General features: G+C 33.5%; 7 protein-coding genes, 3 long non-coding RNA genes, 1 other non-coding gene and 7 pseudogenes across 24 annotated transcripts; 8 read left to right on the top strand and 10 right to left on the bottom strand.

The window, feature by feature from the left end:
• The first annotated feature begins 10,173 nt into the window (after window positions 1–10,173).
• Window positions 10,174–11,047, top strand: LOC146907837 (3'-5' exonuclease-like; annotated as a pseudogene).
• A 1,559-nt stretch (window positions 11,048–12,606) lies between these two features.
• On the top strand, window positions 12,607–14,965 carry LOC146907838 (uncharacterized). Its single transcript, XM_085725074.1, has 3 exons — window positions 12,607–13,334; window positions 13,734–14,288; window positions 14,372–14,965. Exons 1-3 carry the CDS (start codon window positions 12,699–12,701, stop codon window positions 14,468–14,470), a joined length of 1,290 nt encoding a protein of 429 aa, XP_085581200.1. The 5' UTR covers window positions 12,607–12,698; the 3' UTR covers window positions 14,471–14,965.
• A 2,412-nt stretch (window positions 14,966–17,377) lies between these two features.
• On the top strand, window positions 17,378–22,626 carry LOC146907839 (uncharacterized). Its single transcript, XM_085725129.1, has 4 exons — window positions 17,378–18,075; window positions 18,304–18,457; window positions 21,289–21,716; window positions 21,992–22,626. The coding sequence occupies exons 1-4, from the start codon at window positions 17,440–17,442 to the stop codon at window positions 22,088–22,090; spliced, it is 1,317 nt and encodes a 438-aa protein (XP_085581255.1). The 5' UTR covers window positions 17,378–17,439; the 3' UTR covers window positions 22,091–22,626.
• Window positions 22,627–23,400: 774 nt separating this feature from the next.
• On the bottom strand, window positions 23,401–23,975 carry LOC146907840 (uncharacterized). The gene is made up of 2 exons (XR_015018389.1): window positions 23,872–23,975; window positions 23,401–23,715 (listed from the first exon to the last, which is right to left on the bottom strand). It is a non-coding gene; the product is annotated as an uncharacterized LOC146907840 (long non-coding RNA).
• Window positions 23,976–28,091: 4,116 nt separating this feature from the next.
• Window positions 28,092–29,164, bottom strand: LOC146907841 (3'-5' exonuclease-like; annotated as a pseudogene).
• Window positions 29,165–32,359: 3,195 nt separating this feature from the next.
• On the bottom strand, window positions 32,360–34,724 carry LOC146907842 (uncharacterized; annotated as a pseudogene).
• On the bottom strand, window positions 33,724–41,456 carry LOC146907843 (3'-5' exonuclease-like). 9 transcript variants are annotated; one of them, XR_015018382.1, is made up of 4 exons: window positions 40,710–41,455; window positions 35,794–35,962; window positions 35,462–35,525; window positions 33,724–34,154 (listed from the first exon to the last, which is right to left on the bottom strand). XR_015018382.1 is itself a non-coding variant. In XM_085725135.1 (2 exons), exons 1-2 carry the CDS (start codon window positions 41,364–41,366, stop codon window positions 35,939–35,941), a joined length of 681 nt encoding a protein of 226 aa, XP_085581261.1. In that variant the 5' UTR covers window positions 41,367–41,455; the 3' UTR covers window positions 35,600–35,938. The 9 variants fall into 9 exon arrangements, 4 of the variants coding, with proteins under 4 accessions (XP_085581261.1, XP_085581259.1, XP_085581258.1 ...); XR_015018383.1 differs by having other exon boundaries at window positions 34,090–34,294; XR_015018385.1 differs by lacking the exon at window positions 35,794–35,962.
• A 3,245-nt stretch (window positions 41,457–44,701) lies between these two features.
• On the top strand, window positions 44,702–46,485 carry LOC146907845 (uncharacterized protein At4g28440 pseudogene; annotated as a pseudogene). Its single transcript, XR_015018386.1, has 2 exons — window positions 44,702–45,491; window positions 45,755–46,485. The product of XR_015018386.1 is annotated as an uncharacterized protein At4g28440 pseudogene (transcript).
• On the top strand, window positions 44,702–50,228 carry LOC146907844 (3'-5' exonuclease-like). Of its 2 annotated transcripts, none has more exons than XR_015018380.1 (2): window positions 44,702–45,551; window positions 50,153–50,228. XR_015018380.1 is itself a non-coding variant. In XM_085725130.1 (2 exons), the coding sequence occupies exon 1, from the start codon at window positions 44,779–44,781 to the stop codon at window positions 45,451–45,453; it is 675 nt and encodes a 224-aa protein (XP_085581256.1). In that variant the 5' UTR covers window positions 44,702–44,778; the 3' UTR covers window positions 45,454–45,491; window positions 45,755–46,485. The 2 variants fall into 2 exon arrangements, 1 of the variants encoding a protein (XP_085581256.1); XM_085725130.1 differs by lacking the exon at window positions 50,153–50,228 and adding an exon at window positions 45,755–46,485 and having other exon boundaries at window positions 44,702–45,491.
• LOC146907846 (3'-5' exonuclease-like) lies at window positions 49,006–50,157 on the top strand. The gene has a single exon (XM_085725136.1). It carries the CDS (start codon window positions 49,274–49,276, stop codon window positions 49,982–49,984), a length of 711 nt encoding a protein of 236 aa, XP_085581262.1. The 5' UTR covers window positions 49,006–49,273; the 3' UTR covers window positions 49,985–50,157.
• A 1,214-nt stretch (window positions 50,229–51,442) lies between the features above and the next one.
• On the bottom strand, window positions 51,443–52,712 carry LOC146907847 (uncharacterized). The gene is made up of 2 exons (XR_015018387.1): window positions 52,531–52,712; window positions 51,443–51,821 (listed from the first exon to the last, which is right to left on the bottom strand). It is a non-coding gene; the product is annotated as an uncharacterized LOC146907847 (long non-coding RNA).
• A 114-nt stretch (window positions 52,713–52,826) lies between these two features.
• LOC146907848 (uncharacterized) lies at window positions 52,827–54,589 on the bottom strand. The gene is made up of 3 exons (XM_085729173.1): window positions 53,951–54,589; window positions 52,991–53,740; window positions 52,827–52,919 (listed from the first exon to the last, which is right to left on the bottom strand). Exons 1-3 carry the CDS (start codon window positions 54,587–54,589, stop codon window positions 52,827–52,829), a joined length of 1,482 nt encoding a protein of 493 aa, XP_085585299.1.
• Window positions 54,590–58,628: 4,039 nt separating this feature from the next.
• Window positions 58,629–59,791, bottom strand: LOC146907849 (uncharacterized). The gene is made up of 2 exons (XR_015018388.1): window positions 59,356–59,791; window positions 58,629–58,822 (listed from the first exon to the last, which is right to left on the bottom strand). It is a non-coding gene; the product is annotated as an uncharacterized LOC146907849 (long non-coding RNA).
• Window positions 59,792–63,146: 3,355 nt separating this feature from the next.
• On the bottom strand, window positions 63,147–68,376 carry LOC146907850 (cuscuta receptor 1-like; annotated as a pseudogene). The gene is made up of 10 exons (XR_015018378.1): window positions 67,918–68,376; window positions 67,693–67,830; window positions 67,394–67,567; window positions 67,163–67,312; window positions 66,991–67,059; window positions 66,738–66,893; window positions 66,318–66,392; window positions 65,947–66,096; window positions 65,554–65,703; window positions 63,147–65,403 (listed from the first exon to the last, which is right to left on the bottom strand). The product of XR_015018378.1 is annotated as a cuscuta receptor 1-like (transcript).
• Window positions 68,377–73,942: 5,566 nt separating this feature from the next.
• Window positions 73,943–74,143, top strand: LOC146907851 (U2 spliceosomal RNA). The gene has a single exon (XR_015020733.1). It is a non-coding gene; the product is annotated as a U2 spliceosomal RNA (small nuclear RNA).
• A 4,840-nt stretch (window positions 74,144–78,983) lies between these two features.
• On the bottom strand, window positions 78,984–100,766 carry LOC146907852 (cuscuta receptor 1-like; annotated as a pseudogene). Its single transcript, XR_015018379.1, has 10 exons — window positions 100,426–100,766; window positions 100,219–100,344; window positions 99,962–100,135; window positions 99,731–99,880; window positions 99,560–99,628; window positions 87,180–87,335; window positions 86,745–86,819; window positions 86,332–86,481; window positions 81,339–81,488; window positions 78,984–81,189 (listed from the first exon to the last, which is right to left on the bottom strand). The product of XR_015018379.1 is annotated as a cuscuta receptor 1-like (transcript).
• Window positions 100,767–118,097: 17,331 nt separating this feature from the next.
• On the top strand, window positions 118,098–121,237 carry LOC146907853 (uncharacterized; annotated as a pseudogene). The gene is made up of 4 exons (XR_015019991.1): window positions 118,098–118,250; window positions 119,403–120,087; window positions 120,177–120,916; window positions 121,010–121,237. The product of XR_015019991.1 is annotated as an uncharacterized LOC146907853 (transcript).
• Window positions 121,238–127,204: 5,967 nt separating this feature from the next.
• Window positions 127,205–136,125, bottom strand: LOC146907854 (cuscuta receptor 1-like). Its single transcript, XM_085725137.1, has 9 exons — window positions 135,733–136,125; window positions 135,517–135,654; window positions 135,221–135,391; window positions 134,980–135,129; window positions 134,732–134,878; window positions 134,367–134,441; window positions 133,657–133,806; window positions 129,682–129,831; window positions 127,205–129,532 (listed from the first exon to the last, which is right to left on the bottom strand). The coding sequence occupies exons 1-9, from the start codon at window positions 136,100–136,102 to the stop codon at window positions 127,347–127,349; spliced, it is 3,537 nt and encodes a 1,178-aa protein (XP_085581263.1). The 5' UTR covers window positions 136,103–136,125; the 3' UTR covers window positions 127,205–127,346.
• Between the last annotated feature and the right edge of the window lie 8,054 nt (window positions 136,126–144,179).

Genomic DNA, 144,179 nt, shown 5'->3' on the forward strand with positions numbered 1-144,179 from the left:
ATTGACTATCATTCAGATGCACTCTGTGGTGCATGTCAGAGAGGGAAAATTGTGAAATCATCTTTTAAAACCAAAGACATTATTTCAACCTCAAGACCTTTAGAATTACTCCATATTGATTTATTTGGACCAGTGAGTACTGCATCCTTATATGGAAGTAAATATGGATTAGTCATTGTTGATGATTACAGCAGATGGACTTGGGTGAAATTCCTGAAAAGTAAGGATTATGCATATGAGGTATTCAGTAACTTCTGCACACAAATTCAAACTGAGAAAGAGTCAAAAATTTTGAAAATCAGAAGTGATCATGGTGGAGAATTTGAAAATGAGCCAGAAATGGCCAGAACCATGATCCATGAAAACAATTTGGCTAAACATTTTTGGGCAGAAGCAGTGAATACAGCATGTTATGTTCAAAACAGGATTTATATTAGACCTATTTTGGAGAAAACAGCATATGAACTCTTTAAAGGAAGAAAACCCAATATCTCTTACTTTCATCAATTTGAATGTACATGTTACATTCTGAACAACAAGCTCTACCTAAAGAAATTTGATGTCAAGGCCTAAAGAGGAATCTTTTTAGGTTACTCTGAAAGGTCAAAGGCATACAGAGTGTATAATTCAGAAACACTCTGTGTTGAAGAATCTATGCACGTTAAATTTGATGACAAGGAGCATGAAGATAAAACTTCAAAGCAAGATGAAAGTTTTGCAGAGATACAGGTTCCTGAAGTTACTCCAGAACCTGATCAGATAGCTGAATCTGAAGATAGTCCAGAAGCTGAACCCACATCAGAAGCGCAAGATGAAGCTGCTTCTGATGAAGCACAAGATGGCTCACATCAAGCAGATCCTCCCAGAAACACATTCAAACACAAGTCTTCACATCCTGAGGAGCTAATCATTGGAAACAAAGATAGTCCAAGAAGAACAAGATCACATTTCAGACAAGTAGAGTCAATGATTGGACTAATCTCAATGATTGAACCTACAACAGTTGATGAAGCACTTTCAGATGATGGATGGATCCTAGCTATGCAAGAAGAGTTGAATCAATTCCAAAGAAATGATGTGTGGGATCTGGTACCCAAACCTCAGCACAAGAACATTATTGGAACAAAATGGGTATTCAGAAACAAGCTGAATGAGCAAGGTGAAGTAACAAGAAACAAAGCCAGGCTTGTTGCACAAGGGTATAGTCAATAAGAAGGCATTGATTACACTGAAACGTTTGCTCCAGTTGCAAGATTGGAAGCAATCAGGTTACTTCTTTCCTATGCAGTTAATCATGGCATAATATTATATCAAATGGTTGTCAAGAGTGCATTTCTAAATGGTGTCATAGAAGAAGAAGTGTATGTCAAGCAACCTCCTGGATTTGAGGATATTAAATATCCTGACCATGTTTTTAAACTGAAGAAATCACTATATGGCTTGAAACAAGCTCCCAGAGCTTGGTATGATAGACTAAGTAATTTCTTAATCAAGAATGATTTTAAAAGAGGACAGGTTGATACAACACTCTTCAGAAGGACCCTTGGGAAAGATATTCTTGTTGTGCAAATATATGTTGATGATATAATATTTAGTTCTACTAATGCATCTCTTTGCAAGGAATTTTCTGAGTTAATGTAGGATGAATTTGAAATGAGCATGATGGGAGAGCTGAAGTTCTTCCTGGGCATTCAAATTAATCAATGCAAAGATGGAGTCTATGTTCATCAGTCTAAGTATACAAAGGAGCTTCTGAAGAAGTTCAAGCTTGAAGATTGTAAAGTGATGAACACTCCAATGCACCCTACGTGCACCTTAAGCAAAGAAGTTGAAGGAGCTAAAGTTGACCAGAAGCTGTATAGAGGTATGATTGGTTCTTTGTTATACCTCACTGCATCTAGGCCAGATATTTTATTCAGTGTATGCTTGTGTGCAAGATTCCAATCAGATCCTAGAGAATCTCATATGACTGCTGTCAAGAGAATCTTCAGGTATTTGAAAGGAACAACTAATCTTGGACTCCTTTATAAGAAATCCTTAGATTATAAGCTAATTGGATTCTGTGATGCTGATTATGCTGGTGATAGGATTGAAAGAAAGTCAACCAGTGGCAATTGTCAATTTCTGGGTGATAATCTTATATCCTGGGCTAGCAAAAGACAAACAACTATTGCTATGTCTACAGCAGAAGCAGAATACATTTCAGCTGCAAGTTGTTGTACACAACTACTTTGGATGAAACATCAGTTGGAAGACTATCAGATAATTGCTAACAGTATTCCCATTTATTGTGATAATACTGCTGCTATTTGTTTGTCTAAAAATCCAATTTTGCATTCAAGAGCTAAGCACATTGAAATCAAACACCATTTTATCAGAGATTATGTTCAAAAAGGAATTTTAGATATACAATTCATTGATACTGAAAATCAATGGGCTGACATATTTACTAAGCCTTTAACTGTTGAAAGATTTGATTTTATAAAGAAAAATTTGAACATGCACTTTGTATCTGATTAAATGCTTGCTTGCTCCTGAATAGGATTTTAGGTTCTGAAGTTAGTTCAGAAGCAGTAGTCCATCAGAAGCTCTTTATTGAGGTTCTAAGGAAAACTCGCTTCTGATAATGATGACTTCAGCATCTGAAGTCCAGAAGCTGGATTTATTGCTTCTGAATAGTTGAATTAGTGGAAACGTTGGGAGTTACTTTTTAAAAGTAACTTCTGGCCCACTAACTTGGTAGTTACTCTGTGAACTTCTTACGTGGCCTGTATGTGTTGGTGTATAACTAAAAGGGCAATGATGATTTAATAGCTTTGAAAGTACTTTTCACGCGCCCCCAATTTGTCATTAATGTTATGTTTGTTTGTCTCTTTTGAATTGCAAACGTTTTTACTCTTAAACACTTTTTCAATTCACACACTACTCACTCACAACAAACACATTTGCTCTCAAACCTCTTGCGAAGTAAGCGCAAAAACCTTAGAACCCTAAATTCTCTAAATCTTCTTCAATCATCATCAAATGGCATCATCAAGCTCGCAATAGGAAGAATGGGAACTACAGGTTCAAATAGAAAATCCGGTGGATTTTGAATCACTCGCCTTCCATGAGTGTTGGATCAGAAGCTACTATGAAAAGCAGGAACTTATGCTTTACTTCAAGATGTTGAATGGACCAACATACGAAGCAATAGTTAGACACTTCTGGGTGAGAGCTAAGGTTTATGACAAAGCTGCGTCTATAGCTGAAGAAAGTCAAATGGTGTTGATTTATCCCGAACTGGAAGGGAAGACCAGAGAAGTAATGGGACTTGAGCCATTTACAGGTGTTGAAATCAGGTCAAGTATTTGTGGTATTCCAGTGAGAATTGCAGAATGGCAGATAGAAGCTGTACTCCATAGAGAAGCCTCTGGAAAATACTCTGGAATTGATCTCTCAAGTACAGCTGAAGAACGCTTCTGGAAAGAGAAAGTAAACTTGGCTCTGTACAACTCCATGCAAGCAGGAAAGTATGCTGATCTGAGCATGGATAAGAAGCTGCTTCTGAAGATTCAGAATGAGGACTTACTTCCATGTGGTGGAAGTGAGAAACCCAATTTGGCACAGAAGGTCTTTCTCCAGCACTTCATTAAGAAGGAGAAAGTGAACGTGCCAAAATATATGTTCAAGTACTTGATAGAGTGTCTGAAACAGAGTCAGCTGCAGAATAGAACCTGGGTACCTTATGGAAGACTCTTGTCAGAAATATTCTATCAAGGAGGAGTCTTGGACAAGCTAAGCAGTGCTGAAGCCTTCACAGATGAGCTGCTTGATACTAAAACTGGAAAGTTCATAAATGCACAAACCCTTAAGAATATGAAGTTGATCACTGTTGTCACCAAGCTTCAAACTGATTTGAGTGAATCACTTGCTAAGTCTGACCTTATGAAGGACTTTCCACCCATCTGCAAGAAGGATCCTCTTGAAGTGCAGATGTACTATATCAAGGAACACTTTGAGGCAACCAATGAGAGAATCAGATTGGAAGATGTACCAGAGGAAATGTATGGTGGTGCTCTGCCACGAGCCAGAGGCAGAAAGTCAAAAAGGAAGATAACTGCAGAGCAATACCTAGAGGTTGAAAAATCTGCGAAGAAGTCTAAAGTCACTTCTGATAAGCTTAACATTGGTGGTTCTGCAATGCCATCAATTGAAGAAGTGGCTGAAAACATCAACTCTAGCGTGGTCCTGAGTATTGGTATTGCTCTTGATCAACCTGCAATACCAAAGAAGAAAAGGAAGTAAGCAGTAAGGAGGACCAAGGATTTTCCTCTTATTACCAAGAAGGCTGAAGTTGCTACTAATGTGTCAGAAGCTATTGGAAAAGCTATGGAGATTGCTTCTGAACTTCAAGAGAGGGTAATAACAGAAGCATCACAACTTCTTAAAATTCCTGACACTGCTGAAGATGATCAATTAAAGTCAGCTGATTGTTCAGAACCCTCTACAACAGGTAATATCTTCACGCACTCAGAACCAATAGTACATGAGATATCCAGTGACTCTTCTTCACCCTCTTCAAAATCCTCATCATCATCTTCTGATTCTGATGATGATAAACCTATAAGTCTTCTGTTTCGTAAGCCAGTAAAAAGCCATTCAACATCAACCGAGACCACCAAAAAGTCCTCTCAGTCCAGCACTTTTAAGCCAGTTGGTCATATAATCAATCAGAAGATAGAAAAAATGGTTGAGCAGAGAGACAGAGTCATTGATACTATCCTCCGCCATCACCCTCAACCTCTTAACATTCAACCCCTCAACATGATTGTACCAGAAAATGTTGAGTCAACCTCAGAGAAAGCCTCTGAGACAACTCCAGAAGCAGCTGCTTCTGATAAAGTTGTTTCAGAAGACCCACCACAACAAAAACCTTCACCAGAAAAAGCATTTTCACCCCCTACAACTTCATCACCCCCAACTGTTCCTGAACCATCTGTTCTTGAACAAGTCACTCCTCAAAAGACCGTTCCTGAACATATTGTTCCTGAACAACCAGTTACTAAACCCATTCCTGAACCTGCATCTGAAACTGCTGCTCCTGAACACATTGTTCCTGAGCCAACCCCTGCTTTCATAACTCCTTCACCAATACAAGTTATCAAGATCACCCATCATACTGGTGTATGTGATATGGACACAGACTCTGAGGATGATCAAGATGATCATGCCTCTGATATGGTAGTTGACCCCACTCCTGACCAACCATCAACTAGCCAATCCTTAATTACAAATGACCAATCATCATCAAACCTACCCATTGTACACTTAGCCCCTCCAAAACCCTCTAAACAACCTTCACCTCCCACCATTTTCCTGGATTCTCAAGTACTACAAGATGTGTGGGAAGATATTGCTTCTGAAGTTCTCAGACTGATAGCAGGAAGAAATGACTTGGGTCATACAATAAGCTATCAAAAGCAATGGAAGAGGATAAAAGAAAGGGTCGTCAACCTGATTTCAGCTTTGCATGATTCCTGCATTGAGGCTCAAGAGCAAGCCAAGCAGAAGCTGGAAGATTGGTTGAATGGAATAGAAGAGAATACTGGAGATGTTGAAGTTCTTGGTACTTGGGTGAAGAATCCACTCAGTATCAGAGGCAGAGAACCTGATGAATTCCTGCCTAAGGAGCTGCATCTGATTATTCCTTCTGAGATCCTGGAGAAGAATGATGCACCTAACCTGGCTCTAGCTCAGGAGAACAAGAAGCTCAAAGAAGAAAATGAAAGGCTTGAAACAGAGCTACTAGAGCAGAAGCTGAAGATATCAAAATTGGAAACTGATATGCAAGAAGCCAAGATCAGAGAAGACAACTACAGAAAAGATATGGACAAGAAGTATGCTGATGTTCAAGAGCTTCTGAAGAAGATTTTAGAGAAATAAGCCAAACCCATAGTTGCACACTTTTAGCTTATTTTTTTGTCTCTTTAGGATTTTAATATTCTTTGATCATCTCTGCTTCTGATTTAGTTCTTTTCGCTTCTGATATTATAAGCTTCTGAATTCTTCTTGCTTCTGAATATCATTAACTGTTTATATCATGTGTGTTGTTATTTGCTTTGATAATAATGCTTGCTATGACCTGTTTATTTAATTTTTGAAGATGGTTAAAATGCTTTAAATTTATTTGAATTATGCTCTGAACCTTTAAACTTATGTTTTTCTCATCTCTTCTTTTTGTTTATGTCTTTTTGCTAATGAAAAAAGGGGGAGTATATGTGATAGTATTTAAAGGCTCTGAGCCCCCATTAATTAATATTTGAAAATTTTGAAAATTTCTATCCTTTTTTGTTTTTAACCTTAAAACGGTGTATCAAAAAGGGGGAGTATCAAATTTCAAATAAAAATTAATTGAACCATTCTTCATATCTATAAGTCAATTCTTTTAATTTTTTTTAAGCTCTGATATTATTGTGCGAAAAATGAATTTAATTAACCTGGATAGAACATAGGGGGAGCTTACAAACCTCACCTTAAAGACTATCAGACTCAGGGGGAGTTAGAGCTTACAAACCTCAGACTCTGAGCTTACAAACCTCAGAAACCCCAAAGTCAACTCGTTAATTAGATTAACAACAATTGACAATTTTTAAATACTATTGTTTGTCATCATCAAAAAGGGGGAGATTGTTGGAACAAAATGTGTTTAACAATGAACCTCAAAGAGTTTCGATGATAACAAGGTATTAAAAATTGTAAATTGGACTAGCTAATATTTGTTCAAGTGTACAGGACCACAGTTAAAAAGTTACATCATTAATTGGTTCTGAATGAGCAAATAAAGAGCAAAAGAAAATGAAGCTTAGACGATTCTGAAGGCAATACGCTCCTGAAAGTGGAAAGCGCTCCTGAAGTCAAGCTGCTCCTGAAGATAGTAAAAGCGCTCCTGAAGAAATAGTGCTCCTGAAGAATAGTGCTCCTGAAGACAAGAGGTCCAGAAGCCACATTATCAGAAGCTGCATCATCAGAAGCTGCATCATCAGAAGCTGAAGAAGCTGCACCATTAGAAGCTGCAGAAGCTGCATCATCAGAAGCTGCCTCATCAGAAGCTGCCTCATCAGAAGTCATTTCACCAAAAGCTGAAGATCAACTGGATTTGCAAAAGATTCAAAGATTGAAGAATCTACATTGCAAAAGCTGTCTATTGGATTCGAAAACATAGCAGAAAATTAGTGGAACATTGCAACGGTCATTTCAAAGGTGTTTGAAGGCATGTGCTTGCAATTTGGACGAAAGCGTTGACATTGTACTATTGTACGAACTGTACAACCACCTTCTCCACTAATCTGTTTTGTGTCCACGCTACAAGACAAGAAAACAGCTCCAGAATACGGCTTCGCCTGCATAGATGTTCCTTTGGATAAGGAATGGATTTCAAATTGGTTCTTCATAGGACAACAACCAAATCAGGCAAAAGATTATTGGTGAAAGATCAAGCTTCAAACAACGACTCTTTGGTGTGCTGGCAATTTCACAACGTCTCTTTCACACCTCTATATAAAGGAGTGAAGACTTAGAGTTTTGGTAATGCAAGAACGCTAATGCTGAACGACAGACTCTCAACATTTTTACAAGTGCCAAACCTCTGCTGAAATTGTTCTGCATTCACTTAGAATTTCTGTGTCTCAAAGTCATATCTTAGAAATTCTTAAGTCCATTGAGTCTGTATCTGATTTGTATTGTGAGCACCTCTGATTGTATATCAAGTGTTCAACCTTAAACAATTTTCTGTGTAATTTTGTTTAGTTAGGAAGTCTCTTGTAGTTGTGCTTGAGCAGGAAGTCTCTTGATTGTGTTCTTGAGCAAAGGAAGTCTCTAGCTTGTGTGCTTGAGCAAAGGAAGTCTCTTGCTTGTGTGCTTGAGCAATTGTAATCAGATATTACTCTTAGTGAAATCTCCTTGGAAGTGCAAGGGGGACTGGACTACTTCCGGATTGTGGAAGGAACCAGTATAATTGCTTTGTGTCGTTCTTCTTCTCTCTCTCTGTTTTATTCCGCTGCATTTAGATTCTGATTATCACTTCATAAGCTGTCTCACTTAGCTTCTGATCAGTGTGTTCAGTTTTTAGGAGAAACGAAGAATTTTTCAAAACAAAATTCAACCCCCCCCCCCCCTTCTTGTGTTTTTCTCACCTTCAAACTATGCTAAATTATGGCTTATCAAGCAATAGAGAAACGTTTTATCAAATAGGCCACACCGAGAGCAAATTAGGGAGTTAGCAATGTTTATGTGGTTGAGCAAGGATAGTGTAGGCACCAGCCACCAAGTTGTGGCATCCCAACCAAAAGAGAAATTTAATCTTCTCCGACAGTTGTAACTTCCAAATCCAAGACCAAGAAGAAAGTGGATTAAAGGTAATTACCGGATCCATGAGATAGACCAGCCATGAGTATCCACTTTTGGTTGTGTAGATACCACTTTTGTAGTTTGATGAATGCATCTTAAAGGGAAGCATTGAACTTGAGATTCATACTATTGGTTGTGTCTATTGCAAAGGGAGGAAGTTGAGTGTAAAGAACTTTTGAGTATGGACCGGGTTGCTTGAGGATATTACATCTTTAACCGTCAAATGAAGATTATGGATGTCATTGTATGGTGTAAGGGTCCCTATAAATCCAAGAGAACTCAAAGGACAAGACCAAAAAGAAAAAGTACACGACCCGACGCGCCAAGAATAGCCATCTTTGAGGATGTCGCTTGCGTGAATGATAGATGACCAAATAACAGAGTCACTGGAGCGAAATGGAGAATGGAGAATATTAGGCCCAGTGACATACCTATTTGAGATAACCTCAATCCATAACTTTTTTGAAGACTGAATCAGATCCTAAACAAGTTTGTCCGATAAACAAATGTTGGTATCTCTCGCCGTTTTGATGTCAAGGCAAACCATAATGCTTAAGCTGAGTAATATTTTTTTTCCAACCTACCATATGAATACCTTTGTTACCATTATATCTTTCCAGGTGAAATTGCGGGTTGTTTTGTCGATGCTATCACAAATACTCTGAGGAAAAACAACTAAGGTATATACGTCGTAGGATATATTTTAGATTGTAAAATATTTCCGCTTCGATTTATTTTAAAAGAATATAACTCCACAGTCTGCATGCATCGTGTGAATCCCGTGCTTTAGTTTTTCGCACTATATAGTGTTCCTCTTTTTTTTTTTTCCAAACATATTCAAAATTTATATAACTTGATAAGATTATCTTTTAAACTGACCATGAACTGAAATAAATTATTTAACACAGGAACAATATATGTCATTGATACATAAAAGAAACATCGAACAAATACTTGTCACTAATACCTATAAAAAAACATGAGCCAAATTTGTTTTTGTCATTCATTCGTAAAAAAAAAACGAGCAAAAATAAATATAAGTTGATATAATACTATTTTTTTCTCAAATATATTCACAATTGGTATTACTATCTTTAAAGTGACAGAAAAAAAAAAATCATGAGTTGAAATAAATATAATTGCACATTGAACTTCAATCAGATGCTCGCACGTAGACATGGGTATTTTACATTACAGTTCCCAAATCTATCATTTTTCAGAAAATAGTCGTCGTAGATATATGTGCACTGGTGGATATTAGTAGAGAAGAATAGCAATAGTCTCACAGTATGGGCTGGGTTTGGGAAATTGTAATTTTTGCTTACATTGTAAAATCCAAATAATCAACCTTTAACGGTCGAGTTATAATCAGCAAACACCTTATAAAATCCTAATACTACACCTTTTATTTGATCTTAGTTTGTACAAAAAATAAAGATAGGGTAAAAATTAATTATAAATAAATGTACTAAGCCTTGGAATAAGAGTTAAACAAACTGAAGCGTCAATACAATAACAGATAGCTAACACCTAATTGGATACTCCTACCTACCACTATTGCTTTCGGATTTGGATTCTCTCCATTGAAATTTTTCTCAAGTTTTCTCCATTGAAATCTCAACCATCAAATATGAGAGAGAAAATGAGTGTTAAATTATAAAGAAAAGTGGTTAGTGGGTTTTAATGGTGAAGATTAAAAATGGAGAAAACTTGAGAAAAATTTCAATGGAGAGGATCCAAATCCCTTTCATTCTCACTCTTATATAAAGGAATTGTTTTTGTATTTCAATGAATCATTACACTCTTTATTTCATTTTTCTGAAATAACATTCTCTATAAATCCAAAATGTCCACTCATGAAAACTACGATGTTGTTTTCCACTCCGAAACCATTCACACAATGGTCACTCATGATCCTTCCATGGTCGAGTACTGGCTTTCACCCCTCTCTCACAATAGCCGCAACCGCCGCTTCCTCGTTGGCCTTGACGTGGAGTGGCTCCCAAACAGACAACGCAATGTCGAAAACCCCATCGCTGTTCTCCAACTCTGCATAAACAAAAAATGCCTTGTTTTTCAAATTCTGCATGCTTCATTTGTTCCACAGTCTCTTGTTGCATTTCTTGAGAACCGAGATAACACATTTGTTGGTGTTGGTATCGAAGAGGACGTGTAAGCTTCTTAGAGACTACTCTTTGGTTGTTGCTAACTTTGTTGAACTTCGCAACCTTGCTGTTGATAGATTCGGTGAACATATGAGACGTGTTGGACTCAAAGCATTGGCTTTAAGTGTTCTTGGGAAGGATCTTGAGAAACCAAGGAAGATTACTATGAGCAGGTGGAATAGTTTCAGGCTTACTCCTCAGCAAGTTCAGTATGCATGTATTGATGCTTTTGTATCATTTGAGATTGGAAGGATTCTTAATGCTCGTAGCTAGGGTTTGATTGGTTGATTTCTCTTACTTCATTGTTCTAGTCAGTTTTCTCTTTGGGATGTTGGTTTTCTATGATGTTTTGAAGGTTTGTGTTGTCTAGTGTGGAAATCTAGTGCATTGGTTTAGTATTGGTTTTCTTTGTTGTTTTGTAAGTTTGTGCTGTCTAGAGTGGATGGTGCATTGGTCTAGTATGTAATGCAACTTTGGGGTTTTTGATTTATGAATTATTAGTTTTCTCTCTTTACATAATAATTTGTGAATCTTTGTTATTTTTATTGAATTATGTTTGTATATGGGTTTGCCATGCGAGCTTGGATTTGATGAGGGAATGAACATAAGCAAAAAAATATTGAGTGTGACGAGAAATGCAGCAAAAGATAAATAACCTCACTTGATAAGAATTGTATATAATTTGCTCAAAAAAAAAAACAGAATTGTATATAATTTAGTTTAATGACAAAATAAAAAAAAAATCATAATGCTAAAGTCCTGGTTGGGCCCAACAACAAAAATCATAATGCTAAAGTCCTGGTTGGGCCCAACCAGGACTGGAGTATATGACTGGAGTGTTCAATTTTAAAAAACAAAAGCGCAATATATAGAGACAAAAGGGTTCATTTATTTCTTTTTAATAAAAAGGGTTCATTTAGTTAAATTTGTTTTAAGTATCATTTATTATAAAAAAAATTAAAAAATTATTGTTCTTGTTCTATGTGATGGTGGTGGTGGTTAAAGCAGCACTATTCAAATTCCAAAATTATCAGTTTTCACTATAGCAAATTTTATTTTTGTTTATGAAATAAATAAAAATAAAAGGGAGTTGCACATTACATTATATATGTATATAAGGAAATGAATCATGGTCAATGGTTGATCATTTTGTGTATCATACAAAATTATACAAAATGATATATAATTAATTGCAACATATTGGTCAATGGTTTCTTAGTAAGAAAATGGTTTTCAAAAAAATTAGTATTAACATGTGTTAATTGCTTTTTATAATGATTGACTATATGAAATAAAAGACCATTAAGATGAGTCAACACCTGGTATTTGATTGTAGTGTGTGACTTATAAATAAACCTCAAGTAATTTGATCACAACAAAACAAAATGCAAATATGCTCTAGTTTTCTCGTTCTACTCCTCAAAGATTGAGGGTAAGAATTGGTCTCGGACTGGATACACGTAGAGTCTTCACAGTTTTGGAAGAATTTTTCATGCTTCAAGTATTTATGCTAAGGTACACTTTTAGTATCTAAATATAAATTTTATAATTTAAGCGTAAAGTAGATTCAAACTTTATTCGGTTGGATGTGTTATGAACACTATTTTTACTTCAAGTCCTTTGAATTGTTTTGGAATTATTACTAGTCCTTGTTTTCGTATCCAATTTGTTTGGTGGTGTGATTGAAAAAGACAAGTAAAGTTTCTTAAAATCGTTTGTAATTGATAGACATTAGCGTAAGAACAAGAAGTGCTCGTCTTAAACATCAGTAAATAAAGCTTTTACACTTTATTTTGGTGGAATAATTCTTTTAATTATCTTAAAAACCAGTAATTATTTTTTAATCAAAAATCCCCGATAATTATTTTTCTGATACCATGTGACGTGTGTCAATTTAAAACTGCATTACCTTTTTCTGATTAGTCTTTTACCTTTTCATTTTGAATAATTCTTCCCTCTTACCCGCTAACTATCCCAACAATTATGGGATTTTTTTGCAACAGCTGCTTGGGAAATCACTTCTAAATCCATTGAATACTTCGAGTGTTCTATTCTCTCTCTCTCTCTCTCTCTCTCTCTCTCTCTCTCTCTCTCTCTCTCTCTCTCTCTCTCTCTCTCTCTTCAGAATTATTTTTTCATTTCTCCATGGCTACTTTCCTACGTAACTTCAATTGCTTTGCCCCATCCACTGAAGTTTCTGTGAAAATTTTGGTAGATGAAGTCAGAAACAAAGTTTTATTTGTCCAAGCAGGGAAGGACTTTGTTGATGTGCTGCTAAGTTTCTTAACTTTGCCATTAGGCACTATTGCAAGACTTTTGAGTCAAGAATCTAACATGAAGAATGTTAGTGTTGGAAGCTTAAGCTTGTTATATCAAAGTGTTTCCAACCTTGACAAAGAGAATTTTAGGTCAGATTTTGAAAAAGAATTATTGGTTCGACCAATTAATTTGATGGAACAATATTGCAAGTATCTAAAACTCAACATTGATGACACAGAAAAGTTGAGGTCTTTTAATTGTGGCAAACAAAAGTGCATTGATATACCTAAGAAGCGAAGCTGCTACTGCTGTGAAAAGAAAAGAACCTATTTATGCGAGGTTAAAAAACCTGCTAAGAATGGTTTTGTTCCGGTGACCGCAACTTTTCTTATCTCAGATGATTTGAATGTGAAGCCTGATAATTCTCAAATTTCTCAAAATAGTGTTTCTCTTCTGAAGTATCTTGGATGTGAAAATATGGATTCTATCAAGATAGTGACTGTTGATATCACTCGTAAGGAGGTATCTATCTCTTTTGAAAATTCTCAATATCTTGCATAATTTAATGTGATTTTCTTTGCTTTAAAATTTACTAAAAAAACTTTATGAATATAGACGAAAAAACGTAAAAAAGAAGTTACTTCCCAAAGGAAATCATAGGAATTGTCCACCGACTAATCCTAGGAGATTACAATATAAATGTGTTATAGACATATAACAATTTGGTAGAAATATGCTGTAATTTGTATCTACTTTCATGTTGCATATATTGAAAGTTATAGAATTTTACATGATTTCCCAAGAAGTTCAGGCATACTAGTACTATCATCCATAAATACAATCACAAAATTTTGTTCAAATTTATCTAAATTTCCTTTGTAAATTCTAAAATGTATAACATTGTACATTGCTTTATTGTAGATACTAGATTTAGTGAAGTGCTCCTTATGGTCGGCGACACCTCTAACAGACGTATTCTTGTCGAAGAAACTGTTTATTGAGAAACCAAGACCTGCCAATGTATTGGATTTAGATTTTGGTAGCATGGGAGCACACCTTGTAAGGGGAACAATAGAAGTAAAGGCAATGGTGAGAAAATCCAATAAGAAAATTCTGTATGCTTTGGGTGAAGAGGACTTTGCAGACTTGTTACTAAATTTTTTGACATTCCCTTTGGGAGGAGTTGAGAACATGCTAAATGGAAACTCTGGCCTAGACAACATAGATAATCTATTCAAGAGCATGGTTGATTTGGATCCTGAAAGATATTTTAAATCCAAATCAGATTTATTGTCTAAGCAAGTAAAATCCAATTTTGATGGAAAACAAATCATCAAGAGTCCTTCAACATATATGGTAACAGATGACTTAGTCATCACACCAGGTTCCTCTACCGATGCGATTTCCTTTCTGACTAAAATGAGAATTCCTCTCTCTGATTTGGAAGAAAGAATGATTAGCATTGGCAATAAAGAGGTAAATTGCTGTTGTCGATTTCATTTCTTTTATTCCGACAAGTTCACGTTTCTTATGTTTTAATTTTTTTTGTGGAACTGCAGGCTCATAGTCTTCTTAAAGCTTCTTTGATCTCATCATCAGCTCTAACTAATGGTCTTGGTCCATTTCTTGCAACCAATGACAAGAAAATCTTAAACTAATGCCTCATGGTTTGAAACAATCAAATAAAGCTAAATCATTGAGATTATGCTTTATTCTTTGTTTGCAGATTATGAATTTCAAATATTTATTGTCAAGGACTTTGCATTAATAACTGGCTTGTTTACCTTCTGCTAATCTTACATTGTAGTCCTATTATGTTTCGAAGCTAGTCTCCTTAGTTCTCTCATATATGCAGAGACATCAGAGTTTGAAATGGTGCCTCCCTTCTCTCAAACATGTCAAACGGTTCTCTCATATTTTCTGTGAAGAGCGTCAAAGATGGTTGGACGCACAAGTAACTTGATGGATTTCGTTTTTAGACTTTTTCATGCAGATTTGTGGTTTTTGTAGACTTAGTTCTTAAGTTCTTAATTTTTATTTTTGCTTTCTAATGATTTGTCTCTGCATTTTTTCATCTTTTCAGTTTTTGTAGATCTTCATTTCGTTATCAACTTCTATTAGTTTAAGTTTTTATTCTACTATTCCCTTTTGAATTTTAAGCTTCATTTTATTGATTTTTAGTTAACCTACGATTTTCATTTTTGTTCAACTCTTCTAATCCTAATAACAATTGATTGGTTAGAATTAGAATCTTGTACTCAAAATGTTGACCGATAGTTTAGCAAAATAGTTTTCCAACTCTCTTTCAAAAGTCTTGATTCTCTAGTTAAAAAATAAAAGACTTGTTTCTAAAATAAGCATAAATGTATATCATAAGATACTATTTTTATTTTGATAAGGCCAAAATATGCAGCAACAATAGATCCACAAATTTTAACATTTTGACATGAAGAAAGGTTATACATCAGGTTTTGTGCCCAATGATTTTTCTTTAAATTTAGTTTATTAACCACTTTGATTACTTTTTTTTTAGGAACACTTTGATTACTTATTACTTATATAGTAACATTTGATTCACAAATTTTTCAATTTTTTATATTTGTAGTATTTGTCCATATTTTCACAAGACCATAAAACTAATCAATCATTTATGCATACATATGTTTGGAGTCATGCAAATAGAGAGCTTGGAGAGAGAGGGAGAGAGGGAGAAAGAGAGAGAGAGAGAGAGAGAGAGAGAGAGAGAGAGAGTATTCGTACAGATTGAGGGTAACACAAAGATGTTGGGAACAATATAGTAAAGTTGAGAGAGTATGGAAGATACATCTACACTATCAAAGCTAACGTTTGTTGAAAGGGTGAGACAGGGCATCCTCCCTTCACACTTTGCTTCTTTTGATCTTGAATTCTGTTATCTAGAATAATATAAAGGGTAACAAATGCCCCATCACAATAGTTTTTTTTTTCTTCTTAAAATGTGGAGAGAGACTCCTCCCTTAAAGCTATTAGTGCTTGCCTTCCTCTTGAACCACTTCGTTCTGATTGAAAAATTATGAAGGAAAGGAATGATATTGATAAGTACAGTTTCCACCTGAGGTTGGGCTTAAAAACAGATTTTCCACTCAAAAAGTGGTTTCTAGCCCGCTCCCAGCATGCCCCACACACAAAAAGTGGTTTTATGGGTGCATGGGGTGATGCATCTAGTGCAAAATTGTATGTTTGTTCGTCTTTTTGGGTGCTTGCTTTCATATAAGATGTTCTGGGACTTGAGAACAGAGTTCCTCCCTTTGTAATGTCTTCTGAGAGCTCTTGAATCTTCATTGATGGTCTTTCCAAAGTATTCATAAGTCTTCAAATGTTTTGTTTCCCGGTTTGCATGAGTTTTTCTTGAATTACGTCAAAACACCCTAGAATTGCTATGTTTTGGGAAAAACTAGAATTACACTTAGTAAAGAAAACATTACAAATGTCCTGAAAACCATAAGCAATTGTTCTAATACTCCTCTATTCTGGATGAGTACTAACTGAAAATACCTAAAAACATGTTAATAATAACGTAACATGACCTGTCATCAGAACCCCAAACTTAAACTGTTGCTTGTTCTCAAGAAACGAAAGAAAACATGCTACCATAAATGATATTAGGGCATCGATATTATTATTGTAAACCATAGATCTTCATCCATACTTGAGCACAAGTGTTTTGTTGGACACTAGGGTTAAAGTCACGGGTCCAAGTAAGAATCTTGATAAAACCATGGTTAAGATTCCATGATCAGCAGATCTAACCCTTCTAACATCTTTAATATTAGAAAACATAAATTCGTAAAAACCATTACCTTAGGAGATCACACCCCAACTTCCCAGATCCTTCCAGCGAGACGCTAGCTTGGCTCACAAGTTAAAGACAGTTAAAGGGGTAGCTCCTTAAGGGTATATTACCCTTCCAAATCTTTAAATACATGCAATATAATCTTCCTCTTGCATCGTTATTGAGAGTCGATCTCCTTTAAGCAATGGTTGTGGAAGTCGTGATGATGGAATCTCGCAAACATTATTCAAAGCTTACGCAAATAGATTTAATGTGTTTTGGTGTAGTTTTCTGGGGAGCTTCTCTTGGAATCATGTTTTGTGAAGGTGGAGCAAGACATGAGGTGGTGGTATGTGGAGGTTGATGGTGGTTTCCTATGTATGAAGAAAGGATTAGGGTGGGGATGCTACGGTGCTAAATTTGCCAAAATTTCGCCATAGCATTTTTTTGTGATGGGACAATAATCGATAAATATAATTTGACGCGAAAGTGATAAATATCTATTTATTTATTATTTTAAAAATAATACTAAAATTTTTAATCAAAATCCCCATTTATTTTCGGAAGAATAATAATTTTCCATTGCCTTCTGATGCCATGTGTTAATTCATATGTGCCACACCTTTTTTTTATTGACAAAATCTTTTTGAATAATTCTTCCCATATACCCGCTAACTATCCCAACAATTATGGGATTTTGTTACAGCAGCTGCTTTTAAGTGATGCATAAACTTGGGAAATCACTTCTAAATCCATTGAATACTTTGAGTGTTCTATTCTCACTCTCTCTCTTTAGAATTATTATTTCACTTCTCCATGGCTACTTTCCTACGTAACTTGAATTGCTTAGTCCCATCCAACAAAGTTTCTGTGAGAATTTTGGTAGATGAAATGAGGAACAAAGTTTTATTTGTTCAAGCAGGGAAGGACTTTGTTGATGTGTTGCTAAGTTTCTTAACTTTGCCATTAGGCACCATTGCAAGACTTGTGAGCCAAGAATCTAACATGGAGAATGTTCGTGTTGGAAGCTTAAGCTTGTTATACGAAAGTGTGGCCAACCTTGACAAAAAGAATTTCAGATCAGCTTTTGAAAAAGAATTATTGGTTCGACCAATTAATTCGATGGACCGATATTGCAAATATCTAAAACTCAACATTGATGACACAGAAAAATTGAGGTCTTTTAATTGTGGCAACCAAGTGTGCATCGATAACCCTACGAAGCGAAATTGCAAGTGCTGCGAAAAGAAAAGAACCTCGTTATGTGTGGTTAAACACCATCCTAAGAATGGTTTTGTTCCGGCAACAGCAACTTTTCTTATCTCTGATGATTTGAATGTGAAGCCTGATAATTCTCAACTTTCTCAAAATAGCATTTCTCTACTTAAGTATCTTGGATGTGAAAACATAGATACTATCAAGATAGTGACCGTGGATGTCACTCGTAAGGAGGTATGTATCTATCTATCTATCTATCTGTTTATCTGTCTGTTTATATAATTCTCAACACTCACTTATAATTTATGTCTAATGTGATTATCTTTGCTTTACAATTTGCTAAAATTAAAATTACGAATCTTGAAAGTATACAACCACAAATTTTTGTTCAAATTTGTATAAATTTCATTTGTAAAGAGAAACTCTGAAAAGTATAACATTGGAAATTGCTTATTATTGTAGATACTAGATCTAGTGAAGTGCTCCTTATTCTCGGCGACACCTCTGACAGACGTATTCTTGTGGAAGAAACTATATCTTGAGAATCCAAGACCTGTTAATGTATTGGATATTGGTGGTAACATTGGAGCTGAAACATCTCATTTTGAAATAAGAGGTAAATGTTTTCCTTTTCTCAATTGTGGAATCCATTTCTAATAAATTTAATGTAGTTTACTCAAAACTTTTCATAAAACTTTCAACATAAAATATAGTTTAAAATTTACACATTAAACCTGAACGTTAAAACAATAAAAGGTTACAAAACTCAAAACTATATAAATAGAAAATCTTAATCTAGACCTGACTGTAATCCAACATATCATGACATTTTAAAAGGTTTTATACTTGAAAAATGAAATCAACAAGAAGTAAGATATTAATTATAAAAACAGCTATGCTATATATCGCGAAGTCTTTTTCCACGAGAAGTATGATATTAATTATAAAAATGTAAAATAAGCAGTTCCACAATCCTCAATTAATTATTCCTATTTTTTTTTTTTTTGAACAGCCGAAGAGTATTTTATTTAAAACGGTTGAAAATAAGTACAAATAGTACTACACCACAAAAAATCCTGAAAAATCTAAGTCTAGAAATCCCAATACAACAATCAACGCCTGTTTTGAATACAATATAGCGGCATAGCATGCCATTCATAACACAAACATGGAGGCATGGGCGGATCCAGTGTGAAACATGGTGTGGCAGCTGCCACGCCAGATTATTTCCTACTAAGTATATATATAGTATAAGTCATCTATATATCAAAGATTCTTCCGTAGCCTAGCGGTTATGTTTGATGGTGGCTTGCAGGTCCTCTGTTCAACTCTTGGCGAGTTGCTGTTTTAGATTTTTTTCTTGGCGAGTTGCTGTTTTAGATTTTTTTTTTTTAAGTTATTAATATTAAAAATGGTGTTGCAGGGAGTCGAACCTGTAACACTATGGTATAATGCCCTCCTCCAAACCACTTGGCTGCAGTTTTTAAGCTGTCAAAACTTTTCTCTGTTAATATATATAGTTTCTTTGCAAATTTTGCCACACCAATGTCAACGGTCTAGATCCGCCCCTGCATGGAGGTCGTGACATTCTACCTAAAACCCAAACCCATTACATTCCTAGCCTTCCAAATTCGCTAAAGCATTGTATGCCAAACCAACACAACACCCTTCAACCCTTTACCTCTCCCCTTCAATAACGAGAATATCTCCAATAGTGTCGATAAGTTCCCCGGAAGCACGATCTCCATCCCTAACAATTTAAAAGTTCCATACCAAATACCACTTGCAAAGCCAAACGTTGTAAATAAATGATCTTCCGATTCCATTCCCTCATCACACAAAACACAACCCGCCTCTCTTATTTCACCTATGACCCTTCTTTTTTGAAGATTTATTCTAGTGGGTAGACAATTTAGAATCAATTGCCAAGACAAAACAACCACTTTTGAAAGAGCATAACTTTCCCACACGTTTTATAGTAATTCGGCTTTTATGGCCTCACAAGATGAGGGGAAAATACTATTACAAAGATTTAGGTAAATCGTACACAACGAGAATTTGCCTTGTGGATCTAACTTGAAACACCTCTCATCGGCTCCATGAGAAAGTCTAACCGAGTAAACCAACTCCAAAAACACCTTGTAGAATTTCTCCTCCCAAGCAAATAATGACCTTCTCCATTTTAACCTCCAAAACCAAATACCATCCTCCCAAATCCCCATTTCTAACACTTTACAATTTCTTTGTTCCGAGATTCCTATTAGTCTAGGAAAATAGGAACTAAGAGGATTCTAGCCGCACCAATTATCATGCCAAAAAAGTGTTTCAATTCCATTCCCTATTTTCTTACAGACCACAAACCAATTTCCCATGCGACCCGGCATCCCACCTAGACCGCAGATGTCTCTCCACCACAATGATTCATCTTGAAGCCCACTAGAACTAAGAACATCCGGATTAAAAGCCATTGACATACCATACTTTGCTTTGACCACCCTTTTCCAGTTGGACTTTCCATTGATCAATAATTGCCACCTCCACTTTGCCAAAAGAGACATATGTTTCAGTTAATTATTCTCCGTTAATATGTTCTTATACATTTACTTTATATTCTTAATTAGGGTAAAATTCACCTCATATACTTAATACCTTATAGTTTAATCGTTTTGACAAGGTGGAGGATTATTATTAACTCCCATAAGTGGTTGTCCCAACATACCCCTCTTGCACATCCCGCTAATGAACAGAGCGGAGAGTCTAACTAGCTTGGAAGGACCCTAATATTCCAACATTTATTTCATTTAGGTTATCTACACAAATAGAACAATGATAATGAGTCAAATCCCATTTATCTTTTAACATTAACACAATACTTGGAACATGATAGAAAATTCATCATTGTTTATAAAATATTCAAGTCTAAACCAATCGTCATCAATTCATGTAATATTTATTATATAATACTTCCTAAGAAAGCATAAAACATAAAAGTATACATAGGATACAAAATAATATTTTTCCATAATTTTTCTGCAAAGTCATCGGTCAATTTCCCCCAAATGTATCAAATTGTTCACATGTCGCGGTACCGTGTACCGCAAACTCGTACCTGTACTGCGTACCAATGCAAATTGTGAATTATGTGACTATGGTTTAGGGTTTGTGTGTAGAAGAGAGTGAGAGAACGTTAGGGAGAATTGAAATGGGGGAAGAGAGTTTTTCCAAAATTCTGATTTTTTTTATTTGATGTTTAGGATTATATAGTTGTGTGTCCAAGTTACCATTTTTGCCCTTACTAATTTATCAAATCCCTATGATGTTGCTTTCTAAGATTAGGCCTAAGGAAATATGGTTGGGCTTCATTTATTTCTTTGTCTATTGTCTAATTCTCCTCTAGCTCACTTTAATTAAAGTAAATAACTGTGGCAATTTTTTGGGCTGTTACAGGAGCACAACTTGTGAAGGGCACTCTAGAGGTAAAGGCAATGATGAGAAAATCCAACAACAAAATATTGTATGTTATGGGTGAAGAGGACTTTGCAGACTTGTTACTGAATTTTTTGAGATTCCCTCTGGGAGGAGTTGAGAACATGTTAAATGGAAACTCTGGTATAGACAACATAGATAATCTGTTCAAGAGCATGGTTGATTTGGATCGTACAAGATATTTTAAATCCAAATCAGATTTTTTGTCTAAGCAAGTCAAATCTAATTTTGATGGAAACCAAATTATCAAGAGTCCTTCAACATATTTGGTAACAGATGACTTAGTCATCACACCAGGTTCCTCAACCGATGCGATTTCCTTTCTGACTAAAATGAGAATTCCTCTCTCTGATTTGGAAGAAAGAATGATTAGCATTGGTAATAAAGAGGTAAACTTGCAGTTGTCGATTTAATTTGTTTTATTTCAACAAAGCTCCTTAGATTATTTATTATTATGATTTAGTTCAGATTCCCCTTCAATATAAGTATTTTTTTTATTGTCAATCATAAAAATTAAATTATTTATAAAGTAACGCGTATGAATGATTGTGATAATTGACAATGTAAAACATTTTGCATTGATGATGTATCAAAATTAAACCCTAGTTATTGACAAGTACATGTTTTTTATGTGTAATTTTTTTTTTTTTTTTTGGAATTGCAGGCTCGTAGTCTTCTGAAAGCTTCTCTGATTTCATCATCAGCTCTCACTAATGGTCTTGGTCCATTTCTTGCAACCGAGGACAAGAAAATCTCAAACTAATGCGTTCATGATTTGAAACAATCAAATAAAGCTAAATCATTGAGATTATGCTTTATTCTTTGTTTGCTGATTATGAATTTTGCATATTTAGTGTCAAGGACTTTGCATTAATAATTATCTTGTTTGCCTTATGTCAATGATACATTTTAGTCCTATTATGTTTCGAAGCTAGTCATTCCAGTATTACTCTTCACTTCATCACCTCTCGTCCTCCAGTTAGTCTCCATAGTTCTCTCATATATCCAGAGACATCAGAGATTGAAATGGTGCCTCCCTTCTCTCAAACATGTCAAATGGTTCTCTCATATTTTGTGTGACGGGCGTTGAAGATGGTTGGACGCACAAGTAACTCTGATGGATTTGGTTTTCAGTTTTTTTATTTGTTGATTTATGGATTTTGTAGATTTCGTACTGAATTTCTTAAGATTTGTCTCTTGATTTTTTTTATCTTTTCCGTTTTTGTAGATCTTCATTCTGTTATCAACTTTTATAGGTTAAAGTTTTTTTGTTAACCTATAATTTTCATTTTTGTTGAATTTACTTTTGTCAAATAGCTAGCGGTTTAAATTCACTTTTTAAGATGAATAACTAAGTTGTCCAGAGTTTGAACTTCAACATTTGCATGTTAGTATGCATTATCTCTACCAACTGAGGTATGTTGATGAAGACTTCTTGAATTCTACCTATCCTAATAACAATTTACTAGTTTTATTATGTAATTATGTTTTCCATATTAACCTATGAATCTAATTATATTAATTTAGAACTAGAATTTTGTAGTCAAAGTCTTTGTAAATTTAGCTCAATTGGTAAGTTCATTGTTTAGGTTTGAACTCCAAACAACCAAATTCACTCTCTTTAACATAGGTAGACGATCCCTAAAAAACAAAAACAAAAAACATATTTAGACACAATAACCACACCATCTTAGTTAAATTATGGATTCGTATAGCCTACCTCAAAGGTAGGCACCATCTCTGTCTCTACCTCCTATCCTACTGAAATTGTATGTCATAAAATACACTATTGTTTTTTTTTTTTTGAATGGCAAACTATATATATAAATAAAAATAAGAAGATAAGAAAAGTACAAGGTACACCAACAAGGGCATCCAAAGACGCCACTAACAAATATCCCAAGGTGGAAACTCTAGCCCCACAACCCGGGTAAGAGAACAAAACCAAAGGCACCAAAAAACAAACACCCCAAAGAGAAAGAGAAAAATACTAGTAACAACAACGAGAAGCACCCATCCAACGAAGAACACCACAAACGAAGGAAACACCTGCAAGAAAAAATGGGAAGAAGCTTAAAGAAAATACACCGATGAATATTTTATTTCATGTTATGCATTATTCTTATCATTCATCCAAAATGAAATGTAAAAACACATTGATAATTATTTCATAATTAGAGCTTCCATAAAGCAAAGGAGGAGGAAGCTTCTTATTTAGTTAACTCCTCAATGCAGATTTGTTTTAATTCTTCATACAGCAACAAAGAGGAAATCCTAAACACGCACCTCCTTTTTTGTATTCTTCGTTAATGCACCTTTGTTTGCAATCTACACATGGTCCATGACCAGTGCAGTCGATGTCTGGATCGGTTCCTGTTGGTAGTCCTGCTATAAAGATTAAGAAGATAATAAATAATTTTTGTTAAATGCAAGAAAAAGGTGCAAAATTAACTGAAATGCAAGAAAAAGATTAAAGAAGATAAATAACTTTTGTTAAATGTGTTAGAATTAGAACTTAAGGGGAAGATTTCATATGTTTCTTACCCGAAGCCAGGACAACCATAATGCAAAAAATTCCCAAGAGAAAAGATTGGCAAATGTGTTTTGCCATTTTTTGTGAAAATTTTATCTTTGAACTCGATTATCTTATGTTCGTGTAATATGGATAGAAAGCTTTAAGTTCATTATATAGTACTCATTTGACAAGTATTTTTTAAATAAAAGCAAGGAGAACTAGATAGTAAAAGAGGAAATATGGTATGTTTGGATATGTGATGGAAATATTCAAAATTAAACCTTTTTCCTAAAATGCTTTTTAGGAAGTTAGAAATGAAGAATTTTTTCACAGTTTTAGTAAATACCCAAAAAGTAGAGAAAGAGAATGGAGAAAAACATAGGCAAATTGTGGACTTGCATCCCTAAAAGTATCATCTACCAATGCATGACAACGACTCATGCAGTTTTTATGTATATCGAAATGTGACAATAACTTTACTACAAGTTTCCTCTCTCTTTCGTTTATTAGTGTTAACCCTTCAATTCTCAGAAGGAGGGGTCCCTAGTTATTTGAAATTCGTCTCTGAGATAAGTATAATTTAACTAAAAATTGTTTGATCTAAGAATCAAACTCAAGTTATTTCAAATTATTCATTTTTTGTGAAGTTTATTAACCATGTGTATCCAATTACTTGGTTAGTTCCTCTTTTCTTGTTAAACATCTCACTCTCATTTTTGAGAGAGAACGTCTCACTCTCATGTCAAAGTAAATAAGTGACATACATGCGATATGTGACTTGCATTTATTTCCTTTAAAATAAGAATGTTAGGTTTTTGTTATAACTTACCAATCTCTTAACATGTATCACATTTCACAGTACAGTTTACAAATTTTAAAAAAACTTCTTTGTTGACTATATTGGAAATAGTTTTTGTAAAGACATTGTTTTTGTCGGTTAACAAATTTTTTAAACTATTGCTGGAAGTGACTCGTAATGTAGTATATATAGTTGGCTGTTTCAGAACGCTAATTGTGAAAGATGCACTTCAACTAGCCTAAAGTCATTTTCTTTGGCTTTTCTTAATAGTAATTACAAACAATACAACATATAGAAATTGTTCGCGTTGAAATACATATGAAATGAATTCTTGAAAGTTGCAATGAAGGTTATCAGGATTTTTAGATTATTTAACCCACTTGGGTTGGCCTAGTAGTATTGGTTTGGGATCTGAGAGTGTACTCATCCTCGAGGTCTCAGGTTCGATTCTCTTCGGTACCAATTTAGGTGGGCTAATTTAGCTTCTTCAAAAAAAAAAAAAGGATTGATTTTCATTTGAATTTAGTTTGAAACTTTTGTTGCACTGTCTATTAGATGGAATTTAATTTCTATTTTGGACAAATTTGGTTATGTGTACTCATTACGAGATGATAAAGTTAGTCTCCCATATGACTCAAATGTTGTTCGTTATAAGTCTTTAGTTGTTAATCTATATTTGCTCGACATTGAGCGTTCCCATAATGAAATATTGCAAATAGAGTCACAAGGTACGACACACAAATCAAAATATAATTCCACCACTTTATGGCATGAGCGTTTATGTCAAGTCACTAAACAAAAATTCAAAGGCTTGTGTAGGAGAAAATTCTTGGACCCTAAATATTTCGGACTTTAAAGTCTCCATTTAGTGTATTAAGGGTAAGCAAACAAACAAAATAAATTTTAATGCAGAAAAACCAAGGATGTCCTAGAACTAATCCGTACGGATATATGTGGTCCTTTCCCTGTAGGTTCTTGGAATAGATAAAGGTGTTTTATTACGTTCATGGACGATTACTCGAGGTATGGCCTCATGTATTTGATTTATGAGAAATATCAATATTTGGACATGTTCAAATCATTTAAAGTTGAAGTTGAGATTCAACATGGAAAGAAAATAAAGGCTGTCAAGTATCATGCGTTGTGGGGAATACTATCATTCGTATGATGGATCAGGAGAACAACGTCCATGTCCATATATGATCTTTCATGATGATTTTGGAATTGTTTTGCAATATACAATGACAGAAAAATGAGCAAGTATGGAATTGAAAAATTACAAAACCAGACTCTTAAGGATATGGTATGGAGTATGATTAGTCATTTTTCTATTTTTGGAAGAGGCATTGGAGACCACAATTTATATCCATAATAGAGTACCTAGTAAAGTAGTAGCTATAACCCCTTATGAGTAGTAGATTGGGAAAATGCTCAACATTTGGGGATGTCTAGCCAAATCAAGGTCTTATAAGTCTCATGAAGGTAAGTTGTGTATTCAAAGACAATTAGTTGCTATTTTGTTGGATACGTTGAACGCTCCCGCGGGTAAAAAATTTATAAACCTTGGAAATAAAAGATTCCTTAGGAATTTTGAGTTTTGAGGGGAAGGAAACTTATGGAGTGTTGTCTTTGATGAAGAAACGAGTAATAACCTTGATCAGGTCTTTATACTAATCATTGTTCCAAAAATCTATCCATGAAATTATTGATTATGTTATTCCTAACATCCCTCAAGAACAAGACAAACTAAGTTTCTATGCACAACCTATAGTTCAAACTCAAAAACCCCAAATGCCACCATTATGAAGATCGACAAAAGAAAGAATAAACATACTCACAACCATTGATCATCGACTTTCCTACAGAGCACTTAGAGCAACAAAGAAAGAATAATCGCACCCCGTTTGAAAAGGGTCAAACTTGCAGCGAAAAAGAGAGAGAGAGAGAGAGAGAGAGAGAGAGAGAGAGAGAGAGAGAGAGAGAGAGAGAGAGAGAGAGAGAGAGAGAGAGAAAAGAGAGAGGATTACATCTCCGAACGAGGATGTCTCACAAGATTCGCGGTGAGTTCGATTCAATATCAAGTTTGGACAAATCCCTTGAGGAATGAGCAAGGTGGTGGTCAAGGCCTATAGAGAGAAAGAGTAGAGAGGATTCTCGTGTTTAATAAATCTAGATGTGTGATCTTACTATTCATAGTAAGTTGACTGTTTTGAAATAAACCGGACCCGATTATTCAAGGCATTACTAACAATACTCTATTCTAATCCGTCGGAATTCTAACCATTTCAGAGCATTTAAAACTACTTTGTCACTCAAAAATCATTGATCATACGCTGATTTTCTTTCTCGAAAAAATTCTCATTCTGTAATTTATAAAAATGTAACAAATCAAAAGTTCGCTACAAACTAGATAGTATAAATTATTTGATCGAATTTTGATGATTGTCTAAGCCAGTTCAAATGTTTAATCACAAACCAATTCATATTCAATTTTACTTAAATATGTAACTCTTCCTCAGTGTTGAAAATCAGTTAGTTCGAAGTCCTTATCCCTTAAACCATTTGTTCTTATGGGTTCACCGTTGGAGATAAATGATCTGACAACAACAATTAACTGCCCCTTCCATGGGCAATGCGTTTGTGTGAATAAATAAGGATTTTTGTTCGGGTAATGTTGCCATTAAGTTTGGTTCTTTTTCGCTTGTAAACAAGGTCAGAGGAACTACATAAAAATGTAGAACCCTTTCAAATTTTTATGGCTTAAACCATTGGAACAAGAGAGTAAGTTCCCTTAAAACTAGTACAACAATTGCGACAATGCGAATCTACTCGAGTATTGCTTTTTTGAGTGCAGAAACTCTTACCAGCTACAATTTTTGTTAAGAGAGAATAATAACTCGGTTGTTTCATGAACAGTTAAAGCTCATTTTAGATGAAGTTATGCTACTTGTCTCCTATTTGTTGATGTTGCTCATAGATCTTTGTTTGACAGATTTTTATATAGTTCCACCCAGTTCTGCATCATATGTTGTATTTTACATTTCAGTACATCTTTCAAAATGTAAACATTATTCCAAATATTGTCATCTTGGTAGTTTGAGGTTATATTCTGTCAAAATGTTCATAAAATTACATATAGTTGATATATTTTTTTTGAAGGATTTTTTTTTTTTTTTGAAGGAACATATAGTTGATAATAGATAAATGGTTAAGCTCAAAGCAATAGCTTATTAAAATATGGCATATGCATCTTATGGAAATTGTGATAATTGTGATAAGCTATTTTTATTGATTTCCCGAAACATCATTACAACGACCTAGTAGATACGCTCACATAAATTCAAAATAAATCAATCCAAATGTAACCATAATATAAGATTTTTTTTTTCTTAGTTCTCCCAAACACTCCTGGTTAGATAAGTTCTTCATAAGTCCATCCAAACATAGTTATTAGGATAAGAAACTCCCATTATATCTAGCAATCACACATGCTAACACTAGTAGTAAAATCAGTTTTGAGCCAGTTGCAAACTTAAAAAATCTAAAAATAAATCCATTGGAGATATTCTTAGTACTAAGCTTTTGAAGACACGGATGAGAATAGAGACGACGACCAATCTCAAAGGAAACAAAAGCATCAACAGTTGCATATTTAACCTGATCAGCAGTAAGCAAGGATTATCCCACCTACTCATTGAAACCCAATGCGGCTTCTTAACAGTTTTCCTAAGAACACGTTCTGCTAATGTATTAATCCCACTCCTCAACATCTCTTGATCATCCAACACATAAGCAGTATTATCAATCAGAAAACAAATGAATAAAAGTCACAAATCTTATTGATTGGTAAATGATTACAAGCTTATTTATAGATGAAATAGAGTGCACCATAGTAATCATAGGGTTACAACATCTAATCAACTCTAAACACTAAGCTTGAGTTCGTTTCTTGTGCTCCAAGTTATGTTCATCATCCTTGTTGTGTGGTAGCTTGTGCTGCAAGTTTTCTTCTTCACTTTGATCATGTAATAAGCAGCAAGGTCATGCAAATTAACATAATTTGCCAAGTGGAGATCATGATCTTTTAGAAGCTTCTTAACATCTGCTTTCATTCCAACGCCAACGAATCTGTTGTTAGGGTTAGAAAGGTAGTTGGAGAGGGAGGCGTTAAGATAGGGGGAGTGGATGATTTGGTAAACAAGGCAGAAGTTGTTAATGCAGAGGGTGAGAGTGGCTGCCGAGTTTGATGGACTCCGTTCGATGTGGAGGCCAATGATGGGGGAAGAGAAGGAGAGGATTCTGTTTACGATAAACCAGTCGTCCACGAGGTCAGGGGTGGAGGTGAGGAGGGTTTGGATTGTGTAGTTTGAATCGATGGTGATGTCGTAGAGGTTGTGGGTGTCCACGGGAAGGTGGTGGTCAACTAAGGTGATGAAGTAGGGTGTTGGAACTGTTGGTGTGGGATTGGGGTTGTTGGCTCTCATGTTGATGGGTGCGGTGGTGATGGATTGGAAAGAAGGCAAAGGGACAGTGAAACTGATAGCAAGATGGAAGAATGGGGAATTAGATTGTAGAGAAATGTGAGGAACGAACGTGTATTTAATGTGAAAAAAAGAAGGGAATTGAGAAGTGGAAAAGCTGCCTCATTTACTTTGTACTTGGTAATCTGTCCTCGTACTAGTCTAGTGAATTGAGTGACAAAAATTAATTAAAGACATAGTATGAAAGTTGGAAGTTGGAACAAGTTTTTAAAAAAGGAAAATGGGTTTGTTAGTATCTCCCGTTAAAATAATAGTTGATAAATTTTATATAGACAAAGTTTTTTTTTTTTTTTATGTGTTGAATGTACAAATTCTGATATAAAAGTTTTTACTTTAAACTTTTTTAGAAATGTCCCAAACTGTGGTTTAAAACCTGGACCGTTAGTCGGTCCGATCAAAACACTAGGTCATTGGGTTAGTGGTCGGACCAACGAATCACTGATCGAACCGCATAACTATTGGCCCAGTCTATATAAAAAAAAATCATGACATAAACTTCGTATTCTTTATCATTATTTCATTATGATTCATGTATATTATGTACTAACAATATTAAAATAAGAAATGCTAACATGTGTCTTTAATGTATAAGTTAATGAATCAAATATAAAAATAATTTATTGGAATACGTGTATTAAATTTAATATTTAATTTTTTAATAAATTGAATACAAAAAATTTAAGAGAATATTTTTCTTTAGGTTTCTTAAAATGTGCCTCAAGCCTCAAGGGCACAAGTTAGCATTACACTATTAAAATTCATTTAAAATACTATTACATCATATTTTCTGATAGATAAACTACCGAATATCTCTCAGAAAAACTAATTACTAAATATAAATACCTCTCATATTCCTAATAAGATAATACACTACCAAAAAAGATATTATCTTATTAGGAATAAGAGAGGTATTTATATCATATCATATACTAATAAATGTATTGAACATGTATGTTGGCATGAGCAATAAACATATTAATTAAATAATTTAGATGTAACTTTATCAAACAAATTGATATGGTCAAGTGGTAATTTTGAACAACATAGTGCTAGTTGTCCATTGATCTGGTCCGGTTCGCGGATGAGTCCACCCCTCTGGTTCCCAGTTCGATCTGTCAAACCAGTCGATCTGATTCGAATTTTAAAACATTGGTTTCAAGCACACTTGTTAGCATTTTTCTTTAAAAATTAATATGACTATTAAGAAAACTAGAATTAGTAGTTTTTTATTTGGAATTTGGAAACTATAATTTGTAAACTTTAAGAAGTTAAATTCACTTTCTTCAAAACAAAGAAGTTAAATTCAATATTTTTCACCCCGAGAGAAAATTATATTTTTACTAAGTTATCATTTATCATGTATTGATGTAATCATCATTTCGATAAATGCATAGTATATTGACTCTAAAGTGATTATGGTAGTATTAATTAATTTGAGGGTAAAATTGAAAAATAAGTAATTAATAATCTCTTGAAAATCAAAAGGGTCATTCATTTTGAGACTATTGTTTTAACAAATAGGACTCTCATTGTGGAACAGATGAAGAACTAGTCTAATAGGACGCGATGGGTAAGATGAGAATCGTCTTGTACTCGTCCTGAGCCGATATTATCGGGTTTTAAAAAAGATGGTCATTTTGTCAATTTTTGTTGTGGGAAATAGTTGACACCAACTCAAAACCATTTGATTGGGACGGGCCTTCGGGTTTGGATGGGTCTTTCTCATCTTTAAAAAGTCATAATAAGTAGGAGTTCGGTCAAGAGGTATATAAAGTTAAACTAAAAGTTGTTCCACTCACAAATCGAACCCGAGTTCTTTAAACGATCATTAACCACTTGAGTCAAATCATTTTGTTGTGTGTGACCTCTAATAGTATGATGTACCAGATTTTTTTGTAAATTACAACTTTTACCCTTTGATTTCAATTATTTTAGTATGTTCACACATTTTTTTCTATTTATACCCATTGTTCTCAATCTTTTCCAATCTTCTAGCTAGTCCAGAAAAAAGCAAGCGTAAACTACTTCAACACACGCTTAAGGTTTCTCTTCACAACATTAGTTTCCAACTACTGTTTATGTTGATTCTCGATTTTATGGATCGGTCACGTCAAGAAGGATTGTTCCGAGCTTTCAGCAAAAAATAGTATGTGTAAGATCGAATTGTTTATAAGTCAAGCTGAACTAGCTAAATGAAGATAAAGACAATTAAGATGGTGGAGAATGAAAGTGGTGGCAGCCGTGGTGGTTTGAAGTTGATGAAGTGTAGTGCGATAGGTGCTTGCTCTTATAACACCTCAATTGAAGGTGGTGTTGGCGGCGGTGGTGGTTTGAAGTTAATAAAAGTTTAAGAATTTTTCACTCACATTTTCAACTCTATCTCTTCTTCCTCTATTAAGCATGCACTTTTAATTTCAACCAGTTTTTTAGTACCCATTTGGATAACATATGCACTTGTGTACATGACAAGTTATTTTTATAGTCAAGGAGAAGATAAACTATTTATCAGTATCTTTTAACAAAAAATCTGGTTGCAGTTCAATTTTTTATTCTCTTAAACTATTCTAAAGAATTTTTTAAATGAGTTAAAAACAACTTATAAATGTGTCGGAAAATAGATTTTCTAAGCTCTCCCAAACACTCTTATTAAGTGCTGCCATTAAAGAAGCTCATATATGTTTTTCATAAGTGTCAAACAAAGTTGTATAAGAAACCTCCATTACATTCGTGGCAGTCACACATACAAACATTAATAAGAACTGCATGGTTTGCAATGCTGTGTCTTCTAGGTTTACAGATGTAAATTTAGATAATTGGTTTTTCCCTTCAAAAAGTTAGCGGAGCATTTTGTTGCGTGTTTGTAATTTTCTTGAATAGTCAAGTAAATTGAAGGAAAATGTTAACAGGTGCTTGCACCTGTTAAGAAGTATAAAGAAAAAATTTTGTCATGAATTTGATGCGTTCAACGCATTGAAATTTGAAAAAATAATTTTTTTACTTAAAATTTGCCAATTATTTCTATTTTAAAATCTTTAACAAGTGTCTTAGGAATACTAGTTAGTAAGACCCTAAATTGAATGAGCGAAACAGTTCTTGGCTTTAAAAATCTCATCAAAATATTCCATTCAAGATATTATTTGTCCTAACTTTTTGAACACCAGCCAATTAGTGGAGCAATTGTCAAATGAAAACTCTTAATTCACATTAAAAGTTTTTGATCTGCACAAATTATAAATCCTTCAAATCTGAAGTTTTAATAGCTTCAATCCAAAATCCATACATAATAACGACACAAATACAGATTTATCGAAGGACCACTCAACATAAACAAAATTCTGAATTGAAATACACAAACACAAACACAGACAAAACAGAAGACCCAATTTTAAGACATTCACTCATATATATAGCAGCACTAAAAAATACAAAGATTTTGTCAAAAAAAAAAAAAAAATCACAAAGATAAAACGAAACACAACACAATACACACGAATAATTGAAATCAAGTCTGACAAGAATAGAGACGACGACCGATCTCAGATGAAACAAAAGCATCAAGAGTTGCATACTTAACCTGATGAGCAGTAAGCAACTGACTATCCCACCTACTCATAGAAACATTATGCGGCTTCTCAACAATCTTCCCAAGCAGGCATTCCGCCAATGTTTTAAGCTCACTACTCCTCAGTATCTCTCGATCACCCAACACCCGAGCAGCAAGGTTACGCAACTCAACATAATTCGCCAAGTGAAGACCATGATCTTCCAGAAGCCTTACAACGTTTGCTTTGATTCCGATACCAATGAATCTGTTGTGAGGGTTTGCGAGGTAGTTAGAGAGGAAGGCACAGACGTATGGGGGAGTGGATGATCTGGAAAACGAGGCAGAAGTTGTTGATGCAGAGTTGGAGAGTGGCGGCTGAGTTTGATTGACTCCGTTCAATGTGGAGGCCGATGATGGGGGAAGGGACAGAGAGGATTAGGTTTTCGATAAACCAGGTGTCCACGTGGTCAGGGGAAGAAGTGAGGAGGGTTTGGATTTTGCGGTTTGAATCAATGGTGATGTCGTAGAGTTTATGGGTGTTGTAAGGAAGGTGGTAGTCAACAAGGGTGATGAGGTAGGGTGTTGGGTGTGGGAGTGGGGTTGGAGTTTCTCATGTTGATGGCTGTGCAGTTACGGATGAAGAAGACTGAGGAAAGAAGGTGTATTTCGAGTGTTGATTGTTTGGGAGAGGAGTGTGGATAAGGAGACAGAGAGGATATAAAGGGACTGATAGAGGACTAAGTGGAGCCGGGAGAGTGATCGTGGATGTACAAAACACGATTAAAGTAGTAGGGAGAGTGATCGTTGATGTACAAGGCACAATTAAAAGCGCTTTTTAATATATTTCTATGCAAAGAGACCCATGTATGCTTAAAAGACGACTTAAGTAGATATTTTATACATTCTTAGATAAAGGATATATAAGCCTTTCAAAGAAAAAGATAAAGGATTTATAATGGGAAGTTAAAGTGGATATTTAGAGAAAGTTAAAGGTGGAATTATTATACTGTACTCTATTGTTACTTTCTTTTTATTTATTTCTTTTACTGCATCTCCAAAGATCCGTTCACCAATAGCATGGTAAAATACCATGGGATGTTTATTTAGAAAAAAGTGAGTGTCACGTTACTTTTTTCAGCTATTCATCATCTATTTATTGTGTTGTGCAATATTTTTTTGGTTGGGTCAGACATGGTTGGGTAAGACATATTTTTTTTTTTTTAAAAGCCAAAAAATATTTTATTAGATTAAAATGGTACCAGTAGTGCCACCAAATGGAAATACAAAACTAAATGAAAGTGTCTCAAGCTCTAATCAACCAAATTCCACTTACAACTACTCCAAAAATATTACTCATCATGCATTGCCTAACTCCTGCCGTAAAAATACCAAATTGCGCCGATCAAAGTGCTCACTACAGCTGCTAAACTGAAACCAATTAAAGATAAAATGCTGATAAAACTTGAATAAAGTGAACACAAACATTTGCGGCAGATAATGTAGAATGTTGCTCAAGGAACAACCACCCCTTTTGTGGAAGTAACACATGTCCAAGCCGATACAAATACCTGAAGCACATTAAAAATACTCCGAAGCAATCTTTAATTCAAAATTCAAACCCAACCAAAAGGACATATTGATAACACCAATTCGACTATGAACATTAAAAGATGCCTAGTTAACACCATACATCAACAACCCCGCTAAGACAGTTATGATGGAACCTTTTCTAATTTTTCCGATATCTAGATTTCCTCCTATGTAATCTTTATTCCCAAACAATCCGGAGAATTTAGAGAACATTGATTGAAGGTGTAGTTGAACAGCTGCAAGCTCACTTGAATCTTCTGCCACATATCCTTTTACAATCGATGAGTATGCTTCTTTTACCAAAGATCCATTTCTAGACCAAACACACTTATCTTCCTCATCTTCTTTACATTGAACCCTTTGTACCTTTTCTATTATTTCCAACTCCAATATTTTTTCTTCTTCCATTTAACCGAGCCTTATCTCCTCCCCATTTCTCCTTGCATCACTTCTTTCAATGAAATTTCTTTATTTTTAGCCAACGCAAAGAGCCCTCTATCCAAGGATCTATACAAAAAAAAAAAAAAAAAGGTTTCTTCGCCACTTCCTATATTCCCCCTCAATTTATCAGAGAACCAATTCGGTTTAAATCCCCATACTCCGCTCTCAATATTTTGTATATCTCTACCATGTCGAACAATGTCTCCCATCCCTATTTATTTTCCCATTTGTTTCACCATATTTACCGGAAAGAAATTTAACCCACAAACTATTATTCTGTACGGATTCTCCCATTTTCCTAATAAAGTTAAATTAAATGCCTTTAATTTCTTAATCCCCAACCCTCCCTCTTCTTTTTCTCAACACACTTCATTCCAATGGACCCAATTGATTTTCCTAGATTCTACTCCCCCACCCCGCAGAAATTTTTTAAATATAGATTCAAGTTAAGTGTAATACATGCATATGCTAAGATAAATAATACTATAGAAATTTGTTTCAAACATGCAACACAAATTTATCAGCTCCCTACAATATAAAACCTACACATCAATATGTCACACTCCAATCTCTCATTTTGTATCATTTCATCCGACAAAATAAAATTACACCATTACACACTAAAATACAGTTATATATCATTAAATATCTTACATTACTTCGAAAAATTCAATTCAAATAAAGAAAAGAGTGACTATATATACCTGGTAGCAGGGCATTCAAAGTTGTTCGGTTTAGAACTTCATATTCTGCATTCTGCTAGTGATCCTAATATCAAAACTATAGAGATCACACCAATAATATGTACGAATCGACAGTAAGTTTCTATACAATAATAATAGTAACAAGTACAACCACAAGAAGCCTTCATTTTCTTCGACAAAAATAAGTAACATAAAAACATTGAAAAAGTGGCAGAACATATAAATGAAACAAACAAAACATTAGTTTATAAAAGTTGGTTAACAAGAAGTTGAAAGAAAGTTATTAGCTAAATAAAAGTAAACATTGTACGGGCTCCGTCCCGTGCACTCACCTATAAAAGAAAGTTCCGGCACAACAGATAGGGAAATCTAACATAAATTAGATAGTCTCATGGTTCCAATCAGAGAAAAACAAACGAAAACCATGTGATCTTTATTATCATTTATCAACATGTATGCTACTCATGCATCTGTGTGTCATGTCATCCTTAGCAATAAACCCTGCATGAAAAAACAAACACCAAAGAATGACAGAATAACATCACAAAAATGAATTATGCATACCTCATATGCACAAAAACAAGCCAAGTTAGCAAGATGATTTGAATAGATTGGAATTACAACAATAAATAGTTATTGCCGCTCTGATTTGAATGGATTGGAATTGGCTAATACATAGTAAACAATTTACGTGCTTTTTCCCCGTGTACTCATAAGAAAACATACATTTGACTAACCCATGGTTGAACAAAGAAATTCACATCTTTCTCAAATATGAACAAAGAAACTCACATCCTTGATGAAGTAAGAAAGGAATGAAAAAGGAGTGATGATACTCATGTTCCAATCTAATGTGCTAAGAACAAAAAGCTCTATTTCTTGAACTACTTTTCCTAACCATAACATAAACAAACGTGCCTTGCTCGAGAATGTACATATAAACTCTAACCCAACTAAGTACAAAAAATAGTTTACCATCACAATTAAAGTTGTTGCATTAGAACTTTTGAGAAATTTGACTTCAACAATTGATAGCTTATGGCATACATGTACCTTTTACTATTTGAGAAGAAATCAATTTGATTATTAGCTTATGTGCCACTATCAGTATAAATTAAAAAATGTGGAAAGGTTCATGGGATGCTATATACAAGTTGAGAACATAGACATAAAAGAGAAGAAAAAATTAAGTAAAGACAATGCTTTAGAGAAACATGAATACTTTCCAAGTTTGTATTACTTGAGATATAATAAGACATTACCATTTCCTCGTGCAAGCATATGTTCAAGCCCGCATAACTCGTGACCGATCCTTTAAAAGAGGATAAGTATAAACAAAGGATATGTATCAACAAAACTTGTATTTACGCAATAAGAATCTTAGGGGTGTGCATGGTTTAGAAACCAAACCTATGTATCAACAAAACTTGTAAACACAATAAGAATTCAAGATACGTGTAATACATGCCTTAAAAACCCTAGGTTCATTTAGATCAACAAAGAAATTGCTCTTGTAACACAAATGAAACACTATTGTTTATGTTAATTCTCAATTACATGGATTCATCTTCTGCATTGACGTTTTCAATATGAACAAGTTGATCATCATTGCCTTTTTTGGAGCTCCAGCAAGAAGGTTAAAGTTGGAGTGAATTGTTGATTTTGAAAACGCAAAAGTTCGAGATTCAGTGAATTTGAAGGGTTGTTGTAACCTTTGAAAATCAAGATCAATTACTCAAGACACTGTTTCGATGACATCAAATTTGTACTTATACAATCCCTTATTAGTAAAGCTATTTTACAAATTACTACAACCTTACTGAAAAAGGTTAAATTAGAATTACTAGATTCTTCATTATTATTTTGTAAGTAGCTATCTAGCAACTTGGGTCTTGTACCATCCTTTTAAATTCCGGCATTGATTAGAAACAGAGGACTGTAATATAATCTGTACAAACTTTTACCCAAAAACAGTGGGAAAAAAAGAAAAGAAAAAAAAACAGCAGAGAATGCTTAACAATTTCGGATGGCATCTGTACTAAACAATGAAATCATTGATGAAATTCAAGCCTTATTGGCATGTTCATGATAGCAAGGTGAGTCCCAGCCCGGCTAGTCTTATTTTCCACTAAAGATTGCCTAATAGCATGCATGATGGATTGATGGTAGTAGAATTTCTGAAGAACAAATCTATCTTGTATAATAAATGTTATCAATCGATAATGTAGTCAAGGAAAATACAGAGTAATGATAGTTTCATTCCAGGAACAGCATGTTGACCATAGGATATTAGCATAACAAAATGCTACTATAAGTAAATCTCTAGTAAGACATGATATGGTTTGGATTCAACTTTTTAATAAGAGTACAAAGGGAAACAAAAAAAAAAAAAGATGTCTGTGCTTAACTGAGTAAAGACAATATGGATTGGATGTGAGATCAGAATCTCTCTTAACAAGCACTTGGTCAATTGAGAACTTCCAAGGTTCTGCATATGCTGCTTTAATCAAATTTGATTATTGTAAAACAAACGCCTCTGTAGAGCATCTTCAACTGTGAACACGATTGAAGTTGCTTAACCTGAGTTTTTCCTAGGTACATCAATTTTAACAACTTTTTGCAATATTTCACTCCATCATCTTACCGCACTATCAACTCTATCTCCTTCTTCCTCTATTAAGCATGCACTTTTAATTTCAAGCAACTAGAGCCCGTTTTGGATAAGATAAGAACTTATGGATAAGTGAGTTTTATAGTCAAAAAGAAGATATGATTAAACTATTTTCATAAACTATTTTACAAGATCTTATCAAATTAGATGAATACAACTTATTCGCATATCATAGGATATTTTCTAAGCTCTCCCGAACGCCCCTGTTAAGTGCTACCTCAATAAGCTCAGATAAGTTGTTCAGAAGTCAATCAAAATGCAGTTATTATACAAAAAATATTCCATTAAGTGTGGCAGTCACAAATGCTAACACAAATATACTAAACTCAGGTTAGCACCGGTTCATAACTTTAAAAATCTCAACAAAAAATTTCACTGAAGATGCTCTCAGTCCCAAGTTTTTAAACATCACCCAAAGGGGTGGAGCAATTGTCAAATGATAACTCTAAATTCACAATAAAGTTTTTGATTCCTTCCTACTAAAAAACCATTCTTCTTTCATTATTTACCTAATAATCAGCATGTAAGTCTAATTCTGGAACAATCCTAACTTAATACATCCCACCCACAGAATCAAACACAATAACAGATTCGAGAGCAGTTCCAGATCCAAAAATTAACCATAGAAAAGTAGAGAAAGAAAAGAAAAACAGGCAAAATCACATATGATAAATCCTACAAATCTTAAGTTTTAGTTGCTTTAATGCAAGATCCAGAATAATAACTGACATTAACACATTTTGTCAAAAAAAAAAAAAAAAAAACTGCCATCAACACTTATACGCAAGAGGAAAATTCCCCAAATTTGCTATCTTTCTGTAGACTGAATCTACATTGCAAATTACAACCTTGGTGAAAAAGGTTAAATAAGACTTGGTTAATAAGCCATTATGATATGATAAGAAGAGATGTCTAGCAACGTAGGTCTTGTACCATCTTTTTCAATTCTAGTATTGATTAGAAACAGAGGAAAGTAATACAATTTTTTACCCAAAACACAAGAACAGCAGACTGCAAAACTTCTAGGGATGGAATTTGTTGCATTTTTCCTGTTCTAAACAATGAAATCATTTTGTGAAATTCGATGTTCATGATAGCAAGGTGAGCGCCTAATTTTATTTTCCACTGAAGGATTGGCAAATAACACGCATGATTTATTCATGATAATATTTCTCAAGAACAAAGCCATCTTGTATGCATATTTTCAATGAATAATACAATAAAAAAAAAATACAAAGCAATGAAAGTTTCATTATAGGAACAGCGCTTTGATCATAAGATGTATTACCATAACAAAGTGCTCTTGTAAGTAACCCATTGCTTTCAATCTCTTCAAGACTTCGTATGGTTTGCACACAATTTTTCATAAGAATATAAAGGGAAACAAAAAAAGTTGCCTGTGGTTACCGAGGAGAGTAAAATATAAACATATTGGTAGGATGTCAAAACAAAAAATATTACCCAACCATAAGGTTCTCGTCATTATATTTTTGGAAAAGGCATTTTCATAATCGAATTTGATTATTTTGAAACAAACACCTCCTTAGAGCCTCTTCAATTGTGAGCTCAATTGAAGTTGGTTAACCCATTTCTAACGAGTTTTTCCTAGTGACATCAATTTTAAGAAATTTTTACTTTCACAATTTTTCACTCTATCAGCTTACCACACTTTCAACTCTATCTCCTTCCTCTTTTAAGCATGAACTTTTCATTTCAAGCAACTACCTAGATTAGAGCCCATTTGGATAAGATAAGCACTTATGTATCAGTTATCCTATCGCTATAGTCAAAGAGAAGATATGGTCAAATTACTTTCATAAACAATTCTATAGAGCTTATGAAAATTAGCCGAAAACATACTATGAACATGCTATAAAATGTGTTCTAAGCTCTCACAAACACCCGTATTAAGTGCTACCTATAAGTAAAGATCAGATAAGTTGTTCATTAGTCAATCCAAAGTCCAAACACAGCTGTTGTGTAAGAAACTCCGATTATATAGTCAAACATTCGAACACTAGTACTAAAATCAATTCAGAACCAGTTCTTAACTTTAAAAACCTCAACAAAAAATCCATTGGAGATACCTACCATCCTAGGGGTGGAGCACTTGTCAAATGACAATTTTCAAATTTACAAAGCTTTTGGATTCATTCCTATTCTTCTTTCATTATTTACCTAATAATTAGCATGTAATTCAGATTCTGGCACAATCTTAACTCAATCCATCACACCAACAGAGAATCAAAAACACAAAATAACATATTTGACAGTTCCAAATCCAAAAACTAACCATACAGAAAAGAAAAACAGGCAGAAATGATAAATCCATCAAATCTTAAGTTTTAATGACTTCAATCCAACATCCAGAAACAATAACTGTAATTAACACATAACAAACACACAAGAAAAATTCCCCAAATCTAACACATTCATTCATGTATAAATAACAGCACTGAAAAATCACAGATAAAACAAAACCAAACACAGAACACATCATTGAAATCAATTTTGTTTCGAATAAAGACGGCGACCAATCTCAAACGAAACAAAAGCATCAACAGTAGCATATTTAACCTGATCAACATTAAGCCAAGGATAATCCCATCTACTCATGGAAATCTTCTTCGGTTTCACAAGAGTTTTCCCAATCACCTTTTGCACCAAACTCTTAATCCCAGTCTTCAACATTTCCTCATCATCCATCACCTCAGCAGCAAGGTTCCTCAAATCAACGCAATTCGAAACTGTAATATTATAATCTTTCATAAGCTTCTGAACATCTTCTTTGATTCCAACACCTACGAATTTGTTATTAGCGTCAGCAAGGAAGTTTATAAGGGAAACGGGGATGAAGGGGGAGTGCATGATTTGGAAAACGAGGCAGCGGTTGTTGATACAGAGCTGGAGGACGGCGGTTGGGTTGGATTGGCCGCGTTTGAAATTGGGCCGCCATTCGACGTCGAGGCCGACGAGGACGGGGAAGGGGGGGTGGAGGCGGAGGGTTTCGAGGAGCCAGGTGTCGACGAGGGAGGGGGTGGAGGTTAAGAGGGTTTGGATTGTGAATGTGGAGTCGAAGGTGATGGAGTAGGTGTCGTGGGTGTCGTCAGGGAGGTCGTGGTCGATGATGGTGATGTTGAAGGGTGTTGGTGTTGGTGGTGGTGGTGGGGGTTTAGGGTTTGGAGCGGGGGTGGTGATAGGATTTCCGTTACGGTCTCTCTTGATAGCTGACATTGTGAATTTTGAAATTTGATTCGGGAAAGAGGATATGGTGGCTGTGGAGGAAGAATGTGAAGACGGTAAGGAATATACTACTTGAAGTTGTACGATTAAGTTTAGTATTTTTGGATAAATTTAAAAAAAAAAATTGGCTTTTTTTTTATGGAAAAATTGGCTTTATTTATATAATTGATTGATTATATTTGAAACTAATTTTTTTTTTAAAGATTGAAACTAAATATTGTAAATTTTGGTTTCTAATTTTTTTTATAGCTTTGAATCTATTATTTTTTTTTAAATATTTAGCTTCGAATCTATTGTTAAATTCATTTTTACTTAAATATATTTAATCACAAATAACTTTGTCCTCGTGAGCTTAGCTCAATTGGTATGGACAATGTATAAAAAAAACATAAAAAATAAAAAAACATAAAAAAAATATACAAGGTCCGGGGTTCGAACGCCGGCCACCACCAAAAAAAAGGGTTCGAACGCCGGCCAACACCAAAAAAAAAAATCACAAATAACTTTAAATTCAACTCAATTATTATCATTGTTCCTTCAATAATTTTTTTTATAACTTTGAATCTATTTTTTTTTTAAATATTTAGCTTCGAATCTATTGTTAAATTCATTTTTACTTAAATATATTTAATCACAAATATCTTTGTCCTCGTGAGCTTAGCTCAATTGGTATGGACAATGTATAAAAAAACATAAAAAAAAAACATAAAAAAAATATATTGAGTTGAATTTAAAGTTGGTGGTGGCCGGGGTTCGAACCCCGGACCTTGTATATTATTATCATTGTTCCTTCAATAATTTTTTTTATAGCTTTGAATCTATTTTTTTTTAAATATTTAGCTTCGAATCTATTGTTAAATTCATTTTTACTTAAATATATTTAATCACAAATAACTTTGTCCTCGTGAGCTTAGCTCAATTGGTATGGACAATGTATAAAAAAAACATAAAAATAAAAAAAACATAAAAAAAATATACAAGGTCCGGGATTCGAACGCCGGCCACCACCAAAAAAAAAAATCACAAATAACTTTAAATTCAACTCAATTATTATCATTGTTCCTTCAATAATTTTTTTTATAGCTTTGAATCTATTTTTTTTTAAAATATTTAGCTTCGAATCTATTGTTAAATTCATTTTTACTTAAATATATTTAATCACAAATATCTTTGTCCTCGTGAGCTTAGCTCAATTGGTATGGACAATGTATAAAAAAACATAAAAAAAATATACAAGGTCCGGGGTTCGAACCCCGGCCACCACCAACTTTAAATTCAACTCAATTATTATCATTGTTAATTCAATAATTTTTTTTATAGCTTTGAATCTATTTTTTTTTTAAATATTTAGCTTTGAATCTATTGTTAAATTCATTTTTACTTAAATATATTTAATCACAAATAACTTTGTCCTCGTGAGCTTAGCTCAATTGGTATGGACAATGTATAAAAAAACATAAAAAAAATATACAAGGTCCGGGGTTCGAACCCCGGCCACCACCAAAAAAAAAAATCACAAATAACTTTAAATTCAACTCAATTATTATCATTGTTCCTTCAATAATTTTTTTTATAACTTTGAATCTATTTTTTTTTAAAATATTTAGCTTCGAATCTATTGTTAAATTCATTTTTACTTAAATATATTTAATCACAAATATCTTTGTCCTCGTGAGCTTAGCTCAATTGGTATGGACAATGTATAAAAAAACATATAAAAAAACATAAAAAAAATATACAAGGTCCGGGGTTCGAACCCCGGCCACCACCAACTTTAAATTCAACTCAATTATTATCATTGTTCCTTCAATAATTTTTTTTATAGCTTTGAATCTATTTTTTTTTTAAATATTTAGCTTCGAATCTATTGTTAAATTCATTTTTACTTAAATATATTTAATCACAAATAACTTTGTCCTCGTGAGCTTAGCTCAATTGGTATGGACAATGTATCAAAAAACATAAAAAAAAATATACAAGGTCCGGGGTTCGAACCCCGGCCACCACCAAAAAAAAAATCACAAATAACTTTAAATTCAACTCAATTATTATCATTGTTATTATCATTGTTCCTTCAATAATTTTTTTTATAGCTTTGAATCTATTTTTTTTTAAAATATTTAGCTTCGAATCTATTGTTAAATTCATTTTTACTTAAATATATTTAATCACAAATATCTTTGTCCTCGTGAGCTTAGCTCAATTGGTATGGACAATGTATAAAAAATTTTTTGCCCTCAATTGGTATGGACAATGTATAAAAAAAACATAAAAAAAATATACAAGGTCCGGGGTTCGAACCCCGGCCACCACCAACTTTAAATTCAACTCAATTATTATCATTGTTCCTTCAATAATTTTTTTTATAGCTTTGAATCTAATTTTTTTTTTTTAAATATTTAGCTTCGAATCTATTGTTAAATTCATTTTTACTTAAATATATTTAATCACAAATAACTTTGTCCTCGTGAGCTTAGCTCAATTGGTATGGACAATGTATAAAAAAACATAAAAAAAAAAAATATACAAGGTCCGGGGTTCGAACCCCGGCCACCACCAAAAAAAAAATCACAAATAACTTTAAATTCAACTCAATTATTATCATTGTTCCTTCAAAAAAAAACTCAATTAACTTTAAATTCAACTCAATTATTATCATTGTTCCTTATTGTTCCTTCAAAAAAAAACTCAATTAACTTTAAATTCAACTCAATTATTATCATTGTTCCTTCAAAAAAAAACTCAATTATTATCATTTTATAACCAAATAATAATTGAGTTTTTTTTTTGAAGGAACAATGATAATAATTGAGTTGAATTTATTATCATTTTATAACCAAACATAGAATAATTTTCAACTGGGTTTTTTTATCTTTTAAACTATAAAAGATATTTTTCTTAAATCAAGTGAATTTCATACTTATAGAGGTGTATATACTCAATTTGCAACAGCAATGCATGAATATAGGCAGAGATCAAGATTTGAATTTTAGATCTTTTTGTTTATTTATCTTAAAAGTGAAATTCTAATTATTAAATTATAACAAAGAAAAAAGTACACAAATTCTGTAAAAAAAAGAGAGAGAAAAAAAGTTGATGCATGAGTATACACTCATGTAAAAAAGTACACACATGTTAAGGAAGAAAAAGTACACAATTCTGTAAAAAAGTTGATGCATGACACAAAAAAAAGTTGATGCATGAGGATACACACATGTAAAAAAGTTGATGCATGACACAAAAGAATATTTTTTTCCCACTCGTCTCACTCACTCCTCCACTCACGCCCGTCCACTCCACAATACTCTTTCTTTCTCCCATTCTTCAACCCTCTTCTTCCAAAATCCAATCTCTCTCTCTCTCTCTCTCTTTCTTTTCTTCACCAATCAACCAATTTTCAAAAATGCCGATTACCCTCGTTGACCAAAACGACACACCAACACCCTTCAACATCACCCTCATCGACAACTACCTCCCCTACGACACCCACAACACCTACTCCATCACCATCGACACCACCTTCACCATCCAAACCCTCCTCACCTGTTCCCCCACCCACGTCGACACCTGGCTCCTCGAAACTCAATCCCTCTCCCCCGCAATCATCGGCCTCGACATCGAATGGCGTCCAAACTCCCAACGCGGCCAGGATAACCCAGCCGCCACTCTCCAACTCTGCACCAACAACCGCTGCCTTATCTTCCATCTCATCCACTCCCCCTCCATCCCCACTTCCCTCTTCACCTTCCTCTCTAACCCTAACAACAGATTCGTCGGCGTTGGAATCGAATCCGACATCGAGAAGCTTATAGAAGACTACAACCTCACCGTTGCGAATTATGTTGATTTGCGTAACCTTGCTGCTGAGGTGCTTGAGGACCGTGATTTGTTGAAAAGTGGGATTAAGAAATTAACGGAACGTGTTCTTGGGAAGATTGTTGAGAAGCCGCCGTGGATTACGAGGAGTAGATGGGATAATCCTTGGCTTGATTGGGATCAGGTTCAGTATGCTACAGTTGATGCTTTTCTTTCCTTTGAGATTGCTCGTCGTCTTCACTCTCATCAGGTTATTGAATGAATGAACATGATTGATGATTCCTCTAGTTTTATGTTAAGGTGATTGTGATGATGTATTCGATGATGATTATTCTGGATTCAAGTAGTTATGATTTTAAGGTTTATGATTTGTGTCTGAAATTTGTTCTTAGAATCTTAGGTGAGTATTTTATGGTTTGATTCTGCGTTGACGATAGTTTATTTTGTTAAATTGATTTTATCTAAAAGAAATAAACAATAAATTTCAGTACAAAATCAGTTTAGAAACAAAAGCTAGAATCTATATTGATAGCAAAATCAACTATAAGCAGTTTCACTTCCAGTTTCAGGTTAAGATTATGGCGGAGGCAAAACCTGGATTGAGAAAGCCGACCTTCACTAAGGTCGAACAGCTTCAACCGGGGACTAGTGGCCACACTCTGACTGTTAAGGTGGTGAATACTAAGATGGTGATGCAGAAGGGTCGTCCCAATGGTCCTCAGCCTCGTCAGATGCGAATTGCTGAGAGTTTGGTTGGGGATGAGACTGGGATGATCATCTTTACTGCAAGAAATGATCAAGTCGATCTGCTGAAAGATGGCTCTACTATCATTTTGCGAAATGCAAAAATTGACATGTTTAAAGGATCAATGAGGCTTGCTGTGGACAAATGGGGCCGTGTTGAAGTAACAGATCCTACTAATATCACTGTTAAGGAAGACAACAACCTGTCCCTTATTGAATATGAACTTGTTAATGTTGTGGCGTAACTTGTTGGAATAGTTTGCAACTTCTACTGTGTTATAATGGGAATAAAGCAAATCCATCAACTAGGAAAAGAGATTTGGAAGCAGTGGTACCAATAATTATTTCTTCCAGTTGAATCAGTGGTTCTAATACAACTGAAACAAATGTGATGTGCATTGCTTTAAATGAAAGATAAGGGAATTGGCTTCCAAATCTTGCTTTTTGTTTTGTTATCTTGAATTATGGATTTTGTGCATCTTTCGACCTATAGATCTCTATGTACTGGAATATATTATATGTGGATGACAAGCCTTTATACTTCATGTAATCCTTTTTTTGCTTTAAAAAAAAAAAAAAAAACTATAAGCGTCAATGATCAAACATTTCAAAATCAATTTTAGAACATTTCAAAATCAATCCTTTTTTACAAACTAACATGGTTTTACATTATTTAAAGTTATTTTTATATGATCATTAATCTTTACGGTTTTTATTTGTTATGTTTTATTATTGTTTTTAGAACATTTGTATGTATAGTTATTCACAATTTTTGTTGATTGTTGTTGTTTCTAATATTTTAGAGGAGCAAATCACATTGATAAACACATGTGATTTATAATTTAATTTATTTGCAGATAGGGATGGAAATGGGCTAGGCCGGGCCGGGCTTTGTAAGGCCTAAGCCTGACCTGCTTCAAAAATTATAGGCCTGAGTCTGGCCTATTACCCGTCATAGGCTTATTTTTAAGGCATGGCCTGGCCTTTTTAAAGGCCTGATGAAGCCTGAAAGCCTATTTAAAAGCCTATTTTACACTAAAGTCTAGCAACATTATAAGCCTACTACTAAATAGGCCAAAACATATGAAGGCCAAAAACACACGAATATGTCTGCTACTAAATAACGAAACCTTACGAATGTCTAATCACACAACTATACGTGGTACTAAATAACCAAATCATAAGAAGGGTTGAGTTGATAAAAAAATCTTCAACAATATCAATAATGAAAGACATATTATATATAAAAAGCTTAATAGGCCGGCCTGACGGGCTTAATAGGCTTTTTTCTAAGCCTTAGCCTGGCCTATTTAAGTAAATAGGCTTTATATAAAGCTTGAGCCTGACCTTTTTATTAAACGAGCTGGGCCGAGCTAGGCTTTAAATAGGCTAGGTCGTAGGCCCCTGTCGGGCGGCCTGACCTGTTCCCACCCCTATTTGCAGAGGAGAGGAGAAACTCAGGTGCACACTCTGGGAAGAATATGTAAATCAACTTATTGGCTTTATGTCTGAATATCCAGATGTACTGGTTATTTTGATATTGCAATTGGGTAAGTTTAAATTATATAGAGGTATTTTACTTAAGAAATTCTTACGTGTTTCAAATTAAAGTTTATTGTGTATATTTGAAGTTGTTTGCAAATGTTTAATTATTTTATATTTTCGACTTTTAGGAAAAATGGGAGTATCAAACACACCCTATAATAATTCAAAACTAATAATTAACGATGTTATTCATGAAGTTCAACAACTCCAAAGCAACTATTCACAAATTACTAATCAAATAAATATGATTAATTAGGAGATCCAGTTATATTTTATTTAATGAAGAGAAGATTATTTTTCATGTAACACAACAATTGTATAATTTTATTAATTTAATAACGGGAAGAGATTTATGTGAGTCCGGAAACTTAAAAAAAGTTAATTTTATTCTATAAGTATGCGTTAATATTTTATTTGCGGATACCGTATTTAGTCTTCTTGAATATATATAACCCGGGCAACGCTGGGTAAATACCTTAGTTTAAAAGAAAAATTGGCTTTGTTTTGATTGATTATATTTGAAACTAATTTTTTTTTTTAAAGATTGAATCTAAATGTTGTAAATTTTGGTTTCTACAATTTTTTTTGGCTTTGAATCTATTGGAAAATTCACTTCTACTTATCACTATTTTTTATCATTTTTTTTTACCTTTTTTTTTTCTTTGTTGTAGTTTAATCAGTAAAATTTAACTTTTAAGATAAATAAATAAACGAAAAAAAATCTACAGTTTAAATCTCGATCTCTCTGCTTATACTCACGCATTGTCGTTGTGAATTGAGCATACACACCTCTATTATTATTATTATTATTATTATTATTATTATTATTATTATTATTATTATTATTATTATTATTATTATTATTATTATTATTATTATTATTATTATTATTATTATTATTATTATTATTATTATTATTATTATTATTATTATTATTATTATTATTATTATTATTATTATTATTATTATTATTATTATTATTATTATTATTATTATTATTATTATTATTATTATTATTATTATTATTATTATTATTATTATTATTATTATTATTATTATTATTATTATTATTATTATTATTATTATTATTATTATTATTATTATTATTATTATTATTATTATTATTTTGTTCAAAAGAGATGTTCACTTCTATTTATTAATTATGATTTGAACAAATTTTGTTTATTTTTTACTAGTGTGTCTAACTTTCCGTTTTTTCAATTACACTCATGTAAATTATAAATGATATTTTATACAAAAAAAATTATTTTGATTAAAATTATAAGCATAAATATTTGTAACTTTCAAATTTTAACAAATTCCAAGAATCATGTCTATCTTTTTCAATAGTAGCAATAATTTAGCAATAATACCACCAACAATATTACATTAATACTGAAAAATTTGCTTAAAGATATAATTAAAATTATAAATAATTTAGCTCAAAATCTCAATTCCATTCGTATATAATATTGATAATATTGTAGTGAAATATTTCCTATTTTAGTGAGATTTAATATTCTAATTAAAATTTAAAATAATATTATAACAAAATAAATTAGTATAGATTTAAATATACAGTATAGATTAAAAAGAAAAAATCAACCAAACAAACATCCAGTACACTATTATCTCACTTCCGTGACTACCCCCCTACCCCACTCGTCTCACTCTCCCACTCACGCCCCCTCCACCCCACTATACTCTTTCTTTCTCCCTTTCTTCAACCCTCTTCTTCCAAAATCCACACTCTCACTCTCTCTATTTTCTTCACCAATCACCCAAATTTCAAAATGCCGATTACCCTCGTTGACCAAAACGACACACCCATCTCCATGCCAATCCCCAACCCAAACTCCACACCAACACCCTTCAACATCACCCTCATCGACAACTCCCTCCCCCACGACACCCACAACACCTACTCCATCACCATCGACACCACCCTCACTATCCAAACCCTCCTCACCTGTTCCCCCACCCACGTCGACACCTGGCTCCTCGAAACTCAATCCCTCTCCCCCGCAATCATCGGCCTCGACATCGAATGGCGTCCAAACTCCCAACGCGGCCAATCCAACCCAGCCGCCACTCTCCAGCTCTACACCAACAACCGCTGCCTTATCTTCCATCTCATCCACTCTCCCTCCATCCCCACTTCCCTCTTCACCTTCCTCTCTAACCCTAACAACAGATTCGTCGGCGTCGGAATCGAATCCGACATCGAGAAGCTTATTGAAGACTACAACCTCACCGTTGCGAATTATGTTGATTTACGAAACCTTGCTGCTGAGGTGCTTGAGGATCGTGATTTGTTGAGAAGTGGGATTAAGACATTGGCGGAACGTGTTCTTGGGAAGATTGTTGAGAAACCGTCGAGGATTACGAGGAGTAGATGGGATAATCCTTGGCTTGATTGGGATCAGGTTAAGTATGCTACTGTTGATGCTTTTCTTTCGTTTGAGATTGCTCGTCGTCTTTATTCTCATCAGGTTATTGAATGAATGAACATGATTGATTTCTCTGTTTTTATGTCGTTTTGATGTGTTTGGTGTCGTTTTAACTTTAGGATCTGCTAGTGTTCTTTTGGTAGAATTCTAGTTTTATGTTTAGGTGAATGTGGTGATGTATTGCTGATGATTATTCTGGATTAAAGTTGTTACGATTTTAAGGTTTATCATTTGTGCCAGAAATTTGTTCTTAGAATCTTAGGTGAATATTTTATGGTTTGATTCTGCGTTGACGAAAGTTTATTTTGTTAAATTGATTTTACTTAAATGCGTTAAAATTGTCACGTTTGCTTATAAAAATAAGTTGATCAATTAATTTCAGTGCAAAATCAGTTTAGAAACAAAAGCTAGAATCTATATTGATAGCAAAATCAACTATAAGCATCAATGATCAAACATTTCAAAATCAATTTTAGATTTCTACAGTCAATTTTAATAGCTCCAAAAGTTGAACCAAATATATACTTAGCCTATGTCACGGTAGGATCTTTGTTTGGTTGGACGGTACAATTTTCACGTCTTGACAGGGATTTTTTTAAGAAAAAACATTTCACGATCCGATCAAAACACCAGCATGCTCATCAGAGTTGGATTCAGATTTAATGCAAAAAATAGTTGACAGACACAACCCGAATCAACAAAATATAATTATCCCCTAACTAAATATAATTAGATTACGTAACATATTGTGCTAAAACCAACTTAACTTATCCTTGAACACCCATAAATGCTAACATGCATACTTTTATTCATTACCAAATAGTTTGAGCTAAGGTTTAAACAAGCCCGATGATCAAAGTTCAAATTTTGATGAAGAAGAAAATATTAACCATTAATTATTAGTTTTGGTGGTTTTAATGAAAAAAAAATTGAAGCCTAATTGACTTAGTTGAAATTAAAATTTTGATATCTATAATTTTTCTTTTTTAAAGTAGCAGAAATCACCTTTGCAGTTACTTCTAACTTTAGGGAAACAATTTTCCTTTTTTATACAGTATCATAGAATATGCTCTGTACCTGGGTTAAGTATATATAAATTTGGTCTAACATCAGCCAACTTATAACAAATGTCATTGACATTTCAATTTTCATCATACAAAAACTATTCCAATTAGTTTGACAAACTATTATTCCATAACAACTCTCATTATCTAAATAAAGAAAAACAAAAAACAGAAGTATGCAACAAGCTTTAGTTATCAAATAAAGAAGCAGCAAGTTTTATTGTTTTAGATATATGACTAATTTGTCGAACAAAAAAGATATATGATTAATTAATATTCACTTTCTATCGTAGCTAAAAGTTTTACTGTTTTTTTTAGGGAAAAAGTTTTACTGTTTTAGTTTATCAAATAAGAATATGTTCTATAGAAATATAATTACCCTACCACCAGTTGGGAGTGATAAATTCAATAAGCTAAACAGCCCAAAATCCAAGCTGCACAATATTTATGCAGAAATCAAAACTTAGTTTGCTCATATTTCAAATATACTAACCCACATCCTCTGCTATTTTGCACCAACCAAGACCTGCATGATTGCTACCATATAACACAATAAATTTTGAACATCAAAATTAAGCTGGATGATTGAGGCCAGTGGCTACCAAGTCTAATCTTCACATATCATAGATGTCTAATCTTTAACATACCAGAAATACATATGCAAACATTAATGCAAACACACTCTTAGAGAGGTATTTAATCAAAGGAATAACAAGGCACCAATTGTTACATGTTTTGTATAATGTGCCTCATCAAGCATGACCGCTAGCTTTGCGTTTCCTAGTTGATCTTCGCAAACCCAATGCAGGAGTCTTGTTCTCTTTCTCCTGAATTGAAAAGACCAGTGTTAGCTTCCCCTCCCAAAAAGAGATAGGTATACCAACTTTTGAAGCATAGAGTCGGAGACAGATAAAGATACTGACATATCAACACTGCTAATACCAACAGTAACAACACTGACACTAAATAAATTACAAACATTATTCCAAAACTACCTATATTTACAATCAAATTATACACATGTATTTAATGTGTTTTTAACCATTGTTAGTGTTCATCGTCTATACCTCTTAAAATCTCATAGGACCGTTGCTTGTATACATCTTTAAATCTCATAGTATCGTTGCCTCTACATATCATTAAATCTCATAATATCATTGCTTCTACATATCATTAAATCTCATAATATCATTGCTTCTACATATCATGAAATCTCATAGAGACGTGTCTAAAGAATATATAAAGTGTGAAGTAAAGAAGAACAAATTGAGACAATGTTTGAACTGTCGGACTTGGGTCATACAAGTGTCGAACACCAATGCATGTAACACAATGAAAGTAAAAATCCTGGAAAGAAATGAAAAATAGTTTGGGAAGCAAAAAGTCAGCAGGAGTTTGACATATATCTAGATATTGGAGTATTATGTCACAAACTAAACTTTTTTGCAATATTGATGTGTGGCTCCATCAAAAAGATAATTTGGTTCAGCAATAAACATATCAACAAAGATGCAAGTAAATAAGAAATAGTGATACCTGTATTTTAGGGGGCAGGGGCACTCCTTCTACCAAAGTAACTCTTGGAAGCTGCAAAACTTGAGTACCACTTGAACAATCCGGAAGCTGAACACTCAGACTTGAAGCATTATTTATGCCTAATGCCTCAAAGTTAGATTCTGGTCTAGCCCTACCTTCAGGAGCAGAAAAGGCTGAAGTTGAGACCTGTATGTCCGTATGATCAACAAAAGTTTGTTGGGTTAGTACATCTTTAGCATGGAATAACCCTAGTATGGAGAAAAGAGTAATCTAAACTTGATAAGGAAAATATTTAGTCATTTCTCCACCTTAACAGTTCTTATAAGTTGGTTGAGACCATTTGTCAAAGCAGAATTTGAGGTCAGTGAAGCTTTAAGTATGCTGAGACCCTGTAATATGTACCAAAAGTAAGTGTAGTGTTCGCAAATAAAAAACAATTACAAGATGAACATGTGCATACCTCCTTGACACCAATTTTGATAACTCTTTCCTCCAAATCAGATAGAGAGACTTTTGATCTTTTTAGAAATGACATAGTAGAAATGGACGACATTGGACTCACACACAAATCGTCGGTCACCATATACATTGATGGTCCTTTGGCATATGATGATTTTGCAATAGAAGACTTGGGATCAACCACTTTAAATGGTACATATTTTTCTTCATAAATTCTATTATAGTTAGAATACATCATTTCTTTTGTAATGTCGGTATACCTCATTCCCATGTAATCGTAGTAAGTATGACAATAATTCACAGGTAAAAAAGCAGCACCAATTGGTAATATTTGGTTTTCGAGTTCAAATTGTGGGGCAATAAGAGGCTTACATAGTTTGTCTTTGAGTCCCTCTGACATTAAATATATGTCCGGACTCAAATCAGAAAAGCTCTTGTACAAGTTATCAATGCTGCTTAAAGACGAAAATCCTTGAAGCATATGCAACACTCCTCCTAAGGGAAATGTTAGAAAACTAAAAACAAGGTCAATAAAATCATCGCCTGCTTCAACAAACAGAATTTGTTCATTTGATTTTCTTAGTGTCACTTTCACAGACATTTGTCTATCCTCATCGGATGGTAGCAGCTCTCCAATCGGAAACTCAATATTGCTTCTTAGATTCAAATTATGAACAGATTGGCTCTTCTGTAAAATAAAATTCGTCAAAGGGGTCTTTGAGATTAATGATAACTTGAGAAGATCAACTACCTATACAAATCAAATAAGAAATAATAAATTAGAGAAAATAAACAATATTCAAAGATGATACATACAAATACATACATATATATATATATATATATATATATATATATATATATATATATATATATATATATATATATATATAGAGAGAGAGAGAGAGAGAGAGAGAGAGAGAGAGAGAGAGAGAGAGAGAGAGAAGCTGAAAAAACATGCCTCTTTCTTGTTGATGTCAACAGCTTGTTCCTCAATAGCATCAATAGTCTCGACTCCAAGCTTTAGAAGTATATCTAAACTTGCTGCAAAAACATTAGGCATCACACAAAGACCGTCACAAATGATAAAAGTAGCATTTTGCTTTACAAAACCATTTTCTGGATTTAAACCTGTAGGGAATACTTCGCTGTTCATTACTTTCCCACAATAGCATTTTTTATTTGTAAAAATGCTCAAAAGGCATCCTGTTACCTTTTTTCTACAATCCCAATTCTCGCAAACAAAGTACTGCAAGGGTTCTATGTCGTCTATATTCAGTTTCAGCTGTCGGCAGTAATCTTCCATGGAGTTTCTTGGTTGTAGTAGCATTTCCTTGCATGTAGGTGAGCACAAATATTGTTGATCAAGATCTGACACACTTTGATACAATGAACTAATGCTGCCAAATCTCACTGCTTCAATATTTGAGTCCTTAGCAACGATTCTTGCAATAGTCCCTAAAGGCAATGTTAAGAAGCTGAAGAGAGCATCAACGAAATCCTTCCCCGCTTCAGCATACACAATTTTGTTCTTTTCTTTGTCCACCAATACTCTCAGACGAACATTATCAACAACTGTTTCAGTTTGAATGGAAGCCATAGTATATCAATGGAAGACAACAGAAAATACTGAAAGATCCTAAAACAACTATCCAAAATGTCCTTATAACGAAGAGATTTTGTTTTTAATTGACGTTTCTTTCTTCTATATGAAAAGTGAAATTAAAAGTTACTTCTACCACGTCAATGTTTTATGGTTTCTAGACGACTTTGAAAAGTGAAATTAAAAGTGTAACCATAATCACATGAGATAGTGGAACCATTAAAAGCCTTGGTTAGCCAAACGAAACACTTGATCATTTTGTATGCTTGATTAAAAACGTACAACAGATAACAATGGGTTTGGGGCTATCCAATAGACAAGGGAGAAACTTGGTGGAATTAAAAGCGATACTGGAAGTGACTTGTGTAACGTTGCTCCAAGCTAACCACAAAAAAAAATGGGGTGTGGTTATGGTGCATAAGAGCATCTCCAATGGGGGGTCCTTACTTAACAAGGACCACTCCCCGTTAAGGACCCTCCATTGGAGGAAGAAAAATCGAGTCCCTATTAAGGAACGGACAACTATATAAGGACCCTATCTCTCATGAGTAACTAACGGGTCCCACGTTTAAAAAATAAATAAAATGTGTACTATTTGGTCCCACTTGCATAAAGAAGTAATAAAATGTGTATTACTTGGTCCCACTTGCATAAAGAAGTAATAAAATGTGTACTACTTGATCTCACTTGTAAAAATGAGTAATAGATAAATTATTTTTGTTTAATATGTAAAGATAGTGGGACATATTTAAGTACTTTTCATTGGAGTCCTTATTAGTGTATTGCCATTGGAGTCATTGAGTCCTTAATAGGTACTTTTATTAAAAAATTATAAATAAGTGATGTGTCACGTGGGGTCCATTTAAGGAGTCCTTGTTAGGGAACTACCATTGTGGATGCTCTAAGGAGATCCTTATGCACCGTGTATAATTGCTTTCTACACCCAACATAATTGTTTTCCACACCTCAAGTAAGTTCACTATAAAATCTATTTATTTGTGGGCCTAATAAAGACCCATATTATAATTTTTTTCTTAACAATTTATTTATGCAAATTATTCGAAATAGTTTATTTATGCAAAACAACTTATTAGAATGATTTTTTAAAAACCATTTATTCAAAACAACTTATTTATGCAAAACAGCTTATTCCGATCTCATTTTAAAAAACAACTTATTCAAAATAGCTTATTTATGCAAAACAGCTTATTCGAAACAACTTATTAGGATCACTTTTTTTAAAACCGCTTATTCAAAACAACTTATTTATGCAAAACAGCTTATTTGTGCAAAACAGCTTATTCAAAACAGCTTATTTATACAAAACAACTTATTCCGATTTCATTTTAAAAAACAATTTATTCAAAACAACTTATTTATGCAAAACAACATATTTATGCAAAACAACTTATTCAAAACAGCTTATTTATGCAAAACAGCTTATTCGAAACAACTTATTTATACAAAATAGCTTATTTGTGCAAAACAGCTTATTCAAAACAACTTATTTATACAAAACAGCTTATTTGTGCAAAACAACTTATTCAAAACAGTTTATTTATGCAAAACAACTTATTCAAAACAACTTATTTATACAAAACAGCTTATTTGTGCAAAACAGCTTATTCAAAACAACTTATTTATACAAAACAGCTTATTTGTGCAAAACAACTTATTCAAAACAGCTTATTTATGCAAAACAGCTTATTCGAAACAACTTATTTATACAAAATAGCTTATTTGTGCAAAACAGCTTATTCAAAACAACTTATTTATACAAAACAGCTTATTTGTGCAAAACAACTTATTCAAAACAGCTTATTTATGCAAAACAACTTATTCAAAACAACTTATTTATACAAAACAGCTTATTTGTGCAAAACAGCTTATTCAAAACAACTTATTTATACAAAACAACTTATTTGTGCAAAACAACTTATTCAAAACAGCTTATTTATGCAAAACAGCTTATTCGAAACAACTTATTTATACAAAATAGCTTATTTGTGCAAAACAGCTTATTCAAAACAACTTATTTATACAAAACAGCTTATTTGTGCAAAACAGCTTATTCAAAACAACTTATTTATACAAAACAGCTTATTTGTGCAAAACAACTTATTCAAAACAACTTATTTATGCAAAACAGCTTATTCGAAACAACTTATTTATACAAAATAGCTTATTTGTGCAAAACAGCTTATTCAAAACAACTTATTTATACAAAACAGCTTATTTGTGCAAAACAGCTTATTCAAAACAACTTATTTATGCAAAACAGCTTATTCGAAACAAATTATTTGTGCAAAACAGCTTATCCAAAACAACTTATTTATACAAAACAGCTTATTTGTGCAAAACAACTTATTCAAACGAGCTTATTTATGCAAAACAGCTTATTCGAAACAACTTATTTATACAAAATAGCTTATTTGTGCAAAACAGCTTATTCAAAACAACTTATTTAGACAAAACAGCTTATTTGTGCAAAACAACTATTTTGCACAAAATAAGCTGTTTTGAATAAACTTTTTATGAGTTAGAGAGAGAAATGAGTATGGATTATGAGTTTCTTTACTGGAACGTTGTTTAACATGTTATACACTGAAATTATTATTGAAACCATGATTATGGTTTAATGGTTTTGATAATCATGTATGTGAAACCAAGATAAATGTGTAATGGTTTTTAATGAAATTATTATTGTTAGATGGTTTTGAATAATGATTAAGATGTTATACACTGAAATTATTACTGAAACCATAATTATGGTTTAATGGTTTTGATAGTCTTCTATGAGAAACCAAAATAATTGTCTAATGGTTTTGCTATGGCTATGGTTTCTGTGAGTTGGTTTCAAAACCATTTTGCTGTGGAAATGGTTTCTGTGAGTTGTACTCCAAAACCATTTTGCAGTGAAAATGGTTTCCGTGAGTTGTACTCGAAAACCATTTTGCAGTGAAAATGGTTTCCGTGAGTTAAACTCCAAAACCATTTTGCAGTGAAAATGGTTTCCTTGAGTAATGCTAACACCAGATCCGAACCGGATTGATCATAAACAACACAATTCATCACAACATTCTCAATAATACTAGTTGTTTATAGTATCTATCATATTATATTATTCATCTTATTTAATTTTTGGCCCAATAATGTTCAATTTAATTTAATTTTACTAAAATTAGGGGTATGGAATACTGAAACCATAAGTACGGTTAAATGGTTTTGATAGTGTTCTATGTGAAACCAAAATAACTGCCTAATGATTTTAAATGAAATTATTAATTTGTTTTAAACAATTTATCTTCTAGAAAAAGAAAACATACTTTTGCTTTATTTTATGTTTGTTTTTCGTGTTAAACCTCTCGAGTTTCTACGAAAAGTGACATAATCAATTGGTTGTGTCTTTTTATAGTATCTATCATAGTATACCATTCATTTTATTTTATTTTTGGCCCAAGAATGTTCAATTTTATTAAAATTAGTTTTCAATGTAACCACTTAATAGTACACATTTTGATAGTTTTCAATGTGAAACCAAAATAATTGTCTAATGGTTTTGTAATAAAAAAATGTGATAAACATTAAAATCATTATTAAGTAACCACTTAATAGTACACACTTATAACCTATTAAATAATTGTCAAATGGTAAATAAAATAAAAGAATAGTGAAAATTATTATTGATAAATGGTTTTAAATAAAAACTATTACTGAAACCATAAGTATGGTTCAATGGTTTTGCTAGTGTTTTATGCGAAACCAAACTAACTGTCTAATGGTTTTGTAACAACCTATAATCATGAATACGTAACAACAAAGAATGTGAATGTTATAATTTCCAATAACAAGTGCTCCTAAAAGATGCTAGCTATGTCAAAAATGCTAGCTATGTCTTCCGCAACATCAACTTGTGGTTCCAACGCGGCCAATCTTTGTTGGATCGCTTAATAGAATCTCTGGACTAAAGGACCATTTGCTAGATTTCATAATTCCAGTGAAAACAAAAATGAAATAAAGGAATGGAACAAATGAATGAGATAAGTATGTTTGTATTGATGTATCAATCTCTTGTGGAGCAGCTTCGGTAGTTGATTCTTCTGCATTGGTTTCTTCTTCACTAATATCAGAAGCTTCAACAGTCCTCGTAACCCATTCCTTCAGAGGTTCTTCATTCAAATCAAGCCTTAAAATACCAGCAAATATCCCACCTAAGAATGCCACTGGTTCCTGCAGATTGGAAATAACAAAAGTTTGAGAAAAACAAAATCAAATTTTTAAAGCCAAGCAATGAACGTTCCTGTGGGCTGAACAGAATGCTTTTCAGCCTATCGAATTTTGATAAAATTGAATGTAGCTACTAGCTACATCATAAGAACCAGGGATAGTAAGTCAACTTACCATCCAGATAGCAACTTGTTAACATATTAAAAGACAGAAGAACTACATTTAAATATTACATGTATTGATAAAGATAAAAAATACATTATAATCTACCTATCTACAAGAATTTTCATATAGTGTTTTGGAGAGATTGTAGTTAGCCTGGTCTAATGGGTTTCGAGCTACTGAGTTCAAAATAAAGAAGTGAGTGACATTTTAATAATTTTGTGGAAAAGAAAACATCAAAACCCATCTAAATCTGGATTAAAACAAAATCAACTTGCTTCTCAGAAGCAAGAAACATAGAAACTAAGAAAAAGAGCAAAATCACCAAACAAATAACAGATCGAATTAACATCACACAAATCCGAAGTAACAACCAAATCATGTTCAGCACCACCTTTGTTCTTGCTCTTTCATACCAAAAAATTTTGAAAATAAAATGTAGATCTAGGCTTTGTGTATGTGTTTTGGTGAAAACTAATTACAGATCCGAGTAGAGAAGAAGAAGAAGAGGAGTCTTTCGATGTAAAAAATTTTCGGAAAAAAGTAAAAAAAAAAACTCCGGCACGGCGGCGCTACGGCCAGCCACCGCGCCGGAGAAACTCCGGTCGTCTTCTTCCATCTTCCGTCGGATTGTTTGTTTGAAGAGAGAAGGGAGAACTTCTCTCTCTAAGAGAGAAGGGAGAAGGGAGTCTCTTGATGGTTACATAAGGAAATGTAGAGAGAAGCCTAGGATTATAACACCTGTCCTTGATCTAATGGTTCTGATTTGCTTATGCACCATGCATAAGGAAATCCTTATGCATAATAACTTTTGCCAAAAAAATGAACTTAACAGTTTTTCTCATAGTTTTAAAAACCGGACCGGTCATCGAACCGGTAAGGGTAGTGGGTCACTGGGTCATTGGTTGAACTATTGGGTCACTGGTCGAACCGCATGAAAGATTCGGATGATTCGGTCATATCACTCGATCTCCATAAATTTTTTATCTTTGTATTAAATAGGATGACTCGGGCTATACAAAAAATATAACACTAATAAATGATAAAAAAAATATCTTCAAATAAATTAAGATGATTTCTCAAATATGTTTTTGAAATTTAAGTCCATCTACTATGATAATATTATTCGATTAAACACATAAATTAATTTGTATATCTATATATATTTATTTATTTTGAAAAAATACAACCACTTACTTTGACATTACATTATGAAGATTAAATTAAAGTGAGAAAGCAAGAATACAATTTTTTTTTTCTGGGAAAAAAATAAAAGATAAAATGTGTATTGAAGTAATATTGTTTTTCATTTGATATTTTTAACGATATTTATAATCAATAACAACCAACGACACAAACAATTGCCATGTTGTGGTGGCTTTCAGCGTTAATATATGTTAACCTTCCAAACCTGTGTTCGATTCTTGCCAGGGATGGAGTTCGTTTTTTTAATGTGTTCGATTCTTGCCAGGGATGGAGTTCGTTTTTTTAATATATAAACCTCCGGTTTTAAACGAGTTTTTCCGATTCACGCTGGTTCTCACCGGTTTGATAACTTGACTTGCCAGGGATGGAGTTCGTTTTTTTAATATATAAACCTCCGGTTTTAAACGAGTTTTTCCGATTCACGCCGGTTCTCACCGGTTTGATAACTTGACCAATGACCGATCCAATATGCCAACCGAACCGGTTATACCTCTGGTTCACGGTTGAACAGGCAGGTCCGGTCCGGTTTTTAAAACTGTAGTTTTTCTTTTTCTTTTCAAAGAGTAACCTAATCTTAGTACCACTTTATTTTTAAGGGTAATCTTAGTACCACTTATACTCTCTTTGATGTTGGGTTATAATTTAACCATTCCGGTCATTATTATAAGCAAATATCATTAATTGAATGAATATAAAATATAAATTTTTACTTATAATAGTGACCGGAAGATGTATAATCATATCCATCTTCTACAAAAATGTTTATCTTTGTTGTTAAAAAAAAAAGTGATCAACAACTTTTTATTGTTCATTAATGGCCAAGATAATATTTTGAAAGGGTAATTTCTTTCAATGGATAAAAAGAAAAAAAACAACTACTCATTGGAGTAATTTTTTCTTTTTCTAAAAAAAATTAATTGGTTTCTTCATTTCATTCTTCATAATGATAATGATTACAATTACCACTTCCTTATTTACTACTAATATATTAAAGTTAATTACCACCGAAATTCCTTAATTAACCTCGTTTAAACTCATAATTTTCCAAATTTTATGGGTTAATGACCTGTTACAACTCAATAAAATTCTCTAATTAACCTCAGTTATAAACTCATAATCATGGTAATTTACTAATTTTATATTGCTACTATATTAAAGTTAATTTCCACCATGTTGGTCGATATGATGAAAAGAGAACATACCAGAATATCATGGTTATATAGCTTCTAGTTCAAAAGTGAAGCTCTTGAAGTGTTCAAGAGATTCAAAATTTTAATTTAGAATGAGAGTAAAGAAGCAATAAAGATTTTGAAAACATTTGGGGACCTTTATTCTATGGCCGGTTTCGGCTCAATGCCATCATCCGCCATATTTTCAACCATCCCTATGTCTATTGAATAACAAAATAATAAGAAAAAATAATATAAATAACATGTTCAACAAGTTAACAAAGAAAAAAAATTGAAGCAAAATTTGAAAATAGGGCATTACACCTGTGTGATTTAAGTCACGTTGCCCTAACACCTGCGTGAATTAACTCACATTTTCCCAATGTTAGTTAACTCACGTTGATCATGCTTCCCGAACTGACAAACAAACCGCAAAAACCAGCAAAATCAAATGAGTTAAGGTGATACATTTCCTAATTTTTTTATGCTGGATGAGCGTATAAACTTGCTTCATGACGATTTGTAATTATTTGAAATGAAGATTTTGACAAAAAAATCGCAATTTTTGTGTTTTGGAGGTGGAGGGGAAAAAATGGTTGTTGGAGTCGAGACTGATGAGTTTTGTATCAAAATAGTACAAACCCGCAGCGTGAGTTAAATCACGCTGAGTTTACTAACAACGTGAGTTAACTCACGCTAGAGTATCTTAGCGTGACTTAAATCACGTGGGGTAGTTTCGTCCACTCAGTTGGAAATGAGCGAAGTTTGATGGGAGAAAAGCAATTTTCTATAATAAAAAACAAAAAGAAAAAAAGCCCAATGTAGCGATATAGAAAGGACAAATAAATCAAATCAGTCTTTAAAAAAAAAAACAAAGCAAGTCTACTGATTGTTGCTCTGCTTTTTAACGATCGCTACAAACCCTCTCCATCAATTCATTCGCAGGTTTCACTCGTTTTCTTCCTTTTGATTCCATCCGTTCTACTCTACTCATGGCTACACCCGATTACACCTTTTTTAAAGACCTGGACGAACTTGAACGTGATGATGATGCTGATTTTGATGGTGACCTAAACTCTTACGATGATAATTTGTTGTATAGAAGCCGCCAACGATATACTGATATCCTGCTAAAACTACAGAAAGCCGATTCAGATGTCGTCAGAGGATACAAATTAATTATGGAGTGTAATCTTTTACCAGCTGAAATTGAAAATGAAATTGTCATCTTACACAATTTTATTCGCAGCAAATATTGCTTGAAATTTCCAGAACATAGTCACCAAGTTCGTAGTTCGCTTCAGTACGTGGTACGGGTTCGGGTACGCGATACGCAAGTTTTAAAGAATTGGGTTCGAAGGGAGAATACAGAGTCCGGTACGTTATTTGGGTTCGCGGTACGTTCTAATATATTATTCGGTACGTTGTGGATAGAATAAATTATTTAGTTAAAATATGAGTAGAAATATTGATATCATCACTTTTTTTGTGAAAGAAAAAATATTAATATCATCACATTCATTCAAAATCCGAGCCTTGCATAATTACCCTAGTTTTTTTTCTTTGACAAATTTATCTTTTAATAAAAAAATGTATTTTTCTTTTAGAATAAAATGTATTCCTACTTGAAGGAATGTACTCCTACTATTGTTAAGAGCTATTTCCAAAGTAATTTAATTACTGTTTGTTTCAGTTACCTATGCATGGTTTATCAAAACTGTAGTGTAGATTATTTTTGGGTGAAAATTATGTAGATACTGTTATTACAGTATAAGTTTGAGATGGTACGCTTTTTCAAAACATTCCCCTGATGAAGCATTATTTGGATAGTAAAATTCAATATTACACATACCACAAACAAAACAGAAACCCATGGCATACAACCTCACATGTAATACATTTCCAAAATTAAAAAAACTTACACAAATTGTCCACGATGAAGTAGTAGCAATTCTTACACACCAATCCTATATAGTAAAACCATGCCTGCCGCCAATAAGGATTGATGTACAGAACAGTTGGAATTACCAACACTATTGATGTGTATGCCACAATAAAGCTAACACTGAAAACATACATGTCCACCCAACTATCATCATCTCCTTCCTCGTTCAAGGCATTCGGCAATGTAGAAGGTCCTTCTCCACTTGGATTGCAACTTTTTGGCAGTGGAGGTCCACAAAGAAATTGATTACCCTCATAGCTGCTTTTATCAAATGTACTAAATTGTCCTTTCCATTCAGGTGTTGCACCAGATAAATTGTTGTGTGCCACACTGAACACTTCAAGGGAGGTCAATCCACTTAGCTGAGGAGGAATTTGGCCACTCAACATGTTGAAAGAAAGATCTAAACTCTCTACTTGTATCAAATTGGAAAATGTAGCTGGAACTTTCCCAGTTAAAAAATTGTTTGACAAGTTCAAAGCTCGAATTTTTGTCAAGTTTCCTAGCTCAGATGGGATGCTACCATTTAATTTATTATGAGATAAATCAATTCCAGACATATAAATAAGAATATTTGGTGTATAAGTTTCTAATCTTTTCTTTGATGTAAAGTTTTCTCTCTCTTTCTCAAATCTGATATATTTTTGGCCTAAAAAACCATAAACAACTTCATTGAATATTTCTCCATCTGGATCCTCATTCTCAAAATGCATTTTACCCAAACATCTAGGTATTTCCCCAATAAAATTATTGTAAGAAAGGTCTAGTATATCTAAATATGTTAGGTGGCATAATTCCCTTGGTATATTCCCTGTGAAGTTATTACCTTTCATAAGGAGAAATTTCAAGTTGGTATAACGGAGGTCATGTATTAGATCATGAATTCCATTTGATATTTCGTTGTTGCTAATGTCTAGAGTCAGTAGGCCAGTATTGTTGCTAATGTCTAGAGTCAGTAGGGGAGAAGACACATTTATATTCCCACTGAACATGTTTTTGGATAAACAACTTAATTTGTTGTTGCTCAAATGGATAATGGTTGGAATAGTGTTTAAAAAAGAAGGAACACAACCTGACAAATTGTTTTGTGAAAGATCTAAAAATTTAAGACTTTCAAGTTCTGCAACCTCTGATGGAATAGACCCTTCAAAATGATTACTGGACATGGAAAGCTCAATCAAGCTTGAACTATTTTTTATTTGGGTTGGAATTTTTCCAGTGAAATTATTATTACTTATGTCCAAACCTTGGATACTATACAAGTTAAAAAGGTTACTTGGGATGCTACCAGAAAGGCTATTTCCACCCAACAACAAATGTGTCAAATGAATGAGTTGACTCCCATCTCCAAATAAGTTATTTGGTATTTCTCCAGACAGTTCATTATCAGACAGGTCTAAAACCTCTAAAGAGCTCAAGTGGCTTAGCTCATAAGGAATTGAACCATGAATTGCATTTATTGACATGTTTAGATGAACCAAATTAGGAAAAATTGAACTGATATTATTACTCAACATTTGACTTGTTATTGCATTGTAAGATACGTCAATTGTTGCCAAGTTGAGAAGAGGACGAGATGGAAGCTGGAAATTTCCTACAAAGGAACAATTCTGAAGAATAAGATTTTCCATTTTTGTGTTGTTTTCTAATAACCAATTTGGAAACTCTCCTCTTAGTTTACAACCGGTGAAATCCACATAAGTCAAATTGTATTGGTGAATAAGAAAATTTGGAAGTGGAAGACTTGGCATGAGTTATTGAAGACAATTGAAGCACTTGCAATTGAAATTTAGGAACCCATGTTTTCAAAGTTGAGTGTGAATCAAGGATGACTTTGTTCCCATTACCATAGATGAACTTAATGTTCGAATGATTGGAAAATTGTGTGAACGAAATAGGGAATTCAAATTGGTTTCCTTCAAAATTGAGATATTCAAGTGTAGTAAGACTTGAATGGGTAGGAACAATATTACCAATAAAGTGATTATCAGCAAGTTTCAAGGTAAGAAGTGATGTCATGTTGAAAAAAGATGAGGGTAGTTTCCCCACAAATTCATTGTGGGATAGATCTAACTCTTCCAACTTCTTAAGCTTAGACCAATCTGAAAAATAAAAGTTTGATAAAAATTTCACCTAAACAGTGGCATATTGATGAAAATACATTTCAACAAATAAAAAGGGAAATTAAAAACCTTGGGCTGTGATTCATAATGTAAAAGTTGTTCTAATAATTGAAATGATTAAACAATTACCTCCAATTGGAAGGGTGCCGTTTATCCCACAATAAGACACAGACAAAACTTTTAAAGAAGGCAAGTCTCCAATACTTTTCAAAAACTCATTTTGTAAGTTACAACTTCCATCCAATGCTAAGTATTCCAAATTTCTTAAACCACGAAAACCTACGCACAAAAAGAGGGATGTACATATTAATTAAAAGCAAATGGAATTACCAGAAATAAGATAAATGTTTTTTGAGGTGCATCCCATCATATATTAAAATCTCGAAATTTTTGGTGATATTTTAAAAAAAAAAACATTATAGGATATGAATGTGTAAAATAATTGGATCAATGTTTAAAGATAGTTTACATTGTTGGTGCATAATAATCAATCACATGAATTAGATAAGATGCAATTATTACCTCCATCAAGAATTGTCCCTTTAAACTCGTTTTGTCTCAAAGTAAGATTCCTAATAGATGGGAAAGCCCATAACCACTCTTGTAGATTGCTTCCATTTATCATATTCCCATCTAATGCAAGAATATCCAATCTGCTTAAATTTTTTGACCCTGGAAAGCGTAATCCAATTTTTTTAATCGGATAAAATTAGAAAAAATCAGATAAACAAATATTGTCATAAATTAAAACACATTTGGATTATCATTATTGTGATTGTGATATATCTTTTCCATTATTTCTTTAGCACTCCAGGCTTTCAGTACCCAATAAAATTCAAAGGTACTAGAGTTGTAGTTCAATCTAAAATATTTAAAATTGAATGCCTAAATACCTTTATGAACAACTAAATCAACTAATTGATTCCCGCTAAAATCGAGAATTGTAAAGCTCTCTAAAGTCGACAACCCTACAACGGATAAATAGAAGAATGGTTACAATAAATTCATGATTTCAGCAGATAAATTAAAAGTATTAAAATATCTCTTTTTTTCTAGTGGTCGGAGTTTGAATCTCGGAACTTACATATACTATGCATTGTCCCTACCAATTGAACTAAAATCACGAGATATTAAAATATCCCTTTACAGAATAGAGTAAAAAACAGAGTAAAAGCAAATAATGTAAAGAAATTAATCTAAATAGATACGCGTCACATAAATGATTTAAAAAAATATCAAATAAAATATGAGTTTCCAATCTTTTTTTTTTTGATAAGGAGTTTCCAATCTAAGTAGCAATAAATTATACTCACCACTAATATCAAGCGATCCATTCAAGTTGTTTTCACTTAAGTCAAGAGATGTGAGAAGTGGAAGACCACTTAGGTATGAAAGAAAATTGTTGCTCAAACTGTTGTCGCTCAATGAAAGAACTTGTAAGCTGAATGGCCATACAAATCTATGATTCTCTGATAAATAAAATAAAGACTTAACGTGTAATTATCTATGCTCATTAAGAATCATGAACTTAGTTTTTTATAAAAGTATCAAATGATGACAACAAACCTAGAGGCAATAAGTTCAAATTGTTCCCATACAAGTCAAGGATCTCCAAAGACCTCAGTTTTGATATATCTAGCAATATATAAAGATGTACATGATTAGAGGTCCATATGTTTTTCAAACAAAAACGGAGAAAGAAATAAGATTAATAATTAATATTCAAAGAAACACATACTATGAATTGATCTCAGAGTAATTTTACTCCCCTGTAAATTTAAACTCTTGAGGGAAGAAAGGCCACTAAGAGCAGATGCAATATCAGTGTATTTGAAGTTGTTCCAGGAGATGTCAAGGATCTCAAGATTCTTCAATGCGGCGCATAATCCTGAACGTTCAATTAATATATTGTGTTACTGCACACCGGTTATAAAATGGAAAGTGTTAATCAGTGCTATATATAGACTACCTGGTATATGAAGATCTGAGTCCAATCCAATCTCACTCAAATGCAGTTCCTTCAAAGATGTTAATCCCCCAAGTGATGGCAGAATTTCATTATTCAAATGGTAATTGCCACCTATGTCAAGGACCTCCAGATGTAACAACTTTGATGAAATTGTTTCCAAAACAGTCTGAAAATCTATGGTACAGTGCAAATATGTATTAGTGTTATGAAATTAATTTGCTGAAGCAATTAAAAATGATTTATTTCTTTAATTATTTATATTGTTTCAAGAAAGAAAACTAAAACTGGCCTGGCCTCACCTTGAAATGAAACCTTATCGCCGATATTAAACAACGATACAGACTTTAGAGATGAAAGTCCATCCAAACAAGACAGAATGCCGTGAGCATTCTTGAAATTATTTCCATTTAAATCAAGAACTTCCAAATTGTTCAACCCTGCATAATTATAAATAATATGGAAATGAAAATTTGGTTACTATGTAAAAAGAAACAGATTCATTTTTACTTTGTACGAGAAGTAACCTTGATTAGTAGTGGTGCAATCGGATATTTCAGACCCTGATAGGTCAAGAGTCTTCAAATCTTTGAAGATTACAAAATCCGAGTAGTTAGGCTGCCAAGGTCCTATTTCAGGGATTGGGTCAAGAAAATCCTGATCCTCGTTATTGGGTATAAGCTTGAGTTTGGTGACTCTTCCGGTGATGGCGTTGCATTCAACTCCTTTCCATTCACAACAATCAGCGTCAATTTTATTACTGTCATAGTAATCATTGAAAATGTTGCGTGTCCAAGCCAGAGAGTTTCCCAAACGGAAATTCATAGCAATAAGAGCTTCTCTCTCTTGCTTCCAACACCCTTCACAAAACATCACTTCCACTAAAACCAAAAGCAACAGAAAAACACATACTAAGCTCTTCATTTTTCTTCTTCACGTTGAATTTTGTAAGATAATGGGATCAATTGGCCGTTTAAATAAAGAAAACCCTTCGAACTAAATATGTGTCCATACAATAAAATAATAGCAGAGTAGACTTGGCAGTCAACCCGTTCAAATGGTTTTATTGTACGTGCCGTGTTGAAGGCTTCGATGCCACTTTTTTGTTGGAGAATAAAAAATGTGTCACCTCAAAAACCTTTTAAAAAAAATTGTCACCTCAAAAAAAAAGGTGAAATACTAAAAAAAATATATTAAATAAAAAATAAAAAACTATGCAATATATCAAATTAATAAACAATAAAATAAGTGTTAAAATTTATATTTAGTTTGATTCGATTTTGAAATAAGAATTGATCTTATGAGACATTTTCACCAAAATAAATCCAAAAACATTGAATATTTAATTTTTTTTTGAAGGATTGAATATTTAATTTTGATATGACGTGATTTTCGGAGTTCTTTTATATGAAAATCCCTGCTCCAAAAATCCACTCAACGTGAGATCAGTGTTCAAGTATCTTCATATCTTCCAACACAATGTGACATAAGTGGTAGATACCTGAGACCATTAACAATTTTGATTCATGATTCGATTCCTCCCAAACAGTGTGCATATGAAAATATTTATTGGGAGAGATCGACCCTTTAATTAAATGAATCTTACTTGAAATTCTTTGGCTCAATTATCCGGCTTCAGATATGTTAATACTTTTGGTAAGCACCTAAGTGCTCCTTTTTTTAGGAGAGCTGCAAGGAGGTTGGATTATAACTATATCATCGAGAAGGTTGTTAAATTAGCTTTGTGGAAAACAAAATAGTTGTCTTTTGTTGGGAGAATTACTTTTTCTAAAGCGGTTATTGAAGCGATTCCTACTTATTTTGTCTATCTTCGTATATATTTTATCAAAAATAAAATATCAACACACAGAGACGATATCAAGACCAAACCACTAAATTTGCTTTGAATATTAAAGTAAGAGTTTGATTTAAACAGGTCTTGGCAAATTAAATGATAAAACAAGAATTAAAAGATTATGTTGTTGGGATTAAGCTTTATGAACTATTCATCTAATATATTTTCTTAATCGATTATATACTCCTTTTATTTCAATTATAACTTTATCTATCTCTCGACATATGTCTCCATCTCTAGTTACCGATGCGAGAACCATTGAACCTTTTTAAATTACAAGAGAAATCCAAAGAGAATTTGAGTTTTATCCCCAAATTTTCTTATTTTTATTTTACTTTTTTTTAATATAAATGTGAGATAGATTTAAAAAAATGAAAAATAAATTAATTTGTCCAGCCAGCATGTCACATCAATTAAGTTGTCTAGTAAGATAAAACCAAGGTTATTTTTGTTGGAATCTTTGAATGACAATAGGGGATGTAAAAAATAATAAATGCAGAGTGTTTTTCAAAACTCGTCCAAATGACATGGGAAAACATTATTTAACCTAATTTTTATTTTATTTTTATATATTGAGAATTGAGATAGTATATAAAACAAGAGTTGAACCATATACGACTGCATTTGTCAGCTAGCTTCTTATTCCTCGATATTTAATTGCCAAGAGCAACCAATAAGAGTTGCCTCAATTTTAGGAAGTTGAGATTCTCTCCATTTATAAAAATAAATTGAGATTGCCATTAGAAAATAGACAGACACAAAAAACAGATAGTGGGTCCTATTATTAAATAGATTACACCATCTTTAATTATTTTTAAGATTTTTGTGTCCAAATGGTGATTATTTTTAAGACACAAAAAAATGGTATTTTTAAAGATTTTTAAGATTTTTAATTATCCAAATGGAAGAAATAGAGAAAATTTTTTTTTGAAAGAAAATAGAGAAGAGTTTAAATGGAGAGGATCTTAACTCCCTAAAATCACTCATCGATGAGTGAATTAGAGAAAGAAAACTAGAGTAGGCTAGGTTTTAATAACTAGATTACAAATAAATGAATGTTCTTGTTTCGTGTACTTATTGATTTAATCTAATGTTATGTTTTTAATGTTTCACCTGTGAGAGACTTAGTTGAACCCTCACCCTAGAATCCACCCTAATTCATTTTCTTTTTCCTTGTCTCTATTCCAGATGAGACCATATTTTTGAATAGTAACTTGCAATGGAAAAGAAAAAGTATCATGCTTCCACTCCAAGGGGAAACTGTGCAACCACCTCAGGAAGTTACTTTGTGATGCTTCTATGTAATTGCAGTTGCCGGGAATATGTATCAAAAAAATTATGCTTAGAAACTCAAATGGTGCCTATACGTATTTATTGACTTGGTAGTCATCTTTGGTGGCTTAATTTTCCATGCTACGTTCATGGATTTCCATCTATTAGTAAAGTAACTCAAATAGTGACACGACCTCATATGTCTCTCTCACAATCATAAATCAATATCAAAATATGCTTTAGAGAAATCGCGTTTCTTTTTCTTTTTTGACGAGGACAAAAGATTTTCATATACTATGAGAGAAAATCCTTACAAAAAGCAGGATAGATTTGGTTTCGGACATTTCCCTCGCAACACCCAACAGATATAGATAGGCCACTTTATAACTTTTTACCTAAAAAATAAAATAAAATTATGTGAAACCGTAACATGATAAACTTTTGTGTAAGTTTCCCAGAAAATATGTTGTTCTTTTACTTTTACTAGTAATTGATGGAGGTGTTCTTTGATGGAAATGACAGGGAAAAATATTTTTACATTATCAAGTACAACAAAAAGAGATCCTGCTATAGGGAGCTAAAGCCATATATACAATAAAGAATGATTAAGATTAAAATATAAATTAGGATTTTTTTTTCTTCTAACCACCAAAAGGATAGCAATTTAACTTTATCTAATAGATGCTTAATAAACTCTGCCTTTTGCTGAAAACAACGGTAATTTCTTTTTATTGTGAGTTCTAACAAATAATCACTCCAATAAACTTAGATATGTGGAATAAAGGAAGTAGTAATCAATGAGTAAAGTAACCTAAAAGAAAACAACAAAAAAAACAGACCTTGATTTAAGTGTGAAACAACACCACAAATATATTCAAAGAAACAAAGATAAGAAAGAATAGACGAAAACTATTGAAAATTGACTTAAGAATTGGAAGTTGAAGTTCTGGAAAAATTGTGGCACGTTTGCAGGGCAACGTGGTACGATTGAGTGGTTAAGGTATGGGTTTCCACTGGAAAAATGGTGGCACGATGCAAGAGGAACGTGATGCTATTTAGACGGATAAGGTATAGTATTGTATTATTACCTACTCCATCATGGCACGATGCTACGTGGGTCTGAACACTATTTAAGGCTTCATTCTTCAAGTTTTTGGGTGTGGAAATACAAAGGGGGTGGGTTGTTGAGTACTTTTGTAGTGGGGTTCTCTTGAGTTCGGAAACATTATAAACACCTTGGGTATAGTGAGATTTTACCATTGGAAGGATCAAAAAGCTTCCTTTTGTGTTTTCTCTTAGGATTCATTGAGAGTGTGGGTGACTTGAGAAATGGGTAGAGTTTAAGTTTTGTTCTTTGTGAGCTTGCAAGCTAACATCTTGTAACCCCTTGAATCACTTTCATCTTAGTGGATTGGAGAGTTGCTCTCTCCCCAAAGTAGGTCATATTTACCGAACTGGGTTAACAATCTTTGGTGTCTTTGTTCCTTTCTTTCATTGCTTATCTTGATTGCTTTGATTATGTTTGTGGTGTTGTTCCACACTAGGATTTAGGTCTATTTTGTTGTTGTTTCTGTAGACTATTTTGTCCATTGATTACCACTTCCTTGCTCCACATATATGTTTCATTGGTGAGATTTTGTCCAATTTCAAAACGATTTGCACCCACTGTGAGGCGAACGAAAAATTGAAAGCAACCACATATTAGAGCCAACAACATTTGATAGTTTCAAAGAATAAAGTCAAGGTGGTTGTTGATGCTTCATATCTCTCAGACACTGTAACAAGAATGTTTTCAACGATTCTGGAATCAGCCAATTGAGTGCGAAGTAACCTAACCTTGTTTGCAATGGAAAGCAATCTGTTAGAGTAATCTTTGATTGTCTCTGACTTTTTCATTTTCTTCAATTCAAATTCCCTCATCAAGTTCAGCACTTGCATGCCTGAAATCCTTTCATCCCCTACGTATTCTTCCTTCAAATAGTCCCAGATTGCTTTTGCTGTTTTGAGGTCATAATTATGGTGAAAATATACTTTGTCATCAGAGTTTTTCTCTCCTTGTGATATTTTAACTGAGCCATGGCAGAATTATTTGGCAGTGGAGGGCCTCCCAAAGATCCAAAGCCTCAAAGTAAGACTCCATCCTTATTGCCCAAAGGTCATAGTTGGCCCCATCAAAGATAGGAGGAGCAACTTGTGAGAAACTTGTTTCAGTTTCCTTTTCACAGTTCTTGTGATGATAGCTCTGATACAAATTTGTTGGTTTTATGACAGAAAGATGAAAAACGTAGAAGAATAGGAAAGGAAGTTGCAGGTTGAGTAGGAATAGGAATTCAATTTTTCATTATAGCAGAAGCAATACTCTTAGAGTGTGTTTGGATGAGGTAATTGAGAAATTTTAAAGAATTTAGAATTCCAGGCAATTTAAATGATTCAATTAAATTACTTTTATGTCTCAATACTTTGTTTGGATGGAGTAATAAAAAAATTCATTGTTATCATTTTTGGGCAACTTTTATAAATTTTATTTTATTTTTTGGTCAAATTTGAAAATTGAAATTAGAGGTCAGTCTGTAAATTTCAAAAAATTTGATGGGTCAAATTATAATTTTTTTGAAAATTTGAGGGGTCAATTTGCAATTTTTTCAAAATTTATTTGGGTCAATTTCAAAATTTTGGAAAATTTAAGGTCCAAAATGCAAAATTTGAAAATGTCATTTGAAATTCTTTAAATTTAACTTGAGCAAAATACTTCATAAATTTCCATTATTTTGAACATTCTTCAAATTATCATCCAACCACAAGAATTCGTATTTCAATTTCCTCAAAACATTACCCCATATAAACACACTCTTAAGTGATTTAAAAAAACAAACTGAACACTACACGTTGTCAACACTTCAACAAATAACAACTTTCTCCTAAAACGTAGGAACCACTAATTGACTGAAAATAAATGAAACAAAATAAAATAAACATAAAGAAAAGCCACATAATGCGGCCCTAAAAGCAAATACTTAACAATTTATATGAAGAAAAAAAAAAAGAGAAAGAGCCACTTAGATTAGTTTGAAATTAGGGACATTGGTGAAGTAACGTACCGGTAAATTGCTCCTTAGAATACATACACAATAAAATTAAAATAATAATAATATGAATTTTTTTATCATGTTCAAATTTGAACAATTTAGACAAACCATAATAATGTATATAGAGAGAGATAGAGATGTTTAATGAAGCATTACAATGACCAAGACTTTTGTTTGGCTAACTGTTACACTCTCTCTGCTAACAAAGAAAGAAAAAACAACTGTTGCATTCTTTCTGTTGTGGGAATTTATTTTCCTTTCCAAAGTCATAGTCTAGCAAAAAAAATTCTTAATTGTCATTATGTCCACTAATTACAGAACCAAGAAATCTTTTAAAAAATAAAATTAAAGAAGCAAGGAATCATCCATGCTAGTACTTGGTCTCAATTATAAGAGAAAGAATTACTTGATATGTGGATCATTGGTTCACATGGTATTAAATTACTTTTTTGAGAGAGAGTGTCCATTAAAGTAGCTTGCTACTTAGACTCTCGAGTATCACTCATGTATTGCACTACAACATGAAATGGGGCATCCCACCACAAAAAAAAAAATCCAAAAAAAAAAATTATAAGAGAAAGAATTATAAGAGAAAGTTTACTTTTTGAATCAATTTAATAAATAATGTATTTAGTCAATATATTACAAACTATATACATCATGAATGAATCCGAAAAGTCAAAGTTTGCAATACTATAGTTCTTCAATTGTAAAATGGTAGTGCAACTCAATCTGCTGAACAAGTTGGCAAAATTACCTTGTGTGTTATGGTGGATAAATTACCAGAATGTTTGAGTTTTAAAAACAGCTTTGCTATGGAAACTACTTTAATTATCATTTCTGACGATCTTTGTATGATGCCTAATATTTTTGAAACAATTGTACATCTATTTCAAAAGCATGAAATCATTGACATTTGTTTTTGAAGAAAGAGGCATTCTCTCTCTCTCCCTCTCTCTCTCTCTCTCTCTCTCTCTCTCTCTCTCTCTCTTTTATATATATATATATATATATATAATTCTCATCTTGTATAGCATATATGCTATTGATTATTTTCTGTCATTAAATATTTAATTTTTTATTTATTTTATTCTTGTAGGTAATTGATATTCTAAAGTTGTCATTGGTCTCGAAGACCCCTTTGACAGACTTCATCTTTGGGAAGAAACATTTCCTTGACGAATTCGACAAAAGAGACCAATTCGAGTTTAAGATTGGAGTGGTTGCTTCGGACGGGAGCAGCCAGATGACTGTGAAAATAAAAAAATATACCAATCGGAAAGATCCATAGGAATGAGAAGAAAATCAACTGAAGAGATTTTGTTCATTGAATCAGGGGTTGGTTTTATTGACTTTGTTTTTAGTTTTCTCACTTTCCCCTTGGGAGCAGTGTTACATATGCTTCAAGGATTCTCTTCTTTAAGCTGCATTGATAATTTATATTTTATACAAAAGTATGACTGAGTTGAATCTAAATATATATTTAATGTCGCAAGAACTCAAAGATAAACTAAGTAAGCCTACCATTGCAGCACAATTTGAGCTCATCAATCAGACTTTACCCATCGCCAAAGCTAACTTACCTGTTTATTATTGTCATACTTGCTTGGATTCACGGTTCGTTAAGTATACTCCCACTCTTAGTACTACACCCATTCAAATTGTTTTTCCTAGTTCTGGTGAAATGTGTGTAACTTTAAATTTGGTTGATCCGAAGTACTATGCTTCAACATCATCAAGTTGTGGAGAATTTGTCATAGGTCCGTTGATTTACATGGTAACAGATGACTTGGTTGTGACTCCAATGTCATCCTTCACTGCTATTTCACATCTAAATAGTTCAAATGTTCCTATGTTGGATGTGGAGGTAATAATTCACTGCATAAGTCTTTTATTGTCGTTATTGATTGCAATTAATTTTCATTTCCATACATTATCACAATGAGTTCTTTGATTACATATGTTGCAGGGTCTCGGTATATTTGGTTATGTTTTAAGAAAACAATTTTGAATTTCTCAACAGTATGTTGTTTTTCATTTCTCCGTGATTAACTTTATGATATTTGGTTTGTGTGTTTGTTTCAAATTTTTCTTAAAAACGTTGGGTCTGAATTTGAGACAAAATTTTTAAATTTCCATCGGGGTATTTTACCGGTGTAGTCCACCCAAATATCAGTTCTATCTGAAGTTCGTGCGGAATCTATTTGTAACCCGTCCAAAATTGGTTTGTAAATCTATGCCAAAATGATATTTTTACTGGTGTACAATTCACAGTTTCTAGCAAGGCGTTTATAACCACGTTCGCTGTAAAAGTTACTTCACCTCGTATCAGAAACCAATTTAGCCAGACTATTGTGCTTCAAGACTTCAACTCCCTTTCAAACTTTCAAGGATGTCACTCACCAAAACTAAATATTTCTTCTGTTGTTTACATTTATTTAATTGATCTGCTGATACATAAATGAATTTGGCTGCAAAACATTTTTCTTGAAAGCGCTCTAAATCACCGCATAATGTGGTTAATTAGTCAAACACCAAAATCAGATTATAACAAACTGAATTGCATTAACTTGTGCATAAAATTTTCCAACTGCAGATCATTAACATGCCATTTATAAGATTGGTTGCAGTGTCATAATTTTGTTGTTACACCCTCACCCTTGTATCATGCAGCATAATATCAGCTTCAAAGATACTAAGACAAATCTTTTAGGATCATGTATTGAACCAGTAAAACAATGTTAGATGACATCTACCTAAGTTGTAGTTTGATATTATTTGTGCTAAAAAAGTATGAGCTTTTACTTTTCGATTGTTGTATTATAGGACTTGGTAATTCTCATAATCAAAAGGTATAAAACATGTACAAAAAAGAAATTCATCAAAGACAAAAGAAAGCTACTACAGCCTTATGGAGGCAGCACCAGATTTATGGGAATTTGGCAGACAAAAAGTTGCTCATCTTGGGAAGTTAGCTGTACGGATTAGGACCAAGTTATTTACAAGAAAAATGATTAGTGAAAATAAATTAGAAGAAAGGATGATAGTGTTGTATTTTTCTGTTATCGTTATTTTCGAAGGATGGCTATTGTAATGTGTCCCTGTTTTTTTTTTTTGGGGGCCCTTGTAATCCAGAGTTCGGTTAGGAGGTAAGTAAAGTGTGGCAAAAAAATTGTTCTACCTAACAATTGAACTCAGATTCTTACATGATGTACTCATTCTTGATTTGATTTTTTAAAAGAAAGTTCATTAATGAATTTGATGTATTAAATACATTTCGTTGTGATTGATGTTAATCTATATGTTCAATTTAACAGCTAAAAGAATAACCATCTTTTTCAAAATGTAGAAATTAGTTAGGGATTGATTTAGGTAAATATCAAGTAAAATCACTTTCTCTTTTGGTATCTAAATTCGGTCAAAAAATCAGTCACTATATCAGATGCTAGAAAATCAGTATCTAATGTTAATCTATATTGGTCATTGCATATTAGAGAGCAGTGGTTTACCAAATGATTAAAATTAGTCTGTAATTCGGCCACTAAATGTAGTGTCCATTTTTTCCGTTTCTTTAGTCTAGAAACTAGAACACCTTGAAGTAACACATTTTTCTTTGAATTACCATTATGTCCTCTAATAATTAAAGAAGCAAGAAATCGTCCATATTTTATAGAAAATGCTTTAATGGTATAATTTGAAAAAGGTTGAATATTATAGTTCTGCAATTTCAATACTATGGCTTACAGCGCAACTGAATCTGTTAACAAGTTGGCAAAGAGGCAGTGAGGGACTATTGCTATTGTGGCCACGACGTCAAATATTGAAGCAGTGAAATTTGGCAGCATAAGCTCGCTGAATCAAAGTGTGTCAGAACTTGAAGTAATGGGCAGGGTATTATCCCCACCACCGCAACATTGATCATTTCTGACGATGATCTTTCTATGATACCTCGTGATTTGGAACAGTTGTAAATTTACTTCACAAACTTGAAGTCACTAACATTGGTGCTATTGTGGAACAAGCTGTTGATATCAGCAATAAAAAGAGGCATCCTCTCTATATATAACTCCCATCATGTATATCATTAACTTTGTCAGTTGACTTTTTTTTTCTCTCAAAATATTTCAAATATTTTTAATTTTTGCAGGTAATTGATATTCTCAAGTTGTCAATGATCTTAAAGACCCCTTTGACAGTTCACCTTTAAGAAGAAACATTTATGTAATGAATTAGACAAGTCAAACCAACAAGAGTTTAAGGGTGGAGAACAAACACCCGAAGGGGGTAGGCAAATGTCTGTGAAAGTATTGCAAAGAAGGCATATATTTTATAGACTTTGTTTCTAACTTTCCCTTGAAAGATGTTTAAGGTCAATGGACCATCAATATACAAGGTGATGGATGATTTGGTTGCGACTCCAATGTCGTTCTTCAATGCTATTTCACATTTAAATAGTTCAAAATGTTCTTCTGTTTGGGGTAGAGGAAAGGGTCGTTAGGTAATTCACTGCATAAGACTTTCATCATTTGTTACTGATCAGTAATCGCAATTGATTTTTATTTATTAAAATAGTTTGTTTAATTACATGTCATTTTACATATCACCGGATCTACAAAATATTGTTTTACATAAATTAGACTGGATCTGTCGTTTCTTAACGAAACTATTTAATCAAATACTAGTAATTTTTTTATGCTCTATTTTGAATTTCTCAACAGTATATTTTCGTATCTCCATAATTAGTTTTCTGTATATAACCGACCGTAGTAAGATATATAAGATAATTAGTAACTTTAGAGCTTAATTATATTCCTACTTATTATATGCCACCGAGTTTGTGTAAAGTTGGCTAAAGAAGCTAACAATGTTCAGGAAAAATGGTTTAGAACATTAACCAGCAATAGCTAAGAAATTGCGCTCTTATGATCAGTTTTTACTAAGTATGCAACCAAAGCTCTAGGCAACACTGCTCACTGATCATCTCTGTCAAGATCTAGAGGAATTGCACTTGAAATATTATTTAGAATAAATAGAAACAACATGCCTATTGTGTCCATCAAATAGCTGTAAGTAAAACTTCCACATGAGAGATTGAAACCAGGGAAAACGCACAAAAATCGCAAAAACTAGGAAAAATTACAATGCATTCAGTGCATAAATCGCTATAAAATCTTTCTTGCGGTTCAATTAAGATGAGACGGCAACAAACAAAACCATAACAAGAGAGGAATTGATCACACTTCAAATCAAGAGAGTAATAAAAGTCAGAAATACTCTCCTTGTTGATACCATATGCAATTGGCTAAATTCTTTCAAGTTTTCACACTTAAAACTATTTTAAATGGAGTTGACAGTAAACCTTTAAATCATTTTCATACACTAAACCAAAGTAACTTCTTTAATTGAATTAGATATAGTGTAAACAAAATAGATATTCATGACATACAACCTCACATGTAATACATTACCACTAACAAAAAAACTTGCACAAGTTGTCCACGATGAAGTAGTAGCAATTCATACACACCAACCCTATATAGTAAAACCATGCTTGCCTCCAATAAGGATTGATGTACAAAACAGTTGGAATTACCAACAGTATTGATGTGTATGCCACAACAAAGCTCACACGGAAAACATACATGTCCACCAAACTATCATCATCTCCATCATTGTTCAAGCCATCTGGTAACGTAGCAGGTGCTTGTCCACCTGGATTGCAAATTTTTGGGAGTGGAGGCCCACATAGAAATTGATTACCCTCATAACTGCTTTCATCAAATGTAATGAATTGTCCTTTCCTTTCAGGTGTTGCACCTGATAAATTATTGTATGCCACACTGAACACTTCAAGGGAGGTCAGTCCAGTTAGCTGAGGAGGAATTCGGCCACTCAACATGTTGAAAGAAATATCTAAACTCTCAATCGGTACCAAATTTGAAAATGTGGCTGGAACACTCCTAGTTAAAAAATTGTTGGACAAGTTCAACGCTCGAATTCTTGTCAAGTTTCCTAGCTCAGATGGGATGCTACCATTTAACTTATTATGAGATAAATCAATTCCTGACATATAAATAAGAATACTTGTTGTATAAGTTTCTAATCTTTTCTTTGATGTAAAGTTTTCTCTCTCTTTCCCAAATCTGTGATATATCTCTCCACCATAAAAGGATTCATTGAAACTTGTTCCATCTGGATCCAGATTCGCAAAAGGCAGTCTACCCAAACATATACCCAAACATCTAGGTATTTCCCCAATAAATTATTGTAAGAAAGGTCTAGTATATCTAAATCAGTAAGGTGGCATAATTGTTTTGGTATATTCCCTTTGAATTTATTACCTTTCATAAGGAGAAATTTCAAGTTGGTATAACGAAGGTCATGTATTAGATCAAGAATTCCATTTGATATTTCATTGTTGCTAATGTCTAGAGTTAGTAGGGGGGAAGGAAAATATATATCCCCACTGAACTTGCTTTTGGATAAACAACTTAAATTGTTGTTACTCAAATGGATAATGGTGGCAGAAGTGTTTACAAAAGAAGGAACACAACCAGACAAATTGTTTTGTGAAATATCTAAAAATGAAAGACTTTTAAGTTCTGCAACCCATGATGGAATTGACCCTTCAAAATGATTACTGGACATGGAAAGCTCAATCAAGCTTGAACTATTTTTTATTTGGGTTGGAATTTTTCCAGTGAAATTATTATTACTTATGTCCAAACATTTGATGTTTTTTAAGTAAAACAGGTTACTTGGGATGCTACCTGAAAGGCTATTTCCACCCAACAACAAATGTGTCAAATGAATGATTTGACTCCCATCTCCAGATAAGTTATTTGGTATTTCTCCAGACAATTCATTACCAGACAGGTCCAAAACCTCTAAGGAGCTTAAGTGGCTTAGCTCATGAGGAATTGAACCGTGAATTGCATTTCTAGACATGTTTAAATGAACCAAATTAGGAAAAATTGAACTGATATTATTACTCAACATTTGACCTATTATTGCATTGTAAGATACGTCAATTGTTGCCAAGTTGAGAAGAGGACGAGATGGAAGTTGGAAATTTCCTACAAAGGAACAATTCTGAAGAATAAGATTTTCCATTTTTGTGTTGTTTTCTAATAACCAATTTGGAAACTCTCCTCTTAGTTTACAACCGGTGAAATCCACATATGTCAAATTATATTGGTGAATAAGAAAATTTGGAAGTTGAATAGACTTGGCATGAGTTATTGAAGACAATTGAAGCACTTGCAGTTGAAATTTGGGGACCCATGTTTTCAAAGTTGAGTGTGAGTCAAGGATGACTTTATTTCCATTACCATAGATGAACTTAAGGTTTGAATGATTGAAAAATTGTGTGAATGAAATAGGGAATTCGAATTGGTTTCCTTCAAAATTAAGATACTCAAGTGAAGTAAAACTTGCAAGGTTAGGACCAATATTACCAATAAAGTGATTATTAGTAAGGTTCAAAGTCCTAAGGGATGTCATGTTGACAAATGACGATGGGAGTTTCCCCACAAAATCATTGTGGGATAAATCCAACTCTTCCAACTTCTTAAGCTTAGACCATTCTGAAAAATTAAAGTTTGAGAAAATTGTCACTTAAAAGGACATGTTGATGGAAATAGATTTCAACAAATAGAAAAGGAAATTAAAAATCTGAGGTTGTGATCCGTAACGTAAATGTTGTTCAAATAATTGAAATGATTAAAAGAATTACCTCCAATTGGAAGGGTATCATTTATCCCACATCTCAACACAGACAAAACTTTTAAAGAAGGCAAGTCCCCGATACTTTTGAAAAACTCATTTTGTAAGTTAGAACTGCCGTCCAATGCTAAGTATTCCAAATTACTTAAACCACGAAAACCTACACACAAAACAAAAGATGGGATATATTAACGAAAAACAAGTACAATTACCAGAAATAGAGTAATTATTTGATTTGTAAGAAGCATTATAGCATAAATTTACTACTATTACATTATCAATAATTTTGGATATATTTAAAGGAAAATGTTAACTAGTGTCTGAAACACTCATAAGACTTTTAAATAGTAAATTTTTCTGACAATTATTGTATTTAATAAATTAAAAATTGAAACAATTGACTTTTTTTAGTTGATATTTTCTATAATTAAAATGTTTTAAGACTCCTCCATTTTTAAAATGTTAACAAAACTCTTATTTTTAATATTAACATTTTTTTGACCAACATTTTTAATATTAACATTAAAAGAGATGACTGTGTAATTTTAATTGGATCTATAATTGGATAAAGTAGACAGATGTAATGATTGTAAAATTAACGAGTAAATTGGATTGAAGGTTTCTCTATTTATTCCACTCACTCTAAGAAAATCACTTAGAATGGTAAATATAGGGATGAATTGAAACAAGTAGCAGGAGAGAACTTTAGAATTAGGGAGAGAAAAGAAAGTTTTCACTACTCATATCATCCATAATTACAAATCTCAATCCTACTGTTTAAATACTACTTAGCAAAACCAATACCACCCTGGTATAAAGAATTCCACTTCTGGTTTCTTTCACACATAATCCTTCAATCTGATATTTGGAACACGTGGCCTTTTTCCTTGCTTAATCAATTCTGTTTCCTTTTGTCCTTTAGTGATAATTTGGCTCTCTTCTAAATTATCCAACTGGCACTTTTCATTTGATCCTCTTACAATACTCCCCCTTTAATTTCCACCTTGTCCTTAAGGTGGCAGTTTGGAAATTGTTGCTTAAATTCTGCATAATTCTCCCATGTTGCTTCAGCTGCACTCAAGTGTTCCCATTGCACAAGGATCTGTTTTACTGTATGGTTACCTTGTACAATTTTTCGTTGTTGCAATACAGCCACCGGGGTCAATATTGGGCCCAGTTCATGAGTGGTAACAGGTAATGGAATATATGGTTGAGAAGAGGTACCTCTGAACAGTTTCAACTGTGAGACATGGAAGACTGGATGTATTTTAGTCTCAGGTGGTAGTTTTAACTTGTAGGCTACTGTACCAATTCTTTTCATCACAGTAAAAGGCCCAAAGTATTGCATGCCCAACTTTTGATTTTTTCTCAGGGCCACAGATTGTTGTCTATAAGGTTGTAGCTTTATCAACACATTATCACCAACTTGAAAGTGTACCTCATGTCTGTGTTTGTCAGCCTGTGTCTTCATGTATTGTTGTGCTTTGATCAAATTAGCTTTGGCCTGTGCTAATGTTGTATCTCGATCCTGTAATTGCTGTTGAGCCACTGTAGTATTTCCTAGGGAATCAGCTTGCCTGAGAAGTGTAGGCGGTTCCCTCCCATACACTAGCTTAAATGGTGTTATGCCTAAACTTGTGTGGAAAGCAGTGTTGTACCAATACTCTGCCCAGTCTAGTACCTTAAACCACCCTTTAGGATTTTGAAATGTTAAACATCTCAAATACATTTCTAGACATTTGTTTAGTGCCTCAGATTGGCCATCACTCTGGGGATGGTAAGCAGATGTCATTGCAAGTGCAGTGCCCTGCAATTTAAATAATTCTCTCCAGAAACTGCTTATAAACACTTTGTCCCTGTCGAAGACAATGGATTTGGGAACTCCATGATGTTTAACCACATTTTTCATGAAAGTATCGGCCACTGATTTGCTGGAATAATCAGTCTTAAGTGGTAAAAAGTGACTGTATTTACTCAGCCTGTCAATTACTACCGTAATCACAGTATATCCAAAGGAATTTGGAAGTCCGGTTATGAAATCCATAGCTATGTCTTCCTAGATTTGTTGAGGAATAGGCAAAGGCTGCAACAATCCAGCAGGGTTCTTTGTTTCGTGTTTAGCTTGCTGACAGATTACACATTGTTGTACAAATTGTGTAATATCATGTTTCATGTTTTTCCAGTAAAATTGAGCAGTTATTCTAGCTGTAGTTCTAGCTATTCCAGCATACCCTCCAATAGCAGAGCTATGAAATTCCCGGAATATCTTCTCTTTGATCCTAGCGTTATCTGGAATCATCAACCTTCCCTTCCAGAATATCATATCATCTCTCACAGTAACATTGCTGGTAGTATTTGACTGGTTACTTAGTTGTAATTTGAGCGCTTGTATATCCCCATCCATATTGCAAGCATCTTTTAGTTCTTGTAAGAAAAAATTGTATGGTTGTGACCAGGCCATTGACATCACCCTGGACAAGGCATCTGCAGCTATGTTCTCCTTCCCTGGTTTGTATTCAATGGTGAAATCGTACCCCAACAACTTATGGATCCAAGCTTGCTGCTCTAGAGTTTGCAGGGACTGGTCCATTAAACTCTTCAAACTTTTCTGGTCGGTTTTTATGGTAAATTTATGACCCAGCAGATAGTGACGAAATTTTGCACTAGCTTCAGTGATTGCGAAAAATTCCCTAGTATAGGCAGACTGTTTCTGCATTCTAGGACTTAACTTCCTAGAAAAATAAGCAATGGGATGTCCATATTGACTCAAGACTGCCCCTATACCAGTACAAAAAGCATCTATTTCCAAAGTAAAAGGCAATTTAAATTGAGGCAAAGCTAAAACTGGAGCAGACGTGATAGCTGTCTTGAGTTTGGAAAATGCTAACTCAGCTGCAGGATTCCATTTGAATGCTTCTTTTTTTAACAAGTCTGTGAGAGGTGAGGCCAATTGAGCATAGCTTCTAATAAATCTTCTATAGTAACCAGTTAGGCCTAGAAATCCACGTAGATGCTTTAGATTAATAGGAATAGGCCAGTCAAGTACAGTTTGAATTTTACTCTTATCCATAGCTACACCCATTCCAGAGACTGTGTGTCCCAAATAATCCACCTCTTTGATACCGAACGCACATTTAGATAGTTTAACAAACAATGTGTATGATTCCAAAATTTGTAAAACTGTCTCTAGATGTTGAAGGTGTGTATCAAAAGATGGACTGTACACCAGTATATCATCAAAGAACACTAATACAAATTTCCTGAGAAAAGGCTGAAATATTTGATTCATAAGGCTCTGAAAAGAGGCAGGCGCATTTGACAACCCAAAAGGCATTACAAGCCATTCATAAAGCCCTTGGTGTGTTCTAAATGCAGTTTTGTACCTGTCATTTGGGTCCACCAAGATTTGGTGATAACCAGACCGCAGATCTAATTTTGAAAAATATTGAGCTCCAAACAACTCATCTAGTAGCTCATCTACTGCAGGCATAGGGAATGAATCCTTGACAGTTATTGCGTTCAATGTTCCACTCACTCTGTACAAGAATCCTTGACAGTTATTGCGTCCAATCATTGAGCGCAATAACTGTCAAGGATTCTCTCCCTTCTCTCTTCTTAACTGCATTTCAGCTGAACTGATTTTTTAATGTTTTGGTTTTTTTGAATATGTAGATTAGGCTTCAATGGAGGTGTGGGCAGTAGCGGTGGTTGGGTTGATCTATTTGGGTTGGGGTTATTTATGGTTGAGGGTTTGAAATTATTTGGGTAAGTGTTGGTTTTGGTTGGTTTACATTTTTCCTCAAATAATTTTGCCAAGGCAACAACTCTCTGAATTGAAGTTGGTGTTTGTGCTATAACCTCACGTTGCAATTAAGGGTTTAATCCACTCACAAAACAATCAAGCATAGCATCAGTACTCAACCCATAAACTCTATTAGCTAGTGAGGTAAATTCCATGTAATACTCATTAACAGAATTCTTTTGTGACAATTTAAACAAAGTAGCACGAGGACACTCATACACAGAAGGGCCAAAATCTACCTCAATTGCTCTGGTGAAGATCTGCCATGACTGAAAGAGGTTTGTGCGTTGCATCATCTGGTACCATGGTACCACCTTCTGATCCAGGTGAACAGCTGCAATCATCAAACGTTCAGAATCTGGTGTAGCATAGTACTCAAAGAATTGTTCGGCTTTGAAGATCCACTCGATTGCGTGAGTGCCATCAAATCTAGGAAACTCTAGCTTCACATTTCGTGTCTGCATCAAGAAACGATGTGGTGTAAACTTTGAGTTCGAATCATGACGAGGTGATTCTGCTGCATGTTGTAACAACGATTCCACCGCGGTTTCGATTCTGCTTAATCGCTCGTCATGACGATCTTCAATTTCGGTGAAACGAGCGGCATAATCGCGTTCGTGAATATCCAAAGCATCAACAAATTTCTTCAATTGGGTTTGGACATCTTGTTGGATCGCCTCTTGCAATTCCTTCAAGCGCTTATCATCGGTCATGATGTAATGAAAGCACCAATGTAATGATTGTAAAATTAACGAGTAAATTGGATTGAAGGTTTCTCTATTTATTCCACTCACTCTAAGAAAATCACTTAGAATGGTAAATATAGGGATGAATTGAAACAAGTAGCAGGAGAGAACTTTAGAATTAGGGAGAGAAAAGAAAGTTTTCACTACTCATATTATCCATAATTACGGATCTCAATCCTACTGTTTAAATACTACTTAGTAAAACCAATACCACCCTGGTATAGAGAATTCCACTTCTGGTTTCTTTCACACATAATCCTTCAATCTGATATTTGGAACACGTGGCCTTTTTCCTTGCTTAATCAATTTTGTTTCCTTTTGTCCTTTAGTGATAATCTGGCTCTCTTCTAAATTGTCCAGCTGGCACTTTTCATTTGATCCTCTTACAACAGATTACATTGTCGGTTCATAATAATCAATCACATAAAGTTGACAAGATAAAATGCAATTATTACCTCCATCAAGAATTGTCCCTTTAAACTCGTTTCCTTTCAAAGTAAGATTCCTAATAGATGGGAAAGCCCATAACCAGTCATGTAGATTGCTTCCATTTATCATATTGAAATCTAAATCAAGAATATCCAATCTGCTTAAATTTTTTGACCCTGGAAAACGTAATCCAATTGTTTTAATCGGATAAAATTAAAAAAGAGCAGATAAACTAATATTATCATAAATTATAATAATCGGATAAAATTAGAAAAGAGCAGATAAACTAATATTCTCATATTTGGATTATTATTATTGTGATTGTGATACATCTTTTCCATTATTTCTTAAATACTCCAGGCTTTCAGTACCCAATAAAATTCAAAGGTGCCAGAGTTGTAATTCAATTTAAAATATTTAAAAGTGAATGCCTAAATACCTTTAGGAACAACTAAATCAACTAATTGATTACGGCTTAAATCGAGAATCGTCAAGCTTGCTAAAGTCGAGAACCCTACAACGGATAAATAGAAGAATTGTTATAATAAATTCATGATTTCAGCAGATAAATTAAAAGTATTTTTTTGACAAAAAATTAAAAGTATTAAAATATCTTTTTTTCTGGTGGCCAGTTGAATCTCAAACCTTGCATATATTATGAATTGTCCCTACCAACTGAACTAAGCTACGAGGATATTAAAATATCCCTTTACAGAATAGAGTAAAAAACATAGTAAAAAAAATAATGTAAAGAAATTAATCGTCACATAAATGATTTAAAAGAAATATCAAATAAAATATGAGTTTCCAATCTTTTTTTTTTTTTTTTTTTGATAAGGAGTTTCCAATCTAAGTAGCAATAAATTATACTCACCACTAATATCAAGCGATCCATTCAGGTTGTTGAAACTTAAGTCAAGAGATGTGAGAAGTGGAAGACCACTTAGGTATGAAAGAAAATTGTTGCTCAAACTGTTGTCGCTCAACGAAAGAACTTGTAAGCTGAATGGCCATACAAATCCATGATTCTCTGATAAATAAAATAAAGACTTTGAAGGTGAGAAAAACACAAGAAGGGGGGGTTGAATTGTGTTTTGAAAAATTCTTCGTTTCTCTAAACAACTGAATACACTGATCAGAAGCTAAGTGAGACAGCTTCTGAAGTGATGATCAGAATCTAAGTGCAGCGGAATAAAACAGAGAGAGAGAAGAAGAACGACACAAAGCAATTATACTGGTTCCTTCCACAAACCGGAAGTAGTCCAGTCCCCCTTGCACTTCCAAGGAGATTTCACTATGAGTAATATCTGATTACAAATGCTCAAGCACACAAGCAAGAGACTTCCTTTGCTCAAGAACACAATCAAGAGACTTCCTGCTCAAGCACAATTGCAAGAGACTTCCTAGCTAAACAAAATTACACAGAAAATTGTTTAAGGTTGAACACTTGATATACAATCAGAGGTGCTCACAATACAAATCAGATACAGACTCAATGGACTTAAGAATTTCTAAGATATGACTTTGAGACACAGAAATTCTAAGTGAATGCAGAACAATTTCAGCAGAGGTTTGGTACTTGTGAAAATCTTGTGAGTCTTTCGTTCAGCGTTCTTGCATTACCAATTCTCTAGGTCTTCACTCCTTTATATAGAGGTGTGAAAGAGACGTTGTGAAATTGCCAGCACACCAAAGAGTCGTTGTTGAAGCTTGATCTTTCACCAATGATCTTTTGCCTGATTTGGTTGTTGTCCTATGAAGAACAAATTTGAAATCCATTCCTTATCCAAAGGAACATCTATGCAGGCGAAACCGTATTCTGGAGCTGTTTTCTTGTCCTGTAGCGCGGACACAAAACAGAGTAGTGGAGAACGTGGTTGTACAATTCGTACAGGGTACAATGTCAACGCTTTCGTCCAAATTGCAAACACACACCTTCAAACACCTTTGAAATGACCGTTGCAAAATTCCACTAATCCTTTGTTTGTGTTTTCGAATCCAATAGACAGCTTTTGCATTGATAATTCTTCAATTCTTGATTCTTTGCAAATCCAGTTGATATTTAGCTTCTGGTGAAATGGCTTCTGATGAGGCAGCTTCTGATGAGATGACTTCTGCAGCTTCTGATGATGCAGCTTCTGATGATGCAGCTTCTGATGATATGACTTCTGAACTTCTTGTCTTCAGGAGCACTATTCTTACTTCAGAAGCGTCTTAACTCCAGGAGCACTATTCCAACTTCAGAAGCGACTTAACTTCAGGAGTGCTTTTCCTCTTCAGTAACAAGTTGCCTTCAGGAGCGTCCAAGCTTCAAATTTTTGTTGTTTCCTTAGCTCTTTATTTGCTCATTCAGAACCAATGATGATGTAACTTTATAATTATGGTCCTGTACACTTGAACAAATATTAGCTAGTCCAATTTACAATTTTTAATACCTTGTTATCATCAAAACTCTTTAAGGTTCATTGTTAAACACATTTTGTTCCAACAATCTCCCCCTTTTTGATGATGACAAACAAAAGTATTTAAAATTGATCAATTGTTGTTAATCTAATTAACAAGTTGACTTTGGGGTTCTGAGGTTTGTAAGCTCAGAATCTGAGGTTTGTAAGCTCAAACTCCCCCTGAGTCTGATAGTCTTTAAGGTGAGGTTTGTAAGCTCCCCCTAAGTTCTATCCAGGTTAATTAAATTCATTTTTCGCGCAATAATATTATCAGAGCTTAAAAACAAAATTGAATCATTGAAAGAATTAACTTATAGATAAGAAGAATGGTTCAATTAACTTTACTTGAATTTTGATACTCCTTCGTTCGTTCATAGCTTATACCAATAAGGTAAAAAAAATGATAGAAGTTTTTCAAAAATTTCAAATGCCATTAATGGGGCTCAGAGCCTTTAAATACTTGTCACATATACTCCCCCTTTTGTCATTATCAAAAAAAATTGAAATATATATAAGCATAAAAGACAAAAAGATATGAGAAAAACTCAAACATGAGAGAGTATACTAAGCAATGAACTAAATAAATCAGAGCAAAATATATGAACATGTATATTCAATTGTCAGAAGCAGCTAAACAGTCAGAATCAGTAAGCATTCAGAAGCAAGAGAAATAAGACAAGATGGTTTCAGAAGCAAGGACTAAGAAAATAAAACAAACAACAAACAAAAAGTAAAACACAAGGGTGTGCAACTAAGGGTTGGTTTGTTGTTGTTTCTTCATCTCCTCCATTTCTTCAATCTTCTTCTGCAACAGTTCTTCAAGTTGTTGTTGCCTCTGGAGAAGAGCTTGTTCCCTTTCTCTAGCTTCTTGCTGCTGCTGTGCCATCTGTTTCTTCAGAAGCTTACACAACCTTGCTTCTCTGGTCAAGTAATCCGTTTCAAAGAAGAAAGGCTGGTTTGCCAGGAGCAGTGTAGAACTTCTTACTCTAAGACTCTGATTCACATGCTCCATTAGCCTTCTGACTGATGCTTGCTTGACTCTGATGCATTTAGCCTTGATTTCTTCGATAAGCTCAGTTGCCCGGTTCTGAAGAGATGCCCAGGAGTCTTCATATGCACCTGTGAGATCAATCATCCTTCTTTGATCCACCAGATTATGCATCTGACTCAGAATTGTCAGAAGCTCAGAATTAATATACCCAGATTCCAGGATGTTTGTGGGTGGTTGATCAAGGGTTTCAAGATCAGAATCACTGATTTCCAGATCTTGAACAGGGTTAGGAACTGGAATGGTAAGGTGTGTTTGTGTGTTTGAAGATGAAGGCTGGTTAGAAACAATGTGTGTGGTGGAGGTTGAGGCTTGAACATTGACTAGAGAGATGTCAACATCCATGGGAGTTGGTTCTGGAGAGTGTTCAGGTAAAGGTTGAAATTCAGTTTCAGTTGGTGGTTGTTGTGGTGAATTTGTTGTTTGATTGATGAGTTGGGGGTCAATGGTAGCTAATGGTGATTGTGGGGGTGTTGTGGGTTTATGTGGTTCAGGTGTTTGTTGATGGGGGTTTTCTGAAACAACATTTTCAGAAGCAGCTGCTTCTGGAGTTGTTTCAGAGGCCTTTTCTGAGGTTTTGTCTTTGGGTAAGTCACCTGAACAGTGTAGAATAAGATTGTCTAAGACAGAAGTGTCTTCTATTGGTTCAGGTACTGATGGTGAAGAAGGTGAAATGGGGATAGGGGTGACTGGAATCTGGATTTCCTGATCTGCAGGGCCAGCTTCAGAAGTGATCTTCTGTGGACCAGCAGCTTGAGGAACTGCTTCTGAAGTTCCCTCTTCTGGAGCATTTTCAAAAATGAGAATCATATCGTCTTCCTCATTGTCTTCAGTAGGCTTACCAGCAATGGCTCTTACTTCAGCCAATTTATCTTTGTAGAACCTATCACAGTCTTCCAATCCCAAAGCCTTGAGCTTTTCATCTCTTTGATGAATGTATTGTGCTTTTTGTTCCTTTCTGTCTGATATAAGATCAGAAGCACGTTCATCTGCCATTCTTTTCAATCTTGGAGTCATCTCAATCATAGGACTCACAAGTTGCAGGGGAGCCTTCTTCTTCTTCAGCTTGGGATCAGCCTCTTCTTTCTCCATTTCTTCAAGAGCTTCCTCCAGCTGCTCTTGAGTGATTACCAAATCTGCCTTACCTTTTCTTCTTTTCTGAGGAATAGAAGCAGTACCAACCTTCTGCATCTTTCCTTTATCCTTGATAGAAACAGGTTTAGCTTCAGACTTAGCAACTTTTTGCTTATCAGATATAGCAATAGCAGCTTCTGACTCAGTGATAGTTCTGGCCTTCTTTCCTTTAGTAGGAGCATCATCAGATTCTGCATTAGTTCTGGCTCTCTTCCCTGTAGGAGCATCAGAAACAGCAGCTTCTGACACAGCAACTGCCTTGGCCTTCTTGCCTTTCCCTTTAGCACGAGCAGCTTCCTCCAAGATGTACTCAGCTACTAATCTAGCTAAGTGTTCAGGATCACTTTCCTTAATAATGGAAGGAAAGTCCCTGATAATCTCAGATTCTTCTGTGGTCATCTCCAACCACTTTTCATCTTTAGGAGCTGTCTTGAATAAGTGCATAGAATGCAAGGTCTTGCTACTGATAGTCTTCTCTGCAGTAGAGACTTCGAAGCATTTATCAGAAGCATCCCTTGTTCTTCTCAAAAGATCCAGCACTTTCCCTTGATAAAAGATCTCAGAGAGCAATCTTCCATAGGGCACTTGTTTCCTTCCTTTGACTGTGGCTTCATTAATAGCCCAGCAGAGATGATCCAATACATATCTTGGGAAGTTTACCTTTTCCAGATTGGTCATGAAATAGATTGCTAGCTTCTGTTGGTTGTTGGGTTGATCAGACCCACCTGCTCTTTGAAAGAAGCAATCGTTGCTGAATTTCACCAACATTCTGTTGTGAATCTCCATTTCAGAAGGCTTAGCATCTTTGTTACCACCCAGAAGAGTGTTGTAGTAGTTTTGCAGCAGGACATCATCCTTCTTAACAATTTCTTGAAACCTTCCTTCTGCATCCATTCTACAAGCTTTAGCAACTATCTCCTCTGTGATGACTATGGGAATACCCATCACTTCAGACCTTATCTCAAGGCTACTGAAGGAAGTGGGATTCAAGTCAATTTCCTTCTTTCCTTTCTTCGAGCCAGCTTGTTTACCTGCTACCTTCACAGGCTTTTCATTGACAATTTCAGCCCTTAACCAGAAATCTTTGACCAAGTTCACATATGTTGGCCCATTTAGCATGTTGAAGTATCCAGACAGTTTCTGAGTTTCTACATAGCCTTCCATGTTCACTTCGTACTTCTTGAGTGAAGTGAAGTCTACTGGCGATTCAACTTGAACTATTAGGGATTCCCATGGAATATCCATATTCTTCTCTTTGTAGATGGACTCAGATTCTGGTGCTCTTTGCATGTTTGATGTAGATTCTGAAACTTTTGAGCTTGATGATGCCATTTGATGATTGACGAAGATTTGAAGAAGATGAAGATTTTAGGGTTCTAAGGTTGAGAGAATGTGCTTACTTCGCAAGAGGTTTGAGAGCAAATGTGTTTGTTGTGAGTGAGTAGTGTGTGAATTGTCAAAGTGTTAAAAGTAAAACGATTGCAATTCAAAAGAGACAAACAAACATAACATTAATGACAAAATTGGGGGCGCGTGAAAAGTACTTTCAAAGCTATTAAATCATCATTGCCCTTTTTGTTATACACCAATACATACAGGCCACGTAAGAAGTTCACAGAGTAACTACCAAGTTAGTGGGCCAGAAGTTACTTTTTAAAAGGTAACTTCCAACGTTTCCACTAATTCAACTATTCAGAAGCATCAAATCCAGCTTCTGGACTTCAGATGCTGACGTCATCATCAGAAGCGAGTTTTCCTCAGAACCTCAATAAAGAGCTTCTGATGGACTACCGCTTCTGAACTAACTTCAGAACCTAAAATCCTATTCAGGAGCAAGCAAACATCTAATCAGATATAAAGTGCATGTTCAAATTTTTCTTTATAAGATAAAATCTTTCAACGGTTAAAGGCTTAGTAAATATATCAGCCCATTGATTTTCAGTATCAATGAATTGTATATCTAAAATTCCTTTTTGAACATAATCTCTGATAAAATGGTGTTTGATTTCAATGTGCTTAGCTCTTGAATGCAAAATTGGATTTTTAGACAAACAAATAGCAGCAGTATTATCGCAATAGATGGGAATACTGTTAGCAGTTATCTGATAATCTTCCAACTGATGTTTCATCCAAAGTAGTTGTGTACAACAACTTGCAGCTGAAATGTATTCTGCTTCTGCTGTAGACATAGCAATAGTTGTTTGTCTTTTGCTAGCCTAGGATATAAGATTATCACCCAGAAATTGACAATTGCCACTGGTTGACTTTCTTTCAATCCTATCACCAGCATAATCAGCATCACAGAATCCAATTAGCTTATAATCTAAGGATTTCCTATAAAGGAGTCCAAGATTAGTTGTTCCCTTCAAATACCTGAAGATTCTCTTGACAGCAGTCATATGAGATTCTCTAGGATCTGATTGGAATCTTGCACACAAGCATACACTGAATAAAATATCTGGCCTAGATGCAGTGAGGTATAACAAAGAACCAATCATACCTCTATACAGCTTCTGATCTACTTTAGCTCCTTCATCTTCTTTGCTCAGGTTGCACGTAGGATGCATTGGAGTGTTCATCACTTTACAATCTTCAAGTTTGAACTTCTTCAGAAGCTCCTTTGTGTACTTTGATTGATGAACATAGACTCCATCTTTGCATTGATTGATTTGAATGCCAAGGAAGAACTTCAGCTCTCCCATCATGCTCATTTCAAATTCATCCTGCATTAACTCAGAAAATTCCTTGCAAAGAGATGCATTAGTAGAACCAAATATTATATCATCAACATATATTTGCACAACAAGAATATCTTTCTCAAGGGTCCTTCTGAAGAGTGTAGTATCAACTTGTCCTCTTTTAAAATCATTTTTGATTAAGAAATTACTTAGTCTATCATACCAAGCTCTGGGAGCTTGTTTCAAGCCATATAGTGATTTCTTCAGTTTAAAAACATGGTCAGGATATTTAATATCCTCAAATCCAGGAGGTTGCTTGACATACACTTCTTCTTCTATGACACCATTTAGAAATGCACTCTTGACATCCATTTGATATAATATTATGCCATGATTAACTGCATAGGAAAGAAGTAACCTGATTGCTTCCAATCTTGCAACTGGAGCAAACGTTTCAGTGTAATCAATGCCTTCTTGTTGACTATACCCTTGTGCAACAAGCCTGCCTTTGTTTCTTGTTACTTCACCTTGCTCATTCAGCTTGTTTCTGAATACCCATTTTGTTCCAATAATGTTCTTGTGCTGAGGTTTGGGTACCAGATCCCACACATCATTTCTTTGAAATTGATTCAACTCTTCTTGCATAGCTAGGATCCATCCATCATCTGAAAATGCTTCATCAACTGTTGTAGGTTCAATCATTGAGATTAGTCCAATCATTGACTCTTCTTGTCTGAAATGTGATCTTGTTCTTCTTGGACTATCTTTGTTTCCAATGATTAGCTCCTCAGGATGTGAAGACTTGTGTTTGAATGTGTTTCTGGGAGGATCTTCTTGATGTGAGCCATCTTGTGCTTCATCAGAAGCAATTTCATCTTGCGCTTCTGATGTGGGTTCAGCTTCTGGACTATCTTCAGATTCAGCTATCTGATCAGGCTCTGGAGTAGCTTCAGGAACCTGTATCTCTGCAGAACTTTCACCTTGCTTTGAAGTTTTATCTTCAAGCTCCTTGTCATCAAATTTAACGTGCATAGATTCTTCAACACAGAGTGTTTCTGAATTATACACTCTGTATGCCTTTGACCTTTCAGAGTAACCTAAAAAGATTCCTCTTTGGGCCTTGGCATCAAATTTCTTTAGGTAGAGCTTGTTGTTCAGAATGTAACATGTACATCCAAATTGATGAAAGTAAGAGATATTGGGTTTTCTTCCTTTAAAGAGTTCATATGCTGTTTTCTCCAAAATAGGTCTAATATAGATCCTGTTTTGAACATAGCATGCTGTATTCACTGCTTCTGCCCAAAAATGTTTTGGTAAATTGTTTTCATGAATCATGGTTCTGGCCATTTCTTGTAAAGTTCTATTCTTTCTCTCTACAACCCCATTTTGTTGTGGTGTTCTAGGAGAAGAGAATTCATGGAAAATTCCATGTTTTTCACAAAAAGCTTCAAATGGCTCATTTTCAAATTCTCCACCATGATCACTTCTGATTTTCAAAATTTTTGATTCTTTTTCAGATTGAATTTGAGTGCAGAAGCTACTGAATACATCACACGCAACATCTTTACTCTTTATGAATTTCACCCAAGTCCATCTGCTGTAATCATCAACAATGACTAATCCATATCTACTTCCATATAAGGATGCAGTACTTACTGGTCCAAATAAATCAATATGGAGTAATTCTAAAGGTCTTGAGGTTGAAACAATGTCTTTGGTTTTAAAAGATGATTTCACAATTTTCCCTCTCTGACATGCACCACAGAGTGCATCTGAATGATAGTCAATGTCTGGTAGCCCTTTTACAAGTTGTAACTTACTAAGCTTAGAGATTAACCTCCAGTTAGCATGTCCCAACCTTCTGTGCCACATCCATTTCTTATCATTCACTGATAGTAGGCAAATCACCTTCTGATCAGCCAGTTCAGAAAAATTGATTTTATAGACATTGTCAACTCTCTTTCCCTTGAACACAATGGATTTGTCTTCCTTGTTGATTACTGTACAGTTGGGTTTTTCAAAAAGCACATCATAACCATTATCACAAAATTGACTAATGCTCAAAAGGTTATGTTCAAGACCATCTACCAACCATACATTATTAATTGAGGTAGAGGAATTACCAATAGTTCCTGTACCTATGATCTTGCCTGACTGGTTGCCTCCAAATTTCACATTTCCTCCCTCTTTCATTGTTAGGCTGAGGAACATGGACTTGTCTCCTGTCATGTGTCTTGAGCAACCGCTGTCTAGGTACCATGATCTTTGCTTTGGCACTGCTCTTAGACATACCTGCATCATTGACATTTTTACTTTTAGGTACCCATTGTTCTATGGGTCCTGGAAGGTTAGTACTTAAGGCTTTACTCTTCACTTCTTGTACCTTGTGCTGTGAGTTGGGTTGCTTCTGATTAACCATCACCTTAGGTTTTGGTACTTCAGAAGCAGTAACTGTCTTCTTCTGAAACTTAGACTTCAGAACCCCAGATTTTGGTTTCACCAGACTCTGAGGAATAGGTTCTGATCTTTTCAGGATCCTAACCTTTGAAGTCTTGGAATCAGATTTGATCATAGCCTTTGACTTAGAGTTCTTTGGCTTTGAAATAATCTTAGCCTTAGAACTAGAAGCTTCAGGTTCTGATTGAACAACAGTTTCCAACTCAGCCCCTTCTGGTACAAAGAATGTTTTCAAACCTTCCTTGATGCATTCACAACAAGACTTTAGATTGGTTTTCTCAAGTTTCACTTCTGGAAAACCAATTCCTCTGCCATTGTTCTTGTAAATGCTATAAATCATAGAAGCTACTCTGCTTCTGTCAATGCCAGATATAATGAAATCTTCAAGAGCAATTTCATGATTACTTAAAGGTTTTTCATTACACTTTTCTTGTAGCTTCTGACATAAGAACCTGAGCTGATCTTCATATGTTTTACACATGAAGTCAAAGCCCCTAAGTCCTTGTTCAGAAGCTTTCAGATCCAATAGAGTTGATTTTTGCTGTTGTACCAAATCAGCATATTTTTCTTTTAAATCCTTCAACTCATTGGTTCTTACTTCAAAATGTGTAAGAAGTTCTTTAAGTGACTCAACAAGTTCATCTCTGGGAATTTTGGAATATACCTCGTTTTCATCTTCTGAGTCTGAATCTGATCCAGCTCCTGAAGTTGTTGTTGCTACCATCCCAACAGCTACCTTTGCATCTTCATCAGCTTCCTCTTTATCAGATCCAGATTCACTACCCAGATCATCCCAGGTTGCCATTAAACTCTGCTTAATCTGCTTCTTGAATTTGCTTGGTTTGAATGTAGACCTCTTTGATTTGTCCTTTGACTTTTCTCTTTGAAGATCAGGGCATTCAGCAATGAAGTGTCCAGGCTTCTTACAGTTGAAGCATCCCTTCTGATCTTCTTTCCTTGAGCTTCTGGAGTTACCCCTTTTGGCGAGAAACTTTCTGTTCTTCTTGGCCAGATATTGAAGTCTGTTTGAGAGCATGGCCATTTCAGCAGCATCTGGTTCAGAATCTGAACTTGACTGTTCTTCCTCTTCAGATTCAACCACTCTGAGAGCTTTTGATGACTTGCCTTTGGATGGAAGAGCTATTGATTTACTCTTCTTAGTAGACTCATGTTCATTAAGACTTAACTCATGAACTTTGAGAGAACTAACAAGATCTTCGACACTTAAAGTGTTTAAATCTTTAGCTTCCTCAATGGCAGTCACCTTCGGTCTCCATCTGGCAGGTAAAGCTTCTGAGAATCTTGCTTACATGATCAGAAGCAACATAGCTCTTCTTTAGAATCTGTAGCCCAGAAACTAAGGTTTGAAACCTTGAGTACATCTCCTCAATAGTTTCATCATCCTTCATCTTGAATAACTCATACTGATGTACAAGCAGAAGAGCCTTTGCTTCTTTGACCTTCTTGCTCCCTTCATAATTTGAACAGAGAGAAGCAAACATAGCTTTGGTAGTGGATTTGTCACTCATCTTCATGTATTCTGCTTTGGGTATGGCAGTGACAAGAGCTCCTCTGATAATATGATGCTTCTTGTAGAGTTTCCTCAGTTCTGGAGTATGTTTCTTTCTATCCACAGCAGCTCCTTCTTCATCAAGGACTAAATCACCAACACCATCTTCCAGAATATCCCATAATTCTTCATCCAGGCTCATGATGTAACTGTAAAAATTGGTCTTCCACCAAGAGAACTCTTCAGCATCTCCATTGAACTTTGGAACTTTTCCAACACTGGTTTTCTTACTATCACTATAATCATGTGAGACATTTTTATAGCTAGTATCACTAGAACCAGAACCATTAGGAGGAGGAGTAGTCATGTTTTTCTCAGATCTTTGACTGTTGCACGGTTAAGTGTTACACAACAGACCAAGGCTCTAGATACCAATTGAAGGTGAGAAAAACACAAGAAGGGGGGGTTGAATTGTGTTTTGAAAAATTCTTCGTTTCTCTAAACAACTGAATACACTGATCAGAAGCTAAGTGAGACAGCTTCTGAAGTGATGATCAGAATCTAAGTGCAGCGGAATAAAACAGAGAGAGAGAAGAAGAACGACACAAAGCAATTATACTGGTTCCTTCCACAAACCGGAAGTAGTCCAGTCCCCCTTGCACTTCCAAGGAGATTTCACTATGAGTAATATCTGATTACAAATGCTCAAGCACACAAGCAAGAGACTTCCTTTGCTCAAGCACACAAGCAAGAGACTTCCTTTGCTCAAGAACACAATCAAGAGACTTCCTGCTCAAGCACAATTGCAAGAGACTTCCTAGCTAAACAAAATTACACAGAAAATTGTTTAAGGTTGAACTCTTGATATACAATCAGAGGTGCTCACAATACAAATCAGATACAGACTCAATGGACTTAAGAATTTCTAAGATATGACTTTGAGACACAGAAATTCTAAGTGAATGCAGAACAATTTCAGCAGAGGTTTGGTACTTGTGAAAATCTTGTGAGTCTTTCGTTCAGCGTTCTTGCATTACCAATTCTCTAGGTCTTCACTCCTTTATATAGAGGTGTGAAAGAGACGTTGTGAAATTGCCAGCACACCAAAGAGTCGTTGTTGAAGCTTGATCTTTCACCAATGATCTTTTGCCTGATTTGGTTGTTGTCCTATGAAGAACAAATTTGAAATCCATTCCTTATCCAAAGGAACATCTATGCAGGCGAAACCGTATTCTGGAGCTGTTTTCTTGTCCTGTAGTGCGGACACAAAACAGAGTAGTGGAGAACGTGGTTGTACAATTCGTACAGGGTACAATGTCAACGCTTTCGTCCAAATTGCAAACACACACCTTCAAACACCTTTGAAATGACCGTTGCAAAATTCCACTAATCCTTTGTTTGTGTTTTCGAATCCAATAGACAGCTTTTGCATTGATAATTCTTCAATTCTTGATTCTTTGCAAATCCAGTTGATATTTAGCTTCTGGTGAAATGGCTTCTGATGAGGCAGCTTCTGATGAGATGACTTCTGCAGCTTCTGATGATGCAGCTTCTGATGATGCAGCTTCTGATGATATGACTTCTGAACTTCTTGTCTTCAGGAGCACTATTCTTACTTCAGAAGCGTCTTAACTCCAGGAGCACTATTCCAACTTCAGAAGCGACTTAACTTCAGGAGCGCTTTTCCTCTTCAGTAACAAGTTGCCTTCAGGAGCGTCCAAGCTTCAAATTTTTGTTGTTTCCTTAGCTCTTTATTTGCTCATTCAGAACCAATGATGATGTAACTTTATAATTATGGTCCTGTACACTTGAACAAATATTAGCTAGTCCAATTTACAATTTTTAATACCTTGTTATCATCAAAACTCTTTAAGGTTCATTGTTAAACACATTTTGTTCCAACAGACTTAACGTGTAATTATCTATGCTCATTAAGAATCATGAACTTAGTTTTTATAAAAGTATGAAATGATGACAACAAACCTAGAGGCAATAAGTTCAAATTGTTCCCAGACAAGTCAAGGATCTCCAAAGACCTCAGTTTTGATATATCTAGCAATGCATAAGCATACATGATTAGAGGTCCATTTGTTTTTTAAACAAAAACAACAACAAAATAAAAGAATAATAATTAATAAGAAAAGTATGACATACTATGAATTGATCTCATAGTAAGTTCACTCCCTACTAAATTCGAACTCTTGAGGGAAGAAAGGCCACTAAGTGCAGATGCAATATCAGTGTCATTGAAGTTGTTCCAGGAGATGTCAAGGATCTCAAGATTCTTCAATACAGCGCATAATCCTACACGTTCAATTAATATATTGTGTTACTGCACACCGGTTATAAAATGGAAAGTGTTAATCAGTGCTATATATAGACTACCTTGTATATGAAGGTCCGAGTCCAATCCAATGCCACTCAAATGGAGTTCCTTCAAAGATTTGAATCCCATGAGTGATGGTAGGATTTCATTACTCAAATCACCATTCTTACCTATGTCAAGGACCTCAAGATGTAGCAACTTCGATGGAATTGTCTCCAGAACTGTCTGAAAAACTATGGTTCGGACAAAAATATGTATTAGTGCAATTAAATTAATTTGCCGAAGCAATTAAAAATTATTGATTGTCTGGCCTCACCGTGAAATGAAGTCATAGAGTACATATCAGCTAAGGATAGAGACTTAAGAGAAGAAAGTCCATCCACACAAGACAGAATTTCCAAATCATTATCACTCAAGTCAAGAACTTCCAAATTGTTCAACCCTGCACAATAATATGTAAATGAAAATTATGGTTATTATTATGTTCAAATTCTGTTGATTTTTACTTTGTATGAGAAATAACCTTGATGAGTTCTTGTACAATTGAATATTCCAGAACTTGATAGGTCGAGAGTCTTCAAATCTTTGAAGATTGCAAAATCCGAATAGTTAAGTGATCCACCCCTAGTATTGGAATATTGAAGTTTGAGTTTGGTGACTCTTCCTGTTGTGGTGTTGCATTCAACTCCATACCATTCACAACAATCCGTCATATTAGCAGTCATATCATATTCCAAACTGAAATTCAGAGCAACAAGAGCTTCTCTCTCTTGCTTCCAACACCCTTCCACTAAAACGAAAACCAACAGAAACACACATACTAATACTAAGTTCTTCATTTTTCTTCTTCACGTTTAATTTTGTAAGATAATGAAATTAATTGGCCGTTTAAATAAAGAAAACCCTTTGAACTAACTATGTGTCCATACAATAATAGCATAGTAGACTTGGCAGTCAACCCGTTCAAATGGTTTTATTGTACGTGCCGTGTTGAAGGCTTCGATACCACTCTTATTTTTTAGAGAATAAAAAAAAGTGTCACCTCAAAAAAAAAGTGAAATATTAAAAATAATTATTTAATATTTCAAATTGTTTATATTAAATTAAAAAAAAACTATGCGATATCTCAAATTAATAAACAATAAAATAAGTGTTAAAATCTATATTTAGTTTGATTTGATTTTGAAAAAAGAATTGATCTTATGAGACATTTTCACCAAAAACATCGAATAATTAATTTTGATATGACGTGATTTTCGGGTTTCATTTTATATGAACATCTCTACTCCAAAAATCCACTCACCGTGAGATCAATGTTCAAGTGCATATTCATAACTACCAACACAATGTGGCATAAGTGGTAGATACTTGACCGTTAAGAATTTTGATTCATGATTCGATTCCTCCTGAACAGTATGCACATGAATATATTCATTAGAAGAGATCAACCCTTTAAACGAATCTTAGTTGAAATTCTTTGGCTCAACTATCCGGGTTTAGATATGTTAATACTTTTGGTAAGTACCTAAGTGCTCCTTTTTTGAGGAGAGCTCCAAGCTAAGGAGGTTAGATTATAACTATATCATCGAGAAGGTTGCTAAATTAGCTTTGTGGAAAACAAAATAGTTGTCTTTTGTGAGGAGAATTAGCGGCTGTTTGTTACAGATTAAAATAAAAGTGATTTTGACATAAAATAATTTAGAGCCCGTTTGTTATAGTTTTTTTAAGAAAAAAATCACTTATTTTAAAAAAAATAATCACTTTTAAGAGTAATGTATCCGTTTGTTACAGATTTTAAAAAAAATCAGAATCTAAAAACAGCTTCAAATGAGAAGTTGTTAGGAGCAGCTTAAAATAAAATAGATTTTTTTTAGAGGAGAGAGAAAATATAATTTAAAAGATTGAACTAATTTTGTAACAAAAAATCCCTTTTATATAGTTGTATCCAAACAAACTAGATTATTTGTTTAAAAAAGTGATTTTTATTACAGTAAACAAACGCAAAATAGATTCTGATTTTTCATAAATATAATCTCTAAATTATTTTATATCAAAATCAATTTTATTTTAATCCGTAACAAACGGGAGATATAGAGCCCGTTTGTTATAGTTTTTTAAGGAAAAAAATCACTTTTAAGAGTTTTGCATCCGTTTGTTACAACTTTTTTAAAAAAATCAGAATCTAAAAAAAAATCTAAAAACAGCTTAAAATGAGAAGCTGTTAAGAGCACCTTCTCAAAAAAATAGATTTTTTTTAGAGGAGAGAGATATTTTAGAGATTTTGGATTTTGTGAAAAATCAGAATCTATTTTGCGTTTGTTCAACGTAATAAAAATCATTTTTTTAAAATAAATAATCTAGTTTGTTTGGATACAACTATATAAAATGGATTTTTGTTACAAAATTAGTTCAATCTTTTAAATCATATTTTCTTTCTCCTCTAAAAAAAATCTATTTTTTGAGAAGCTGCTCTTAACAGCTTCTCATTTGAAGCTGTTTTTAGATTTTCTTTAGATTCTGATTTTTTTTAAAAAAATATGTAACAAACGGATGCAAAACTCTTAAAAGTGATTATTTTTTTAAAAAAAGTGATTTTTTTTTTAAAAAGCTATAACAAACGGGCTCTTACTTTTTCTAAAGCGGTTATTGAAGCGATTCCTACTTATTTTATCTATCTTCGTATATATCTTATCAAAAATAAAATATCAACCCACAGAGACGATATCAAGACCACTCAACCACTAAATTTGCTTTGAATTAAAGTAAGAGTTTGATTTAAACATAGATTGGTCTTGGCAAATTAATTAATGATAACACAAGAATAAAAAGTTTATGTTGTTGGGATTAAGCTTCGTGAACTATTCATCTAATATATTTTCTTAATCGATTATATACTCCTTTTAGTATAACTCCATCTATCTCACGACATATGTCTCCATCTCTAGTTAACGTTGCGAGAACCATTGAACCCTTTTAAATTACAAGAGATATCCAAAGAGAATTTGAGTTTTATCCCCAAATTTTCTTATTTTTATTTTACTTTTTTTTAATATAAATGTGAGATAGATTTCAAAAAATGAAAAATAAATTAATTTGTCCAGTCTGCATGCCACATAGTTAAGTTGTCTTGTAAGATAAAACCAAGGTTATTTTTGATGGAATCTTTGAATGACAACATGGGATTTAAAAAATAATAAATGCAGAGTGTTTTTCAAAACTCGTCCAAATGACATGGGAAAACATTATTTACCCTAATTTTTATTTTATTTTTATATATTGAGATAGTATAAAACAAGAGTTGAACAATATTATACGAGACCCACATTCGTCCGCTAGCTTCTTATTTCTCGATATTTAATTTCCAAGAGCAACCAATAAGAGTTGCCTCGATTTTAGGGAGTTGAGATCCTCTCCATTTATAAAAATAAATGGAGATTGCAATTAGATACTAATAGATAGACAAAAAAAAAAAAAGATGATGGGTCTTATTATTAAATTGGTTACACCATCGTTGATTATTTTTAAGATTTTTTGTGTTTTTATTTTTCCAAATGGAAGAAATGGAGAAGAATTTAATGGAGAGGATCTTAACTCCCTAAAATCACTCTCATTTGATGAGTGAAAGAGAAAAAAAAACTTAGAGAAGTTGAAATTTCTCTCACTAAAAAACTAGGACATATTAGATTTTAATAACTTGATTAAAAACTAGGACATATTGAAGCAAATTATCTTAAAATATATTTAATTCATTTTTTTTCCTTGTCTCTATTCCGGATGAAACTATATTTTTGAATAGTAACTTGCAATGGAAAAGCAAAAGTATCATGCTTCCACTCCAAGGGGAAACTGTGTAACCACCTCAAGGAAGTTACATTGTGATGCTTCTATGTAATTGCAGTTGCCGGATTATGTATCAAAACAAATATGCTTAGAAACTCAAATGGTACTTAGTTTGTGATGCCTATACGTATTTCTTGACTTGGTAGTCAACTTTTTCGTTGGTGGCTTAATTTTCTATGCTACGTTCATGGATTTCCATCTATTAGTAAAGTAACTCAAATAGTGACACGATATGTCTCTCACAATCATAAATTAATATCAAAATATGCTTTAGAGAAATCGCGTTTCTTTTTCTTTTTTGACGAGGACAAAAGAATTTCACATACTGTAGAGAGAAAATCCTTACAAAAAGCAGGATAGATTTGATTTCGGACATCCCTCGCAACACCCAACGGCCACTCTATAACTTTACTAGACTTTTGACCTAATAGAGACCAATAAATAATCATTAACCCGTAAGATCATTGATATGATAGAAAATATTTTCTTCAAAAAAAAAGGCAAGAGGATAAGAATGAAATTGGTGTGCAATGCATTTTTTTAGATGAAATTTGTTTGTTAGGTTAAATAATTGCAAACCTAATAAAGAAAATGAGCGAGAAAAAATTAGGTTAAGTTGCTTCAGACGTAACAAAATTAATAAATAAAGATACCTCAAAAATAAAATAAAATAAAATATTGTGAAACCGTGACAAGAAAAACTTTTTTGTGTGTAGTTTCCGAGAAAATGCTGTTGTAGAATATTGTTTTGGCAGCCAATAATCATTATAGTGCACTTTAACTTTCCAACTACACAAAGCCGAAAATTGTTGTTCACACATATCATAAGGCTGAGAACCACATGTAAACTACGAAATTGCTCGTCGGCAGTTAACTGCCGAGAAATTTAAAAACCGGCTGCAAGTAACTGTCGAGAAAACCTCGGTAGTTAACTGCTGAGAAAAACAATTATGCAGACAGTAGGTTCTGCATAATTCTAAAGCATTTCTAGGTTATTTTTCGATCAGTTTTTACCTGTAATTATACCAGAGTATTTCCAAAGGCAATATAACTCATAAAACATTTAAACTCAGCCATAAACAAGAAAAATACAATATCTTTTACAATTGTCCATAATTAAATCAAATCGACATTTGGTTCAAAATACACAAAACTTTGAAATTCATCAAAACGTCACATAGTGTCTATAATTAAACAACACATTACAACTCATTACATATCATTAAATTAAATCCCTACTTACATTCAATGCAATTGCATATGGAACGAACATACATATATAATATATTATTTTCCACCATATTCCGAAACATAAATCCGACATCGCTATCTTCTTTAATAAGCCAAGGCATATAGCTTGCTGTTTTCCATGCGTATTAATCTCTATCTTCTCCTAGGTCTATGCATGGCATTTGACCAAACCAGTGATGTGTATATTGATTTTCACCAAGATGCTCAAAATAAGTGTTAAGTTGTGCCTTCAAATCATCAAGAGAGTCGGTCAGCGTTATCATAACCTTAACCGTCTTTTTAAATGCGGAGTATCTAACACGGCATTCAATTTTTCCAACCTCAGACATGTTTCACTTCACAAAAGCATTAACATGTAATTAAACGAAACGTAATAATCAATAAAATGTACATAAAATGCGTAAACATAAATGCGTAAACATTAACAAGTATGCACTAGTTTCACCACATAAAAGTCATATTATCATATATTTATATAAATTACATAATGTTACTTATATATTGGCCACAAAAAATTGGTGTTACTGTAACGCCCACTTTGATATTTAATTATTTTTATTAAGTTAGAGTCTATTTATGTGATTTATTTTAAATATGTGAGGTGTTGGTATTTTATTATGTGGCATTATTCTATTATTTATTAGAATATGAGAATTATTAGTGTAAGTAGAATTGGAGGTTAGAATAAAAAGAAGAATAAGTTATTGGGCCTAAACATATTTAAGAAGAGTATTTAGTATTATAAATAAGGAAGCTTAGGTTAGAAACAGTTTTACGTTAAAACCGCTTTTTGGAAAAGAGGAGAACAAGAGAGAAGAGAAGAAAGAGGAGAACTCAGAGAGAGAACCCTAGGAACGAAGAACGCATCTTTTGATTTCAGAAAAACAATCTAAGGTAAGGGTGAGACTATCTTTCACTAATATTAAGTCTGTAGATCATTAGATTGCATCTAATATGTTTTAGGATGAGTTTGTGAAATTATGAGGAATTAGAGTTTGAGTGAGAATTGATGATTAGATGATAGAAAACTGCTAAATTGATGTATGGGGGAAGTCTCTATTCACATAAGGGTTGTATGAACATATAGGTAGTGAAGGGTTTGCATTCTTTTCTTTGTTTTCATGATGTTTCAATAAATTCATGTTTTAATTTGCTGCTGTGGTTTTGAGTTTATTATTGGTCTCTGAATTTATTATTTTTATGTGCTAAATTTGTAGCTAGTTCAGGGTTATAATTAAATTAGAATCTATTGTTGTTTGTCAAACACGATCATATGCTTTATCATTTCGAATCTGATTTAATTGGTGTGTGTATGTTCTTTGTGAGTACCTTTATTTCGATATATGTTAGTATAATTTATGCATCATCTTCTGTCATATGTTTACATGTTTTGCTTTTTATCGATAGCATGATTTGTCACTTTTGAATATGATTCGATTTAAAACCATGTTTTATTTTAAGCGAGAAATTTTGGACACTTATTTTCTGGACACAGTCGAACAACAAGAGTCTTAATTCTGTAGGGTTTGAATGTTTTAAAGGATTCAATGATAATGGTTATTCATTGTTTAGTGTGTCTATTTGAGATGAGTTTTATATGGTCTATGTGTGTACTGTATTGATACCCGTAAACAAAGATTTAGATCCGTGATATCATAAAATATTGAATAATAAATTTTGAATTAAACAATGCATTCCTTTTCGGCTTAAATTGTTGTTGCTATGTACTTCATATATCAAATTGTTGATATATTAGTAGTCAAATCTGATAGTCATGCATGCTTTAGTATGTTTTAATTTTAATTGATTTGAGAAATTAATTATATTAATAATAAATATAAATTAAAATAGCCCATGTTTTGTCTTTGGATAAATCGAAATGACGAGATATTAAATAATGAGTAAAGATGAATTATTTGATGATGTGTGTTGATGTGTAATTTATGTTTTATTTAACGAAGTGTCATTGGTGAATTATTTGACTAAGTGTAATTTGTGAACTATGTGATATTTGATGATGAGTTATTAAAAGATGGGTTATATAAAGATGTGATATTGTTATTTATGCACTACTATATGTGTTAATTATGATGCTTATGTTGATGCGATGTTTAAGATGTTGTTGATTATCATTTGATGCTGTTGTATTATGATGCTGATATGAGATGAATTATTTATATGCTGCATATACTGCTGAGTCTTATTTAAGATGTAAGTGTCGGTCTAAGTCAAGGAGTTATAGGATGTTCATGAAGTTCTAAGACATAAGATGTTGCGTCCATGCATACTCATTTAAAGATGAGGGCTCATGCCCTGGAGCTTTTGCTCAACCAGAGACAAGGGCTCATGCCCTAGGAGCTTTTGCTCAATAGCGACGAGGGCTTATGCCCTAGGAGTATATTTATGCTCATAAGCGATGAGGGCTTATGCCCTAGATTGGTACCACATGCATTTGCATTTTCATGATGATTCAAGATGGTTTAAGACGATAAGAGTTGCATAGTCGAGTTTAGATGCATTGTCGAGTCCAAAGGTTAAGTTGTGATGTTTTAACGAAGTATCTAAAGATGAAATATTTGGATGATGTTATGTGACGATGATTATGACTGTTATGTGATGATATATTGCTATGATGAATTGATGATATCTAAGTATTTAATTATAATTGTTGAATTATATGATGTTTACGTTGTTAAATGTAATTTATGATTTATATACTTAATAGTATTGTTTGAGAAATCTCACCCCTTCTGCTTGAAATTGTTGCTCTTCGTATGGGTTGTAACACCCCGTTTTCCCAACATAAAAATTTCATATTAAATCAGAGTATTTAAATCATAAACGGAATGTCACATACTACTTTAAAGTCATAAAATAGATATTAATAAATATCCTTCCAGGTTCAACATCATAAAAGTCTGGAAATACGTAGAGGAAATAGTTCGACATGAATAAAATATTGGCACGCAGGCCTTATCAGAAAATCTCATAATCTCATAATTTGGTTCAATACTTATTCATAAAAAGTTCATAAAAGACACGTAAGGAATAGGTATGAAAGTAAGTCTCATCCCATTACGTATCAGAGCACCTAGACACAAGTGAGGAGTCCACTCACGAACACTTCTAGTCTTTATTACCTGCAAGTTACCCATACGAAGGGCAACATTTTCAAGCAGAAGGGGTGAGATTTCTCAAACAATAATATTAAACATATAAATCATATAAAGTACATTCAACAACTTAAACATCATTAACATATCTTATACTCCATTAACTAGCATCATTAATCTCCTACATTAGTTATACACTTCATCTTATATCATCTTAATTATAGACGTAAACATCATCATATAACATCAATTACTAATTCCTAAACATCAACATACATCATCAAATATTAATTACAAACATCAACACATATATTAATCACAAACATCAACACATATAATGATCATAAGCATCAACATCTAACACCAAATATAATCATAAGCGGCATCATGTATTTCACATAAGTATCATTATCAAAGCATATCATTTATCAAAAACAACTTCATAATTAAGTTCGTAATCAACTTCTTAAACAAACATTATCATTAAATCATCATCAAATATAAGTTATGACGACTCTACAATGCAACAACATCTTCAACAACAACTTAGACAACTTCAACAACAACTTAAACAACTTCAATATGCATTTGGTACCACCAGGGCATTAAGCCCCCTTCGATAAGGTCATATTTGGACATGTCGGGCATTAAGCCCCCATCGCTAAGGTCATAAAGAACCTGTCGGGCATTAAGCCCCCATCGCCAAGGTCATAAAGAACATGTCAGGCATTAAGCCCCCATCACTGACTATGCAACGACTCAATCTTCCTACAAATTGGAAAACAACGCGAACATCTTATACAATTCCATTAAAATGGACAACTTCTTAAATCATGACAACTTAGACCGACTTATACATCTTCACTAAGATTCAGCAGCAATAAACAGCAACAATTGCAGCATATAACAATGCTAGAATATCATATCATCAATAAGAAATGAATCATATCAACTTAACATCATAGAACATCATAATATTATGTATCATACAATACTCACATAATGTATTCCAACATATCAACAACAATAACCACATATACATTAATCAATTACATTCATATCAAAGTCCAAAACATTCTTCAGAAGCAAATCAAGTTTGATCAATGAGACATAAGCCAAATACTCATAAAACACCTCAACTAAATCCCTAATACTTAAGTTGAAGTTGGGAAACCAACCATAAGTTTTTGGACTAACTTGGGATTAGTTATGCTAAGTTTTCTTAAAGTTTTCTGAAGACCCACTTGGACTATTTTCATCATAACACAAAAACTAAGAATCATTTTCATGTAAAACCAAAACCATTAGAAAGCTAACTCAAATATCTACAACTTTTATGTTTACACCGAAAGCTAATTCAACACGGAAAGGGGTGAAAAAGACACAAGAAAGCAACAATCGAAGTTCTGACAGCACGCAACAAAAGCACAACAAGCAGTTACCCATGAGGGGCTGCCTTGCTGCGCCCAGGCGTGGGAAGGCAGTAGCCCACCTGCGACGCAGCTCTGTGCAGTCCCATTTTTTTCGGTTTCACCGTTTCGTCCATAAAAACCTAACCGTTACTCCGAATCCGATTCCGTTTTCGCCTACGCGTTCTATTAGACAAATCCTATCATATTTTACTGAAAAATCGTATTTTTTTAAATCTTCAAAATAGCTTATCCTAGAATCACTTATTTTTCAAAAACACTTAAAATCACTTTTTCTCAGAATCTCAACTTTTCATCCATTCTCATGTTTCTAACCATCAAACTACTTCTAATAACATTCCTATAGGATATCTAAGGTTTGTTCATGATTCTCTCATCAATTCTACGGTTCTTCATCATCTAATCATCAAAATCGCTCATAAACCCTAATTCTTAAACTCACCAACTTCTCATCTAATCATATGTTTTAAACCGCAAAACTATTCCAATAATCATTATACGGATTATCTAAGAACTGTTCACAGTCTCTACATCAATCTAACAATTTTCATCCATTAATCCTCAATTCTTCACTCAAAACCCTAATCCTCTTAATCTCACAAACTCTCCCCAACTTTGTTAGATGTAATCTAATGATTTACAACTTAATATTAAAGCAAGATAGTCTCACCCTTACCTTAGATTAATTCCTGAATCAGCAGCAACGTTCTTCTTTCCTAAGGTATTCTCCTCTTCTCTTGACTTTTCTCTTCTATTCTCTTCTTTTTTGTTCTCCTCTTTTCCAAAAAGCGGTTTAAGGTAAACTCTTTCCAACCTAAGCTTCTCTATTTATAATACTAAAATATTCTTTCCAAATCTATTTAGGCTCAACAACTTATTCTTCTTTCTATTCTAACCTCCAATTTTACTTACACTAATAATCCTCATATTCTAATGAATAATATTTCTCTACTAAATATATAATAATACACCAAATAACAAATATATATCTATAACAATTAACAGATATATTATGCTAGTAAATACAAACATATAACATAACAAAATATCACTCAACAGAATATATTAACTAAATTATAAAAAGACATCTAATCTCAACAAATCATATATCCCTCATATACATCATATAAATATATAAATATATTCTAAAACTAATTAAAATAATTAAATAAAAAGGAGGGCGTTACATGGGTAACTTGCAGGTAATCAAGATTAGGCGTGGTCGTGAGTGGACTCCTCACAAGTGTGTCTTTAGGTGCTCTGATACGTAACGGGATGGGAGTTTTGACAATGTTTTCTATTCCTTACGTATTGTTTTAAGAGATTTATAATGAAGTTGTTGGATTTGAACTAATTATTATGTTTTAGACTATTTATGAGACTTTTATGATGAGGCCTTCGTGCCAAAGACTATTTTAGATGATGAATAATTCCGCTGCAAAGTATTAATTAATTGTTGATTGAATTTCGAAGGATAACTATTAATTTATTCCATTTATGATTTTTAAGAAATGTGACATTCCGTTTTGTGATGAAAAACTCTGATAATTGTTATGAAATTTTTACGTTGGGAAAACGGGGTGTTACAGTTACAATTTCGACCCCAAAATATACGTCGGTGTAATTTCTACCAAAAGAAAGGACTAACACCGACAAAAAAATCACTCATTAAAGACCAAGTGATTGGGGAAGATCAAGTGAAATAGAATCTTCCTCGTCTTCCACAATAACTTTAAATTGTTGTTTTGGTTTTTCGAGAGTGTCCAACAAAATAGGCGTAGCTTTGTTTGACTCCTTTTGTGGTTGCGGCGGTTTGTTTCCACTTTCAATAACCATGAGCTTTCGGAACAACTCATGTTGATCCAAATACTCATCTTCCCAAGTCACCGCATCTTCTTTCTTGTGATTGTGCCACTCCGTAGATGATGGAGGTAGTGGACAACCATTCTTCAAATAAATAAGCACGAAATGATTCAGAATTACCCCAAGGCACATGATGGGAGTTTTTTGCTTACCCGGCGGTGGTGGCCCTTTTAGTGGGAAAAAAGATTCCGATCTTCCAAATTCAAGCTTTGTCAACACGACCACACACCTTTTGTAATAATTAGCAACAATGTGTCTCATGTATGGAAAAGTCAACCACTTATCAACAAGATGTGCACAACCTTTCATATTTGCGGGAGGATGTAAGCCATTTAAAATGTAGTTATAACGATTCTCACCCGCATATACTTCAACATAATCATCTCTATGATCTTTCAACTCTTGAATAAGATGTCTACGAATCATGATATGATTTTGTTCAGTCAATCCCATGAACTCGGCTATAGCCCGAAATCCACAATGTCCATCGCATATAACATCCACCACTTTTTCAATAAATGAAAGCATGAAGCGTGGCATATAATCAATAGGCCTCATAACCGGAATAGCCTTATGCTTTGGATACCGAGAAGGTGGTGGAAGTGGGGAAAATGATGTTTTACCAAGACGAGCACCTTTTTTTCTTTTAAATGATGAAGTTGTTGGTGATGGTGACTGTATTGGACACTACAATTAGAGGAATTCTATTGTCCCTATTTTTACTTCTATATGCTTCCGTCCTCTATAGATATTTGATCTTTTAACGCTTGCATGTACTGCTCATATATGACATACTCTCAAAGAATGTAATTTTCTTGCTAAAGATGAATCTTCTCACGGGTTGATGATATGAGGGTCTTTTTTCCAATTTTATATTTCCTCTAGTTGGTTAAAAACCATTCATTAGGAGCAACGAAATGAAGGATATGATTCTCTCAAGAACTCTAACTTCCAAACCTTATTCCACTTATTTGTCATATTTTTTGAGAAAATGACCTCCCAAAATTCACATTTCGGCCAAAGTGAATTTAACATTTTTTGTCGGTTTCAAAATAATTGTCACATTTGTTTCCACTAATATACCTTTTATTTATTGAATTTCACTACACTTAACTACTCCACTGACTATAATTAATAAGAGTGTTTTAGCAAAGAATATTAATTCTACTATTGAAATCAACATAGTTAATCGTTTCCTTAAGAATGACACACAACATTAACAAATAATTAAAATGAGACGGAGAAAATATTTATTTTCAAGCATATCCCATCAATTTAATTTTAACTAAAAGTTCATTAAATATTTGAGTCAAATCACTTGATTAAACCTTATTTCACTTAATTGCAGCATAATTTGTGCTCAGCAATCAAACTTTACTCATCTCCAAAGCTAACTTACCTGTCTATTTTTGTCATACTTGCTTGGATACACGGTTCGTTAAGTATACTCCCACTCTTACTACTACACCCATTCGTATTGTTTTTCCTAGTTCTGGTGAAAGGTGTGTAACTTTAAATTTGGTTGATCCGAAGTACTCTGCTTCAAAAACATCAAGTTGTGGAGAATTTGTCAAAGGTCCATTGATTTACATGATAACAGATGACTTGGTTGTGACTCCAATGTCATACTTCACTGCTATTTCATATCTAAATAGTTCAAATGTTCCTATGTTTGATATGGAGGAAAGGGTCATTAGAATTGGTCTTTATGAGGTAATAATTCACTGCATAAGACTTTTATCGTCGTTACTGATTGCAATTAATTTGAATTTCCATACATTATCACAATGAGTTGTTTTATGTAAACCATTTTGATTTTCTATTTGTAATCTGTCAGGTCTTAAAAGAAAGCTGAAATGACTCTATTTGGTTTGTGTGTTTGTTTTAAATTTGTCTTAAAAATATTACGTCTGAATTTGACATAGATTGTTTAAATTTGCAATGGGGTATTTTTTTTTGTGTAATCCGTCCAAAAATCAGTTTTGTCGTGTGAAAACTATTTGTAATCCGTCTAAATTTGGTTTCTAATCTGTGCCAACAAAATTATGCACAAGTTAATAGAAAGTAACAAAGTTAAAGAAGTTGGCAAAAAATTGGGTACTTAGTTGTTACAGGACCTAATATTGTTATTACTATCTTATTGCTTATATATTGATATTTATAACATTAATTATACTAGTAACTATCTGTCTGGGAAGTAATTAGTTAGTAACTAGCGAATGATACCGAAAGCAGATTGACCCTAATAGTAAGTACTTAGGAGATGACATTACTAAGACTAAGTAGCAACTCTGTTGAACCTAGGATGTAACGTAATTGGTTAGTAATTAAGGAAACAAACGACTTCGGGGAATAAAGCTAGATATAACAATTCTCTTAAAACCCTTAGTAAAGTAGACGAGATAAGGTTGTCCGTTTGTAGATCTACCAAGAGCGGAGAAAGGGTGTGCTATGATTGTCCTAATATTCATAGATTAGCTGAACTAATGGAACCTTGGCCTTCATTGCCTTAGGAAAAACTGGAATGCCAATTTATGTTTATGCTTTCAACTACCTTAGAGACGGTAAGACCCTGCACATAAGGATCACCGTGCAATCAGCAGGTGCAATCAGACTTAGGAGGGATAGACCTATTTAACCGAGATTTATAGACCCCTACGTAAGGATCACCGTGTGATCAGCAGGTGCAGTTTCCAACCTTCTAGGTTAGTAACATCACAACGGTCTCATCACTTGTATAGTCTAACTAGGATAAATAAGCGTGACATGACTGTTATTTAATATCCAACAATATAAACAGAGGGTATTCGAAGAATACTAACCGCTGCTTACTTTTCTACAACCAAAATAGGTAAACTTGCTCTGTTGCAAACAGATAAAAATTGCAAGCTTTCTAAACCCTTATCTTTTATATCGTCAAACTTACAAAAATAAGTAACGCAAATTGTTTGGATGAAACGACAGTCCATGTGGATACGATACTCTACTTATATCATTTTATTACTTGGTAACGATTTGGTACACTTATCAGATATCGTCCATCAATTGCCGAAGAAAAGTTTGATAGTTAGCTGCCGATGACACTAACCAGCATCAGTTAACTATCAAGGGGGTTAAACCGATATTTTCGTGGTGTGTTTTAGCCTTCTTTAATATGTGAACAACAATTTTCAATGTGGAATATTACTTCTCATTTTCACATTGAGTGGGGGGCACTTTTAGTAACGAAATTCTCTCAAAAGTGTCATTTTTTTATTTTTGTTATTTTTTTATTTTTAATTATACCTTCTTATTAATATTACGAGTATTACTCCTGATCTTTTACTTTATTTTTATTGAAATGGTAAAACACTACTCCCTTCATTGTCAATTATAAGACTCTTCTGAAAAAATTTGTTGTCCTTTTTTATAAGACCCCTTTATTATACTTATTTTCAATTACATTAATTATTTCATTACATACAAACCTCTATTTATTATACATCTTTTTCTTCAATTAGCAATGGATAACATGTTGAAAACATAAACCAACTATTTCTATTAAAGGATAAAATTGTAAAAATAATAGTGATTACTAACAACTTTAATACAAATATCAACGTTCTTAATTTCTGTGATTTTTTCAAAATAGTCTTATATATAGAAACAAAGGAACTCCATCCGTCCCAGATTAAGTGAGTCATTTGATCATTTTACACATATTAAGAATAATGCATAAATGAATGAAAGAGAAAAATTATTTTAAGTGCTCTTGATAAATATTGATGTATTCTCTGCTATCATAAATGCAAAGTGAAATATATTGAATTGAGAGTGATGAAATTAATATTAATTATAGTTATAAAGGGAAAAAAAGTAATTAATATTGTATTAAAAAGTGAAATGACTCAGTTATTTTGGAAATTTTTTTTGCAAAAATAAAGCATCACAATTCTGAAAAATTAATTTGGAATGATTATTGAGCAAGTGAATTTAGCCCCTTAAAAAATTGATAGCAAAGGCCAAATAGTTGATCCCCTAAAAAAAACATGTGAATAGTTGACTGTTACTACAAATAAAAACATCGTTTCAAACTGACTTTGACTAATTCAATTTATTCTTTCTTTTCCTCCTCTTTCACTCAACCATAGAAAGATTGTATTTACATACCAGTAGACCTCAAACAAATTTGTGGGTGCTCCTCCCATTTCTTTTGTTGGTGATAAATTTGCAGAATTCGAAATAGTTCATTTGTAGGGATAGAGTTTTCCATAATATAACTTGATGAAGATGTAGAGGAGTAAAATCAATTTCTTCGACGGCATAAATGGATCAAGAAAATTTTAAATGATAGAAAAAACACGTTAATATGCTCGAATGGAAAAAGCCATTCAAAAAACAAAATGAACTGTATTTTTTTTTTCTTTTCAATTTCATAACAACCAAATTTATAGGCACAAAACATGGTATGTTAGAAAAGACATACTTGCTTATGGGATTCAAAATTGACTTGCTTAATATTATGTAGGTCACATGACATGCATTGTATTTGCCATAACAAATACTTTGAACAAAGTTACATCCTCTTGCACAAAGAATTAAGAATCAAGTCATATAGACCACATGAAAAAAGTTTCAAATTCCTCCTGCTCCTGCACAAAGAATATTAAGGATCAAATTTCCCTGATTTGTGAGCAGATTCAATTTGAAGAACCAATATCCTTCAAGCATAAAAAAACTCATATCTCAATAACATTGCAAGCATCTCAAACATCAAAAATCAACTTCCCATTAATCTTCCTTTATACAAATCAAACCACAAAAGCATCTTTTAGAGTCATAAAAATACCATTGATAGCTTATGTAAAAGAATTAACAAAGAAGTTCTTCAAAAAATACATAAATATAACTGCAGATCTCATTCAACACTTGATGATAATTAGATTTAGGACACGAAAATTACATCAAACAAATTTCAGTCTCTAAATAAACATCAATAAGTATATGAAGTAACCAAAAATATGTATATAATACCAATTTAAACTCCTAAATCTAATAGAACACACATTTTTAACCCAAAAAGAACATGAGTGTTGAAACTGCATCTATGGCATAAAACTGCAAAGGAAGTTTTCAAAATCTTTCACGTAACAGTTCTACTGCAAGTTGAATTCACAAAGAAAATAAAGTAAAATAATTCATTCAAGAATGTAACATGATTAAATACAAAAAAAAATTTAAAATAAAAAAAATGAAATAATTGAGAAGAGGAGGATACATGGTGCAGCGTATACCATGGAAGAAGGAAATTTGCTGCAATCGAATTGAAAAAGAAAAAGGGGCAATTAGTGTAACTAAAGAAGATTGCAGAAGCCATGCGTTGGAAACAGAAATATGTGGGATGGGTGGGTATCTGATTGAATATAAGCAGGTTTTGTTTTGATTTTCAATGAGGAAGCCGTTCCATTATTCCTAAAAGAATGTATTTAATGTGGCATGAGAATAGGAAGGGACACAACAATAGGCAGCCAGAATTTGAATTTCAAATTGCATATCTAAAGGAGGGAATTTTTTGTAGGGTTTACATCATCATCATCATTTCATTTAATGATAGGTGATTAGAGGGAAAAATCTCGGTTTAACACTAGCCAGACCTAACTAGATTGGTGACTTGTGCGCCACACAGGTCTTGTGATCTGGAATTAACTTACCAATAGTATAATGCAGTATATAATTGGGAAAAGGTAGAAAAGATAACAGGTGATAATGTATGTTAGAGCAATTAAAAAAGGTATGAATTTGGAGAACACATCAACATAGTATAAACCAAAGTTCACCAATACTAACTTTAACATGTTGGGAAACCTCACAGCTCCCTAAACAAAAAGAAAAAAGTGGAAATACGTTCAGAGACAGTGAAAATTCAAAACTGTGTGTTATAAACCAAACTGACAATACCAACATCCTCAACCTCGTATTCTACAATATACTATCTGTACTTGGTCATCAGCTTATTCACCGCCTTGTCCAGCTCAGAAACTGGATTAGTTACCAAAGGTCCTATCACACAAACACATAAATTGGTAAATTAGAAGAGAACACATTCGGTTGTGGAATATAGAAAGGCATAAACCAAAATACCAAAGAGGTTGTGGTAAGAAATCAAAGTTTTAGCGTTAGGTCTAACCATTGCATAGTGTAAATAACAAACAGGATAGTGTGAGTTCCATTAAGATGGCAGCGTGTATATATAGAAAATATTTCTAACTTTCTAACCGATGCACATGCATGGGAAAAATAACATAAGTGCTTAGTGGATAGTTGTGTAGTTTTCATGTGGTATATCAATAGACTTAATTAACATCAAATAACACCAAAAAACGGAGCTAAATGATGGACGGATAACAAAAAAGCCACCGAAATTAATTGGGACGACTCAGCACAAAATTTGAATTTCAAATTAACAATGCCACTGAAATTTATATGTGGTTTAGCAATAGACAAAATTTAATGCAGATCATTGTTCCAAAATATGAGGAAGAGCAGCATAGCTATCCAAAAGCCACCGAAATGTGTAGGTCTGGTGCATTGAATTGAAATGTTTTTTGAAATTCAAACAGTCAAGTACTTTGGAGCCAAATTTTTAGGGTTAACTTGTTGTAAACCTAATAACAGAATAAGGGAAAGGGATAAGCTTTAAGAATAAGGGATAGATAAAACACAACTGCAGCACACTCACTTTCACTTTCTTTTTCCCTACCTAAGCGCTTCTTCTCTTCTCATCCTCTCTCTCAAATTTTAATCTCTCTCAACCAACAGCAGCACCTCTCCATTCTCCTCCTTCTCAACTCTCACCTCTCACTCACTCTAAGGTAAGCCATTGATTCTCCAATTTCTCCTTCATTCTCCAATTGCTTGTTTTAGGGTTTTAAAATTGGGAATTTGAAAATAGGATTGATGTTTTGCTGCATAATTCATTCATTGTTTTGATTGTTTTATTTCCTTATTACGAAAACAAAATCTGTTTTGTTAGGGTTTCCTTTTTGGTAGAATCAAATGTTATATTTCTTATAATCTTGCTTCAATTTGGTGGACTTCATTTTCATTCACAGCATTCTCAACGACAACAATTGGCTTTTGTTTTGCATGATTATTTATTCTCTTTAAGGTTTGTAGTCAATGTGTTTGATGAAAACCTCCAATACTGTTTTGATGATGGTTTCTGTTGCAAAATTACCTATCCACATTTGAGTTTCAAAACTAATTTGAGAGCAGCTCCTGAAATTAAATTGATAGAGGAATGTTGCATAGTGCATACATACTTGGAGAGCGTTTTTTAGTTTTGGTGTGTTGCTGCTTCTGTGTGGTCTGTCACTTTAGCGCAGTAAGCATTTTTGGCTCGCATAGTTTTATTTTTATGGAATTGCCGAGTATTGAGTTGGCAGGTGCTTGCTCTTTTGCTTTTGGCACCTTTGTAAGGGCACACTACTATATTTTAGACTATTTTATTCGCGAGTTTTTGTGTTTCTTACACAATCTCGACGAGAATAATATTTGTCGATTAAAAAAAAAAAATAGTTTGCATTATTATTTATTTGAAATTTTAGCTCCACATGTACCTTAAGTCTGGATCCGCCCCTGAGTACTACATACTATGTGAAATAAACAATGTATGACTCATTATGTAACTTGAAGTGGCATAGAAACTTGAATGGATGCATTATACTGCTCCCTCGAGTTTCTAAAAGTTACTGTTCAAGAAGATTGTTGCTGACTTGCTGTATTTATGTCTATTGGATTGGATAACCTCGTGCAAAGCCATTTGTTTGGTTAACTAATAACCGATTCAAACTGTTGCACTCTCTCTGTTGTGGTTATTAAATATATTTTCCTTTCCAAGGTCATATAGTTTCGAAACTAGAACACCATGAAGTAGCAATTTTAATTTTCTTCATAGATATAAATGACCACTAATTGAAGAAGCATTATAAGTACTAATTTACTTTTTCTACATTTTGACAAAGGTATAGTTTCTGCAATTGCTAATTTGTTACTACTATGGCTAACGGTGCAACTGAATCTGTTGAACAAAATGACAAAATTACGTTGAGAGTTATGGTGGATAAAGAAAGTAACAAAGTTCTGTATGCTGAAGCAGTGAAGGATTTTGTTGATGTTCTCTTCAGCTTCTTTACCTTGCCCTTAGGGACTATTGCAAGACTCGTTGCTACAGACTCAAATATTGAAGCAGTTCAATTTGGCAGCATTAGCTCACTGTATCAAAGTGTAAAAGATCTTGATCAACAATATTTATGCACAAATACCTGCAAGGAAATGCTGCTGCAGCCAAGAAGCTCTATGGAAGCTTATTGTCAAAAGCTCAAACTGAATATAGACGACACAGAACCTTTGCAGCACTTCGTGTGCGAGAAGTGGGATTGTGTTAGAAAGCAAAGTGGAGCCCGTTTGAGCATTTTTAAGAATCAAAAGTGCAATTGCGGAAAAGTAATGAACCTAGTAATGTCCCCGCTAAAAGAATGTTTGAGTTTAGGAAATGGCTTTGCTAAGGAAACCACCACATTTATCATTTCTAATGATCTTACTGTGATGCCTAATGTTTTTGGAACAGTTATACCACTACTTCAAAAGCTTGAAATCACAAACATTGGTGCTATTGTTGAAGAATCTGTCGAAATCAGCAAGCAAGAGGTATCCTCTCTATATTTTAAATCTCATCTTTGTATATCATTATTTTGTTTAGTTGATTATTTTTTCTCATCAAATATTCATTTTTGTAGGTAACTGATATTCTCAAGTTGTCATTCGTCTCAAAGACCCCTTTAACTGACTTCGTATTTAAGAAGAAACATTTCTGTGATGAATTTGTCAAGACAAACCAACCAGAGTTTAAGAATAAAGAAGAAACATCTAAAGAGGGTAGGCAGATGTCTGTGAAAGTTTTGCAAAGAAAATCAACTGATGAGATTTTGTTTGTTGAAGGAGGGGTAGATTTTATTGACTTTATTTTAAGTTTCTAACCTTCCCCTTGGGGGGAGTGTTGCATATGCTTCAAGGATTCTCTTCTTTAAGCTGCATTGATAATTTATATAAAAGCGTAACTGAGTTGAGTCCAGATACATATTTAACGTCACAAGAACTTAAAGATAAACTAACTAAGCCTCCCATTGCAGCACAATTTGAGCTCAGCAATCCAACTTTACCAATTTCTCCAGATACCTTGCCTGTCTATTATTATCATACTTACTATAATTCCCGGTGGATTCGCTCTCTTCGTATTACATATTATTGTTGTGGTTCTGATGATAGGTGTGTACTTTTGAATTTTGTTGATCCTAAGTATTCTGCTTCAAAATCATCAAGTTGTGGAGAATTTGCAAAAGGACCATCAGTATACATGGTTACAGATGACTTGGTTGTGACTCCAACCTCATCCTTCAATGCTATTTCACATCTAAAGAGTTTAAACGTTCCTCTATCTGATGTAGAGGAAAAAGTGGTTAGAATTGGTGTGAACGAGGTAATTCACAAATTAAGACTTTTTGCGTTGTTATTGCAATTAATTTTCATTTCCATACATTATTACTGTGCTTTATTTGTTTACATGTTGCAGGGTCTCAGCATTCTTAAGGCTTCATTGACCTCAACTTCTGCTTTGACAAATGGTCTCAACCAATTCTTAACAACAACCATTAAGAAAGCAAAATGACCGATGATTTACCTCTATGAAAACTTGGTTTACAAACATAATTAGAGCTGTAGTGTAGTTGATATATCGACTACTATTTCATCAGATATTTAATATATGTTTTATGTAAATTATTTTGAACATCTCATACTTATATTTCCATCTCTCCATAATTGATTTTCTATATTCAACGGCGACCTTGATATAAAGTAACTCTAATAAATTTGGTTCTTATAGAATATTGTTTTAGCACCTAGCTGATCCTTGAAAGAAAAAACTAACAATATTGTTTATGACATACCAGCAATCTAATATAAGCCTTGAGTGACAGACTTCATCTTTAGGAAGCAACATGTCCTCGACGAACCAATTTGAGTTTAAGATTAAAGAAATTACTTCGGTCGGGGGCAGCCAGATGACTGAAAGTAATGAGAAGAAGATCAACTGAAGAGATTTTGTTCAATGAATCAGGGGTTCGTTATATTGACTTTGTTTCCAGTTTTCTCACTTCCCCTTGGGAGCAGTGTTACATATACTTCAAGGATTCTCTTCTTTAAGCTGCATTGATAATTTATACAAAAGTATGACTGAGTTGAATCCAAATATATATTTAATGTCGCAAGAACTCAAAGATAAACTAAGGAAGCCTACCATTGCAGCACAATTTGAGCTCATCAATCAGACTTTACCCATCGCCAAAGCTAACTTACCTGTCTATTATTGTCATACTTGCTTGGATTCACGGTTCGTTAAGTATACTCCCACTCTTAGTACTACACCCATTGAAATTGTTTTTCCTAGTTCTGGTGAAATGTGTGTAACTTTAATTTTGGTTGATACGAAGTACTATGCTTCAACATCATCAAGTTGTGGAGAATTTGTCATAGGTCCGTTGATTTACATGGTAACAGATGACTTGGTTGTGACTCCAATGTCATCCTTCACTGCTATTTCACATCTAAATTGTTCAAATGTTCCTATGTTTGATGTGGAGGTAATAATTCACTGCATAAGTCTTTTATTGTCATTATTGATTGCAATTAATTTGCATTTCCATACATTATCACAATGAGTTCTTTGATTACATATGTTGCAGGGTCTCGGTATACTTAAAGCTTCATTGACCTCAACATCTGCTTTGACAAATGGTCTCAAAAGACTTCATAACAACCATTAATGAGGAGAAATGACTAGTTGATATATCGACATTGTTCCTTTAAATACTATTTGGTTCTGTTTTAAGTAAACAATTTTGAATTTCTCAACAGAATGTTGTTTTTCATTTCTTCGTGATTAACTTTATGATATTTGCTTTGTGTGTTTGTTTCAAATTTTTCTTAAAAACGTTAGGTCTGAATTTGAGACAAAATTTTTAAATTTCCATCGGGGCATTTTACCGATGTAGTCCGTCCAAATATCAGTTCTATCTGATGTTTGTGCGAAATCTATTTGTAACCCGTCCAAAATTGGTTTGTAAATCTATGCCGAAATGACATTTTTACTGGTGTACAATTCACAGTTTCTAGCAAGGCGTTTATATACTACGCTCTCTGTAAAAGTTACTTCACCTTGTATCGGAAACCAATTTAGCCACACTATTGTGCTTCAAGGCTTCATCTCCTTTTCAAACTTTCAAGGATGTCACTCACCAAAACTAAATACTTCTTTTGTTGTTTACATTTATTTGATTGATCTGCTGCTACATAAATGAATTTGGCTGCAAAACATTTTTCTTGAAAGCTCTAAATCACCGCATAATGTGGTTATTTGGTCAAACACCAAAATCAGATTATAACAAACTGAATCGCATTAACTTGTGCAGAAAATTTTCCAACTGCAGATCATAAACATGCCATTTATAAGATTGGCTGCAGTGTCATAATTTTGTTGTTACACCCTCACCCTTGTATCATGCAGCATCATATCAGCTTCAAAGATACCAAGGCAAATCTTGTAGGATCATGTATTGAACCAGTAAAACAATGTTAGATGACATCTACCTAAGTTGTAGTTTGATATTATTTGTGCTGAAAAAGTATGAGCTTTTACTTATCAATTTTTGTATTATATGGCTTGGTAGTTCTCATAATCAAAAGGTATAAAACATGCACACAAAAAATTCATCAAAGACAAAAGAAAGCTACTACAATCTTATGGAGGCAGCGCAGGATTTTTGGGAATTTGGCAGACAAAAAGTTGCTCATCTTGGGAAGTTAGCTGTAGGGATTAGGACCAAGTTATTTACAAGAAAAAAGATTAGTGAAAATATGATAGTGTTGTATTTTTCTGTTATAGTTCATTTCAAAGGATGACTTGTAATGTGTCCCCCTTTTTTTTTTTTTTTTTTTTTGGGTCCTTGTAATCCAGAGTTCGGTCAGGAGGTAAGTAAAGTGTGGCAAAAATATTGTTCAACCTAACAATCGAACTCAGATTCTTACATGATGTATTCATTCTTGATTTGATTTTTTAAACGAAAGTTCATTAATGAATTTAATGTATTAATACATTTCGTTGTGATTGATGTTAATCTATATGTTCAATTTAACAGCTAAAAGAATAACCATTTTTTTCAAAATGTAGAAATTAGTTAGGGATTGATTTAGGTAAATATCAAATAAAATCACTTTTTCTTTTGGTATCTAAATTCGGTCAAAAAATCAGTCTCTATATCAGATGCTACAAAATCAGTATCTAATGTTAATCTATATTGGTCATTGCATATTAGAGAGCAGTGGTTTACCAAATGATTAAAATTAGTCTGTAATTCGGCCACTAAATGTAATGTCCATTTTTTCTGTTTCTTTAGTCTAGAAACTAGAACACTGATGAATGTCATAAAAGTGTTAAATTCATGTTATATTTCATACACTTTTTGTTACTTGTTTTACAAGTTATTGAAGGAAAAGCCGAGAATAAGCGTTAAATGCCTTATTACGCTTTACTTATCATTACTCTATCCATTTGTGCAGAAATAAGCCTCAAGACAGAGCTTAAAGACCAAAACCATGAAAAAACACTATTTGGGCAGAAGCTGATCCAAGAGAGATGCAGCTCGCACTCAAACTCGCAAATGCGAGTAGCAGATGCGAGCAACTCGCAACTGCGAGCTCCCTTACTCGCAACTGCGAGTTAGGGCGGTTTGATCCCCTCAGTTATGACGTGGCAGCGTATCATTGGTCCAGGCAAGCAACTCGCATCTGCGAGTGATGTAGCTCGCATCTGCGAGTTCAGGCAGGGCAGAAGTCTTTATATAGCCACTTGCTACTCTTTGGAGAGGATCTTATCATATCTTAGCTTGATATTTTCTTAGCTTCTCTTAGGTTTTAGTTTAGATATTTTCATAGAGAGAAGTAAGGTAGTTCTTCATTGAGTGAGATTGGTTTTGGAAGTTGGATCTTAATACTTTGTTGAGACATCACAAGTGTAATGAATCCTTCCTTTTCAATCCATCCTTGCATGGCTTCCATGATGATGAGTAGCTAAATACCCTTTGTTGGGATGAGAGGTACTTGATCTTTGCTAAACATGTAACCTTTTGATCTTGCAATATATGGTTCTAGCAATTTATATTCAATATTGTTGTTATTCTTGTGTTAATGCTTTCAATGAGATTCAAGATGCTTTGGACACAAACTCTTGAATCTTGAGCTAGAGTAGCAATATATCTTAGGTTAACTTACTTGACATCTTTGTTAATCTTGTGATAATCACCATAATCAAGAGTTAAATGCTTTCGGATACTTAATCAGGCTGGACACGGTCGATTAGGTTATCCGATCGACTTTGTTATCGTTTAAGGGATTTGGACACGAATGTTTAAACGATAATTTAGAAGTAATTATATCGCTTTGGACACGAAGGATAGTTTAGAATTGATTGTGATAATGTTGTTTACAAAGCTAGAATTCGTATGGATCATTAGGTTACGTGCGACGCTTGGTTAAGGAACGCTACTCCTAACAAGTTTCAATCCTTATTTATCTCATCTTTTACTTTTTGCAAATTAGTTTAGATAATCACATTTCAAACAAACAAGTACTCTTAATACTTTGAATGATAATTGATGTTAAACTGTCATTGATAACGCACTATTCCCTGTGGAGACGATACACAAATACTTATCTTGTTTGATGCTAAGAATGACTTTCATCAAACACCTTGAAGTAACACATTTTTCTTTGAATTACCATTATGTCCTCTAATAATTAAAGAAGCAAGAAATCGTCCATATTATATAGAAAATGCTTTAACAGTATAATTTGACAAAGGTTGAACATTACAGTTCTGCAATTTCAATACTATGGCTTACAGCGCAACTGAATCTGTTAACAAGTTGGCAAAGAGGCAGTGAGGGACTATTGCTATTGTGGCCACGACGTCAAATATTGAAGCAGTGAAATTTGGCAGCATAAGCTCACTGAATCAAAGTGTGTCAGAACTTGATGAACAAAATACATGGTCACATACCTGCAAAGAAATGCTAATGCAGCCAGGAAACTCTGAGAAGCTTATTTCAAAAAGCTCAAACTGAATATAGATAACACTGAAGCTTTGCAGCACTTCATCTGTCAGAATTGGAAACGTACTAGAAAGAAATGTAAGAACCGTTTGAGCATATATAGGAAAAGTAATGGGCAGGGTATTATCCCCACCACCGCAACATTTATCATTTCTGACGATGATCTTTCTATGATACCTCGTGATTTTGGAACAGTTGTAAATTTACTTCACAAACTTGAAGTCACTAACATTGGTGCTATTGTGGAACAAACTGTTGATATCAGCAATAAAAAGAGGCATCCTCTCTATATATAACTCCCATCATGTATATTATTAACTTTGCCAGTTGACTTTTTTTTTCTCTCAAAATATTTCAATATTTTTAATATTTGCAGGTAATTGATATTCTCAAGTTGTCAATGGTCTCAAAGACCCCTTTGACAGTTCACCTTTAAGAAGAAACATTTATGTAATGAATTAGACAAGTTAAACCAACAAGAGTTTAAGGGTGGAGAAGAAACACCCGAAGAGGGTAGGCAAATGTCTGTGAAAGTATTGCAAAGAAGGCATATATTTTATTGACTTTGTTTTTACCTTCCCCTTGAAAGATGTTTAAGGTCAATGGACCATCAATATACAAGGTGACGGATGATTTGGTTGCGACTCCAATGTCGTTCTTCACTGCTATTTCACATTTAAATAGCTCATAATGTTCTTCTGTTTGGGGTAGAGGAAAGGATCGTTAGAATTGGTCCAAACGAGGTAATTCACTGCATAAGACTTTCAACATTTGTTACTGCTCAGTAATCGCAATTGATTTTTCATTATTAAAATAGTTTGTTTAATTACATGTTGCGGGGTCTCAGCATTAAGCTTCATTGACCACAATATATTCTTTGTTTGACTAAGATAGAGATAGACCAATTATTTTCCTATATACAAATCACCGGATCTACAAAATATTGTTTTACATATATTAGACTGGATCTGTCATTTCTTATCGAAACTATTTAATCAAATACTAGTAATTTTTTTATGCTCTATTTTGAATTTCTCAACAGTATATTTTCATTTCTCCATAATTAGCTTTCTGTATATAACCGACCGCAGTAAGATATATAAGATAATTGGTAACTTTAGTGCTTAATTCTATCCAAAATCATATAAAGGAGTGAAATTTCAGACAAAAGTGGAACACCGTGTGTGAGAAATACTAGAATCAAGAGGGTTTAAAGAGATTACCTTTCAACCACAGCAAATCACGAATTTGAACGGGATAGCCAGTTTTGATAGCTTCAAGTCAATCAAGTTGGTTCAGCCTCGTTAATATTCTCCAAGACTTCAGCATACATCGAGAACCATTGGGTGCCTCTAATTATTGGAACTTGTTTAACCTTCATTACTTTAATTCCTCTGTAGTTCAAGTGTCATGGAGATGCTGCTATTCTATTATAGTATAAGTTTAAATTGGTAGATCTATATGTACTCTTTCTCTCCAAACTTTCACTTGATGATGCATTTCCAATATTCGAGAAATATCTAAAATACTCACACAGTAAAAGAAATAATATTTTGTACAACACACAAAAAATATATTAAGTCATTTTCATGCAAGAAAATAGAATTTCCAAATGGAGTTGACAGTAAAACTTTAAATCACTTCCATACAACAAACCAATTTAACTTCTTTATTGAATTACAAATAGCATAAACAATATAGGTATTCATGACATACAACCTCACATGTAATACATTTCCACAATTAAAAAAACTTGTACAAGTTGTCCTCGATGAAGTAGTAGCAATTCATACACACCAATCCTATATAGTAAAACCATGCTTGCCTCCAATAAGGATTGATGTACAGAACAATTGCAATTACCAACAGTATTGATGTGTATGCCACAACAAAGCTCACACGGAAAACATACATGTCCACCCAACTATTATCATCTCCGTCCTTGTCCAAGCCATCTGGTAACGTAGCTGGTGTTTGTCCACCTGGATTGCAACTTTTTGGCAGTGGAGGTCCACAGAGAAATTGATTACCTTCATAGCTGCTTTCATCAAATGTAATAAATTGTCCTTTCCTTTCAGGTGTTGCACCGGATAAATTGTTGTGTGCCACGTTGAACACTTCAAGGGAGGTCAATCCATCTAGCTGAGGAGGAATTTGGCCACTCAACATGTTGAAAGAAATGTCTAAACTCTCTACCTGTACCAAATCAGAGAATGTAGCTGGAATTTCCCCGGTGAAATAATTGTTAGACAAGTTCAATGCTAGAATTTTTGTCAAGTTTCCAAGCTGAGCTGGAATACTCCCATTCAGTTTATTGTGAGACAAGTCAATTCCGGACATATAAACAAGGATACTTGTTGTATAAGTTTCTGATCTTTTCTTTGAAGTAAAGTTTTCTTTCTCTTTCCTAAATCTACGGAATACATATGTATACATTAAGGATAAGGGATCGTCCCTGGATGAATTAAATTCATTGAATTGTTCCCTTGTTCCTTCTGGATCCTTATTCTCGAAAGGCATTTTACCTAAGCAACTAGGTATTTCCCCAACAAAATTGTTATATGAAATGTCTAGTATATTTAAATCTGTTAGGTTGCATAATTGCTTTGGTATATTCCCATTAAAGCGATTACCTTTCAAAAGGAGGATCTCCAATCCGGCATAATGAAGGTCATGTATTAAATCATGAAATCCATTTGTCATTTCATTGTTGCTAAGGTCTAATGTCAATAAGGAAGACCTTTCTCTGAACATGTTTTTGGACAAACAACTTAATTTGTTGTTGCTCAAATGGATAGAGGTGAGATGAGAACTTAGAAAAGAAGGAACACAACCTACCAAATTGTTTTGTGAAAGATCTATAAAAATAAGACTTCTAAGTTCTGCCAACTCTGATGGAATAGATCCTTTAAAATGATTATTGTACATTGAAAGCTCAAACAAACTTACACTATTTTCCATTTTCCTTGGAATTTCCCCAATGAAATTATTATCACTCAAGTCCAAATTTCGGATGTAAGATGAGTTGAAAAAGTTACCAGGTATGGTACCAGAAAGACTATTACCATCCAACAACATGCACCGCAAATAACTGAACATTGACAACGTAAAGGGTATAGGTCCATGAAGCTGATTGTTCGAAAAGCTCAAGAATGAGAGTTGACTCCCATCTCCAGATATGTTATGTGGTATTTCTCCAGACAAATGATTATCAGACAGATCCAATGTATCTAAAAAGATTAAGCGACCAAGCTCATAAGGAATAGAACCATGGATTTTATTTATAGACACGTTTAGATGAATCAAATTTGGAAAAATTGAACTGATATTGTTGCTCCACATTTGGCCTGTTATTGCATTGTTAGATACATCAATTGTTACCATGCTGAGATAAGAATGGGGCGGAAGCTGGAATTCACCTATAAAGGAACAATTCGCAAGAATAAGATCTTCCATTTTTGTGTTGTTTTGTAATAACCAATTTGGGAACTCTCCTCTTAGTTTACAACCAGTGAAATCCACATGAGTCAAATTGTATTGGTAAAGAAGAAATTTTGGAAGTGGAATGGAATTGGCTTTAGTTATCGAAGACAATTGAAGCACTTGCAATTGAAATTTGGGAATCCATGTTTTCATAGTTGAGTATGAATCAAGGATGACTTTGTTACCATTACCATAGATGAACTTAAGATTTGAATGATTGAAAAATGGTGTGAATGAAATAGGGAATTCGAATTGGTTTCCTTCAAAATTTAGATATTCAAGTGAAGTAAGACTTGCAAGGGTAGGACCAATATTACCAATAAAGTGATTATTAGTAAGCGTCAAAGTCCGAAGGGAAGTCATGTTGACAAAAGATGAGGGGAGTTGCCCGACAAATTCATTGTTGGATAGATCTAACTCTTCCAACTTCTTAAGCTTATACCAATCTGAAAAATGAAATGTTTACAAAACTTTGTTTAATATGGAGCATATCAATGAAAATACATTTCAAAAAATCGAAAAGGAAGAAAAAAACTATTTTGTTCCGATGTATACTGTAAAAGTTGTTCAAATAACTAAAATGATAAACAATTACCTCCAATTGAAAGGGTACCGTTTATACCACAAAAAGACGCAGACAAAACTTTTAAGGAAGGCAAGTCTCCAATACTTTTGAAAAATTCATTTTGTAGGTTAGAGCTGTAGTCCAATTCCAAGTGTTCCAAGTTAATTAAACCACGAAAACCTACACATAAAAAGAGACATGGACATATTGATCAAAAGGAAATAGAATTACAAATGATATGTTGGAATTCTTACTTGGGTAATTATTTATTTTAAAGTCTTATTAATTTTATTAAATATTATAATTAGTTAGTTTATCTTTTGACCAAGTGGCATGCACGTTTCTATTTTTATTCCAACTTCATGTACTTATGGTTGCAATTTACTCGGTCGAATGTATGTGCTCCAATTTACTTGCTATGTAACCGTTGAAACCTAGGAATAATTCTACTATAATTTCGGTTTCAATTCCCATTAAATTGAGGCTACTGTACATATGTGTATGTATATAAGAGGGTATGGGGCACTTCTAAGTGTAGAGAGTTACACTAGTGTGTTAACCCGTTCAATGCACGGGTGCTAGGCTCTTTTTCGTTTTGAGTTTCTAAAATATATTATATTTTTTGCAGAGTAAAAAAAAAATAATGGTGTCCATAAAAAAACGATGTTTTAAAATTTTATTTAGATAAAATTTTGATCTCATAGTTAATATAATTTAAATAAGATAGTATATTAAGAGATTAAATGCAAAATATTGTTTAAACTAAATTTTTAGATGCTATAAATATACCATTTTTATAGTTTGTCCTTATATACAGTTTTACATGCATAGAATTTAACGAAGACGATCAAAGTTGTCGATGAATAGTAAACATGTCACATTTGTTTTAACTAAAACAATAGAAGGAATACAAACAAAAAAAAACAATCAAATTAAATGTACATAACTACAAAAGATTAAGTTAACTCTATTTTGTATATGATAGTTGTTACTTAAAAAAAATGATATGATAGATGTGATAAAAAAAATGACGGTGTATAAAATAATAAAGGTTTTCCTTCAAAGGAAAACCACCACACAATGCATGGGTGATACACTATTATTGTTCAATCTCAAATTGTTTTATTATTTTTTATTTATACGAAAATTATTTATCCCGTGAATTTATAAATATGTACACTTTTTTTGCCGCAATAATGACAAATATGTGTCCTGTGTTTTTTATGTTATTAGTGATGAATATATGTCCCGTATTTTTATGCATAAATGAAAAACTTATTTATGGGTTTCAGATCGTTGTCGGTGAAGGACTCCACAATTGTTCTATCATAGCCTTGGTGTTAGTTGATTTTGTTGCGGTCACTGATTCATGTACTTATGGTTGCTTCTTAAAAAAAATGTACTTATGGTTGCTGTTGAGAAATGACTCAATTGTGATGCTATGAAAGCTGAAAATCGTGGCGCAATTTTGGGAGACGTGGCGCGATTTTGCTGGCCATATGGATGGTTTCTGCTGAAGGCAAATCGTGGCGTGATTTTGTATAGGCGTGACGCAATTTCTGGATAAGGCTGTCGTACCTTGGGTCGTACGCTTAAGGCGTGGCGCAATTTTCACAGGCGTGGCACGATTTTGACAGATCTGAAACACTATTTAAGCGCTCCATGACCCATTTGTTGGGTAAGCTTGGTGAAACTCATGGAAACCAATGGAAGAAACTTTTAGGGTTTTAGATACTAAAGGTTGAGGGTCTTTAGGTGAGATTCAAAGCTTCAAGATGTGAATCTAGGAGAACCAAAAGAGGTGGCTCTTGGGAAAAGGGTTGGTGCCTTTTGGGGAAGATTCATGGGGATGGGAAACACATGAGTGGAGAGTCATTTGTGAGCAACTTGGGTGAGTCCTGTTAAACCAAAAGAGAAGATCCTTAGTGAAATCAAAGGCTAAGGGTTGGTTATCCTTTTGGGGTTAGATTCTAGAGTTGGGAAACAATCGTAAACACCTTGGTGAGTGAAAATCATTGAGTGTCTTGTTCATTGGTGAGATTGGGAAAATGGGTAGAAATTAGGGTTGTTCTTTGTGAGCTTGTTAAAGCTAATTTCTTGTAACTCATTTGTATCTCTTTGTAAGAACTCATTGACAGTGGATTGGAGAGATCCATCTCTCCCCCAAAGTAGGTCAAGTTGGACCAAACTGGGTGAACATTTCTTGGTGTTGTTATCTTTTCTTATACTCTCTTTATCTTGTTTATTCTTTGGTTGGATTGTGGTTTTGCTATGCACTTGGTTTATAGACTAGGTCTATATTGTTGTTGTTGCTTGTGGTTACATTTGGTTGTTGGTTGTCATTGATACCTTCTCCACGAATCTAAATTTCATTGATGTGAAGTTTCGATTTGAATCCGAATTTTCAACAGTTGCAATTTACTTGATCAAATGTATGTGCTCCTATTTACTTGCTATATAACCGTTGAAAGCTAGGAATAATTCTACTATAATTTCGATTTCAATTACCATTAAATTGAGGCTACTGTACGTATATTTATGTATATATGAGGATATAGGGCACTTCTAAGTGTAGAGTTACATTGGAACTCTAGTTTGGAAGCTATTACAAATATACAATACCTATAAACCAAATTGTTTGGGCTCCAGTGGCAGGGAGCTTCTTCCAAGGACGTATCCGGGGAATACCGAGTTCGATTCCCAAGGAAAACAACGCTTGGCCAGTAAGCATGCATCTACGCACGAGCCGGATTAGTCGTCCACCTTTGGTTGGTTGGAAACCGATGCGAAAGCCAAAAAAATAAAAAATATACAATACGTGTACATTTTATGAGAGTAAATTATAAAGAAATTATACGTTCCTATGAGCATTTAAAAAGTGGTTCCTGCTAATTCACTTGCATTGCTAGCAAAAAGTGACAGTTGTATCCGAAAAAGTATTAGTTATGAGACCTATTACATCGGGTAACATATCCGGGGTGGCGAAATACTCTTAAGTCAAGTGCATTTTGCACGCCTCAGTCAAATCCGATAAGTTTTTTCTGTTATACTCCCTCTGTCCGAAAATTGTAAGGAAAAATTGGTCAACAAAAAGTAATGTATTACGAGTCAATTTGTTTATGCTAATATTTATCTTAGATTTATTACTTTAAAATAATTATATGTTTAATTTTTCTACGTGATAAAGTAATGATTTGATTTGTATGAACCATTGGTATAAAGTTAATTTCCTCATGCATTGGATCACATTACAATATCAATATTTTTCTGATGTTTCATAAACTAATAGACTAAAGTAGCAATATTATAGCGTTATGTATTTGGATGATTTTTTTTTTAGGGATGTAATTGGATATATATGAAAAAACGTTTTCTCTTTTCCCTTTTTCTCTCTTATGAGCCGTCACCAAAACCCTAGTTTCTTCTTCATCCACCAAAGAAGGGTGAATTAGGGTCAATTTTTGACCCAAAATCACTCCTCTAACTCGTTTTTCTCTTTCTTTTATTGAAATAAGTGATTTTCACATCTATTTCGTTTTTTATTTTGTAATTTCGTCGTCTTCGTGTGACGTTGGTTTGTTTGTCGTCTTTGTGCGACATTGTTTGTTTTTCTTGTTTCTCTTAGGTATTTGATCGGTTCAGATTGTCAGATCAACTTCAATCCAGTGCATATTCAATCAATGACTTTGGCGTCATCCACGTTGCAGATTCGGAGACATGTTTATTCTAAAGATTTAAAGATTTAAATATAGTCAAATGTGTAGGCATTTGTACTTTGCTGTTATATGCTATTAACATGGATGTTGTGAGTCTGTTCACAAATTTCATCTTTTTTGTTTTTAGCGAATTTTCATTATATTCATGTACTCTATCAATTTAAATGAATGAATATCTTTTATTTTGTAAAAAAAAAAAGGATGTAATTGGATGAATGTGTAACGACAGTTCCCGTTGTTAGTATACTTTAATAATTAAGCAAATAAATTAGATAAGATGCAATATTACCGTCAGCAGGAATTGTTCCTTTAAATTTGTTTTGTCGCATAGTAAGATTCCTAATAGATTGGAAAGCTCTTAACGACTCTTGTAAGTTGCTTCCGTTTATCATATTCGAATCTAATGCAAGAATATCCAATCTGATTAGTTTTTTTGACCCTGAAAAATGTAAATATGTTTGACTAAGAACTCATCATTTGTATTAATCAGACAAAATTTGACAACGACAATATATCTCAACTTATTTACACAAGGAAATAAATAGATATCATTAAAAAGTAGAACATAACTAAATGTAAGTTGAATACATGCAACTATTTTTATTTGTTAAATGCACCTGGCTGCGGGGAAAAGATCCTCTCCAGTGGAGTCTCTCCAGTTTTTGTTATCTCTCTCATATTTATATATTAAACACTCCCACTTAATTAATTTTTAATGGACAAGATTTCACAGCATGGTACAGTCAGGGTTTGGATCCTCTCCAGTCACATGAGAGTCTAGTGAAATCATGTCCACTAAAAATTAATGTATGTGAGAATTTTCAATGTGGAAAATAAGAGAGAGAAGACAATTAATGGTGCAGATTGTGTCACTACAGAAGACCGGAGAAATTTCCACAGGGGGAAATCCATTCCCAATGGAGGGGATCCAAACCCCGTGTCTGCAAATACACATTAACTAACTAACTATGCAATATCTAAAATTAAATGCTTAAATACCTTCATGAACAACTAAATCGACAATTTGATTTTCACTAAAATCGAGAATCTTCAAGCTGGTTAAATTTGACAGTCCTGCAAGATGTAAATAACGGACTGATTAATTATAATATCAACGTATAAATCAGAAGTATTAAAATACTCCTTCCAAACTCATATCTAATATTATTTTTTTTTAAAAGAAAAAAATTGCACTTATGATCAATCAAAATTTATCTTTTGTTTGTCTAATCATATCAACAATTGATGCAGGAATATTGTATATGATTTTCTAACGACATTGCCATGATGATCACATGTAAGTACAGAGTATATCAAACAAAAGATATGAGTTTGAAATATATAATCGAAATATCAGTACTCACCACTAATATCAAGTGATCCGTTCAAGTTGTTGGAACTTAAGTCAAGAGATTTGAGACGTGGAAGACCATTTAGGGATGAAAATATATTCTTGCCTAAATTGTTGACAGACAAGTCAAGGATCTCCAAAGACCTCAGTTTTGATATATCTAGCAATATATAAACATACATGATTGGTGGTCCATATGTTTTTCAAACAAAAACGGAGAAAGAAATAAGATTAATAATTAATATGCAAAGAAACACATACTATGAATTGATCTCATAGTAAGTTCACACATTCCTAAATTTAAACTCTTGAGGGAAGAAAGTCCACTAAGCGCAGATCCAATATCAGTGTCATTGAAGTTGTTCCCGAAGATGTCAAGGATCTCAAGATTATTCAATATGGCGCATAATCCTACACGTTCAATTAATATATTGTGTTACTGCACCGGTTAGCTACATATCTTAATAAAATGGAAACTGTTAATCATTTCTATATAGCCTACCTTGTATATGAAGATCTGATTCTAATCCAATGTAACCCAAATTCAATTCCTTCAAAGATGTGAATCCCCTTAGTGAAGGAAGGATTTCATTAGTCAAATTGTTGGCACCTATGTCCAGGACCTCTAGATGCAGCAACTTTGATGAAATTGTCTGCAAAACAGTCTGAAAATCTATGGTACAGTACAAATATGTATTAGTGTTGTGAAATTAATTTGCTAAAGCAATTAAAAATTATTGATTTCTTTAATTATTTATATTTTTTTAAGAAAGAAAACTAAAACTGGCCTGGCCTCACCGTGAAATGAAACCGTAACGCTATGAGCTAACGATAGAGATTTAAGAGAAGAAAGTCCATCCAAACAAGACAGAATGCTGATAGCATTATCCAACATATAATTCTCACTCAAGTCAAGAACTTCCAAATTATTCAACCCTGCAGAATAATATGTAAATGAAAATTATGGTTATTATGTTCAAAATCTATTGATTTTTACTTTGTATGAGAAATAACCTTGATAAGTTCTTGTACAATTGGATATTCTAGACCCTGATAGGTCGAGAGTCTTCAAATCTTTGAAGATTGCAAAATCCGAGTAATTAAGCTCCCAAGGTCCTTCATGTTCAATATGGGGTACAAGTCTGAGTTTGGTGACTCTTCCGGTGGTGGTGCTGCATTCAACTCCGTCCCATTCACAACAATCAGCGCTATCTGTCCAAGACAGAATAATCTTTATACCTTCAAAAGTATAACCTTTATAGCTTCTCAAACTGGACTTCATAGCAATAAGAGCTTCTCTCTCTTGCTTCCAACACCCTTCACAACACATCACATTAAGTAAAACGAAAAGTAACAAAAACACGCCACCTACTAAGCTCTTCATATTTCTTCTTTACGTTTTGTTGTAAGACAATGGAGATTAATTGGGTGTTTAAATAAAGAATGTCATTCCATTAAATTAAATGTGTGTCCGTCCATATATGTGATGTGATGCTTATCTGAAATTTGAGGATATAATTCATTCCTTTGATCAGGAAGGATAGAATGACTTGACTTGAAGACTTGGCAGTCAACTCGGCTGTTTCTATATTGTTGAAGACTTCCATCCATTGCTCTGAAGTAAGTTGGGGTTTTTGATATGTTTTTAACTAGCAGGATATGTAAAATTTTAGGCAAAATTACACTTTTAGTCCCTTAACTTTATTTTAGGTAACAGTTTAGTCCTTTATCTTTTTTTCATTTCAATTTTGTCCTTTTGATTCATTTTCATATGAATTTTTAAGCTTAAAATTCATTATTTTATTTTCTTATGGTCTTTCAGTCTTCAAATCTATGATCCTTGTCTATATTTGCATAAGAATATTAAATTTGAAGCTTGAAAATGTATATGAAAATGGACAAAAAGGACCAAATTGAAATGAAAAAAAGATAAAGGACCAAACTGTTACCTGAAATTAAGTTAAGGGACTAAAAGTGTAATTTTGCCAAAATTTTATGATTAACTTGTTATATCATGTGATCTCATTAAACTCTTAATTCCAAAAGCTTAGTAGAGAAGAAGTTTACAATCGAAAGGACTACCAAGTCTATTATTCTCGTCAAGTCATTCTATTTTTTTTTCTTCCTAATTTATTAAACATTTAACTTTTTAAAGGAAAGATAGCCTCAAATTTTAGATAAGCATCACACATATACACACACATTTGGTTAAAAGGGTTTTCATTTTTGCAAGCCACGTGTTAATAAACTCAATAACGAAATATGATTTTGAAATCGTGCATTAATTTTATTTTTTTTTAAATAGAAAAATTAAATATAATTTTTTTTAATATATAAAATGACAATGATCATTAGCCCGTGACACATAAGTGAAGGGAGATCAATGACACGATAACTATTGAGGCTTGCTGAAGAAGATACTCACAAAAATCACCACTTCTTTTCTATATAGCATAACCGGTGAGACTGAGTCAAATATATTTCATTGTTCTATTATAGTTCCTTTTATATGTGTGTTTCATGTTTGAATGTCATTTTTGTTCGGACTTATGGTCGTTCTTTACTTATCAGTCGTATTATTTTACACATGAGACATTTGTTTGGTACCTTGAGCTTTTTTCAAGCCACTCTTATTCATATTCTCCTTTGCTAAACCCCTATGAGGCTCCATGAGTAAAATTTCTTTTGTTGTTACTAAGTGACGAATCATTTCACAAATTTAAACCTATAATGTTATCAATTTGATGTCGTTGGAGTTAGATAGAATATTCTTAAGAACTTGGTATAATTTAAAACTAAGTATGGGGTTCTCTTTAGAATTAACAACTATCTAAAATTGGAGTGTGAGATACTAGTAGAACTTAGAACTCATTTGGTGCACAAGATAGGAAGACAAGGTATGATATCTTAAACTTATTGTTTGGTGCATCAACAGGAAAGGATAACTTAAACTTATTTCTAATCATATCCTACTTCTCCTTTGTTATAGTTACCCTTAGTTTTTGGTGGGTTAGCAACCAGGTAGCATAGCTATCTAACGCGCGTACCTCTTTGTTCTTTTTCAATTTTTTTACTATTATTTTTCCATTCGATTATTTTCACAAGACCTCGTCGTTCAGTTATTTTCCAATTCCAACTAATTGGAGAGAAAAATGCCTTCGTCCAATTCCAACTGCATAATTATACTCCAATTCCAACTCCAGTCGTATAATTCTATTCCAATTTCAACTGCTTCGTCCAATTCCAATTGTGAGATGCTTCCCAATCAGTTCTTCGATAGCAGTTTGAACTTTTTTTTCCCAATCAATTATATTCCAATTCGAATCCTATTCCAATTCCAAGTTGGTGACGGTGAAGTCGGGAGTTTAGGGTGACGTGGTTCCTATGGAGGCTGGGCAACGGTGCTCAAAGACAATGACTTGTTAATTTTTTATCATGTCGATAACAAGTGTGCACCAAACGCATGACAAAATAAATGTCTTTCATATCACTATCATATGATATCTTTATCCATTTTCAAATCATATCATGTCTCTATCATATCATGCGTACCAAACGGATCCTTAAAATATATAGAATGACTTAACTAGCATGGGTAGACTTTGTAGTCAACTCAATTGTTTTCTTTTTGGACTATTATTGGAAAGTTCAAGTGGTTTTACTGTACATGCACCGTGTTGAAGACTTCCATCCATTGCGGAAACAAACGACCCACACCACTCTTTTTTATTTATCTTTATCTTTATCTTAGAGCATCTCGGAAGTAAATGGGGGAGGTTTTGATATTTTTATTTTTTTTAAGGGACAAACAAAAATAATCATATTGATTTAAAGACTAATATTATCCCATTAATAGCTATTTAAATTTGAATGAATGAATATCGTTTATATTTGTCAAAAAAAAATCACATTTGTGATTGAATATAAGAGTCGTCATTGATTGAAAAGATAAAGTCACACATGATAAATCCAACTTTATTTCTTGATTGAATCATACATACTCGTTGTTTTGTATAATTTGTGCTCCGCATATTTATTTATTTATTGATTTTTGGGTTGAATGCTCCACATAATGGCTTTTCTAATGAAATAGTAGGTATTGTGTTTATGAATTTGATATTATTGCTACTTTTGAAACAATTAATATTTATGAACTATATTGTTTTGAAATGAGAATCTTGTTAGTTTATAGAATAACTATAAATCATATTTGCATTATCGATTCCTTCTAAAAAGTATGTCTATACTATTTCGAGGTTTCATGCAAGTATTGCTCTAAAACTTGGACTCACTAAGGAGTACACTAATTTTATGTATATTTGGTTGGATATTGTTTGTAAATGAAATATTTCTTATGCAAAAGACAATAAGAATGTTTAGAAAACTAATTTTATTATATTTGATGGTAAAAAATAAATAAAAAATATTGAAGGCTCCAGAAAAGCAAATATATTGTTATACGGAGTAATAGAATTACGCATTGAGAATGCATTATATTATTCCTCCAGGTCTCATAGAAATTTATTACGTTTCAATGATATCATTCTAAATTGATATCATATTGATGGAAAAAAAATGTTAAATATCTCTATATTACGAGATATACTCTAGAGAAAATAAGTGTAGTGAAGAAAAAATATTATCTCTGATTTATATTACACTTATATTAGTGCAATGGAAGCACATATTATTGTAAACTAGAAGTTTACCAATTATTAAATTTAACGTTGGCAAGATCGGTTGGGTTATCCCAGATCTATTATGTTGCAGAAACTAGTTGAAAAAAAAATGTATATATATATATATATATATATATATATATATATATATTGACGATAAATAAAATTTCTTTAACAAAAGTCTGGCAATAAATCAAAAGCCAAGACTGCAGAAATACAAGGTGGGGTCTCTTCAATCCATATACAATCGGGATTATGAAGAGAGTATTGAGCTAGATAATGAGCAGCTTGATTAGCCTCACGTCTAACATGCAAGAATTTTAAACTACGAAAAAAGACATTAAAATTAATGCAATCTCCGATAATAGATCCAACATAGTTGAGATGTTGTTGATGAGTGTTCAGTGCCTGAGCCACATTAGAAGCATCTGATTCCGCTATAAGATTCAGAAAAAACATGTCTTGCAAATTCCAACCCCTTTCGCATAGCTAAAGCTTCTGCTACCTCTGAATCTGGTAATGAAAAGACTTGACAACATGGATATATATATATATATATATATATATATATATATAATTTAAAAATAATAATCAAAATTATACAAACAAACATAATAAAATAATCACATGAGTTAGCGCAGTAGAAAGAGCGGACAGACGGGCATGATAGTACCCGTCTTTCTGCTAGTTCTTATAAGATTTGTTTCTTTCTTCGTGACTAAATATTTGATTATGATCTTCTTCCGATCAAATTGTTCTAAGACGGTGGGATTGAATAAAGAATAGCATGTACGTTCATATATTATTATTTTTTGGTCATGGTAACATGTGCCTCCGGGGCACTGGTTAAGAAAGATTAAAGAGGAAATTATTAGTCAAAAAAAGACATTTTTTAAGCTTTTAATGCATTGCTTACACAACTTTAAATTTAAAAATTAATATATTTGCTTCCTTAACCAGTGCCCCGGTCTTATTTTTTTACAAATATTTTTTCTTTTACAATTGTCCGTCCATATAGGGGATGCTTATCTGAAATTTGAGGATATAATTCATTGTTTGATAAATTAGATCAGTTAGGATAGAATGACTTGACTTGAAGACTTGGCGGTCAACTCGGCTGTTTCTATTGTACGCGCCGTGTTGAAGACTTCCATCCATTGCTTTGTTGAACCAAAAAATGAAAATATATAAGAGCATCTCTGAAGTAAGTTGGGGGTTTCGATATTTTTTTTTTTTTTTTTTTGAGTCAGGTTTTGATATGTTTTTAACTAGAAGGATATGTAGAATTTCAAGATTAAGTATCATATCATTTGATCTCAATAAACTCTTGATTAAAACAGAATAGGCCAAATTACACCCAGAGTCCTTTAAGTTTCACGTTTGTAACGATTTGGTCCTTTAAGTTATTTCTGTAACATATCAGTCCTTTAAGTTGACAAAGTGTTTCACCATAAACTTCCGTTAAAAGAAACGTTAAAATCTAATGACTTGGCCGTTAAAGATTAAGTCAACTTGGTTGTTTAGTTTGCTCTAAAGAGAAAAAAGCTTATTATTTATTGTACGCGCCGTGTTGAAGACTAAGAAGTAAGTTGGGGGTTTTGATATGTTTTTAACTAGCAGGATATGTAAAATTTTATGATTAACTTGTTATATTATGTCATCTCATTAAACTCTTAATTACAAAAGCTTAGTAGAGAAGAAGTTTACTATCGAGTGGACTACCAAGTCTATTATTCTAGTCAAGTCATTCTATTTTGTTTTCCTAATTTATTAAATATTTAACTTTTTAAAGGAAAGATAGCTCATATTTTAGATAAGCATCACATATCCACACACATTTGGTTAAAAGGATTTTCATTTTTGCAAGCCACATATTAATAAACTCAATAACGAAATATGATTTTGAAATCGTGCATTAATTTTATTTTTATTTTAAATAGAAAAATTAAATATAATATTTTTATTTTTTTAATATATAAAATGACAATGATCATTAGCCCGTGACACATAAGCGAAGGGAGATAAATGACACGATAACTATTGAGGCTTGCTGAAGAAGATACTCACAAAAATCATCACTTCTTTTCTATATAGCATAACCGGTGAGACTCAGTCAAATATATTTCACTGTTCTATTATAGTTGTTTTTATATGTGTGTTCCATGTTTGAATGTCATATTTGTTCGGACTTGTGGCCGTTCTTTACTTATCAGTCGTATTATTTTACACATGAGACATTTGGTTGGCACCTTGAGCTTTTTTCAAGCCACTCTTATTCATATTGTCCTTTGCTAAACCCCTATGAGGCTCCATGAGTAAAATTTCTTTTGTTGTTACTAACTGACGAATCATTTCACAAATTTAAACCTATAATGTTATCAATTTGATTTCGTTGGAGTTAGATAGAATATTTTTAAGAACTTGGTATAATTTAAAAATAAGTATGGGGTTCTCTTTAGAATTAACAACTATCTAAAATTGGAGTGTGAGATACTAGTAGAACTTAGGACTCATTTGGTGCACAAGATAGAAAGACAAGGTATGATAAAACTATCATATCTTGATTCAATTTATTGTTTGGTGCATCAATAGGAAAGGATAACTTAAACTTATTTCTAATCATATCCTACTTCTCCTTTGTTATAGTTAGGGGTGTAAGTGGTTCGGATAAAACCAACGAAACCGAAAGTCCAAACCGAACCAAACCGAAAAAATATCTGACCTTCTCTGGTTCGGTTTGAAACCAATCCGAACCAATCGAAACCGATATAGTTTGGTTTGGTTCATGGTTTTTCATTTCGAGTTCCGTGAAACCGATGAACCAATCCGATGATAACCACACTTCTTATTTTACTAATATTATCCTACCTCACACAAACTTATGTTTATACCCAAAATTAAAGTCCAACATAAAATACTTTTTAATCTATTCACGTTCTCTCATCATCATCTTCATCTCATCAGTCAGACTCTTTCATTTCTATTAAAAAAGAAACCCTAGTCGTCAACCACCCCAAACTCATTGTTCATCGCCACCTGTCACCGCTGAGATCATTCATCTCTTGGTTAGTCATATAAAAAGTTGTTTGAAAAATAGAGAACATGAAAAAAAATAAAGACAAATGTTAACATGTGCCCCAAGGGCACATGGTAAGGAATTTAAAATAGAAATAATGCCTTAAAAGTTGTGCATTCAACTCTATTCAACTTTTTAAAGTAAAATTTTGTTCTTTTCTATGAAAAAGTTCTAATTTTGGATTCTTTAACTTGTGCCTTAAGGGCACAAGATAACATGACCCAAGAAATATGAAATACAATTATACAAAGTTCTATGAAATATTTTGTGAGAATATGAAATTTTTTTAATTGTATTTTTAAATAAATCGATCAACCGAACCAATCCAAACCGAACCAAACTGATTAGTTTGGTTCGGTTTCTTTTTTGAAAAACAGTGAAAACCAAACCAATCAAAACCTGTGAAGGTTTCATCGGTTCAGACATTTTTTTGACTGAAAATCAATCCAAACCGAACCGTTACACCCCTAGTTATAGTTACCCTTAGTTTTTGGTGGGTTAGCAACCAGGTAGCATAGCTATCTAACGCGCGTACCTCTTTGTTCTTTTTCAGTTTTTTTACTATTATTTTTCCAATCGATTATTTTCACAAGACCTAGTCATTCAATTATTTTCCAATTCCAACTAATTGGAGAGAAAAATGCTTCGTCCAATTCCAACTTCATAATTATACTCCAATTCCAACTCGAATCGTATAATTCTATTCCAATTTCAACTACTTCATCCAATTCCAATTGTGAGGTGCTTCCCAATCAGTTATTCGATAGCAGTTTGAACGTTTTTTCCCCAACCAATTATATTCCAATTCGAATCCTATTCCAATTCCAAGTTGGTGACGGTGAAGTCGGGAGTTTAGGGTGAGGTGGTTCCTATGGAGGCTGGGCAAGGGTGCTCAAAGACAATGACGAAGGAGATGGGCGGCATATATGAATATTATGCAGCGTTATTAATTTTTTATCATGTCGATAACAAGTGTGCGCCAAATGCTTGACAAAATAAATGTCTTTCATATCACTATCATATGATATCTTTATCCATTTTCAAATCATATCATGTCTCTATCATATCATGCGTACCAAACGGATCCTTAAAATATATAGAATGACTTAACTAGCATGGGTAGACTTTGTAGTCAACTCAATTGTTTTCTTTTTGGACTATTATTGGAAAGTTCAAGTGGTTTTACTGTACATGCACCGTGTTGAAGACTTTCATCCATTGCGGAAACAAACAACCCACACCACTCTTTTTTATTTATCTTTATCTTATCTTTATCTTAGAGCATCTCGGAAGTAAATGGGGGAGGTTATGATATTTTTATTTTTTTTAAGAAATGGGAGGTTTTGATATATTTTTACTTTTTAGACAAACAAAAATAATCATATTGATTTAAAGACTAATATTATCCAATTAATAGCTATTTAAATTGTATATCTTTTTTTATTCAAAAACATTGTATAGCTTTTTGGTTGATTCAAACTGCGATTATAAAAATTTACTATATTTTTTTGAAGAAAAAATTTACTATATTTAAATGTTAAATAAATTTTACTTCAGAGTACTTAAAATATTATCACATTATAATGCCACTGCTAACAACGTCACGGGATACAAAATATAAAATATAATATACTAAAAAAATTAACATTAAGGAATAAAAATATAATATGATTCAAATTCTGAATGGACTAGATGTTGAATATAAT

Source organism: Medicago sativa, chromosome 7 (assembly GCF_051527215.1).
Source record: "Medicago sativa cultivar Bolivia chromosome 7, Bolivia_mono, whole genome shotgun sequence".
NCBI lineage: Eukaryota > Viridiplantae > Streptophyta > Magnoliopsida > Fabales > Fabaceae > Medicago > Medicago sativa.

What these genes read in the sequence shown, in the direction of transcription:
- LOC146907848 (XM_085729173.1), bottom strand. Translation starts at nt 54,589, where the DNA reads ATGGCTTCCATTCAAACTGAAACAGTTGTTGATAATGTTCGTCTGAGA. An exon ending in TTGACATCAACAAGAAAGAG is followed by an intron (nt 53,741 to 53,950) that starts GCATGTTTTTTC and finishes TGATTTGTATAG; the next exon opens with GTAGTTGATCTTCTCAAGTT. An exon ending in TCAAAATTGGTGTCAAGGAG is followed by an intron (nt 52,920 to 52,990) that starts GTATGCACATGT and finishes TACATATTACAG; the next exon opens with GGTCTCAGCATACTTAAAGC.
- LOC146907843 (XM_085725131.1), bottom strand. Translation starts at nt 41,366, where the DNA reads ATGTCAGCTATCAAGAGAGACCGTAACGGAAATCCTATCACCACCCCC.
- LOC146907844 (XM_085725130.1), top strand. Translation starts at nt 44,779, where the DNA reads ATGCCGATTACCCTCGTTGACCAAAACGACACACCAACACCCTTCAAC.
- LOC146907838 (XM_085725074.1), top strand. Translation starts at nt 12,699, where the DNA reads ATGGCTACTTTCCTACGTAACTTCAATTGCTTTGCCCCATCCACTGAA. An exon ending in TTGATATCACTCGTAAGGAG is followed by an intron (nt 13,335 to 13,733) that starts GTATCTATCTCT and finishes GCTTTATTGTAG; the next exon opens with ATACTAGATTTAGTGAAGTG. An exon ending in TTAGCATTGGCAATAAAGAG is followed by an intron (nt 14,289 to 14,371) that starts GTAAATTGCTGT and finishes GTGGAACTGCAG; the next exon opens with GCTCATAGTCTTCTTAAAGC.
- LOC146907839 (XM_085725129.1), top strand. Translation starts at nt 17,440, where the DNA reads ATGGCTACTTTCCTACGTAACTTGAATTGCTTAGTCCCATCCAACAAA. An exon ending in ATCTCATTTTGAAATAAGAG is followed by an intron (nt 18,458 to 21,288) that starts GTAAATGTTTTC and finishes GGGCTGTTACAG; the next exon opens with GAGCACAACTTGTGAAGGGC. An exon ending in TTAGCATTGGTAATAAAGAG is followed by an intron (nt 21,717 to 21,991) that starts GTAAACTTGCAG and finishes TTGGAATTGCAG; the next exon opens with GCTCGTAGTCTTCTGAAAGC.
- LOC146907846 (XM_085725136.1), top strand. Translation starts at nt 49,274, where the DNA reads ATGCCGATTACCCTCGTTGACCAAAACGACACACCCATCTCCATGCCA.
- LOC146907854 (XM_085725137.1), bottom strand. Translation starts at nt 136,102, where the DNA reads ATGAAGAGCTTAGTAGGTGGCGTGTTTTTGTTACTTTTCGTTTTACTT. An exon ending in CGGATCACTTGATATTAGTG is followed by an intron (nt 134,442 to 134,731) that starts GTGAGTACTGAT and finishes TACATCTTGCAG; the next exon opens with GACTGTCAAATTTAACCAGC. An exon ending in CGATTTAGTTGTTCATGAAG is followed by an intron (nt 133,807 to 134,366) that starts GTATTTAAGCAT and finishes TACATTTTTCAG; the next exon opens with GGTCAAAAAAACTAATCAGA.